This window comes from Gopherus flavomarginatus, chromosome 1, assembly GCF_025201925.1.
Source record: "Gopherus flavomarginatus isolate rGopFla2 chromosome 1, rGopFla2.mat.asm, whole genome shotgun sequence".
NCBI lineage: Eukaryota > Metazoa > Chordata > Testudines > Testudinidae > Gopherus > Gopherus flavomarginatus.
In genome coordinates this window covers 351209714-351352045 of record NC_066617.1, presented here as the reverse complement: position 1 = coordinate 351352045, position 142332 = coordinate 351209714, and the positions used below count along the sequence as shown (strand labels likewise).

At 43.9% G+C, this 142332-nt stretch overlaps 3 protein-coding genes across 8 annotated transcripts; all 3 read left to right on the top strand.

Annotated features, from left to right (window-relative positions):
• The first annotated feature begins 23645 nt into the window (after positions 1–23645).
• EED (embryonic ectoderm development) lies at positions 23646–68708 on the top strand. Of its 3 annotated transcripts, XM_050941395.1 has the most exons (15): positions 23701–23734; positions 40931–40991; positions 41554–41843; positions 48717–48869; positions 54110–54202; positions 55183–55248; positions 56005–56130; positions 56252–56333; positions 58814–58905; positions 61925–62058; positions 65955–66060; positions 66788–66946; positions 67414–67487; positions 67708–67851; positions 68375–68708. In XM_050941395.1, exons 2-15 carry the CDS (start codon positions 40946–40948, stop codon positions 68499–68501), a joined length of 1692 nt encoding a protein of 563 aa, XP_050797352.1. In that variant the 5' UTR covers positions 23701–23734; positions 40931–40945; the 3' UTR covers positions 68502–68708. The 3 variants fall into 3 exon arrangements, with proteins under 3 accessions (XP_050797343.1, XP_050797357.1, XP_050797352.1); XM_050941386.1 differs by lacking the exon at positions 40931–40991 and having other exon boundaries at positions 23646–23734; XM_050941400.1 differs by lacking the exons at positions 40931–40991; positions 67708–67851 and having other exon boundaries at positions 23648–23734.
• A 14434-nt stretch (positions 68709–83142) lies between these two features.
• On the top strand, positions 83143–108549 carry HIKESHI (heat shock protein nuclear import factor hikeshi). Of its 2 annotated transcripts, none has more exons than XM_050942741.1 (5): positions 83143–83278; positions 84701–84938; positions 94729–94880; positions 105333–105451; positions 108331–108549. In XM_050942741.1, exons 2-5 carry the CDS (start codon positions 84788–84790, stop codon positions 108383–108385), a joined length of 477 nt encoding a protein of 158 aa, XP_050798698.1. In that variant the 5' UTR covers positions 83143–83278; positions 84701–84787; the 3' UTR covers positions 108386–108549. The 2 variants fall into 2 exon arrangements, with proteins under 2 accessions (XP_050798698.1, XP_050798692.1); XM_050942735.1 differs by having other exon boundaries at positions 83143–83286.
• A 4850-nt stretch (positions 108550–113399) lies between these two features.
• Positions 113400–140944, top strand: CCDC81 (coiled-coil domain containing 81). 3 transcript variants are annotated; one of them, XM_050941191.1, is made up of 15 exons: positions 113400–113614; positions 114651–114712; positions 115670–115826; positions 117040–117296; positions 118619–118704; positions 120428–120555; positions 122068–122185; positions 125696–125819; positions 129266–129412; positions 131041–131148; positions 131725–131894; positions 135461–135539; positions 136465–136691; positions 137366–137491; positions 140798–140944. In XM_050941191.1, exons 1-15 carry the CDS (start codon positions 113536–113538, stop codon positions 140937–140939), a joined length of 2010 nt encoding a protein of 669 aa, XP_050797148.1. In that variant the 5' UTR covers positions 113400–113535; the 3' UTR covers positions 140940–140944. The 3 variants fall into 3 exon arrangements, with proteins under 3 accessions (XP_050797148.1, XP_050797157.1, XP_050797164.1); XM_050941200.1 differs by lacking the exon at positions 137366–137491; XM_050941207.1 differs by lacking the exons at positions 113400–113614; positions 114651–114712 and adding an exon at positions 115470–115540.
• The last annotated feature ends 1388 nt before the right edge of the window (positions 140945–142332 follow it).

The following is a 142332-nucleotide window of genomic DNA, read 5'->3' as shown; positions in this document are numbered from 1 at the left end:
GAACCCGGAGCGCGAGGAGCCACCCAGGGTTTTTGCTAACTCTATTGCTCGCGTGGGAGTCAACTCAGTCTCTGCCACAGCGTGCCCGGTACTTGGGGCTGCCCTGCCCCCTGTGGGCGCAGGCCTATAGTTTTGGACCACCCTCCGGACTGTCGCAACACAGTGTCTGGGGTCTGGCCATCTGGGGTCCAGATCTGGGGGATCCAGATCATACCAGATATCCCCGTCCCAATCATCATATGGTCCCACATCCCTCTGCGTTTTCACCCCAACAGTGGCAACTCGGGCAGAATAAGCCCCCCGGGCCTTGTGGACCCCTCCAGGACCAGATCCTTCAGGCAGGTAACTGCCTGGCTCAGAGCGGCATTCTTTACTTCCACCCACTCCCTCTCCTTCTCTGCTGCCATAACCTGTACTGCAGCTACAGATAGGGAAGACGCCTGGGCGCTAGCAGTCAGAGCCTGAGCCTTCCACATGTCCCGTTCCTTCTCCAACTCATTACATCGGTCTTTGAGTGAGTCTATTTCAGTGGTGAGCTGACTCTTTGCTGCCTGCCATTGTCAGCCTGCTTGCCACAGCAGCCATGCGGCTGCATGATCCAGTCCTGCCTTATTGGGACCATATATAAGTACATATTAATCCAACATGAGCATCCATCAGCACGTGCCGCTTCCCACAGTCCCCATTGGCCTGGAATGGCGAACCGCAGCCAGTGGGAGCTGTGATCGGCCGGACATAGCAGATAAACAAACTGGCCTGGCCCGCCAGGGGGCTTACCCCGGCAGGCCACAGGCCAAAGGTTACCGATCCCTGCTATACACCAAAGATCACAAAATATTCAGGCCATTCCCAGTCCCAAGAGACCAGTCAACTACCCCAAGTCAATAGGTACCTTGGATCTTACACCAAAGACAGTGCTTGTAGCCAATCCTATAACAAACTAAAGAAACAAGGAAAAAGAAATGAGAGAGTTTTTTACAGGTTAAAGCAGGCAAACATTATATACACAAATGAGTTACTTTCAGCACTGACAGACTGTGCATTCAGTGCTGACAGACTCCTATTACTCTGACACCAAAAGGTGACAGAATTGTAGCAGTCTGTCAGCACTGAATGTCATTTAGGGCTAACCCAGGCTGACTCTGGGGAATCTCTGCTTCTATTTTGTTGCCCCAGCCCAGTGAGAATCCAAACAGCCAAAGAGATGAAAATTTTCTTGTCAGCTGTCTTGATTTCCTTCTTCCAAAATTCAAGCAGCTTGGACGAGCCCTTTTGCACATAGCCTCCTCTTAGGTGTGCAAGAGCAATTAGCAAAATCTTTGTATTGTGATGTCCCACAATGCCCCACTGAGTTTTGAAAGCCTTTTTGATGATTAGATGAGCCCTCCTGACTGGATTAACAGGTTCAGAACAAACATCTTTTACAGTCATAAAGCAAAAACTTAAATATTACCTTCCATGTAATGTAACAAAAATATTAAAGATAATGAAGATATTATAAGTGAGATCAATGCATGCAGCAGCTTACAAACATTTCATAAAGTCTAAACACATTGTTAAAAGTTCATTACCCATCTTAACCATATTAACACACAGGTGAAACAGAGTGGTGTCCAGCAATGAATTTGTCAGTGCTTGGCTGAGAGTTCAAGCCCTGGAAAGAGCTGGAACCTGCAATTCAAAACTGATGGAGGAAGGGGTGTCACTGATGCTCCTGAATATGCCTCAGAGTCCCCTTATTCTTTACAAGGGATCTGCTTCTATATTTTCTTCCCCTTGATATGGAATATTTCCATGTCAAATAGGCTCCAATGTAATAATCCAGAATTGGCCCCTTTGCTCGGTGTAACCATGTTAGAGGGGAATGATCTGTCAAAACCTTAACTTTTGTATTAAACAACTCAGGTTTAAGTTTCTTAACAGCCCAAACAATGGCACTGCATTCCAGCTCGATGACAGCATAGTTCTGTTCAGTGGGGATCAGTTTTTTACTGAAGCAGGTAATGGGGCGCCTCTTGTTTCCCACCCCAATTCAGTGTTAGAAGCACCAGTGCATAGCGCAAAGGGTTTGCTGAAATCATGGCTTTTATATAAGGTCTGTTATGACTGTTGCTAAGCCCCTTTATAACCCCCCTGTAATAGTTGGTTAGACCAATAAAAGATTGGACTTGCTTCTTAGTTTGTGGGGCAGGCCAACTCTGAATAGCTTCTACTTTTAAAAGCTCAGAGCAAACAAACCCACTGCCTCTCCTGAGTCCTAGATAAGACACCTCTGCAGCCACCATCTTGTACTTGGACACCTTGATAGTGAGGTTGGCTTCTCTAAGCCCTTGTAACACAATCTCCACATGGTTCAAGTGGTCCTGCAGGAGCTACTGAAAATAGCAATTTGGAAGCTCCTTCACCATAACCTCCAGTGTTCAGGCTGAGTCCCGGGATCTTACGATCATCTGTTATGCCCAGCAAGAGGGAGGGTAATTGATAATTGGGTTGCAGTCTCCTCTGACTCCCCCCTCCCTGGAGCCGAAGATCCCATTGCCTGACAAATTTGATGGAGATTAGGGCAAGTTTTGAGGATTCCTGAACCAATATTGGCTCCTGTTCTTACAATGGCTTTGATCATTCCCCATCGATCGGGCAACGTGGGGCTCATCTTAAGCTTGTTGACTGAAGAGACCTTGGCTAGGGCATCTCCCCTCCTGAAACATTCCAGTCCTCTCTTGTGACAACTAGAAAAATTAATTCAAGTCATGTCTATTATCTCTGACAATCCTAACCATGCACAGACCACCAAGACAACCGGGTTCTTCAGCCTTACAACAGGGATGCCAACTCATATCCATGTATGCTGCCAAATTTCATTGTTTGGCTTCTGAGGTGGAATGAGGTGGTATAGCACCATCATTTCTGCTTCGGTTTAAATGGGGATCTAAAAATTGAGCTCAAGTGGGTGGAGCCTCTGCCTAGTTTGAATGATCTGATTGACAGGTGCATCTGAATCTATGCTTGCCTCATGAAGTGATGCTACAAGTGTATCTTGATTCTCAGGTGGTCGCCAGCCACCTCATCCACAACACCCCAACTATACAGGTCTTCCTTGGCCTCAAAGCTCTTGCAAGCCAACCAGGCTCTCCTGCACCTCCCTAACTTGGACAAGCACTGACACTGGGCATTAAGGTTGTGCTTATATTGGGGGGAAATCCAGTGATCTTTCCTTAATGTTTCTGGTGAAGACTTGCATGGAAGCAGGGCTGGGAAATGCTAGGTCCCCAGCTCTATGAAGCTGCTCTTCTCCCTCTCCAGTAGTCCCCAGTATTCCCAGGCCACATCCAGCTTCTGATGAAACTCATAGACTCATAGACTCATAGACTCATAGGTCAGAAGGGACCAATCTGATCATCTAGTCTGACCTCCTGCACAAGGCAGGCCACAGAACCCCACCCATCCAATTTTATAACAACCCCTATCCCAGGACCGAGTTATTGAAATCCTCAAAAATGGTTTGAAGACCTCAAGCTGCAGAGACACCACCAGCAAGCGACCCGTGCCCCACGCTGCAGGGGAAGGCGAAAAACCTCCAGGGCACCTGCCAATCCGCCCTGGAGGAAAATTCCTTCCCGACCCCAAATATGGCGATCAGCTAAACCCTGAGCATGTGGGCAAGAGTCACCAGCTAGCACCCAAGAAGGAATTCTCCGCAGCAACTCAGTATCCATCGCATGCAACATCTCCCCGCAGACCATTGAGCAGACCTGTCTGGTGGTAATTCAAGATCAATTGCCCAAATTAACGATCCTATCATAACATCCCCTCCGTATACTTATCAAGCTTTGTCTTAAAGCCAGGAAAGTCTTTTGCCCCTACTACTTCCCTCGGAAGGCTATTCCAGAACTTCACTCCCCTAATGGTCAGAAACCTTCGTCTAATTTCAAGTCTAAACTTCCTAATATCCAGTTTATACCCATTCGTCCTCGTGGCTACATTAGTACTAAACTTAAATAATTTCTCTCCCTCCCTAACGTTAACCCCCTTGATATATTTATATAGGGCGAGCATATCCCCCCTCAGCCTTCTTTTGGCCAGGCTAAACAAGCCAAGCTGTTCGAGTCTCCTTTCATAAGGCAGTTTTTCCATTCCTCGGATCATCCTCGTAGCCCGTCTCTGAACCTGTTCCAGTTTGAATTCATCCTTCTTGAACATGGGACACCAGAACTGCACACAGTATTCCAGATGAGGTCTCACCAACGCCGTATACAACGGTACTAACACATCCTTATCCTTGCAGGAAATACCCCGCCTGATGCATCCCAAAATCGCATTTGCTTTTTTAACAGCCGTATCACATTGGCGACTTATAGTCATCCTGCTATCAACCAGTACCCCAAGGTCCTTCTCTTCCTCTGTCGCTTCCAACTGATGCGCCCCCAACGTATATCCAAAATTCTTATTATTAATTCCTAAATGCATGACCTTGCACTTTTCACTATTGTATTTCATCCTATTTCTATTACTCCAGTTTACAAGGTGGTTCAGATCTTCCTGAATAGCATCTCTGTCCTTCTCCGTGTTAGCAATACCCCCCAGCTTCGTGTCATCCGCAAACTTTATTAGCACATTCCCGCTCTTTGTGCCAAGGTCAGTAATAAAAAGGTTAAATAAGATCGGTCCCAAAACCGATCCTTGAGGGACTCCACTGGTGACCTCCTTCCAGTCCGACAGTTCACCTTTCAATACGACCCTCTGGAGTCTCCCCTTTAACCAGTTCCTTATCCACCTTACAACTTTCATATTCACTCCCAGCTTTTCCAATTTAACTAACAGCTCCCCGTGCGGAACCGTGTCGAACGCCTTACTGAAATCTAGGTAAATTATATCTACCGCATTTCCTTTATCTAAGTAATCCGTCACCTTCTCAAAGAAGGAGATCAGATTGGTTTGGCACGATCTACCTTTAGTAAATCCGTGTTGCAATTCGTCACAATTACCATTGACCTCTATGTCCTTAACTACTTTCTCCCTTAAAATTTTTTCCAATACCTTACATACTACAGACGTCAAGCTGACAGGCCTATAATTACCCGGATCACTCTTATTCCCTTTCTTAAAAATAGGAACTACATTAGCAATCCTCCAGTCATACGGCACAACCCCCGAGTTTATTGATCGCTTAAAAATTCTCGCTAACGGGCTCGCAATTTCACGTGCCAGTTCCTTTAATATCCTCGGGTGGAGATTGTCCGGGCCCTCCGACTTCGTCCCATCGAGCTGTTCAAGTACGGCCTCTACCTCAGTTGCAGTAATATCCACTTCCATATCCACATTCCCGTTTATCATCCCTCCATCATCGCAAGGTTCCTCATTAGTCTTATTAAAAACCGAGGCAAAGTACTTGTTTAGATGTTGGGCCATGCCTAGGTTATCCTTAACCTCTATTCCATCCTCAGTGTATAGCGGCCCCACTTCTTCTTTCTTTGTTTTCTTCTTATTTATGTGGCTGTAGAACCTTTTACTATTGGTTTTGATTCCCTTTGCAAGTTCCAGTTCAATGTGGCTTTTAGCCTTCCTCACTTTATCCCTACATGTTCTGACCTCAGCAAGGTAGCTTTCTTTACTGATCCTGCCTTCCTTCCACTCCCTGTAAGCTTTCTGCTTTTGTCTAATCCCCTCTCTGAGCTGCTTGCTCATCCAGTTTGGCCTACAACTCCTGCCCATGGTTCTTTTCCCCTTTCTCGGGATGCAGGCTTCCGACAGTCTCCGCAGCTGTGACTTAAAGTAATTCCAGGCCTCCTCCACATTTAAATCCACTAATTCCTCCGTCCAATCCACTTCCCTAACTAATTTCCTTAACTCTTTAAAATTAGCCCTCGAGAAGTCAAAAACCCTAATCGCAGATCTACATTTGTTTATCCTTCCATCTAGTTTGAACTGAATCAGCTCATGATCACTCGAACCAAGGTTGTCCCCTACCACTATTTCTTCTACGAGGTCCTCACTGCTCACCAACACCAAGTCTAAAATGGCATCCCCTCTCGTAGGTACTTCAACTACTTGATGAAGAAATCCATCCGCTATCACATCCAGAAAAATCTGACCCCTATTATTCGTGCAAGTACTCGTCCTCCAGTCTATATCCGGGAAGTTGAAGTCCCCCATAATCACACATTTCCCCTTTGTGTTTACTTCATTAAAGACATTAAAGAGGTCTCTATCCATATCCCAATCCGATCCCGGCGGTCTGTAGCACACCCCAAGCACTATCTCAGGGGAAGCTCTAGTTGCTTTTTTACCCAGCGTGATTTTTGCCCAGACAATATACCTCTATTGATTTGACTATCAGTAAGCTTCAAGATTCACCTAGAGACCCTGGTCATAAGGTAATTTTATGGACTTGAATTTTGCTAAGGCCTATGCAGTTCCCACCATATGCAAGAACTCTCCAGATTTGTTCAAGACTATCAATGGGTCACTTCTCTCCTTAGGACCAGTGACCCAACAGACCTTTCCAGTAACCATTATCTCCCTCTAGAGGCATCAGGAAACCCTCCAATTCAGATTAATCTGGGCTCCCATGCTCCAGTCATCCAAGGTCTGCCCTGGCTTGCCACCCATGACCCCCACATTTATTGGCATAACGGGACCCTATATTTTAGCTCCCAGTATTGCTGGCAATTCTGCCTCCCTGGATCCAAGAACTGGACAGGTATGTTCTGCAGTTCACATCACCTGAGATTCTGTGAGATGACTCTGACTCTCAGGGAGCAAGACTGTTGAGACTCTCAGTGTCCTGAATAGCTCTACCTGCCACGGCTGAGATCTCCCACTAATACTGTGACTTCACTGATGTTTTTGACAAGGGGAAAGTGGACATTGCGCCCCTGCGTAGGACTTGTGATTCCCTGATGATCTCCACCCTGAAGCTGAGATCCCATTTGGTTGAATGTATGCCCTCTCAAAACCCAAACTTTAGGCCTTCTACATGTACTTTCAGGAGAATCTTCAGAAGGGATTCATCTATCCATCCATGTCCCTGGTGGGGACTCCAATCTTTTTTTGTCAAGAAGAAGGACAGTTCTGTGCAGCTGTATGTAGACTATAAGGCACTAAACAAGGTGACTCTATACAATTGCTCCCTGCTCCCCTTTATCAACAAGCTCTTATATCAGCTACACTCAGCACATATTTTCATGAAGTTATATCTGCACAGCACCTATAACCGGGTGCACGTGTGTCAGAGAGAAGAGTGGAGACCTCCTTTTGTACTCAACACATCCACTATGAATATCTGCAGGTTCCCATGAACGTTCATCTGGGCCATTAGACATTGTCAATTAGACATTGTAGTTTTCCCTTGGCCTGTGACACTCTAGAATCTGCTGATCCAAATATTCTTCCTGGCCCTGAACAGTTATAGGTGGGGGAGGAGAAGTGTGGAATGGGAAGGGATTCTTCTTTTAACAGTGAGATATGGAAGACAGGTGAATCTTGAAGGAAGCTGATAGCTTATAACTTGAATGTAACAGTTTAATCTGTTTTGTGATCTGGAAGGCCCCCAAGTATTTATGATCCAGCTCCATGGAGGGGTGAGTCAACCTCAGATTCTGTGTGGACAACCACACCTATCCCTTACCCCAAAGTCGGGTGTTGGCTGGCAAGACCAGTCGGTATACCATTTGTAAGTTGCCTTGGTGACTTCTCACTGCCTCTGAAGTTCTTGGTGTACCTGCTGAACATGGGCCATGAGTTCAGTAATGCTGGGCTTTGATGATTTGAAGGGGATCTCTAGATGAGCATAAAGGTGGAAACCATAGTTATCAGAGAAAGGAGTCAGCTTGTTGGAGGTATTTTTGGGATTGTTGTAGGCAAACTTGGCATGAAGGATCAGGGACAGCCAATCATCTTGGTGATAGTTTAGGAAGCAATATAGGTACTGTTCTAGGAACTGAGTGGTTCACTTAGCCTGACCATTGATGCTTGGGTGACTGACAGGCCATTGCAATTAGGGTGTCTACTGAGACAGTGTAAAAATTCTCACCAGAAGTGGGAAATAATCTGGGATCTTCAGTCATAAGCAAGCTGTGGAGATGAAAGATGTCTCCACAAACAAGCGGGCTGTCTCCTGAGCAGAAGAACAAAATGTGCATGGAACAAAATGTGCCATCTTGGTTAAATAATCTACCACAACTAGAACTGTAGTGTGACTTACCATGAGAAACTGAGTCCCAAAGCTCTTTGATGGTGCCCTCAAGGATGAGATAATATCAAGAATCAGGTCTACAACAGAGCTGAAGGCAATTTACCATGGTAAATCAGACAGCAGAAATAATATTACTCATGAAATAGTATTGCTAACAACCAAACAGGCACAAATGGATATAACCATAGTAATAGCATGGATCCTGGTGCATGTACGAATAGTTTGCAACAAACCGGTGGACTATGATGAAGTATATGAGGCCTTCTGCTGGAGGCCTTGCGGTCCTACCACATCCAACCCCAGAAAAGGAGCAGTGAAGGTATATCCTCCAGGCCTGCCTAGAGAGGCTGCAGCAAAGTGGCCAATCTGCACACAGCAGGCCCAGTTAAAAGGAGCTGCAGGGCCTGAACAGATCAGAGGAGCAAGGACCAGAGGAGCAAGGAAGGGGATCCTTGCTGGCTGCTGGAGTTCAAGTGAGATCTACAGCGCTGGTGAAGCAGAGGGTCTCCATGGGAATTGGCCCAGGGAATAGCAGCAGCAACTATTACAGAAAGCAGCAAGTGGCTGCTATTTATAGGGTCCCTGAGTCGGGACTCAGAGTAGTGAGTGGGCCCAGATCTCCCCCTACCGTCCACTGGCAGAGTGGCCTAAGCCCTGAGAAGGGGACAAGTGCTGTTTAGAGGCCCAAATGAATGGCAGGAGAGAGCCCTGGGGGCACTGCTCTATAAAAGGGAAGGGACAGATTGGAAGCTAGCCCAGAAGGGACTGAAAACTGAGACAGTGCTAAAGGCATTACCAAGGGCACCATGGCAGGCCCTGTTGGACCTTTCATCCCAGAAGAGGTTGGTATGTTTGTGCATTCAGGCATATAGACAATGTGTGACTTAGCTGGAGGCCTGAGCCCCTGAAGACCTGCCTGACAAGATTAAGTGCTGACAGGGAGCATTGCAAGCAGAGAGAGAGAGAGAGAGTGTGGGTCCACGCACACCTGACAGAGGCACTCATGAGGCTTGAGTGACATTACACAGACCAACAGGCAAAAAGTGCTGTTAATCATGAATAGGGTGACCTAGGTATCCCCTTAATCAAAGTGGAATTTAAACAACTAATAAAAAATGAGCTAAAGAAAGAATGGCAAAAACTGTAGGCAAATGAAACGAATGGGGAAAAAAATCAGAAATATGCCCTACAATTGACAGTGTTGATATAATCCGAGGCTCTGAGTGGAAGAGTGAAGTGCTTCTATTTAGAATTCTAACAGGGCATTTTGTATTAAATAGTAATTTATTTCTAATTAACATGCATAAAGATGGATTATGTGTAACATGTAAGGTCCAAGAACAATAGTTCATATTATTTGGGTCTGTAAAGGAGTGAAAGGAGGTGTTTATATAGAAAACTAAGGTCTTAAAGTCACAAAATTTTCCTTGCAGCATCTATCAAGAATACCAGGAAAATGGGGTCCAATTCTTCTGCAATTAATTAAGAATGCAGGAAAGGTGGAAGGTTCTAAAAAATAATGAAAGAGATACAAAGTACAGTGCATGGCTGTAGGCGAGGTGCAGTAATGGTCCCTGAAATGAGAAAGTGTCATTTTTTTGCACAGTTCTAGAAACACTGCAACATGACTGTGACTACAGTTTTTATTAAGTTAATTTCAACACCTTAATGTGACGTTTATTGGTCAAATCTACCAAATGACAACGTACTAAAATATTTTTATTGGTTTTGCTTAGGTGAGTACTTTTTTCCAGATGTGATTAAGCTGTTTAGGATGTGGTAAAAATGACTAATACTAATATTTTGCAGTATACTAACATGAAATGTTTTCATATTGCATTGTCTTAATTGTCAAAATATCTCATTAGTGATTATAATCATTTTGTATATTTTGAATTGAAATTTGCTGACCAGATCAGTCTCATACTGGTTGTGCACCAGTAGCAGTAGATTGCATGCCTCTAGTTTGTATTGCATAGTGGGTAGCTGTAGACGTATGTGAATTCCTAATGTAGTGCTTCTCCATTTGTATGTTTTTGTACATACAGTATAGCATCTAGTCTGCATGTAGAAGAGTTTAATTTGTAATTGTCTAGGTACTCAGCACTAGCCTTTGAAATATTCTAGAAACTAGCTTTTAAATTCAGTGACGCTTATGCATGAGTCAGTATTGGTGTCAGAGATTACAATACACAGTTTCATTTTGGGCTTCGTTCAAAGTACTCATTAAACAAAAATGGTAATTTTGATACCAATATACAGATCTAATTTATATCTAATTTAGCACAAGACTGTATATTTGTACAAAATGAAAAATGGTGGTGATGGTAAAGCTAACAATATACTTGGGGAATTTTAACTTTACAGAGAAGTTATATTATATGAAGATATGGAGGGTACAAGCCCCTTGCAGGTTACATCAAAGAAACAAGGACTCTTCATAAACTGAAAAATATGTTATTTGTTAAAAAAAATATATCAAAAGAGTGCAAAACTATCAAAAGCAACCAGTGCTGGACAGAATTCTGTGATGCTGGCAGCAGAACCCAGGAGACATGAATTGTACTGGCAGCTACTGGATGAGTTTTCTAGTTTAGACAATGTGCCACCAATACTCTCTCACAGGGTTGCTTTCAGAAATACACAAGCAAGTTGAATTTGGCACATGTCCAAGTCATACTGAACCCAGGAAAGAAAACAGACTCTGAGTCTGATCAGAGAATATCATAGCCACCAGAGAAAGCACGACAGCCCGTCCTCTAGTGATTGGTCCTGCTGCATTGTTTGCTTGAGAAAAACGCAAGGAAAACAAGAAACTTCATAAAATAGAAACATCTGAGACAGAAATCAATCTAAGGGAGGCAGCTTTTCAAAAAGGGCTTGGTGACATGTTGCACAGAATATCTGTGAAAGACTTGATTGCCAAGTCTCATTCACCATGCCTTTCTTCCTACTTGACTAAAATCAATTTTAAAGCAAAACCATCTAGCTACATTGCAGCAATAGAGTCATCCTATGACATTACATTTTATCAGCTGACTCAAGAGATAGTCAATGATCTTATATACAAGGGTCATTTCCCATCCAAGCTGCTACAAAAATATACAATCTGACTTCTCTCAGATGTAGAAACTGCAAGCTATTCCAATAGAAAATTACAGGCAAAATTAGAAAAACACTATGTTCTACAATTTAATTCCATGCACAGCATGGACAAGGCAGTTCCACACATTTGATAAATTGGCTGCTGAGCTCTTGAGACAGATCTTAGAAGGATTTGACAAAGCTAATTCTGTAATCAAAGACTCCTGTGGCACCTTATAGACTAACAGATGTATTGTAGCATAAGCTTTTGTGCTCCAATACATCTGTTAGTCTATGAGGTACCACAGGAGTCTTTGTTGCTTTTTACAGATCCAGACTATCACAGGCTATCCCTCTGATATCTGTAATCAAAGACTGACAGATATGACAACAGTAACTCTGTGAAAACTACAGAAACAGAACTCCAGACAGGATCTAAGGTTGGATGAAAGAAATACCAAATGATTGGTGGATTCCCTGTGTCTCCAGGGGAAAAGTTTCTAAATGTGGCATCTAACAATAGCCACTTGTAAAATTCCTGAGAGTGTAGTAACACACTCAACTCAAACATTCCTCCTTGCTGGAGGCTCTTCCAGTGGTGAAGTAGCAAAGTTCATTACCAGTAGAGGTGTTGAAGAAGCCCACGACTTAGTACTCAAGAGAACTGGACACAAGGATGCTTCTGCATGCTGTGTGTATCAATATGGCTTTTGGGTCTTTTGGTATCAAAAGAACCCTAGTAATAAGGTCACCTGGTACAGATGTTTTGATGTTCACTATTTTCCAAAATAAAATGCATAGATAACATGTGAATTGAAACAGTTAGCATTACCAGCACAACTGACAAATGGCATTTCATATCTGTGCATACAATCTGTGATACAGTCCTGACTTCTGCAACATACTCCCTGCTGTGTGCTCACATGAACAGGATGTGGCTCTGAGTCATCCCTATATGGTACTTGTGTGTATGTGGAGGGAGAATCTGTATTTAACGTTGGCAAAACAAAGGGATCTTACCGCTTCAGAGATCTTGCCAAAGTGGGACAGAATGATGACCAAGCCACAATTTCTGCAGCAAAGAAGTTGGTAGAAGTGCTGTATGACCCGGGTGAGAAGGAAAAGGAGACCTACAGAGACCTGAATTGCTGGTGCATCAATCTTGCCATCAGACAGGAAAAGTCACTGCGGCATACTCCCATCATGTGAGGACAGTTTTGAAGAGCATGTCAAAAGAACATTTTGGCAAACAAAGATTTGGATGTCTTTGCACATAGGTAAATGAGATACTGGATCAGCAATGCAACATGGATGATGGAAAAATGTGGATGATGAACTACTTCCAGTATTCTTCAAGGGCCTCATGGCATCTAAGCTTCTACAAGATCTTATTTGTGCCTGTATTGGTAGGGGTCATTGCACAGCCAACTGTGGCTGCACTCAGAACAATCTTCCCTTCACAGAAATGTGTATGTGCCAGGCAAGGAAGACTACGGTAAACAATGCACTCTTGACAGGGATCATAATGGTGAATATTGCCAAGATGATGATAATGATGTTAACTAGAAATGTCACTAATGCTGTGACATTTCAATGATGTACAAATTTATTACTAAGATTTTGTTTTACCCTGTAAATTTTTGTTGTGATGCTTTGAGGTCACAGAGCATCAATTTTATGTCTTGAAATAATACACAGAGTCATTAAACTAACAGAAACAAATGCAAATATTTCAAGGTGGTCATTTTAACATGGTGATGGTGTCATTGTTTATTCCCGTTTCTGTGCCAGTGGTACCACTTGCCAGCTCCACATCATTGTATCTTAAAGCAGACATAATACACTTTCAAATGATGTATGAAGTGCATAGGTGTCGAGAGGCTACATTAAATAGACCACATTGGTGGTGGTTGCTGCTCGCTTAAGGTAGACACATTGGCTTTGAAGCTCACTTCTGACTGAGGGTGTATGTGAGATGGGCTTGGGGTGGCAAAGGTAGCTTTAAGCCATCTTTGCAGTCTCCATAGTCTAAGGCAGCTGGCAACCTTTGGGCTGCTCTAATTTACACTCTGCTTCTCCTGGTCAACTCCCTGAAATTTCCTACTTCTCCCTGCTCCTAGTTCACCCCGACAGGCAGGAGACTGGAAGCAAAGCTAGCGCAGAGCCAATATGATAGTTTTGTGCTACTCCAGTAGGCTCCCTGCACAGGTGATACACCCAAGTTGCCATTTCCACCCCCTTTACGCTGGCAAAGCAGCATAAAGGGATCTTAAGTGTAACTGAGAATCAAGTCCATTATTTTTAAAAAGTGAGATCTTTATAACGCTAAAAATTTTGTCGTGCAAAAAGAGTTAACAGCTTTACAAGGATTTGTTCCGTCAGAAGGAATGGCTCAAGAACAGAAAAGCTAGATGCCATTTATCACATTACAAGGTTTCACATTCAATTTAAAGACACTTCTCCAGTAACTATGTACTAATAAATTAAAATATTCTCTGAGTGAAAAATCCAGTTTTTTAAAAAGTTGATCAGTCTGGGGTGTGAAACCATTTTTCAGGTACATAATTCCAGCACCACACAGCTGAAGAAATTCAGGTTGTAAAAGAATTAACACATCTCTACCTATCTTAACGTTTTTCTAAATCATCAGTTGCTGTGGTATCTAAGCACTGTACCTGGTATTTTGGCATTGCAAGAAGTTTCTGAAGATGATGCCAAAACCCTCATCAGTGGCTGTTTCAATGGAAAATATTTAGGACTATGTGTTGAGTGGTGGTTTCAAAGGAAAATATTTAAGGCTGGATCTGTATTATCTTTGCCAGGGAGTTCCCTATATGATGGAAATGCCTATTTAAGGGGATTCCCTATAGTCAGGGAGACCAGGGAGTGAGTGGGCTGCCAGGGACACAGATTGATAATAGAGGCTTTTGAGTGGATGACCCTGGCCTCCGCCTTATCTCCCAGGATCCATGCAGGAACCGGGATCATCTGCAGAGTTTGTGGATGAGCCCTGTGGCCTCTGTGGGAATGACCCACAGGGAACCCTCGTGAGGTATGTACACGTTTCTATGCCCAGTATACAGATATGGAAACTGAGTCACAGAGAGGCATTATCTGAACATTTGTGTTTACCTACCTGTCCTTTAAGAGTCTTTGGCTGCTCACTTGAACTGTCATTGCCTTCTTGAGAAGATGCTGCGGCACTCTCTTTGTCACTCCAGTGTGGTCAGATTCTGATTGCCATTGCATGACTGTAAGGCCTCATCTATGAGAGAGTTTTATCAGTTATACTGTCATAGTTATACAGTAGATTAGAACCTCAGAGTTACGAACTGATCAGTCAACCACACGCCTAATTTGGAACCAGAAGTACAGCAGCTGAGACCAAAAAAAAAAAGCAAATGCAATACAGTACCATGTTAAGTGTAAACTACTACAAAAATAAAGAGAAAGTTTAGAAGAAAAGATTTGACTAGGTAAGGAAACTTTCTGTGCTTGTTTCATTTGAATTAAGATGGTTAAAAGCAGCATTTTTCTTCTGCATAGTAAAGTTTCAAAACTGTATTAAATCAATGTTCAGTTGTAAACTTTTGAAAGAACCACCATAACATTTTGTTCAGCATTACGAATATTTCAGAGTTATGAAGAACCTCCAGTTCCTGAAGTGTTCGTAACTCTGAGGTTCTACTGTACTGGTATGGTCATACGAGTATAAAAACCACAGGTAGACACTCTTATTCTGGCATAAGAGTATCTTTTTTGGATATAACTTAAACTCCTTTCCAAGCAGCATAAGCTACACTGGCATAACAAAGCCCCAGAGAGCTCTGGTGCAAGAACAGGTAAGGGGCTCCTTCCCAATTCTAAAATCCACCCCCTCTAATTCCCCCACAGCCCCATCTAGGCCCTCTGTCCCCCTAGCTCCTGCCTAGGTCCCAGACGCCACTCAATCTGGTAGGTAATACTTCAGTGTGCTGTCCCTCAGGCCCCTCAAATTTGGCCCAGTGAAGTCCAATGCCAAATTTTGTAGGCATTGGTGGTGAGTTTGATGAAAACCGTGAATCATAGGTAGTGTATCTCGAATGCTGGGAACAATTGATAGCTTGCAACTCTGTTCCAGACAGACAAAGAGTTTCAAACACACTAACAGCGATGGGTTTGAAGGTATATGGATTGCTGTGTGACTTTTGTCTCCAACTGTGCCTGGAACTGCAGTTACTGCAGCAATGCAGGAAAAATTTTCTCCGATGCCATCAATGATAGCAGAATGATATTGGTTCCATCAGCAATACCAGGAAAGTGGAGAGTCAGTAGCAAGGTTTGTTGCTGCTCTCAGGAAGTTGTCAGAGCACTGTCAATTTGCACAGACACTAAGTGATGCCCTGCGTGACCAGTGAGTCTCTGGATTATGCAAGGACAAGATCAAGAAAATATTACTGACTGAATCAGCGCTTACTTTCAAGAAGGCTGTTGAAATAGCAGTTATCATCATGGAAACGGCAGAGAAAGATTCTCTGGAATTTAGTGTGAACCAAGAAGTTCACCTCCTGAATCAGTGAGATAGAAGACCACAGGAACGAAAGGAAGTTCTGTGCGGCATTGTGCACAAACTACGCATGGTGAGAAGGATTGTTGGGCACCCAGGTAGGGTGACCAGATGTCCCATTTTTAAAGGGACAGTCCCATATTTTGGAACTTTTTCTTATATAGGTGGCTATTACCCTCTAACCTCTGTCCCATTTTTCGCAGTTGCTATCTGGTCACCCTACACCCAGGTCATTTGCACAAAGTACCAGAAGAAAGGACAAATCACCGTGACCTTTTACACAGTTCAACAACCAGCAACATAGAGTAATCCTCCACCCAAGAAGACACCTATGAAGACTGAACCTAATAAAGGATGGCGTTAGGGGTGCAGTTGGCTCCCACCCTGGTTGGTAGGCAACCTAGCAAGCTCAGTTGAGCCCAATGAGCCCCCTTCAAACAGTCCCCTGATTGGGCAGCCCCCTGATTGGGCAGGGAAGCCTGGGGTCTGCTACATGGTATGCATTAAGTAGCTGATGTACTGCTGCTGCTCAAAACTCAAGTAGCAGACCCCAGGCTTCCCTGCCCAATCAGGGGGCTGTTTGAAGGGGGCTTTCACTTCCACTTCCTACTCCAGTCCTTGCTTCAAGCCCTGCTCCTGTCCTCTTCCTACACCAGCCAAGCCTCCCTGTCTTGGTTTCTGGCTCTGACTGTTGACTATGTCCTGACTATGACTCCAGCTTATCCTTTGGCTTAGTCTTCGACTTCTGACTCCTGGCTGTGACCCACTGGCTATGTCTCTGTCTATTATGCTGGCTTACTCTTCAGCTTAGGTTTTGGCTTCTGACTCAGGTTCTTACCTTCAGCTTGTCCCCTTGACCGTGACAGTGGCTTTGGCCTGGGACTGGTGCCTTATCCCTGGACCTTTGCTTGACATTACCCAAACTCCCACGACACCCACAAGACTGGATCCTGCTCCATCCACTAGGTAGGCAGCCTGTGCCCCAGTAGCTTGCCATTTTAGCAGCCCGCAAGAAAACAGACATAGGGAGGGCATGGGCTTAAAGACATGGAAATCACTTTTGGAATGACCACGCTGGGAGCCCTACTCACTCTTTTGGTCTCAGTAGGGGCGTTACAGGAACTGTAGGCTCAGGTTGCCATGCTTTGAGAGCAGAATGCAGTCTTGCAGGCCCAGGTGCAAGCCCTCAAAATGCAGGCTTAGGCAGCTGCATTACAGCACCAGAATGCTTCCCTCCAGGCCCACGTACAAGCCCAGGTGGTGGCTATATGGACCCTGACTTTCACATCTACTGACCATAAGACCAAGGTTCCCCTACTGGACAAGGTCACTGGGCACTGTGCCACATTTTGGGCTTTTTTTTAATCAATGTCACCTGCTGTTTGTACTGCGACTGCTGTCATACCTAATGGACCCGTTAGAGCACTAGTGAGATCCAGCCCAGCCCTGCAGGGAGAAGATAGAGCTTCCAGGCCTAAGACTCAATGTGTGGGGTGGGTCTTAATTCAGTTTCCTGTAACTTTACAGAAATCAGTGAGAATGAAACTGGGGGTGGGGGAACCACCATAAGGGAGGAAATGCAGACTGGAGGCCAAATGTCTTCAGGAGGTGTGCTAGAACTGAACCAAAGACAGTGTTTGTGCTTAACAGCTACAGTAATTGTCAAGTTTTCTTTTTTCTTTCATATTTGAAGTTGTATAAATGCTTAATAGTGTGGAAGCTGAAACAATTGGTGATGTTGTACAACTAAAATTTTTATTTAATTGTCAACATAATACCCAGGCTAAGCCTACGTGAAAGCAGAAAATCTCTGATTGTCAGATGTCCCAGTCCCTGTATTTATTTCATAAGGTATTTTAAATAGATAAATTTTGGGGTTTAGTCCCCTTGTTATATTCTTCATTTGAAAAGAAAATAACAAATCTCTATTTAGTGATAGTCTACCTGGGTGCATTGTAACTCCTGTGCTATAATGGTTTATCGTTGTAGTGTTTTAGTCATAAAAAGGAATTTGAAATTATGAATTGTGTGTGTAACTGTCTTATGGTAAAAACTAGGAGTGGATTCCTGAGAAGAGAAAGAAAGTGAATCCTATTATAGTTTCCACTTTTAGTATTTGGGACGGTTCCTATAGAAACTCCAGCTGTAGTCTCTTGCAAGGATAGGAATTTATGGTCTGTAAAAATACTTTAAGTCAGAGAGACGAACACTGCAGCACAGAATTGGTAAGTAAATTGACCCACTTCCCCTACACATAGTTTACACTACGTTTAATTCATCTTAAAATAAACACGAGTACATGAGAGCCTTTTAAGTGTGTCAAACCAGGGTCCAGATGTAGAAGGTCGCACAGGGTGCTGAGATTCATAGATTCAAAGGCTAGAAACTACATTAGATCCTCTAATTTGACCTCCTATATATCTCAGGCCATTAAATTTCACCCAGCTAACCCTATACTGAGCCTAATAATGTTTGGCTAAAGCACATCTTCCAGAAAAACATCCAGTCTGAATTTGAAGGCATCAAGAGATGGAGAATCCACCACTTCCCTTGGTAATTTGTTTCAGTGATCAGGGCCGGCTCTAACTTTTTTGCCGCACCAAGCAAAAAAAAAGAGTGCTGCCCCACTGAAACACGCCCCCCTGCGCTGCATTGCGCCGCCAAACCCCCCCCCAACGCCGCGCCGCTGAAACACACCTCTGAGTACTGCACCGCCAAACCCCTGAGTGCTGTGCCATGCCGCCAAAACACTCCCCCCCAAGCGCCGGGCCACGCCGCTGAAACAACCCCCCAGAGCACCGCGCCGCTCTGCCAAAACACCCCGCCAAGTGCTGCGCCGCCAAAACACCCCCCAAGCGCCTCGCCACCCTGCTGAAACACCGCTCCCAGAGCGCCACCCCTCTGAAACACCCCCTCAGTGCTGCACTGCAGAAACACTCCCCCAAGCACCGTGCTGCCGAAACACCTCCCCCCGGCACTGCCCCACCAAAACACACCCCCACAGTGCCACACCACACTGCTGAAACAAAAACAACCCACCCACCCCTGAGCACCGTCCCGCCAAACCAAAAAAAAAACAAACAACAACCCCAAGTGCCCCCCGCCATCCTGAGATTGGCCTCCCCTTACAAGGTGCCGCCCCAAGCATGTGCTTGGTCAGCTGGTTCCTGGAGCCAGTCCTGCCAGTGGTTAAGCACCCTTACTGTTAAAAAATTGTGCCTTGTTTCTAATATGAATTTGTCTGGCTTCAGCTTCTAGCCATCTGTTCTTGTTGTGCATTTCCCTGTTAGATTAAAGATTTTATCCCCATGAAGATACTTATAAACTGTAATCAAGTCATCTCTAATCTTCTTTTGAATAAATTAAACAGATTGAGCTCTTTAATTCTCTCGTTGTTATGCATTTTCTCCAGCATGCCAGTGAATTTTGTGGCTTTTTTCTGTTCCCTCTCCCATTTTTTCAACATCCGTTTGATGAGACAGGAGGCTAAACTGTTCTTGAATAAGCCCATAGGGACAACAGAGACTGTGGGAGTTCTCTCACCAACTTTCTTGCTGGCTTATGATGAAAAGGGCTCAGTAGACTGTGACCGTGGCCAGGATTTATGGTGCCCTAAGCGAGATTATTAAACTGGTGCCCCCGTGCCTGATCTGCTCTTAGCAACACAAACATAAGCTTACAGTATTGGAAAACTTGCCACATTCACGTTATTAAAACCAGTTTAACTTAATTAAGCACACTGTAATGCTGATGGACTAGCACTAAAGAAGCAGCACTATAGAAAAAATTCTGATGACAGAATGATGCAAATTTTTTTTAATTTATCAAAATTTTATTGGAAATGTATATGAAGAGGTATTGAAACAAAGATTTGTTTTTAATTAAAAGCAATCTTTCTGGCTTTTTTGGCTGCAAAATCAGTAATAATGTCATCGTATGACAAAGACAAAGTCGTGTCTTGTTCGATTGCAAGAATAGCAAGACCATTTAAGCGTTCCTGACTCATTGTAGAGCGGAGATAGTTTTTAATGAGTTTTAGGTTTGAGAAACTCCGTTCTCCTGATGCTACTGTTAAAGGAATTGTCAGTAGAATACGAGTGGCAATGTACACATTAGGATATATGTTAACAAGTTTGCGGGTATGAATAAACTATACAATGTCCATCACCGATTTTGCATGTGGCAACATTGATGACAGTGTACTCAATTCTTCATACAGTTCAAGTACATTTAAATCAAAACTATCACCGTGCTTCAGGAGGCTCTTTAGGTTCTTGCACTTTGTCATTAGTTGCTCTTGTTTTCCTATTTCGTTGAATTTAGTTATGTCATACAAAAATCCAAACTGTTCATGGTGTACTTGCAAGGTATTAAACCTTTCATCAACAGCAGATACTGCTTTATCCATCACAACATTAAAAAATTCAACCTCAAATTTCTTTTCTGGATCGTCTATGGGCATGATCTGCTGTACAGATTCTTCACAAAGAAGTGTCCCTGGCCTTTTTAACTCATATTAACTATGTATTTACTTTATGAAAGTTGGAGAAAACATTGTGAAAACGTAAAACATTGGCTGCCCAACTTCTGGGCTGGCAAAAGTTATACTGACTCACAGGGAAAAAAAAAAAGCAGGAGAATCTTAGTACAACATATGGTCACTCTATACCAGGGGTCGGGTCGGCAACCTTTCAGAAGTGGTGTGCCAAGTTCACTGTAATTTAAGGTTTCTCGTGCCAGTAATACATTTTAATGTTTGTAGAAGGTTTCTCTCTATGTCTATATTATATAAATAAACTATTGTTATTATCTGAGGTCTTGGCCACCGGTCCTGCTCAGGCCGCTGCCAGCTGAGTAAATGAAACCCCAAACCAGCAGCGGGCTGGTGGCTGGAACCCTAGACAAGGATCCCAGGCCCTGCTCAGCCCGCTGCTGGTCTGGGGTTCTGACCACCAACTCCTGCCAGCCAGGATCCTGGCCGCCAATCCTCCCTCAGCCCGCTACCAGCCTGGGATTCTGCTCACCCAGGCTGGCAGGAGGCAGAGTGGGGCTGGCGGCTGAGCTCTTGACTGGCAAGGTGCCGGCAGCCGGAACCCTGGAGTAGCAGTAGGCTGTGTGCTGCTGGCACCCCAGACTGGCAGCAGACTGAGCCACTCAACCCCCCATCGGCCCTGCTCAGCCCACCACCAGCCCACTCAGCCCGCCACCAGCCCACTCAGCCCACTGCCGGCTGAGTGAATGGAACCCCAGGCTGACAGCAGGTTGAGTGGTTCAGCTGGCCTGCTCAGCCCACTGCCAGCCTGGGGTTCCTTGGGGGTCCCCAGGCCAGCAGCAGGTGCTGAGTGGGGCCTATGGCTGGTATCCCAGCTGGCAATAGGGCAGCAGCCGGAACCCCAGAGCAGTGATGGGCTAAGCCACTCAGCCTGCTGCTGCATACCATCAAAAATCAGCTCACCTGCCACCTTTGACACGTGTGCCGTAGGTTGCCGACCCCTGCTTTATACACTAGTAAGGAGATGAGCATATTACAGTTGTTGGAGGGCTCTTATCAGGAGTAACAGGCTATAGGAAAGTCAGTCAACATTTTTTGTTTCTCTGATGAAAACTGGCCCACGCCCTGCCTCAAACCAAACCTGTCACTAATAATTGTCAACAACTTAATTTTCTGTTTTTGGCTAAGATATTGACTTTTTTTTAAATGTAACCCTTCTGCCCCTCTAGTTGGCAGCAACGAGGGCCGGGTTCAGTATCCAGGGGTTCCGTTTCAGTAACACAATGCATAACCGGCTCGAGCCCCCACCCAGTGACCTGGGACACTCACATACCACACCCCCCTGGGCGCCTCTAGGAGGCAATACTTCCCCTCTCGCAAGCACGGAGTCTGAGTGTAGCAAAATCTTTTTTAATAAAGGAAGGAATCAATGCGGCATCCCATTGGAGAAACACCACAAACAGGGTTATAACACAAACCATAAACAAAAACCCACCTCCAAGTACGTTTGGCACTGTCCTTTTTCCGCTTAGGGTTTTAAGTCCAATCACTCCAAAGTCCAACAACCCAAAAGTCTCTGGTCAATGCCACCCCAGAGTTCGAGAGTCTATCTGTAGAGGTCCCTCCCCCCAGCCTGGGTAGAAAGGGGCACCTTACGTGGTCCAGGGCCAACTGCCCTGCCTCTCCGTGGGTTCTGCTTCCGCCTTCTCCACGAACTGCTCCGCTTCACCAGCCGCTCCACTCTGCTCCTCCAGCCGTCCTCAGGAACTGCTCCGCTCCACCAGCTGCTCTGCTCCATGAGCTGCTCTGCAAAACTGCTCGGCTCTGCTCACTCTGTGGGCCGCTCCACCCGTCCCGCAGCTACTCCGCTCTGCCAGCCGCTCTGCTGCCACCAGCTGTCCCGTGATCCGCTCCAGCCGTCCCCGCAACTGCTCCACTCCGCCAGCTGCTCTGTTCCACAGCATATCTTCAGGCTCCCCCACTAGCTAGCACAATGCTCAGTGCTCTCAGCTAAGTCATTTCAGCTTTTTTGTGATTTCAACTCTTAGTGATCTCAGCTCTTAGTGGGGGAGCCCCAGTGCTAGTGCACCATTAGCCCAAAGTGCATTCAGCTCAGCAACCTGTATTTAGATTCTTGAGGGAATAAAAAAATCAACTCTGACATTCCACAGTGGAGAGAGGAGGGGGTGCAACTGGTGCTTCTGGCTCCACAAGGAGCCTGCACCCCCAGGCACAGATACCTTTCCCCAGCCTCTCTACTTCACTGGGTTTTGGAACCCATGACCCTTGTCTAGCAAGTACCACCCAACTGAGGGTGAGTCATTTGTCACCAAGCAGTCCCACCGCTCAGCAATCTGGGATAGGGTAGGCGTGTCTATGCAAATAAACTCTCTGACATTCTTTCCACCAGATGTCAGGGTAGAGCTTATCCTGACTCTGCTTACATAAATAATATTGAAATTGGATTCAGGATTGTTAGCAAGAATTTTTGGCAAACAAAGTTGTTAAATGACAATCTAAATGGCAACACAGTACTACTTTCATGCTTGGCTCACCCCCCAGCCCGCTGGTCCAACAGCTACAGTAGAGGAGGAGATAGGTGGAAAACTGCAGGACCCCAAAATCTACCTCTTGGGGTGCAGAGTGGCAACAGCAGCAGCAAACCCTCAGGTCCAATCACACGCCAACGGGCACCACCACCAGCCTTATGGACCATGGTGAAGTTAGCACAGCATCTGATCTCAGGGACAGGGCACCCATGGAGCCACAGCAGCTCATCCTGCCCTATGCAGCTCCCCCCGGATGAGATGGATAGCTGGCAGCTGCCAGCCCGGGGGAGAGGCGCTCCCCAGCTAGGGTGGCCAGATCCAGATGTCCTGATTTTATAGGGCCAGTCCCGATATTTGGGGCTTTGTCTTATATAGGCACCAATTACTCCCACCTAGAGTGACCAGACAGAAAGTGTGTAAAATCAGGACAGGGATGGGTGGGGGTGGGGGGGTAAAAGGAGCCTATATAAGAAAAAGGCCCCAAAATTGGGACTGTCCCTATAAAATAGGGATATCTGCTCACCCTACCCCAATCCTGATTTTTCACACATCTGGCTAACCCCATCCAAACCGTGTGTGACATTCCAATTCTGGCTGCCTGCCCAGGAAGTGAGTTACTTTCACTTTCATTCCTCAGCAGGCAGCCAGCCTCCCCTCCCCCCACCTACCCCCAGCACCTCACCCAACCCAGCCATGACGGAGGGGAGGGAGGAGAGAGAGAGGGGTGCTCCTGGGAGGAGGGAGAAAGGAGGGGGTGCTCCGTGGGGCAGGGGGAGAAGAATGGATGTTATGGGAGACAACAAAGGATACTGGTGCCAGAGCCACAGCCTCACCTGACCTCAGCCGGGGGGAAAGAGTCACACTCACAGGTGAGCTCCTTTCCCAACCCCCACCCCTTCCCCTTCCCAGAGACCCCAGCAGCCAATCCCATTCCTCAGACTGTGCTGCATTCGGCTCTCTCTAGGACCCAGCAGCCCTGCTTCTACACTGTCTGGGCTGCCTGCAGAGTGGTGCCCCCAGGCAGTGTGAGGCCCTACGCGGCTGCCTATTCTGCCTATGCCTAAGGACGGCCCTGACCGTGGCCCTAGAGAGAAAAGGGGTACATGGAGGGTCGCAATGAGCCTCTGAGGCTGGCATAAACTGCCTGGAAGTGTGGAACCCACAGAGATAAGGTTGGAGCTCTGCCACACTGTATAGATCATTGTTGCAACCACTGTTATATATCTGAAGCAAATATTGAACAAAGGTTGTTGTGTGAGGTGTCTATAAAGAGGTTATGATTTTGCTGTCTGTATGTGTGTATCATTTTTGTAAATGAAGTTATGAATATTGGCTGTGTATCTCAGTGTGTTTTGATTCTAACTAGCCTCAGTGAAGCATTTCGTCAGATTCTTGAGAAAGGACTATTCTCTGTAAGTGACCAATCATAGAATATCAGGGTTGGAAGGGACCTCAGGAGGTCATCTAGTCCAACCCCCTGCTCAAAGCAGGACTAATCCCCAACTATTTTTTTTTTTGCCCCAGATCTCTAAATGCAGGGGTGGCTCCAGGCACCAGCGCTCCAAGCGCGTGCCTGGGCCGGCAAGCCACAGGGGGTGCTCTGCTGGTCGCCGCTAGGGCGGCAGGCAGGGTGCCTTTGGCAGCTTGCCTGAGGAGGGTCCGCTGGTCCCGTGGCTTTGGTGGACCTCCCGCAGACGTGCCTGCGGAGGGTCCGCTGGTCCCGTGGGACCAGCGGACCCTCCGTGCTTGGAGCGGCAAAATGTCCAGAGCCACCTCTGCCTAAATGGCTCCCTCACCTCTCTCAAGGATTGAACTCACAACCCTGGGTTTAGTAGGCCAATGCTCAAACCACTGAGCTCTCACTTAACACTTAATTGACAATGGACTTTGGGAGATGCCAATCCACATCTGAGCTTTCCTGGGAACATTAAACTAACACGTAAGCAATAGCATCATAAACAATAGCATCGGCCTGTAAAGTCATGCATGGACATATGACTTGCCCATGTGACTCCAAACTCCATCTTGCTGCTGTGATTTTACACAGGGCAGATAATATAAAAGGCCCTGAAAACCCCTCCATCTTGTCTTCAATCCTGCTTCTGACCTCTGGAGAGACTTTGCTACAAACTGAAGCTCTGAACAAAGGACTGGATGACCCATCCCAGCTGTGGATGTACTCCAGAGACTTGATTTGAACATGCAGTTTATTCTGTCACTGCTACAAGCCTGAACCAAGAACTTTGCCATTACTGTGTGTAATTCATTTCGTTTAACCAATTCTAGCTCTAATGGAATCGGGAGAACCTTTTTCTTTTACTGGGGTATTGGTTTTCATAACCATTTGTCCCCATAACGAGTGGTAGTGGTGGTGATACTGGGAAACTGGAGTGACTAAAGGAATTGCTTGTATGACTTCTGGTTAGCCAGTTGGGTAAAACTGAAGTCTTCTCTATTTGGCTGGTTTGGCTTACCTTGGTGTGCAAAGGAACCCCAGCCTTGGGCTGTAACTGCCCTGGTCTAAGCAATTTGTCCTGATTTGATACACTCAGAAGTGTCCCACCAAAGGCATTGTATCGAGGGTCTGCTGGTTTGGTGTGAGAGATCACTCACGCTTCACCCCTCCCCCCACCTAGAGGCTAACAGCGAGGAACATTTCTGTTCAGCCACAGCCAAACAGCCGAGCAGGAACGGCCACCTCTGAATGTCCCCTTAATAAAGCACCCTATTTCAACCAGGTGACCATGAATGATATCACTCTCCTGAGGATAACACAGTGAGATAAAGAACAGATGTTGTTTGAATGCCAGCAAACACCGGGACCATACACTGCCATGCTTTGTTATGCAGTGATTCCTGACTACGTGCTACTGGCCTGGTGTAGTAAAGTGTCCTATCAGGTGGACGGAATAAGGCCGCCCTCCCCAGAAACCTTTTGCAAAGGCTTCGAGAGTACATCCAGGAGAGCTTTATGGAGATGTTCCTGGAGGATTTCCACTTCATCCCCATACATGTCAACAGACTTTTCCAGTAGCTGGACTGGCTGTGAATGCCAGGGCAAATAAATCATTAAACATGCTTGCTTTTAAACCATGTGTAATATGTCCCTTCTCTGCCTTCAGGGTCTGGGAGCATGCCTTGGGTGGGTCTGGGGGTTACTGGCTCCAGGTCCAGGGTGAGAAACATATCTTGGCTGTTGGGGAAACTGGTTTCTCCACTCCCTTGCTGTGAGCTATCTTCAATCTCTTCATCATCATCTTCCTCGTCCCCAAAACCCGCTTCCATGTTGCATGATTCTCCATTGATGGAGTCAAAGCACAGGGTTGAGGTAGTGGTGGCTGCACCCCCTAGCATGGCATGAAGCTCATCATAGAAGCGACATGTTCAGGGCTCTGATCCTGAGCGGCCATTTGCCTCTCTGGTTTTTTGGTAGGCTTGCCTTAGCTCCTTAATTTTCACGCAGCACTGCTGTGCGTCCCTGTTGTGGCCTTTGTCCTTCATGCCCTTTGAGACTTTTTCTAATGTTTTGGCATTTCATTTACTGGAACAGAGTTCAGCTAGCACGGATTCATCTCCCCGTATGGCAAGCAGATCCCATACCTCCCATTCAGTCCATGCTGGAGCTCTTTTGTGATCCTGGGACTCCATCACTTCTGCTGATGAGATCTGCACTCACCATGCTGGCCAAACAGGAAATGAGATTCAAAAGTTTGTGGGCCTTTTCCTGTCTACCTGGCCAGTGCATCTGAGTTGAGAGAGTGCTGTCCAGAACGGTCACAGTGGAGCACTCTGGGATAGCTCCTGGAGGCCAATACTGTCAAATTGCGTCCACACTACCCCAAACTCGACCCGGCAAGGCCGATTTCAGCACTAATCCCATTTAGGTCAGAAAAAAAGGCTTTGTCATGTGGATGAGTCCAGGCTTAAATCGAGGTAACGCTGCTAAATTCGACCTAAAATCGTAGTGTAGACCAGGCCTTAGATACAAGTCCATAGCCAATATTCTAACTTTAGATACAAAGATGATACATGGAGTTAGCCAGGATAATCATATCTGATAGATTGTAACTTTTCCATTGACATGATATACTTTGTACAAGATTTGTTGCAATTGTATTACAGTGGTAATATCAATTATATAAATGGTCATATTCAATCATACAGCATGACAGCACCCCAGCTGGATTTAATGCAGCAAATGGTAGCTTTTCCTGCTTAGACCTGGGAATTAGAACAGCAGATATGACAAGTAAATGCAACTGGGAAATATATAAGGAAGAAGGAATGGGGAGTGATCATTTCCCTATACTTATTACTTTTCAAGGGCAAGGTAAGGTTGAAGGCATGGAAGAAGGGAAAGAATTGACAAGGATTTGTAGGGGATCTTAATGCATGTCAGTTTGTTAACAAGAGGTAGGCCAGCTGTAACCCTAATGACATGAGACTTGTAGAAGCGAGAATTGTGTGAGGCAAGCAGAAAAGAACTGTGTGAGAAGTTATTACGACCTTGCACTGATAATTAAATACGTAGGCTGGCGCCCAGAAGCTGAGAAAAATAAGATAGCAGGATGGCCTATGCATAAACAAAATGCATCTGTTGCTCATCATTGTCTGTAATATTGCTTGCTATTGTCTGTAACAAAGGTATAAATGCTTGCTGTAATTGTTTACCTGTGGAGAGACCTGTCCGGGACTGGGGCAACCCAGTGTCCTAGGGCACTCCCTCCCTCAATTAATATTGCTTGAGAAATAATAAAGTATTTGATTTTGCTGCACCCAAACTAAAAGCGAGAACTGAATTTTTCTCTGACAAAGGTCATGGAAAATTAGCCACCTGGCATTTTAAGAAAGCTAATTGAGATCTATTTACAAGTAAATATACTGAATTTGCTAATAATCATTGTGTGAGTGATGACACTGAAAATTTCAGTGATAACGTAACAAAGGGATTAATAACAACAGTTACTGTAGCCATGCCTGGGATATTGAAATACCCCAAAACTAAAAACTCACTTCCATGATGGAATGAGGAGTGTAAAATGGCTGTTAAAGAACAGAACAAAGTCTATTTTAAAAAAGCAAAAAATACAATTAATAGTGAAGTTCTAATGAAGTATAAAATAATTATTTAAAAAATCAACAAAGAAAGAGAATTGGAGGAAGTACTGTGGGTGGATAAACAAGACATCAGAAATATACAGGGAAATTAGAAGAATGAATGGTATTCAGACTAGAGAGCCACATGCCATGTCTTTTTGGGACTGACAATATGGTTAGAAGTTCTGATCATGAGAAAGCAAAAGTTCTAGCAGAAACTTTTTGAGGGGTGAGTGATGAAGAAAACGAAAGTGAAATTTCCCACCAGATTAAAAGGAAATTTACTGAAGAGAATCATGATTGATTATGGTAAATATGAAGATACTATACTGTATGCAAGAACTTGAGAAAGCTAGTGATATTAGCAAGAATACATCCCCAGATAAAGATAATATATGTATCATAATGTTTAAATAACCCTCAAACTGCTTTCAGAGAGATATCTTGGATTATTTAACACTATATGCGAAAAAGAAGTGATATCAGTAAGGGTGGAAACATGCAGTAGTAATTCTAATATGAAAACAAGGCAAACTATTCACAAAAGTGGATGCTTCTAGACCAATTGCCCTTATGTCCTGCCTTGGTAAAATTATGGAGAGAATGATAAATGAAAGATTGGTTGCCTATTTGGAAAACAATGGCATTATAGATAGGGTGTATCATTGTTCACATTGCAAAATTACAAACTGAAATACAACAATGTATGAGGCAAAAGCAGCAGCGGCTCCAGGCACCAGCACTCCAAGCACATGCCTTGGGTGGCAAGCCATAGGGGACGCTCTGCCAGTCCCTCTGAGGGCAGCAGTCAGGTAGCCTTTGAAGGCTTGCCTGCGGGAGGTCCCCGGTCTGGCGGATTTGGCAGCAATTTGGCGGTGGGTACGCCGAAGCCATGGGACCAGCAGACCTCCCGCAGGCAAGCAACCGAATCTGCAGGACCGGGGACCTCCTGCAGGTGCGCTGCCAAAGGCTGCCTGACTGCCGTGCTTGGGGCGGCAAAGAAGCTAGAGCCGCCTCTGGGCACAAGGGTTTTGTAACAGCTGTCTTTCTAGATATTGAAAAGGCATATGACATGCTATGAAGGGAAGGCTTATTGTACAAAGTCAGTGTACTAGGATAAGGAGAAGAATGTATGTTGGGAAAGTTATGTTGGATATATATAATACTAAAAATGGTACACCACCGGGAAGTGTTATCAGCTCAACTTTATGTAATATTCTGATAATTTATCTCACAAAACTAATAGTGCTGTGATAGGTGTCACTCTAGTCAGAGATAACTGAGTGGAGCAGGAATATTGAGGTGGCAGAAAAGAGAATCTACAAAGCATTACGAGAAACCTCTAACCCAGGAAATGCATGGGGTTTCAGGTTTTCCATTGCCAAAGGATTGAGCTTTAAAAAAAGCAAAGTTACAAAGGAATGTGAACTGCATCTGTCTGGAGGACAAATGGATACAGTTAAAAGATTCAAATTCTTAGGGGTAATATTTGATACTAAATTACTTTGGGAGGACCATGTAAACTGTGTTAAAGATAAGAGAAGAGTGAGGTGGGATTTGATATCAGCCTTCAACTATCTGAAGGCGGGTTCCAAAGAGGATGGAGCTAGGCTGTTTTTAGTGGCAGCAGATAACAGAACAAGAAGCAATGGTCCCAAGTTGCAGTGGGGGAGGTCTAGGTTGAATATTAGGAAAAAAAATATTTCACTAGGAGGGTGGTGAAGTGCTGGAGTGCTTTGATTTGTATTCTTTTTGAATAAGGCTGTTTATTCAATATTCTTTTAAGCAATTGACCCTGTGTGTTATCATCTAATACAGAGAGAACATGTGTACTTATTTTTCTTTCTTTTTATATAAAGCTTTCTTTTAAGACCTGTTGGAGTTTTTCTTTACTTCAGGGAAATTGAGTCTGTACTCACCAGGGAATTGGTGGGAGGAAGGAATCGGGGAGATCTGTGTGTTGGATTGCTAGCCTGATGTTGCATTCCCTCTGGGGGAATAGGAAAGTACTTTTTGTTTCCAGGATTGGGAACAGAGAGGGAGATTCACTCTGTTTGGATTCACAGAGCTGGTGTCTGTGTATCTCTCCAGGAGCACCTGGAGGGGGGAAGGGAAAAAGGATTATTTCCCTTTGTTGTGAGACTCAAGGGATTTGGGTCTTGGGGTCCCCAGGGAAGGTTTTTCAGAGGGACCAGAGTGCCCCAAAACACTCTAATTTTTTGGGTGGTGGCAGCAGGTACCAGGTCCAAGCTGGTAACTAAGCTTGGAGGTTTTCATGCTAACCCCCATATTTTGGACGCTAAGGTCCAAATCTGGGACTAAGGTTATGTCATGGTGGCAGCCGGTGGGATGATATAGACAGAATCCAGAAGCCAGTAGGAATATTATATTTTTCTTTTCTCTGCTAAGGGCTTTTTAGCAGAGAGAAGCAGTTGGTTTTAAAAGGGAACCAGAGAGAATTTTTTTTTCTGCTCTCTCTCGCAGTTTGTGGCTTGCATGTTAAGGGTCTTTTGTCATGCAATAGCCCTCCCATTAGGAGGCAAGTACCGGCACTTATATGCATGCAAATAAAGTGGTTTTTCTGGTTTCCTTTCATTGAACATTAGCTAGAGAGAGAAAAGGAAAAAAGCACTGTTGCTAGGCAGACTTCAGGAGGCAACAGAACCTGCAGTTCAGAAGATAAACACCGGAGGGCACCCCAACACAAGAAAACAGGAACCATGACTTCTAAGGCAAAAATTAAGGCCGAAGATCAATTCAAAGAAGCTGAACACAGGCGACAAATGGAGATGAAAGAAAGAGAAGAACAAATCAAAGAGGCAGCACACAAAAGAAAAATAAGTACACATGTTCTCTCTGTATTAGATGATAACACACAGGGTCAATTGCTTAAAAGAATATTGAATAAACAGCCTTATTCAAAAAGAATACAAATCAAAGCACTCCAGCACTTATATTCATGCAAATACCAAAGAAAAGAAACCATATAACTTACTATCTGATCTCTTTGTCCTTACACTTAGAAACAGAAGACTAGAAAGTAGAACTACTTCTCCAAAGCTCAGAGAAAGCAGGCAGCCAGAAAAACAAAGACCTTAGACACTCAATTCCCTCCACCCAAAGTTGAAAAAATCCGGTTTCCTGATTGGTCCTCTGGTCAGGTGCTTCAGGTGAAAGAGACATTAACCCTTAGCTATCTGTTTATGACAGGAGGACCATGTAAACTGTGTTAAAGATAAGAGAAGAGTGAGGTGGGATTTGATATCAGCCTTCAACTATCTGAAGGGGGGTTCCAAAGAGGATGGAGCTAGGCTGTTTTTAGTGGCAGCAGATAACAGAACAAGAAGCAATGGTCCCAAGTTGCAGTGGGGGAGGTCTAGGTTGAATATTAGGAAAAAAAATATTTCACTAGGAGGGTGGTGAAGCACTGGAATGGGTTACCTAGGGAGGTGGTGGAATCTCCATCCTTACAGATTTTTAAGGTCTAGCTTGACAAAGCCCTGACTGGGATGATTTAGTTAAGGGTTGGTCCTGCTTTGAGCAGGGGGTTGGACTAGATGACCTCCTGAGGTCTCTTCCAACCCTAATCTATGAATCTCTGATTAACCTGCTTATGTCTCACTGGAACTAATTGGGGGGGGGGGGTGGATACGAAAACACTGCTAATAGTATACAGAACCTTCATCAGACCAGTTACTGACTATAACTGCCAAGCTTCTGGGTCAGCATCAAAATCAGAACTTAAAAAATTAGATTTAATATGTAACCCTTCTGCCCCTCTGAGTTGGCAGCAACAAGGGCCGGGTTCGGTATTCAGGGATTCCGTTTCAATAACACAGTGCAAAACCGGCTCGAGCCCCCACCCCGTGACCTGGGATAATTACATACCATCCCCCCGGGCACCTCTAGGAGGCAATACTTCCCCACTCACAAGCACGAAGTCCGAGTGTAGCAAAATCATTTTAATAAAGGAGGGAAACAATGCAGCATCACATTGGAGAAACACCACCAATTGGATTATAACACAAACCATAAGCAAAAAAAACCAATCCACCTCCAAGTACGTTTGGCAATGTCCTTTCCCCCTTAGGGTCTTAAGTCCAATCACCCCAGAGTTCAAAAGTTTATCTGCAGAGTTTTACCCACCCCCAACCTGGGTGGAAATGGGCGGGGGAGGGAGCTCACACAGGATGTTAAGGGACACCTTACGTGGGCCGGAGCCAACTGCTCCGCCTCTCCGTGGAGTTCTGCTGCAGCCTTCACCACGACTGGCTCCACTCCACCAGCTGTGCCGCTCCTCCAGCCGACCCGTGAACCACTTCAGCCTTCCCCGCAAATCACTCCACTCCATTCACTGTTCCATGGGCTGCTCCAACATGCTGAAAACTGCTCCACTCTGCCAGCCGCTTAGCAATAGATCTTCAGGCTCCCCCACTAGTTAACACAGCCCTCAGTGATCTCAGCTCAGTAAGCTTAGCTCTTTTAGTGATTTCAGCTCTTAGTGATTTCAGCTTGTAGTAGGGGAGCCCCAATGCTGGCGCACCATTGGCCCAACATGAATTCAGGTCAGCAGCCTCTAGATGGACTCCTAAAGGATTCAAAATTAGCTCTGCTCATCAACAGTGGAGAGAGAAGAATGTGCAATTGGTTCCAGGCTCTCAAAAAGCAGCCCATACCATCACATACACACACCAGTCCCCAACCTCTCTCCATTCACTGGGTTTTGGCACCCATGTCCCTTGTCTAGCAGGTGCTACTTAATGGATAGTGAGACATCTCTGTCATAACGCAGTCTCATAGTTCCTCATTCACATAATCAGGGTGACAACACTTTATTCCTTCTGCCCCAATAATCAAAAAAATTAGGCTTCCCAGAGCTGTCAAAATAACCATCCCAGGCTGCCGTGGGCTATGCTAGGTGGGGTGGGTGTGCCAGTGCAAATACCTGAAATTCCTTTCCACACTCCCCATACTTCACCACCAGATGTCAGGGTAGAGCTCATCCTGACTCTGCTTACAAACACAAGCCCAATTGTGTGTGTTGCATTTATTACAACACCTATATGTGTGCTACAGATAGCTTCTAGTGAAATACCAGTTACACTGTGAAACTACAGAACCTAACTTTCTGGGCCAAAGGTAATGGTAACTGCAATGATCAAAGACTCAAACAAATCTATGAGGATTGTTGGGAACTCAGTAGGTGAATTACAGCACATGATGTTAGAACTCCACATGCCATTTGAGTTAAGGCAAGGAAAGCTGAATGAAGCCAAAACTTTCAGTCATGGGAAAATTAGCTATGGATGGAAAGTCCAAACATGTATTAAGATTTATTTCACAAACTTACAGGTGAAAAAGAGGCATTAGTTATTAAGAATGAAGGATTCCAGTATATAGATGAAAAGTGTAGTCATTTTTGTCAGATATATACAGATAGGTCTGTAATAACCTTAGTCCCAGATTTGGACCTTAGCGTCCAAAATATGGGGGTTAGCATGAAAACCTCCAAGCTTAGTTACCAGCTTGGACCTGGTACCTGCTGCCACCACCCAAAAAATTAGAGTGTTTTGGGGCACTCTGGTCCCCCTGAAAAACCTTTCCTGGGGACCCCAAGACCCAAATCCCTTGAGTCTCACAACAAAGGGAAATAATCCTTTTTCCCTTCCCCCCCTCCAGGTGCTCCTGGAGAGATACACAGACACAAGTTCTGTGAATCCAAACAGAGTGAATCTCCCTCTCTGTTCCCAATCCTGGAAACAAAAAGTACTTTCCTATTCCCCCAGAGGGCATGCAAAGTCAGGCTAGCAATCCAACACACAAATCTCCCCTTGATTTCTTCCTCCCACCAATTCCCTGGTGAGTACAGACTCAATTTCCCTGAAGTAAAGAAAAACTCCAACAGGTCTTAAAAGAAAGCTTTATATAAAAAGAAAGAAAAATAAGTACAAATGTTCTCTCTGTATTAAGATGATACAACACAGGGTCAATTGCTTAAAAGAATATTGAATAAACAGCCTTATTCAAAAAGAATACAAATCAAAGCACTCCAGCACTTATATTCATGCAAATACCAAAGAAAAGAAACCATATAACTTACTATCTGATCTCTTTGTCCTTACACTTGGAAACAGAAGACTAGAAAGTAGAACTACTTCTCCAAAGCTCAGAGAAAGCAGGCAGGCAGAAAAAAAAAGACCTTAGACACTCAATTCCCTCCACCCAAAGTTGAAAAAATCCGGTTTCCTGATTGGTCCTCTGGTCAGGTGCTTCAGGTGAAAGAGACATTAACCCTTAGCTATCTGTTTATGACACGCCCCCCAAATTGCAGACAGTGGGGAAGCTCACTGGCGGCGATTTCCTTGTAGAACTTGAAAATAAACAGATTAATACAACACATACACCTTTACATATACTTATAAGTATATAACTAACAGACTTGTACATTTTAAGAACACTTTTTAACTACTGAATTGTGGGAAACTCTCACGGGAGAGTGCATCAGCAACTTTATTAGAAGCTCCTGTGATGTGTTGAATTTGAAAATCAAAATCTTGGAGAGCTAAACTGCAACGAAGAAGTTTATTGTTGTTTCCCTTGGCAGTATGAAGCCACTTTAGTGCAGCATGGTCAGTTTGTAGTTGGAACCGCCGTTCCCAAACATATGGGCGTAGCTTTTCCAGGGCGTACACAATGGCATAGCATTCCTTTTCACTGACTGACCAGTGACTTTCCCTCTCAGACAGTTTCTTGCTGAGAAACACGACAGGATGGAAGTTGTGATCTGTTGCTTCCTGCATGAGCACTGCTCCTATACCACGCTCAGATGCATCTGTGGTTACTAGGAATGGCTTGTCAAAATCCGGGGCCCTGAGCACAGGGTCCGACATGAGCGTTGCCTTAAGTTGGGTAAAGGCCTCTTGACACTCATCAGTCCACTTAACTGCATTTGGCTGGGTCTTTTTGGTCAGGTCGGTCAGTGGGGCAGCGATTTGGCTGTAGTGTGGTACAAATCGCCTGTAGTATCCGGCCAAGCCTAAAAAGGATTGGACCTGCTTCTTGGACCGTGGGACAGGCCACTTTTGGATAGCATTTACCTTGGCCTGTAGGGGGTTTATGGTTCCTCGACCCACCTGGTGCCCCAGGTAAGTCACTCTGTTTTGGCCTATTTGACACTTTTTGGCCTTAACAGTTAGTCCTGCCTGCCTGATGCGCTCAAAGACCTTTTCCAGGTGTAGTAGGTGTTCGGGCCAGGAGTCTGAAAAAATGGCCACATCATCGAGGTAGGCAACTGCAAATTCTCCCAGTCCAGCTAGTAGACCATCTACCAGCCTCTGGAAGGTGGCGGGTGCATTTCGAAGGCCGAAAGGAAGGACATTGAATTCATACACCCCCGCATGGGTGATGAATGCTGACCTCTCCTTGGCAGGTTCATCTAGCGGTACTTGCCAGTACCCCTTGGTTAAGTCTATTGTAGAGATGAACTGGGCACGTCCCAACTTTTCCAATAGCTCATCGGTACGTGGCATTGGATAGTTGTCCGGACGAGTTACAGCATTTAGCTTACGGTAGTCCACGCAAAAGCGTATTTCCCCATCTGGTTTGGGTACCAGAACCACTGGAGATGCCCATGCACTGGTAGATGAGCGGATTATACCCATCTGAAGCATGTTTTGGATCTCCCGTTCTATAGCAGCTTGGGCATGAGGAGACACTCGGTAGGGTGGGGTTCTGATTGGGTGAGCATTACCTGTATCAATGGAGTGGTATGCCCGTTCAGTCCGTCCTGGGGTGGCTGAGAACAATGGGGCGAAGCTAGTGCACAGCTCCTTGATTTGCTGCCGCTGCAGACGTTCCAGGGTGGTTGAGAGGTTCACCTCTTCCACGCCACCGTCTTTTTTCCCGTCGTAGTAGACACCGTCAGGCCACTCAGCATCCTCTCCCTGGACTGTAAACTGACAAACCTGTAAGTCTCTGGAATAGAAAGGCTTGAGGGAATTAACATGGTACACTTTAGGCTTTAGTGAGGAATTGGGAAATGCTATGAGGTAGTTTACAGCTCCCAGGCGCTCTTGGACCGTGAATGGCCCTTCCCATGAGGCTTCCATCTTATGGGCCTGTTGCGCCTTCAAGACCATAACCTGGTCTCCTACCTTGAAGGAACGTTCTCTGGCATGTCTGTCATACCAGGCCTTTTGCTCTTCTTGAGCATCCTTTAGGTTCTCTCTAGCAAGGGCTAAAGAGTGTCGGAGGGTGCTTTGTAGGTTGCTTACAAAGTCCAGAATGTTAGTTCCTGGAGAAGGCGTAAACCCCTCCCATTGCTGCTTCACCAACTGTAAGGGCCCCTTAACCTCGTGACCATACACAAGTTCAAACGGTGAAAACCCTAAACTGGGATGTGGTACAGCCCTGTAGGCAAACAGCAACTGCTGCAACACTAGGTCCCAATTATTGGAGAATTCGTTGATGAATTTTCGTATCATGGCCCCCAAAGTTCCATTGAACCTTTCAACCAGGCCATTGGTTTGATGGTGGTACGGGGTGGCAACCAAGTGATTCACCCCATGAGTTTCCCACAGTTTTTCCATGGTCCCTGCCAGGAAATTAGACCCTGAATCTGTAAGGATGTCGGAGGGCCAACCTACCCTGGCAAAGATGTCTGTTAGGGCCAGGCACACCGTGTTAGCCCTGGTGTTGCCTAGAGCTACTGCTTCTGGCCATCGGGTAGCAAAGTCCACTAAAGTCAGTACATACTGCTTTCCTCTGGGCGTCTTATTTGGGAAAGGACCCAGAATATCCACAGCTACTCGCTGAAATGGGACCTCAATTATGGGGAGTGGCTGGAGGGGGGCCTTGACCTGGTCTTGAGGCTTTCCCACTGTTTGGCATACCTTACAAGACCGGACATACTTGGCAACGTCCTTGCCCATCCCCTCCCAGTGGAAGGACTTCCCCAACCGGTCCTTGGTTCTGTTCACCCCAGCATGGCCACTGGGATGATCATGGGCTAAGCTTAAGAGCTTCTCCCGGTACTTAGTTGGAACCACCAACTGTTTTTGCGGCTGCCATTCTTCCCGGTGTCCACCAGAAAGAATTTCCTTGTATAAAAGTCCTTGGTCTATAACAAACCGGGATCGATTAGAAGAGCTGAGAGGCGGTGGGGTGCTCCGTGCCGCCGCCCAAGCTTTCTGAAGGCTGTCATCCGCTTCCTGCTCAGTCTGGAACTGTTCCCTTGAGGCTGGGGTCACCAGTTCTTCCTCAGACTGTGGACTTGGGCTTGGTCCCTCTGGAAGCGCTGTAGGTGATGGGGTTGTTTCCGTTGCTGGTGAACCGCTCTCCGCTGGTGCACCTGAGGGCATTTCAGGCTCTGGCTGAGCCTTTTGGGTATGGCTGTCTTTTGCTTCTGCCAGTTCTGGCTCGCTGGCGCCCTCTGGCGTTGAGTTTGAAGATGTGGTTGCACTTGCTGGTGCTGGTTGCTGTTCCAGTTCCGGGCCTGGGACTGGAGATGCTGTGGCTGTTTCAGTGGTAGGCCTGGAATCCGGGTCCTCTACCTCTGTCTGGGTCTCTGGTAACACAGACGGGGCCTCTGTGGACGGTTCAGGAACAGGAATGTGTCTGGAAGCTTGCCTGGTTTGGCTACGTGTAACCATTCCCACTCTCTTGGCCCGCCTCACCTGGTTGGCCAAGTCTTCCCCCAGTAGCATGGGGATAGGATAATTGTCATAGACTGCAAAAGTCCACATTCCTGACCAGCCTTTGTACTGGACTGGCAGTTGAGCTGTAGGCAAGTCTACAGCTTGTGACATGAAGGGGTAAATTGTAACTTTGGCCTTTGGGTTGATGAATTTGGGGTCAACGAAGGATTGGTGGATAGCTGACACTTGTGCCCCCGTGTCTCTCCACGCAGTAACCTTCTTTCCGCCCACTCTCAAATTTTCCCTTCGCTCCAAGGGTATTTGAGAGGCATCCGGGCCTGGGAATCTTTGGTGTGATGGTGGTGTAATGAATTGCACTCGCATGGTGTTCTTGGGACACTTGGCCTTGATATGTCCCAGTTCATTACACTTAAAGCATCTTCCATCTGATGGGTCACTGGGCCGAGGTGAGTTACTGGAGACTGGTGAGGTTGAAGGGTAGGGTATCTGTGGCTTTACTTGGGTGGTATGTGGGGTCTTTGGCTGTCCTCGGTTGTAGGGTTTATGGTCTGTGTGCCCCCTGGGGTAATCGTTCCCCTTGACAGTAGCTTTCTTGCTTTCTGCCAGTTCCATCCATTTGGCTCCAATCTCCCCCGCCTCAGCGATATTCTTGGGGTTTCCATCTTGTATGTACCGTGTGATGTCTTCAGGAACACCATCCAAGAACTGCTCCATTTGTATGAGGAGGTTCAGTTCTTCCAAGGTTTGAATGTTGTTTCCTGTTAGCCAGGCCTCATAGTTTTTTGCAATGTAGTAGGCGTGTTTGGGAAATGACACCTCTGGTTTCCACTTTTGGGTTCTGAAGCGCCGACGGGCATGATCTGGGGTTATCCCCATCCTGTATCTGGCCTTGGTTAGGAAAAGTTTATAGTCATTCATTTGGTGCTTAGGCATTTCAGCTGCCACCTCTGCTAAAGGTCCACTGAGCTGTGACCTCAATTCTACCATGTACTGGTCTTCGGGAATGCTGTACCCAAGACAGGCTCTTTCAAAATTTTCCAAGAAGGCCTCGGTGTCATCACCTGCCTTGTAGGTGGGAAATTTTCTGTGCTGTGGAGCAATATTTGGTGCCGGGTTGTTAGGGTTGGCTGGCACAGGCAGCCCAGCTTTTGCCAACTCCAGTTCATGTTTTCTCTGTTTTTCCTTCTCTTCATTCTCTTTTTGTTGTTTTTCCATTTCTCGGTGGTGGGCCGCCTCCTCTTCTTCTTGCTTCCTTCTGTGGGCCAACTCATCTTCTGCTTGTTTCCTTCGGTAGGCCATCTCTTCTTCTTCTAGTTTTCTTTTGTGTGCTGCCTCTTTGATCTGTTCTTCTCTTTCTTTCATCTCCATCTCTTTTTGTTTTATTTCCAGTTGTCGCCTGTGTTCAGCTTCTTTGATTTGTTCTTGGGCGTCAATTTTTGCCTTAGAAGTCATGGTTCCTGTTTTCTTGTGTTGGGGTGCCCTCCGGTGTTTATCTTCTGAACTGCAGGTTCTCTGTTGCCTCCTGAAGTCTGCCTAGCAACAGTGCCTTTAGTTAATTTTCCTTTTCTCTCTCTAGCTAATGTTCAATGAAGGGAAACCAGAAAAACCACTTTATTTGCATGCATATAAGTGCCGGTACTTGCCTCCTAATGGGAGGGCTATTGCATGACAAAAGACCCTTAACATGCAAGCCACAAACTGCGAGAGAGAGCAGAAAAAAAAATTCTCTCTGGTTCCCTTTTAAAACCAACTGCTTCTCTCTGCTAAAAAGCCCTTAGCAGAGAAAAGAAAAATATAATATTTCTACTGGCTTCTGGGTTCTGTCTATATCCCACCGCTGCCACCATGTAATAACCTTAGTCCCAGATTTGGACCTTAGCGTCCAAAATATGGGGGTTAGCATGAAAACCTCCAAGCTTAGTTACCAGCTTGGACCTGGTACCTGCTGCCACCACCCAAAAAATTAGAGTGTTTTGGGGCACTCTGGTCCCCCTGAAAAACCTTTCCTGGGGACCCCAAGACCCAAATCCCTTGAGTCTCACAACAAAGGGAAATAATCCTTTTTCCCTTCCCCCCTCCAGGTGCTCCTGGAGAGATACACAGACACAAGTTCTGTGAATCCAAACAGAGTGAATCTCCCTCTCTGTTCCCAATCCTGGAAACAAAAAGTACTTTCCTATTCCCCCAGAGGGCATGCAAAGTCAGGCTAGCAATCCAACACACAAATCTCCCCTTGATTTCTTCCTCCCACCAATTCCCTGGTGAGTACAGACTCAATTTCCCTGAAGTAAAGAAAAACTCCAACAGGTCTTAAAAGAAAGCTTTATATAAAAAGAAAGAAAAATAAGTACAAATGTTCTCTCTGTATTAAGATGATACAACACAGGGTCAATTGCTTAAAAGAATATTGAATAAACAGCCTTATTCAAAAAGAATACAAATCAAAGCACTCCAGCACTTATATTCATGCAAATACCAAAGAAAAGAAACCATATAACTTACTATCTGATCTCTTTGTCCTTACACTTGGAAACAGAAGACTAGAAAGTAGAACTACTTCTCCAAAGCTCAGAGAAAGCAGGCAGGCAGAAAAAAAAAAGACCTTAGACACTCAATTCCCTCCACCCAAAGTTGAAAAAATCCGGTTTCCTGATTGGTCCTCTGGTCAGGTGCTTCAGGTGAAAGAGACATTAACCCTTAGCTATCTGTTTATGACAAGGTCCCAAAAAGAAGAGAACCAGGAAGAAAGGGGATGGAAAAATTGGGAATTAGTACATCTAAAAGATTATCTGACTACATAGCTATCATGACAGCTGAACTAATAGCAGTAATGCTAGCATTAAATTGGATCTGGGATGTATGCCCAGCAGCAGTGGTCATTTTTCCAGATTCAATCTCAGGCCTTATGGCGATCAAAAAGAGTGTCTCAGTATGTATAAGTGATTTATTCAATGCAGTTATTTCTAATAGCAGAGTAAGTACTGATGGGGATACACATAGAATTAGCTTGGATTCCAGCACAGATTGGGAAAACAGGGGACAAAATGGTGGACAAAGCAGCTAAAAATGCTGCAAGAAATGGAAGGATTGATGTAGAAATACCCTTAAGTAAACAGGAATTTGAATGCCTAAAACAAATTTAAAAGAGAAATGTCAAAAAAAAAATAGGATTAATGAAAAAAGAGGAAGAGAAAAATTTGAATTATGCCCTACAGTTGATGATTATGACGCACTCCAGGGTCTGCATAGGACTAATGAAGTGCTTTTGTTTAGAGTACTAATTGCCTATTTTATTCTTTTCTGAAAGAACAGACACAAAGATGGACTATGTGCACTCTGTCAGGTGGAAGAAACAAACGATCACCTTTTATGGGTATGTAAAGGCTTTCATTTAAAAAAATGGAAAAGCTTTTTGAGAAATATAAACATCTTAAGGTAAAAAAAATACATGATCTCATTTAATAAAAACACGGGGGAAATGGAGTATTATGAATAAGGTGCTGATACGTTGTCAGAAAGACACAGGGCAGCATGAAAACATAGAAACCGTGAAGGAGTGAGGAATTCCAGTTCTGACAGCCATAGGCCATTTAGTGAAGACTAGTATCAGAAGGGTAGCTATGTTAGTCTGGATCTGTAAAAAGCAACAATAAGTCCTGTGGCACCTTAAAGACTAACAGAAAAGCTTATGCTCCAATACATCTGTTAGCCTTTAAGGTGCCACAGGACTCAGTGGCTCAGTGAGGCGGTTTTGTCATAAAAATTAGAAAAGGGGGGGGGGGGGGCGGAAGCTTTGCCGCTAGGGGCCAAACCGTAAAAGGTATTTAGGTTCCTGCCAGCCTTTGAAATCAATGGAAGATGAGAGACTAAAAAGACCCCTGAGATTATCTGAGCCTGCCTATAGTACCCAACCCACCTCTCTCTCTCTCCCCCAGCCAGCTCTAGCAGCCTTAGGGTGGCAGGGGCTAGGCTGGATTTTTCAGCAGTGTGGCAGCTCCCGTCACTAGGCTGTCAATCTGCTTTGCGGCGTGAGGCGGACTCTTTACGGCGGTGCGTCGGCCCTGGCCCGGGCGTGCTTTACGCTCCGCGGCGGGGGGCGGGGAAGATGTCTGAGCGGGCTGATGCCCCGGCGGCGGCGGGAGCAGGGAGCGAGATGCCGGCCAAGAAGCAGAAGCTGAGCAGCGACGAGAACAGCAACCCCGGGGACCTGTCCGGGGACGAGAACGTGAGTTGGGAGCGGGGCCCCCAGCGGAGCCGGGGCTGGGGCCAGCCCGTTACTGGGGGGTTCCCCGCCCTTAACACGGGGAAACCCCTGCCCCTGCGGCCTCCTCCTCCCCGGGGGGATCCCCCATCCCTCCCAGCCGGCGGGGTCACCCCATTGCCGGGAATTGTCCCAATGCCACCCCCTGTGGGCCTCTCCTCCCCGGGGGGATCCCCCATCCCTCTCATGGCGGGGTCACCCCATTGCCGGGAATTGTCCCAATGCCACCCCCTGTGGGCCTCTCCTCCCCGGGGGATCCCCCATCCGTCCCAGCAGGCGGGGTCACCCCATTGCCGGGAATTGTCCCAATGCCGCCTCCTGTGGGCCTCTCCTCGCCGGGGGGATCCCCCATCCTTCTCATGGCGGGGTCACCCCATTGCCGGGAGTTGCCCCAATGTCAAACCCCCCCCGACCCTGGGGCCTTCTCCTTCCCGGGGGGATCCCCACTTCTCTCTCATGGCGGGGTCACTCCATTATTGGGAATTGCCCAATGTCCCCCTGACCCTGGAGCCTTCTCTCAGGGGAATCCCCCATCCCTCCCAGCAGGTGGGGGTCACCCCATTACTGGGACTTGCTCCAATGTCCCCCCCCCCCCGACCCTCGGGCCTTCTCCAGGGGGATACTGGGAAATCTCCTCAAGTAGCTTGGGATTTTTCCCTTAACTGAAGGGCCCCACCATAATATATGGGCATGGAGAGGACCCTCCAGCAGTGAGGAGGTTCTGGGATTTGTGTCTTAGGTTGCATCCACTGTGGTGGTGGGGGAAGGAGAAGGCCCTATAGGGCTGTAGGACCAGAGTCCTCCTTCATCTCAAAATAGTGATGGGGAAATTTCTGTTTGATGCTCCCTGCACTCTAAATAGGGAGAGGGTATTTTAGGTCTGAGGGGGCTCAGGAGATACTATATTCCTAAATAATTAAGTAAGGTGGGGCTGGGAGATAGGCAGGTACCTCTGAGGTAAGGTGTGCGAGGTGTAGAGGTAGAGATTTTTTCATTTTATAGTCTAAATGGTTAATCAGTTTCTAGTAAAACATCTGAAAGTGAAAAATCAAACACTGTGTGTGCGTGCTGTCTCTCTTTTTAAATCTTGTATTGTGGAACAATATGTTTTGCAATATTCCTACATACATGTAGCCTTTTGGTGAAAGGAGATTCTATTTGAGAATGTTTTTAAATTCAAGTTATTATAGTGGAAGAAAACTCCACTTTTGTGGCAAAAATTTATCACCAAATATATGCCTCTAAAGAGACTATTCTAATATAAGAACAAAACAAAAGCAAATGATTGGCTGCAACAGACCTGTTGTATAATATCAAAAGGATGTGCTTAAAATTATTATACAAGCCAATGAAATTCATACCTAACTTGTTAGAAATTTTTTTCTTTTGCTTTTGTACCATAAGCTACATTCTGGTCATTCATTCACACAATACAGTTTGCAAGTCTTTTCTGTTAGACTGTTAAAATTAAATTGTGAGGTCCCAGTTCTGCAATGAGCTGTGTTAGATTTCTGCAACTAAGTGTAATCCATTGCAGATTAGATTTAGTAATATAGTCTTCTATAAATGTGAAGTCCGTATTTATTGTAACACATGTATAATATTTGTATAGTGATTTAAATACCAACAAAATCTCTGGTCATATTTATGTAGTTTAAACTCTGAAATAATAGGATACAATACTAAAAAGTCCTGTGTGTAACCCTGGTCGGTCACTTCTGCTTTGCCCCTTTTTCTCTCTACATACAGGCTCCTGCCATGTCAAAACAGTAGTTAAAATAATAAGTCATACTAAGAATATGTGGGCAGATGGCCTTGGGGGAAGTAGCAGTGAAAGACTTAAATGAAAGAGATCTTGGGGCAGAAGGGGACAGGTATCATTTCCAGGAGGTAGAAGCAAAGTAAGGGAAGGCAAAATTTTGTGGGAGGAAAAAAGACAAAGGGAGTAGTTGGGAGAGAAGATTGGGTGGAGCATGGGAGGCAACAAGAAATGTGGAAACAAGCAGGAGCAGAGCTAATCAGACCCCTGAAGGTAAAGATAAAGAGATTGAAACTTGAACAGATGAAGACGAAGTGGGTATTCACCCACAAAAGCTCATGCTCCAAAACATCTGTTAGTCTATAAGGTGCCACAGGATTCTTTGCTGCTCTTGAAGAAAATAACTGTATCAATCCCCCATCCCCCACAAACTTCACTAATTTTCATCCACTCAGATTTCAAGCACCTTATCTTCACCTTTAGGGGTCTGAATAGCTCTGCTCCTGCTTTTGTCTTCACATTCTTGTTGCCTCCAGTGCTCCACCCAGTCCTGTCTCCCAACTGTTCCTTTTGTCTTTTTTCTCCCACCTTTGCCTACCTTTCATTCTGCTTCCAAACCAGCTTTTTAAGGGTATGTCTACACTGTCCATGTTATGGCAGCAGCAGCACTGTGAGGTGAGCAGTGTAGACATGCTTTATTGCTGGGGGAGAGCTCTCCTACTGCTAGTACCGCCCCCCCCCCCCCAAATGAGCGGCGATAAAGTTTTAGTGCCGGAAGTAGCTGTGTAGACACAGCCTAAATAGGCTTAGGTATGTCTGTGCTTGAACTGCTGCAGCTGACTAGCACACTAGTAGTATAGACACTTAGGGCTTGTCTGCACTGGCAATTAACAGCGCTGTGACTTTCTTGCTCGGGTATGAAAAAACACCCCCCTGAGCGCAGCAAGTTGCAGCGCTGTAAAGCGCCAGTGTAAACAGTGCCCCAAGCCCTGGGAGCTACGGCCTGGTGGAGGTGGATTTTTTTTTAAGAGCACTGGGAGAGCTCTCTCCTAGCACTGTGCCACGGCCACACAAGCCACATTAAAGCACTGCCACGGCAGTGCTTTAGCATTGCCAGTATAGACGAGCCCTTACTAAAGTGACAGAAGGGGTTTTTCCATTGCTGTACTAAATCCGCTTCCTTTTGAGGCGGTAGCTAGGTCGACAGAAGAATTCTTCCATTGACCCAGTGTTGTAGACACTGCACCTTAGGTTGGCTTTGTGTCTCAGGGGAGTGAATTTTTAACACCCCTGAGTGGCGTAGGAAGGTCGACCTCTCTGTAGTTTAGGCCAGCTCTGGTTTACACTTAAAATGTAGGCTGTGTCTACACTGTGGACCTAACAGTGGCACAACCACAGCTGTACCGCTGTAAGGTCTCCTGTGCAGCTGCTCTATGCTGGCAGGAGAGAGCTCTTCTGCTAGTATAGTTAACTCACCCCCCTTGAGCAGCAGTAGCTGTGCCAGCGGGAAAGTGTCTCCTGCTGATGTAGCGCTGTCCACAGTGGCCCTTTTATTGGTGAAACTTATGTCAGGCAACAGTGTATTTTTTTCACACCCCTGACTGACAGACATTTTGCTGACAAAAGTGCTAATGTAGACAAAGCCTTAGATGGACAGAGCTCTGGCACTCAAAGGTATGAAAAATCCACACTCTTGGCACCGCACTTAAGAATGGCCATACTGTGTCAGACCAGTGGTCCAGCTAGCCCAGTGTCCTGTCTTGCAACAGTGGCCGATGCGAGGTGTTTTAAAGGGAATGAACAGAACAGGCAATCATCAAATGATCCATCCCCTGTTGTACTCTCCCAGCTTCTGGCAAACAGAGGCTTGGGACACTCAGAACATGGTGTTGAATTCCTGCCCATCCTGGCTAATAGCCATTGATGGACCTATCCTCCAGGAACTTATCTAGTTCTATTTTGAATCCTGTTAGTTTTGGCCTTCACAACATTCCCAGGTGAGGAGTTCCACAGGTCGACTGTGCGCTGTGTGAAGAAGTACTTCCTTTTGTTTGTTTTAAACCTGCTGGCTATCTATTTCATTGGGTGACCCCTAGTTCTTATGTGAAGGAGTAAATAACACTTACTTACTTCACACCAGTCAAGATTTTATAGACCTGTATCATATCCCACCTTAGTCGTCTCTTTTCCAAGCTGAAAAGTCCCAGACTTTTTAATCTCTCCTTAAATGGAAGCTGTTCTATACCCCTAATAATTTTTGTTGCCCTTCTCTACTGTAGCTGTGCTGTCTGGAAGATCAGTGGAAGAATCACTTGAGATGGAGTTCCTACAGTAATGCAAAACCCCCTTCTGTCACTGTAGTCTGTGATTTCTTTATGGGGTTATAGCAACATGGGCTGTAACTATGTTATAGCATAGATGTGGCCACAGCTTTCTCCCTTTCTGCCCCAAACCCACTTTGCTTTCTCCAAGCCCATCTGCCCACATGTTCTTAGTATGAATTAATGTTTTAATTATTATTATTATTTTTTTAGGTCTAGAGTCAAATCTTGCAGTATCTGTTAACTCTCACTGATTCCAGGTATCTGTATGGTTGCAAAATGCTTCCTAGGATCAAAAAGCAGGCAAACAAAACTGACATGTAAAAGTGTGCTGAGAGCTTGAGTACTACAACAAGTGAAGATGGTACTGTATCTAACTGCTTTGCAGGGAGTCTTGCCTGAGTAAAGGTTGTGGGATTTAGTGTCTGTAGTATAAACTCATTGTGTGTGCGGGGGGACTTTGTCTTCTGTGTTTGTCAAGAACTAGGTATGCTACATAAATTCAATGAGAATACTAGTGAAAGCTGCACATAAGACTATCTACATTGTCTCAACTCAGATATACTATCTTTGCTTGCTACTGTACCTTTGCTCTGAATGCACCTGTGTGTCAGTGTTGCTTGCTTGCATTCAGATGTTACCAGGATTATTGCGTATTACAGAAAACATCATTTTGAGGTATCTGTAAAATGTATGCTTTACAGCTCATAAAGTCTGTTTAAAATTTTAACACTTGTCTGTGAGGTATAGATGTGGGAGGAGGAAAAGCCTCCAGTTAGTGTTTTTTTTTTGTTTTGTTTTTTGTTTTTTTTGTTTTGTTTTTTATTTTCAGTTGATCATTCAGGGAACTAGCAAGTGTGTGTTGTATTTTTGGTTGTCTTTGTGTTTCGTACAACACATACTTTTAGTATTTAGTTTAACAGAGTGCTGTGGTGTCAGCTTGAGGATAAGGAATAACTTGAGGATTTGGGCTCTCTGACTTACTGAAGAATAGGCTCACGATGGAGGAGAGAGGAGGAGACTACTTTATCCAAGAATCACAAAAGAGGCTTCTTGGGGGACCAACACTTAAAAATTGTACTGACATGGCTCTGCCAAGTAGATTGCGACCATGTAATATTGCATAAACTATACTGGAATAAACATTTTTATACCAATATAACTACATCCACACCATACTGACAAAATCCTACTAATGCAGACAAGGCCTATTTTTTGACAAATCTACTGAAACTGGAATTTCATTAAGTTTAGTGGGGGTAGGAAGATGGAATTAAAGACCACAAACTTCCTATGGCTCAGAAGGGAAGCTGTCCTTCAGTGACTGAGATTGCAAGCACATGCAGTATTTTTGGGTACCATATTGAATTTGTTAATGTTCTGTGTATCTGCTGGGCCAGGGACTTTATTCAGCTCCACGGAGGGGAGGGTTACCATAACTCCTCCATGAAGTAAAAACTGTAGGGGATGATTACTGCAGTCCCAGGGATTGTAAACAATTCAAGAGGGAGTACTACTCCCTGGGTTGGCTTGTATATACTGGTTCAAATGGGTATCAGAAACCCAAGGAACCAAAGAATTTCTGGCATAAAAGGCTGATATTTAACCTAATATGGGTGGGGCAAGGGAGGGAAATTTCTTTCCATCTCAACAAATGGACCTGATCTTTGATCCAAGGGGGCCTGAACACTACTACATGTTGGTAAACTACCATTCAAAGTCACTGTGCAGAGAGAGATGAAGGTCTCAGGCCTCTCGACTAAGTGTGCCTTCTTTGAGATAAGCACGGGGTCAGGGACGTAAAGGTGCAGTTACCCTGAAACTGTGCCCCATTCTAGGGGGGGAACATGGAGGGGATGATTCCCTCTGACTTAGGTGATTCACTTATGACCTGGCTTTCAGAGGTATTGAGCTGCTGCAGCTCTTCAGTGGGAGCTGTAGTTGGTCAGTACCTTTGGAAAATCAGGCCGTTACTGTCAGTCTTTTGTGTCTGTTTAGGCTCAGAGGTGTTGTAGGGCTAATCCGTTACTGTTCACTTTTATTCCTGAATACTTATTGACACCATACAGAAGACAGCACTCTTAGGAAAGCTACATTCCTGACAGGAGTTAATTTACAATAATTCTTTGCTCTCAAATATTCTTTTCGTTATAAATATCACTGCGGTCTTTATAAACATTGTTTTTTCCTGTAAAATGCCTTTGAGATAGATAATTACCATCCCTTTTTTTTTAAGACCGTTTCCCTATCCTGAAAAGGTTTAGTTTCTATTTCTTATCTAACCAAATTCCATGTGGTGAAATGGGAAATTGAGTGTCATTTAGTCTCAGTACAGATAGAAATTTGTTGGTAAGAGTAGGAGGCTAAGCAATGAAAACATTCCCCTGCTTCTGGAGTCCTTCTGGAGTCTTACAGTTGTCTGCTCTCTTTTTTTAACATACTTGAATCAAAACAATTAAAGGGCTAAAGTTTCTGACTTTGGAAAGATGACCAGTAACGTAATATTTCCTGAAAAAAATAACTTTACTACTGCACTGGACACAGTTGTCTGACCTTTCAATATCTCTACAGACGAATGCTGTTTTTATTTAGAAAATCTATAACATTATTTTTTTCCCCTTTGAAACTTTTTTTTCTTGAAGTCTGTGTGCAGAGAGTATTCCTATTGGTGGAAAAAAATGTAAAAGCAGCTAGTTTTTCCATTATTTGGGTTTCATAAGTTAGGTACTGATATCTACCCATTTTGTATATTTTCAGGATGATGCTGTTAGTATAGAAAGTGGTACTAACACCGAACGCCCTGACACCCCAACAAACACTCCCAATGCACCAGGAAGAAAAAGCTGGGGAAAAGGAAAATGGAAGTCCAAGAAATGCAAATACTCCTTTAAATGTGTAAATAGTCTGAAGGTAAGGCTCAAATAGATGAGGTTGGAAACTGGACACTAGTTGCGATGACCACTTTGATTTAGAGATACTATCTGATATCTCAGCTTTGCTCATGCTTCAGAGGAAGGTGATCCTTTTTCTCCCTTTCTCTGTCCGTCCAAGCTAATTATGCAATATTGTGCAGATACTATCACGATGAACCCCACAGAAATAGCCATAATTAAATGCTGTATTTGGAGTGGAGATGTCATTCATGATCCTTAGGGAAATAGCTTATGCCATGTGGTATGAAATATGTTACCCTTCTTTGACCTATACAAAAGTGTAACAAGACTACACTTCAGAGTGAAAAATCACCAAAACAACTTAAAGGAATGGAATTTCACGTTATCTTGTAGAGATGTATGGAGCAGGATGTTTCTACCTTCCTAGACTTGCTTTCCATTACTTTTACTGTTTTTACACATTTGCCCTCAAGGAAACCATGAAGTGTGTCTATTACTCACTGCTGTAAATTTTAAACGCTGTTATGACTGAGTCTGAAAAACCACTCTAAAAATATTTTTTAAACACTTGTGTAGGAGCTCCCTTAGTGTGTTTAAATGCCAAGAAAACAAAAGTATAACTTTCCAAATAAAGCAAACCTTTATTTCCTGTTTTTGTGCTATTTATATGTAATATTTTTTACAAATTAGTTGTCAAAGTCCCTTAAAAGTAAGTAAAATGTCTTTTTTGGGGGGTAACTATTTTGAGAGCTCAAATCAGTAACTGAATATGTATAGACATAAAGGTTAAGCAGTAAATAAGTGTGTGTGCTGGGATGATTTACGGCATATAGATGTTTCTGAGAAAACAGTAGTTTCTTGATGTAAGTTGTCTGAGCTGTTTTGACATCTTGCCTTTTAAAACAAAATACTATCTTTATTTACCTTCCAAGACCACAGCTGAGCATTGTATGATTTTCCTTGTAAGAGTTAATATCATTGCAGATGCATTTCTGCTTTTCCTAAACTCAAACTCAGATTTGGACAGATAGATAATTTTAATTTTTTTTTTTAATTTTTGTTTAAATACATTGTAATGATTACAGGGCTAGCTGCACCCTCTGTCCTGGTGTCTGAATGACCTGAGTCCTCTGGGCCTGTGCCTTAAACTCCTACCTGCTTCAGAGTGGTATTTCACAATTCTCCCACTCTTTCCCTGGGGGGATAGCTCAATGGCTTGAGCATTGGCCTGCTAAACCCAGGATTGTGAGTTCAATCCTTGAGGGGGCCACTTAGGGATTTGGGGCAAAATCAGTACTTGGTCCTGCTAGGGAAGGCAGGGGGCTGGACTAAGTGACCTTTCAGGGTCCCTTCCACTATGAGATAGGTATATTATTTTTATTATTATTTATATATTATTTTTATTATTTGGTCTTAAACTTGCAAAGAGAACTGCAGTCAGAGATGCCTGATGAGCTGCCTGAAATGGAAATACGGCCTTGGCTGTGCTTGCAAGTTAGAGCACATTAAATCAGCCCCGGTCATCCTAATTCCTGAGGTATCCACACTGGCAAGGCACTTAGAGTGCCTGGACTCTGCAGCTGGAGTGTTCCTGGTAATCCACCTTCACGAGAAGCATAGCGCTTGCTGCGCCCTGGCTGAAAAACTGCACTGTGATTGGCCTCTGGAAACATCCCATAATCCCTTGAAGTCAAGTGGCCACTCTTGTCATTGATATCCCCTTTCAAAGCTCTATCTCTGACAGCAGCATGCTTGTTTGGGACAAAGAAAACCATCTGAAATGCTGCTGCCCCGAGGCAGGGGTCTGTGCGTTGAGGGCTGATGTCGAGGTTTCCCCCTGCTGCTGTCTGAACTTACAAGGCAGCATGCTGACACACTCTCTGCCCCCCCCAAAACACAGTCTCTCCCCCCACATACACACAACACACTCTGTGTCAGACTCCACCACCGTGAAAAGCACACTGCAGCCACTTGCACACTGGGATAGCTACCACAATGCACTGCTCTCTCTGACATTGCAAGAGCTGCTAATGTGGCCATGACACTGTGCTTGCTGCTGACAGTGTAAACACACGGTAGTGCTTTCCCTGCTGCTGTCTCCGAGGGCTGGTTTAACTCCCGGCACTCTACATCTGCAAGTGTAGCCATGCCCTAAGTAACATTCAATTGCTTTTGGCATGGTGTTTTTGGGGTTAGGGAAAGTAGCTCAGAATGGTGGGATCGTATCATTATGCATGTCTGGGATGACGACTAGTGGCTTCAAAACTTTTGGATGTGGTAAGCGACCTTCATGGAACTGTGCTGAGCACCAAACCCAGACCAGTTGGTTGCGAACCAGTTTGGAGTGGGGATATCGACCATTGCTGTGGTAACTCTTGTATGCAAGGCCATTAATTGCATCCTACGGCGCAAGACCGTGACTCTTGGTAATGTGCGTGACGTTTTGAATGGCTTTGCAGAAATGGGCTTCCCTAACTGTGGTGGGACCCACCTTGGTACCAAGTGCATAAATGTAAGGGGTACTTCTCCATGGTTTTGCAGGCGCTAGTGGATCACCATGGGCATTTCACTGATATTAATGCTGGATGGTCCCGGAAGGAGGGGCATGACGCACGTATCTTTAAAAACACTGGCATTTACAGAAAGCTGCAAGTAGGGACTTGCTTTCAAGGCCAGCGGATCACCACTGGGGAAGTGGAAATGCCCATTGAGACCCAGCTTACCCAGTGATGCCATGACTCATGAAGCCATACACTGGAAACCTAGATGTCAGTAAGGAACATTTCAACAACAGGCTGAGTAGGTGCAGAGTGGCTGTGGAATGTGCTGTTAGAGGTCTTATTCCTTCACCCATTCACTTCCCTGGTCCTTCTCACATGAACAGAAAGCAACAATACCTAAAGTCTGAAGGGGCAAACAATTAGATGTTCATTGGGGTGAACTTCCAGCAAACAATGATTTCAATTTCCTTCCTTAGTGTCCCCTTCATAGCTCTGACACCACAGAGCCTTGCCTGTGTCCCTGTTCCCATTTCCCTCCCTTTAGCAAAACATGATTCCCATTCCCCCCCTCTCTTACTTCCTGATTGACTACAGACTATATAGTAAAACTTGAGTTCTGCTTAGCTATAACTTAACCAATCATTTTACTGAAATTTAACTAACCAGTCCTAACATATTGTAGCATGATTATCTAACCAATTATATCCCACCACCTTAATTGGTTTACACCCAACAAAATTAATTATACAGCAGACAGAAACAATCACAAAACCAGACAGGAAAATGGGGACTACAGTGACTGAACAACACAGAAATGAGGATTTCACACCCCAGCTATTTGTAAGTGAGTTCTTGCCAGACAGAATGCTACCAAACTAAGTTTCCTTTAAATCTTCTAGGCACTTCCCTTTCTCTGGAGGTGATAGATATTATCAGGACTGGATTGTATTCCTAACAGCCCAATACCACCTTATTTCTATGTGACTTGTTTGGAATGTAAGGATGTGACTATACTTTTCCCAGTTTACGGCTGCCTCTGCTGCTTAGCCAGAGGCCTTAGCCTAAGAACAGGGCCTCAGACTGTCACAGTAAGAGAAGGCCCTTACACCGGCAGACCGTGATTTTGATTCTTTCTTTTATACCTCTGTAACTAGCTAAGTGATAAGAATACACCTACATTCTTAGAGTATAGGCCTTTGCAAACAGGCCTGAATATCTATGTCCTAACACATGCATTTGGCATTTGAAAGCACGCTGGAGATGTTTGTACAGTAGACTAGAAATGAGTGAGGAAAATACTCCCATGGTTATTGCAATGTGCTGTACTGTACATAACATTTGTGAGGGGAAGGGCGAAAGGTTTACTCATGTGTGGAGGCTGAATGCCTGGTTGCTGAGTTTCAGCAGCCAGATACCAGGGCTATTAGAGGGGCACAGCATGTGGCAGTTAGGATCCAGGATGCCTTGACAGAAAAGTTTAATGATTTTCATTTTCAAAAACTTTGCTGCTGGGCTTGGGAAAGGAAGTGTTAACAGCATGTGCTGTGCTACGTGGTGTTTATGTCTGTAATTTCAGTGAAGTTGACTTGTAGCTGTGATGACATGTACAGAAATGTGAACACACAAATAAAGCTTGCTTCATTTTGAAAATTTTGTGCTTTTATTTTTAAAAAAGAGAAAACATCACATGCACATATATCCATCCTCAATAGTGGTGAGGGGGCTGGTATACCTCACAGCTATGCATAACTCCAGCTGTTGTTTGACAAGCTGTCCTGGGGCTTTACAGGGGGAGGGGCAGATGTTCATTTACCTGGCATCAGAACAGCGGAGGTGCTGGCCAGAGTGGTCGCTTTTGGCACTGTGGGATAGATATCCTGCAGAGGCCAAAAAGTGTTTACACAGGAAGAATGTGTCTTCACTTTCACATCACCGCAAAAAAACAGCGGTAAGAATTGTTCACCTCTTGTGAAGGTGGTTTTCTTTTTGCGGTGAAACTTCTGAGTTTCACCACAAAAAGTAGTTAACCTTTTTGTTAATTTTGTGGATTTTGCGCAAAAAAGGGGACATTTTGCACTTTAAATGGCGAGTGTAGACATGCCCTAAGGCTTTTTTCTAGAGCAGTGGTTCCCAAACTTTAACAACCCACGAACCCCTTTCATGAAAATATCAACTCTTGTGAACCCCCTCTTAAAAATGAATATTTCCAGGGATTTTCTCTCTTCCCTGAGCATAAATGATAGAAACAGTGATCTTGGAAATAATGTTTATTTTTTTTAATGACACTATTACTCCATTATTGTTTATCATTACATTATTCATGTTATTACTTTATGAAAATGGCAACAGTCTTCCAAGATTTCACCTCCGTAGTTCATATCACTTCGATTGAGCCTCCTACATGTTTCATCAAGGAGTACTAGACGTGAAACAGCATGAAGGTATTTAAGAAGCCAACTCCAAATAAAGAGTTCCTCCCACAAGCATTCGGGTCTTGAGCATTCCAGGCAAAAAATACACGACTACAACAAAGCTTAAACTTGTTCTGCCAGAAAGTCATGGTTACTGGGCTTGGGCTGCCGGCCCCCCCAAAACATTGTGTCAGAATATATAAATGGCTATAAATGTGGTGCCCTTTTATATGGGAAGAGGTTGTACAAAAATAGGCTCCTTTTGCCACAAATCATGAGTTTCTGAGAAATCGTGTCTGGTCTCTATTCTCACCTGTTTCCTTGACCTTATTTTTCCTTTACAGGAGGACCACAGTCAGCCATTGTTTGGAGTCCAGTTTAACTGGCACAGTAAGGAAGGAGATCCCTTAGTGTTTGCCACTGTAGGCAGCAACAGAGTGAGTAATATGCTCAATTTTTGTCTAATCATGTTACCTCTAAGTGTGGTTCTGTTTCTGTGTGCCAGTTTCTTCCTTCTCCAATCCGGTTACCAGTGTTCAATATTTAAAATACTGTGATGGTGGTTTGTATTCCATTTTTCAAGGCTGTTGATGCCTGCAATTTTAAGATGGGTGAATCCAGTGCATTGTAGTGTGATGGTACGCTTCAGCGGTTTGAGAATAAGGCTCATATTTTACTAAAATTCCTTCAGTTGCGTAGAAGTTGGAATATCTGTGAAAGGGAGACACTAAAATTCTTTTCAGGTAAAGTGTTGGTTCTCAGATAACATGTTTAAAGGGCTCAGTGATGTACAACAGGATGAAAGAAGCATCTTTATTGGTGTCAATGTGCCAAGTACTGATAGTAAGTAAAGATTAGTGGCCTATATGAGATGAGTTGATGGATTCTTGGTGAACAGACCTTCACTTAGCAGCAGCCTTAAGAAATAGTTAGCAGAGAGCATTCAGAGCAACCCATGCAGTATCAGTTTTATGAGTAAATAAGAGAACTTCATTTTTCCAAGGTTGTCAGTTTTTCCAAGTTTATCACAAGCACTAACTAATGTAGAGGAATACGTAACAAGGGCCATGGTTCTTTGCAAGGAAATGAAAGCAGACAATAGAATGGCTTGACAATATCGAATAGAAGTAACAAGTTAGGTTTGTGCTAATTGTATGAATTTCAGGGTATGATATAGCCTATTGGCAGCCTTCGTCCCTGGGAAGTGCCACCATGAAGAATGTTTAAATAAGTCATTAGTCTGATAAGACAGATGAATGCTTTTGCATCAAACCACTTACACATTCAGCTAAGGAACAGATAGCAGATGGGACTTGTGTAGTAAAAGAACAAGACACCCTTCAGTTTGCACAGATGAATGTGAAAATCGTATGCCATATTGCCTGAAACTAATAATCCCTTAAACCTTTTTTTCCAGGTTACTTTATATGAGTGTCATTCCCAAGGAGAAATCCGTTTATTGCAGTCTTACGTGGATGCTGATGTATCCTTCTAAAGCAGCTGGTCATAAACTGTTGGTTTTTTTATTAGGACTAATATGAGAAACGTTTGTTTACTCTTTTGATGTGTAACAATTGAATTACTGTCTGTGATAAAATACTGTAAACACCTGTTGATAAGGAACATTCTTCACTTCAGATCCAAACCCCTGCCTGTATCCCACAAATTTTAGCTTTACTTTTCTAATATTACAAATGCAGAATCATGAAACATGTTAAAATGATTCTACATAATTTTATGCCTTGCAGCACTAACACTTATATAACAGGTTTCATGTTTGTAGCTTCTACAGTCTTCTAGCACCTCTATGTAGTAGGTAGCATTCCTATTTTACTGCTGGGGCCAGGACTGGAAATGGGAATTCCTGGCTCCCAGTCCTGAGCTTAGACCACTTACGTGGCTAATAAATTATTGTTTCACCTTCATTTTAGTCATTTAGTCCCACCATTTGAGTCCTTTTGAAGAAGAAGAAAGAGCTGATAGATCAGAGAGCATTTCAGGTGTGTGGTGCAGCTTGAGGAAGCAAAAGGAGCAGCAAGGAGAGAGACAAGCACAGGAAAGGGAGTGGAGTTCTAGAAAGCTTAGAAATCAGAATAAAAATCTGCTTATGTTTGGTCATAACGTTAGTGAGCTCTTTTACAAAACGGAAACTGTGCTTCTAAACAAATGTATGAATACCTTATTCTCGTGAAGATAACTCTAAAGCTGCTTCTGTAGTCCTTAACATGGCACCTGTTAGGCAGATGAGAACTTTTATACTTGTGCATGGACCTATGATAGCAATACAAGTCACCCTCTTCTGGCTGTGGCTGGGTCAAGGGGTATTATTAGGATAATTAATCCCATTACAATGCAGTGCATAAAGGTGAGTGATCACCGCTTCGAACTGCAGATTGCAGTTTTCTACAAAATACTTAGACTAGATACATTGTAAATTATCTCAATGTGAGAGGGGGAAATAATTTTGTGTTTGAAATCTGTTCTAGCACTACGTGGGTCATGGAAATGCAATCAACGAACTGAAATTTCATCCCAGGGATCCAAATCTTCTCTTGTCTGTAAGCAAAGGTATGAAAGTTTAGCTTATTTTTTTGTTTAGGAACCATCTACTTAATTGTTTTTTTTTTAAATACCATGCATGTGGTCTTGGGTGTGAATGGGTAGCTAAACCCCATCAGAACGCAAAGATTAATGTGTGACACTTTAAGAATTGAGGTGGACAGGGTGGGTGAGGTAATATCTTTTATTGGATCAACTTCTGTTGGCGGAAGTGACACGCTTTTGAGCTTCACAAAGCTATTCTTCAAGTCTGGAAGAGATAACCAGTGTGTGTCAGCTCTTTCTCCAGACCTGAAGAAGAGCTCTGTGAAGCTCAAAAGTTTGTCACTTCCACCAACAGAAGTTGATCCAATAAAAGATGTTACCTCACCCGCCTTGTCTCTCTCATATCCTGAAACCAACTTTAAGCATTGAAACTCTAGATCAAAGTTACTCTGTTAATTTGGATTTATGTGTGGATGAAATCCACTTCCTGTATTAGACATAACTGCATCCATTGATGCCAAAGAACTGCAAACAGTGTCTCTGTAGATAGAAAGAAAACATCCATGGCTAGGTGTGACAGTTGTGCAAACCGTTGGGCATTGATGGACCTTTGTGGTTATCATTTAAATTTTGTTTTTATATGCTGAGTTGTCCTGCCACCTAGTGGTGTTGGTTACATGGTGCACACTACTTTCAATATGGAAAAAAATTCTGAGCTTGATTCGTCTGTCACTTACGAGTATAAATTAGGAGGAAGTGAAAGGAGAGGGAGTTTGTATGGTCTTGATTAGACTATCCAACCACTCATAACCTCTTAAACTTGACTAACTTAAAGCAAGACTGTGTGCTCACAAGAGTAAAGTTTTTCAAGTGCTGGAGTTAAAAACTTGTTCTGCATTTAGAACAAAATACCCTACAGTTGTGCAGTGTTGTGGATGAGACTTCACAAGAACAAGAATTGAGAAACTGAAAGTGATTCCTGCAGCTTTGTATATAGTGTGATGTAGCTGTGAGAACCATAATTTTTTGAGTTTATTTTACTTTAAAGAAGGGGAAATTATGCAGTAGCACTTTCGTATGATCATTGGATCAAATTTTGCCTCCCAGACAATGATTTGATAGTGGTAGTGATGGAGGGCCAAGAACTCTTAGCCACTTCCAATATAGATAAGGAGAGTATCGGGGGAGAAAGGGGAAACAAAATGCAAATAGTCTGACACATCCATCTTATATTGTGCTGTACTTTAGTGGAACCATAAAATCTTCTTTTGGTTCTTTCTAAACCTGATGTTTTTAAATGTCAGTGGCTCTTCATTGAAAATTGGCACCAAATTCTGTCTTACGAAATAGCTAGACATGTCCTGCTGACTTCAGTGGAAGTTGTATGTAATTTATGGCCCATTCCTACCCTCCGTCCACAGTGTATTAAAAACCTTTTTTTGGCTTATCAGAGCACAAAATAATAGTTGAATACTTTAACGAGTGAAAAGCACCTTTTTCCTGCATACTTGGTTAACTCAAATGATTGAAGGGATTTTTAGCACACTCTCCAAAATATAAAGTCATCATTGAGCTGAGAATGAATGAGACATTAACTTTTGGCTGAAATGTATTTTTCCTTCCCCTACCCCGGGAAGGCAGGGGTGGGAAAACTTTTTTTTTTTTTTTTGGCTCCAGGGCCACATCGGGGTTGTGAAACTGGTATGGAGAGCTGGGTTGGGAAGGTTGTGCCTCCCCAAACAGCCTGGCCCCCACCTCCTCCCACTTCCTGCCCCCCCCGACTACCACCCCCCAACCCATCCAACCCCCTTGCTCCTTGTCCCTTCCTGGGACCCCCCCGGACCTAATCACGCCCCCAGGACCCCACCCCCTATTCAACCCCCCATCTCCTGACTGCCCTGACTCCTACCCACACCCCCACCCCCCTGACAGGCCCCCTGGGACTCCCACGCCTATTTAAGTCCCCTGCCTATCCAACTACCCCTCTGTCCCCTGACTGACCTCCCCATCCCAACCTTCGCCCCATCCAACTGTTCCCTCAGGACACCCTGCTCCTTATCCAACCCCCCCACCCCCTTACCATGCCACTCAGAGCAGTAGGAGCTCGCAGCCCAGCCAGATCCAGCCACATTGCCCAGCAGGAGCGTCGGGCCAGAATGCTGGCGGCGCTGCGAACTGAGGCTGCAGGGTAGGGGGAATAGCCTCTCTAGCCAGGAGCTCAAGGGCTGGGTTTGCCCACCTCTGACTTAAGACCTGAAAATAGGCTTGGTAGAAATTCATCATTAGAATGACAACTTTCTCAACCATGCCTAGAGTAGTGTTAAAATGATATTAACATTCAACTGAAAACAATTTTTTCTTATAGTAATGGAAGAACATACTTTTCATGCATTATAAATGCTACCGTGGGATTCCTGTTCTTGAAAGAGGTGGCTACATTAACTTTATTCAGGTACAAATGGATGATAAAAGTTAACCTGTCAGCTTCTGTGTTTTTATTCTAGATCATGCATTGAGACTGTGGAACATCCAAACAGATACATTGGTTGCAATATTTGGAGGAGTAGAAGGGCACAGGGATGAGGTCTTAAGTGCAGTAAGTGGAAAATCATAGGGCAGTGCCTTCAGCCTTATGTATGGGAATCCCAATCTCTCTCTTTTTTTAATCATGTTTAGGCTTAAATATTGTGTCTAGCAAACCCAAAGTACATGAATTGAACACTTTTAAAACACATTTAGGCTAATATAATTCTAAGATTACATAACATCAGCACTAAAATACTTGCCAGTCCATAAGAACTGGACACCTGCTTCACTCAAACGCTAGAGAAACTGGATATTTTGCAACATATCCTGAAGGTAAATAAACTAGGACTCTGTGGGATTAAGGAGTGGTGCTGGGGGGAAATGGGAAGGAACTGTTCAGAGCCCTTCACTATGAACACTTTGTTCTAATGAATGCCTCTAGGAACTGTTAAGTATCCCAGTTGACCTCACCCTGTGATGAGTTCTCTCAGCTAAGAGAAACTGGTCAGTTGCTACGCCAATATTTAAAAGGTTTAGTTTTAGTAGGTGGTTGGATGAAACAACCAAAGTTTAAAATAGCTTCATCCTTCAGTTTTTGCATTTATAACTTATAGCGTAAAGTGTGAAAGATTGCATAGCTTTTCATGGAATAAAGACGCAATCTCTACCCTGAAGAGCTTGCAGTCCAAGGCCCCTATCCTACCTGTGCTTAATTTTACAGATATGAGTGATTCCTTTTGACTTCTGGTGGTAGGCAGGATACAAATATCTTAAGTAGGCTGAAGACGAAAGAAAAACAAACATGCCATAGTGCCAATTAAATATTTTAAATCTCTAAAATATTTAAATGTTTTCTGTAAATTTGCAACCATATTTAGAATAGACTTCCCACCAGCTTATATATTAACAGTGGATAAAATTGATTATATAAAAATGTAATTAATTTTTAAGCTATTTAAAATTTGAAATTATTACATGTTTTAAGGCCCAAATGTACTATAATCTATTAAAAAGGATTAATATTAAGCAATACATGTTTGCGGCTGCAGTTTTAAAGAAAGTTGTAGCCAGTGACTTCCACCAGTTCAGCGCTAAGCACCTAGAACTGGAATTTGTTGAAGTGCTACACCAGCTTTTAACAGCAGTAGCTTTTTCAGGTGTAGAGAGAGTGTTTTCTTCATGTCAGTTTGTTCAGCTAGTCCAGTTCAATTCACTAACTACAGATGGTACTACTTTTGCTTTAATAAAAGTTAGCTTTTAAATGCAAAACATGTTTGGTTTTGAAAAACTTTTATTCTTGTATAACCAGAACGTTTAAGGTAGTTTTATTTAACTAACAGAAATCATTTTGAAATGTTCTTTCATGCATTTAATTTGAATGTTAACTTCCATCCAAATAGAATTTGACACAATTCACAAGTAAAACTTAATCATCTTCTAGTAAATAAGAACTACATTATTTATCATTTATTATTTATTTAAGAAATATAATAGCTTTTAAATAAATGTGTGTAGATACACCATATCTTTCCAGTCAACAAAAAGCACCAAATTTAGTGTAAAGGCTAAATTTAGTTGTGAATCAATGTTTTAACAGTTACAATCAGTGAAAATCAACCCTTCTCTATGAAAATCACTAAAAAGTAGAAATGCAAAATGAGATTAAAATCAATTTTTTTTTTTTAAAGCAATCCCTCCTGGGGTCTTTTTTTTTTTTTTTTTTGACACTTGTTTAGAATGGCTTACAGTACACACTGTTCCATAGATTCACCTCTCAAATGATGCAGTTATTGCTTCATGCCACCAAAACCTATATACCTATTTGTCTTGTATTTTTAGTGTGTACAAATAACCTATCTTTGATTACATAAATGTTTCTTGGACACTTGTACAAACTTTTATTTGGGAGACCCAACAAACTTTGCATAATCCAAGCATCACATAACTGTGGAGTTTACTTGTCTGTCTATAAAACAACTTTCAAAGGTGACTTAGTGTTGAAAGACTTTGCACAAGGGAGTTTTAAGGATAAGTAGAACAAAAAACCTGGTGCTTTCATCCACAAGAGAATTTAGTCACACTTACCACAATTCTTGTTTTGCCCTACAGTAGTTCAGTACTACTTCTTTAGTAATTAAAGACTTGACACAAATTTCACATTCAACATGGTTTACATCTAAGATGAGCTTTCCATACTGCCCTGGCTTCATATATCTTAGTCAAATTGTGCACTTAACACAAAGGAAAGCAACAAAAAATATGAAGGGAGAGGAATGGATAAGGAAGGAAAAGCCTTACATTAATAAGGGAAACAGTGACTTAAGTTTGTTATGCCTGATTGTTTATGGCTCTGTTTATGTACAGATATTCAAATTTTATTGTAACAAAATGTATGTAACAAATACCTAGATAGAATATTTGTGGTAGAAACAATCATTTATCTTTGGTCTTTCTTCACATAGAAACATCTGTATTGCCATAATGAATCAAATAAGCGGTTCTTCTAGCCCAGAAATGTTGCTGATATTGGCCAGTACTAGATACTTCAGAAGAAGATGCGAGAAACCACATAGTGGACAATTAAGGAATAATCTGCCCATATAAAAACATTTTCTTAATGCCTGCCACTTGCTGGCTTATGCTGTGAAGTATAAGGGTTTATATCCTCTTAAAATAGTGTTTTGTTCTGTATGTTGTAATGGTGGATGGCCCTCATTTGTGTCCAATCCTTTTCTAAATTCTGCTGTAGTCTTTGCCTCAATTAAATCATGTGACAGTGAATTCCACAGGTTCTGTTTTGGAGAAAATACTAGTCTTCAATTTGTCTTTCAGCTTAACTGAATGTTCTCTTGTTTTTGCATTCAAGAGAGTAAAATAGGCGTGCCAAGATATATCTTTTACAGGAAGCAGGCTTAAGTTATATTTAATAATTGTCTAACTTGAAATATGCTTATTTAGCTTGCTCTCTAGACTGAAAATAAGACTTGAACGTATTATGCGCCTAGTGTAAATAAAGAAGAAAATAGAATCAGTGTGTTAGTATGCTGAAACTTAACATTGAGAGCTTAAAGAGGACTCTTTTTGTGTAGGATTATGATCTTCTTGGTGAGAAAATAATGTCCTGTGGTATGGATCACTCTCTGAAACTCTGGAGAATCAATTCAAAGAGAATGATGAATGCCATTAAGGAGTCGTATGAGTACAATCCAAACAAAACCAACAGGTAAACACAATCTTGATATCTATTCTTGGATATATCTACTAAATCTGAATCTTCTCACCAAGGGCGCATATCAGCTCCTGCTGTAATGAGGGAGTTTTTCCGTTGACGTGGGAATTGTGGGTCCTTAAATTGCTCTGGAAGAAGGCTTCTCTACTGATGTTTGGTAGCAATAGTGTTCTGTTTAATTATAGGTCCTGACACTTTATTTAAATAGTCTGACTTCTTCCATTTGTGTGTAACTATAAGGTGTTCAGAATTGGTATTTTAATAGTTCTAATTTCTGAAGCATCTATATAAATATATATCAGCAACCTTCCCTGTCCCCTCAAAGGTTCATAGTAGGGTAAGAAATACACATCAGAATTGACTAGATCATAGTAAATAGTTCCTTAAATTATAAAAGTGAAAATAATACAAGTTATTGTAATCAGTAGTTTATTTAGGGGATATAGGGAAAAAATGCTTACACAGTTAGAATGACACTTCACATTTTCAATTCTCCCATGAGCCAATCTCTCAGAAATATGTTGATTTGAAAAGACAGTTACCTTTCAGTTACACTACTAGCAAAATTTGTCCTTAATATTAGGGGAAACCAACTCATGTAATTACCTGTTTGTACCAATCGTAGTGTTGAGTAGCCTCGAATTTGTGTAATAAAACGAGAAGGATCTAAAACATACTGAACACATTTGACAATGAGACTAATATTAGAAGTGTGCCGCCTACTTAACGTTACCAAATATTAAATGGCACTTCAGACAAAACAAGATCCTTAGTGTGTTCTTACACATACTTTGTCAAAACGTTTTAGATTTTGCTTGAAGAGTGTTGGGGGCTGAAGGAATCCCAGAAGTTGCTTCTGTTTTAACACAACTTCAAGTGTTTGACAAAAGGATTGCTGAATTCCGTCAGAGCTAACGTTTTGACTTTCCAGTGCCTCCAGCCCTTCCCCTACCCTCCCACCTCCCCACACATATGTTAGGACCTCAACTATTTCACTGATAAGTCTTGTAGTTTTTACCTGTAACTTTAGCACTCTTGTGGCCAAGATGGAATCTGCTCTGCAGGCAGCTCTGGCCAAGAGAAAATGCGCGCAGGAGTGCAGCAGGAAAAATCCCTTCCACCTCAGGGGCACCTGTTCCAACCCCCCCTCCCCCCCCAGAGGGAACACACCCACCCACAGGAGAAGTACAGTGGATATAAGAAAAGGGAAATATTTATTTATGGAGGGATGAGAGGAGAAAAACAACAAGGGGAAATATGGGGGAGAGGGGGCATTAAAACAGGGTTTCATCCAAACCAAGGCCCCACAGGCCCAGTGGTAATACAGTCTGGAAGGGCAGACACTGATCAATGTGTCTACACATACAGTTCAGGAGTCCTGAGCAAAGTTCCAGTCCAGTGCTGAGTCTTGGATGCTCCTGGTCGTCTTCGGCGCCAGTGAACTTTCATAAGAACACAGGAACAGCAGTACTGGATCAGACCAAAGGTCCATCTTGCCCATTATCCTGTTTTATTCTCTATCCCCTTTTTAATGCTTCCTAACATCCTGTTTGCTTTTTTGATTGCCTCTGCACACTGCCTGGACATCTTCAGAGAATTATCCACGATGACTCCAAGATCTTTTTCCTGACTCATAGCTAAATTAGCCCCCATCATACTGTATGTATAGTTGGGGTTATTTTTTCCAATGTGCATTACTTTACATTTATCTACATTAAATTTCATTTGCCATTTTATTGCCCAATCACTTCGTTTTGTGAGATCTTTTTGAAGTTCTTCACAGTCTGCTTTGGTCTTAACTATCTTGAGTAGTTTAGTATCAAACTTTGCCACCTCACTGTTTACCCCTTTCTCCAGATCATTTATGAATAAGTTGAGTAGGATTGGTCCTAGGACTGACCCTTGGGTAACACCACTAGTTACCCCTCTCCATTCTGAGAATTTTTACCATTAATTCCTACACATTGTTCCCTGTCTTTTAACCAGTTCTCAATCCATGAAAGGATCTTCCCTTTGATCCCATGACAACTTAATTTACATAAGAACCTTTGGTGAGGGACCTTGTCAAAGGCTTTCTGGAAATCTAAGTACACTATGTCCACTGGATCCCCCTTGTCCACATGTTTGTTGACCCCTTCAAAGAACTCTAATAGATTAGTAAGACACGATTTCCCTTTAGAGAAACCATGTTAACTTTTGCCCAACAATTTATGTTCTTCTATGTGTCTGCAAATTTTATTCTTTACTATTGTTTCGACTAATGTGCCCGGTACCGACGTTAGACTTACTGGTCTGTAATTGCCGGGATCACCTCTAGAGCCCTTTTTAAATATTGGTGTTACATTAGCTATCTTCCAGTTGTTGAGTGCAGAAGCCGATTTAAAGGACAGGTTACAAACCGTAGTTAATAGTTCTGCAGTTTCACATTTGAGTTCTTTCAGAACTCTTGGGTGAATGCCATCTGGTCCTGGTGACTTGTTACTGTTAAGTTTATCAATTAATTCCAAAACCTCCTCTAGTGACACTTCAATCTGTAACAGTTTCTCAGATTTGTCACCTACAAAAGCTGGCTCAGGTTTGGGAATCTCCCTAATATCCTCAGCCCTGAAGATTGAAGCAAAGAATCCATTTAGTTTCTCCGCAATGACTTTATCATCTTTAAGCGCTCCTTTTGTATCTTGATCATCAAGGGGCCCCACTGGTTGTTTAGCAGGCTTCCTGCTTCTGATGTACTTAAACGTTTTGCTACTACCTTTGGAGTTTTTGGCTAGCCATTCTTCAAACTCCTCTTTGGCTTTTCTTATTACATTTTACACTTAATTTGGCAGTGTTTATGCTCCTTTCTGTTTACCTCGCTAGGGTTTGACTTCCACTTCTTAAAGGAAATCTTTTTATCTCTCACTGCTTCTTTTACATGGTGGTTAAGCCACGGTGGCTCTTTTTTAGTTCTTTTACTGTGTTTCTTAATTTGGGGTACACATTGAAGTTGGGCCTCTATTATGGTGTCTTTAAAAAGTGCCCATGCAGCTTGCAGGGATTTCACTTTAGTCACTGTACCTTTTTAATTTCTGTTTAACTAACCCCCTCATTTTTGCATAGTTCCCCTTTTTGAAATTAAATGCCACAGTGTTGGGCTGTTGAGATGTTCTTCCCACTGAAGGGTTGTTAAATGTTGTTATATTATGGTCACTATTTCCAAGCGGTCTTGTTGTTGTTACCTCTTGGACCAGCTCCTGCACTCCACTCAGGACTAAATCTAGAGTTGCTTCTCCCCTTGTGGGTTCCCATACCAGCTGCTCCAAGAAACCCGTCCGGTGCCCTCTTCTGCCACTCTGCAAAGCCACACAGAGCAACCACCTCCCCACTTAACTAGCTAGCAGCCTCCCTCCTTGTTCCCAGTGCAGTCACAAGCCCCAGTACTCTCAGCCCCATGCAGCTCTGGGTAGCAGTGATCCTGGGTCCAGCTCCGGCCTGTCCTTCTCAGGTGATTCCTCCCTGGCACCGTGCTCCTGCCCTGGGGTGTCCCTGATTGGCTGGCCTGCCCCTCCCAGGCTTCAGGCAGGTTCTCTCTGCCTCCTTTGCAAGGGCCTGCCAGCTGCCCCTCTCTCTCCCTGGAGATCCAGTGCTGCCCCCTGGAGTTTCCTCCTTTTTTTTCTTACTCTTCCCCTCCCACCTAGGAAAAAGATTTAAAGGGGCCATGCTCTCTAAACCCCAAAGGGGTTTACATACCTTACAGATAAGTTTCTGAAATGTACACCTCAAAGTATTAGACACAATAGAAAAAGGTTCTACTGACAATTATAAATTAACATTTTAATGTGTTAATTTTTTCCCCTCAAGTTCTTCTTTTTGCCCTTCTTGATATGACTGAATTGGTTTTTATCCCACAGGCCTTTTATTTCTCAGAAAATTCACTTTCCTGACTTTTCCACCAGAGATATACATAGGAACTATGTTGACTGTGTACGATGGTTAGGAGATCTAATACTTTCCAAGGTAAAGCGTCTACTGTTTAGCCATATTGTTCAAGGTTATTTGCTTACATTCAGGGACTTAAACAATAGTTTTTGGGTGAGAGTGGAGTAGAGTGGGGTGTCTTTCTGCTGCTTTGATTAATTGGCCGGAAAATTAATTTATTGTGCCATGCAGGGTGATTTTTTTCCTAAGTAGATTGTGAGTTTAACTAATTGGGTTTGGGTATATAAGCATCTTACATTAAAAATCTATTTACGTTCTTCTAGCAATCAAAGCTCTAGTAAAAGTATATCAGAACTGAAAAGCCAGGATTCGGGTAGAATGTTCATTAGAGAAAAAAGCAAGACTGTTCATTTCTGGGAGTTCACATAGATCTTGCAACAAAAAGGAGAAATGAAATAGGTGCACTAAACTGGAAAGTCTACATCATGGAATGACTTTGATTTTTGTTGAAACCTTGATAATGTTTGCTCTGCAAATATTGGGCTAAGACCCTGTCTACTCTGAGACTTAGCTCATTTCTAGCAAGAAACATGTTTGGAACATTACTAAAATTCTTCAAATTTGCATGACAGAACTAAACCTCCGTTTTATGTTTGAATTGTCCAAGTGCACTTATTCTTTCTTTTTTATGTACCTGAGGGTAATTGTACAAGGAGAAGTTCGGATAAAATTATAGTTGAAAAAAGCGTGGGTGGTGTTTATGGGTTTTTTTCCCCTCAAGTGATTTTTCTTATTCTTCCCATAGTCTTGTGAAAATGCTATTGTGTGCTGGAAACCTGGCAAAATGGAGGATGATATAGATAAAATCAAGCCCAGTGAGTCAAATGTGACTATACTAGGACGATTTGATTACAGTCAGTGTGATATCTGGTATATGAGGTTTTCAATGGACTTCTGGCAAAAGGTAAGAGTGAGCTTTGCACTTTTTGCTATATTTGAAGATGATGCCAGTTTCGGAAACGGAAACTCTTCCCCAGTTACATATTTAGATGCCTTAAGGGTATATTAAGAAAAGTTTTCAGCTTGCATGAGCTGATTTGATGGGAGGCAACGTGGTCTGGAGCAAGGAGCTTAGTATTGGCAGTCAGGAACACTAGACTTCAATCCTGACTCTCCATTGGTGGCATTGGGGAAAAAATAGTCAATCTTTTATCTCCATTTAACTGATGAGGAAACTCAGGCAAATACATAAGACACATGAGTGTAGTGCAGATCATGGGTTTTATAGTGATTTTGTGTGTGTGTGTGTGTGTGTGTGTGTGTGTGGGAGAGGGAAGAGGGAGAGAGATCAGTCCTGCAGGCTTTAGGAAGTCTGACATCCATTCTTGGATACCATATATTAAAGTATCTATATTCTCTCTTGTTTCAAAGATGCTTGCATTGGGCAATCAAGTTGGCAAACTTTATGTTTGGGATTTGGAAATAGAAGATCCTCATAAGGCTAAGTGAGTATATCTAAGTTTCTAAACTCCCCTAGATTCCTTTGTGATACTGAGTCATGGAGTTGGGGCACTTTCCTTCTTTACATGACTCATACTCTGCAATGGTGGTAGGGCACTTTCCTTTCTACTTTACCCATAACACACAGCCACACCTTCAATTCTAACTTGTACAGTGAATGAACATTTTGACCCTGTAAAGTTAACATTATTATTTGTATTACAGTAGCGCCCAGAGGCCCCAGTCGGGTTGGGGCCACGTTGTGCTGGGCACTGTACGTAGATACAGTAAAAGAAAGTCCGTGCCTCGAAGAGCTTACAGAGTAATTAGGAGGAAAGTTTACAAAGTAATTGAGAGGAGACTTACCAGGTGGGTGTGGTGCACAATGTAAGGGGGAGGGGAAAGGACTAGGGTAATAGTAGTAGAAATATAGTTACATAGGCTAGCTACGTGCATAATTTGGAGGGGCTTGTACTATGACTTTCCAGCTGACCACCTGTGCCTGGCCAGGTGACTTACTGAAGAGTCGTATATGAGGTCTTCCTGGAGATCTTGCTATCTTTCATCACCCAATTACAATGCTATATTCCTAAGCTGTATTACAATAACCTACCTAAGATGATCCACTTTCAGTAGAGCTTTATGAAAATTGACCTTGGGTGGAGGAAGAAATTGCAAAAAGAGAATTTAATTTCCTGTGGGTTCCAATGGCTAAATGAGGAGTACAGAATACACTAAGGGCCCAGCCTTGCCAACCTTTCCGTTGTGAATGGGGTTCCACTGGTGTCAATCAGATAACCTGTTAAAGTTCTGATCCAGCAATGCCCTTACTCACAAATATAATAGAAAATGCAGACTTAACATTGCAACTAAATTATTTCTTTATTTGTAGATGTACAACACTTACCCATCCTAAATGTGCTGCTGCCATTCGACAAACCAGTTTTAGCAGGGATAGCAGTATCCTTATAGCTGTTTGTGATGATGCCAGTATCTGGCGCTGGGACCGACAACGATAAATTACTTTTTTTAATTAAAAGTAGAAAATACATTGTTTGTTTACAGTATAACCTGTTAATTAGCTTCTATTGTAGTTGCATTTAGAATAGTTTTTCCCGCACTGTTCAGTTGTCTGGAGCTGAATTTAGTGATGTTTACATTCTTTGTACTGTTGTCCTGCTCAGATTCTGCCGCTTTCATTAATAAAAAATATTTTTGTAAATCTTTATGCATCGTCCACTTCAATTATTTACCCAAAATGAATTTCATGATGTAACTGTGACCCTGTAATGTTTTATATTGTGATATGTGCTATCTATAGACATACATGTTAGCCGTGTGGTAGGAATTAAGTATACATGAGATTGCAGTCTTGCATGTGTGCTTTTTTTTTAAATGTGTGCTATTTTTTTTAAAAAAGGAGTGTAAAGTAGCTACAGAAATCTTTCTTAGGGTTCACAATAATTTAAATTACATTCATATGTATAACAAGTTCCTTAAAGTATATTATAAGAGAAATGTGGCTGTGCTAAAAATATTTTGCACCTGTTCCTCTTCCTACGTTACTGACAGTGTAGAGTATTATTATTAAAACTGAAGGAATTTAAAAACTCAAATGTGCTTTTCACCCCTTAGCATAAATGGCAAAATACTATGTTTGTTTCCTTTTTGCATTTTAATGTTGGCTAGTGGAAAAACAAGATAAGTCATTCTGGCTTCCTGATTCTTCTTTACTAGCTCAGTGCTGTAATGTTCAGATTTTGACTGCTGTGGGGGAATACTTTAATCCTAGCTATTGTTACTGACACTTTAAAATAGGGTATTTAGGTTTTATAAAACATTCCTTTTCCCAAATACAACCTAAAGTTTGGGTCTTCTATGGGGTCTCATCAAAGGTTTAGTTGTAAGAACAAATAAACTATATAATGATTCTTGTTACTATTTATTAGAACTTAAAATGTGTACAATTAACCAAGAATGAGGAGAGAAACTAGAACAAGATACTACTTTTAATGAACTGTCTTAATGTTTTGGCAAAACACATTTGTGTGTTCTGTTTTTTGTCACTGTATAGTTCCAAATCCAGTAGTGTGCAGGTGATCTAAGACAATGCAAAATAGTCATCTGACTATTTTAAATAAATCAGAATTTGCTGTCTGGAACCAATTTATCTCCATTATTTTCACTTGCCCTCTTCTGACTCTCTAAACATGCACAAGCCAGGAAGAATGTACTATGGTAATATAGAAACAAACACGCCATCCCTAATAGTGCATCAGGCACTTTTTTTTTTTTTGGTCTGTAAAGCTAGCTCAAAGGTTGTCCTCCGTAGCACCAATTTGAGGCATGTCTGGCTCTTCCTGTTAGAAAAAGCCAATTCAGCTATTTCTTAACCAGTCCTGCAAGATTGTAAATGCTTCACTTTCACAGGATCACCTGTCCAGCTAGTGAGTAATATGACCAACACTCATGTTAGAACTTGCTTAGCGATGTCTTCTAATATCTGCAGGCTCTCAAGAAGAATAAATCTAAAGCTGAAAGGCAGTTCGTAAGTGTTCAGTATTTGAGATTCTGAGTTTTAAAAAATACAGCTTGTTTGCACATAAAGCATCACTGGAATTGGAGAAACTGTACTTCCCATTCCCATGCAAGTCTGCCTGAGCAGCTCCACTGAAGTTTCCTGGGTTCTGGACCAGCGGTTCTCAAACTGGATCGGGACCCCATTTTAATGGGGTCGCCAGGGCTGGTGTTAGACTTGCTGGGGCCAAAGCCTGAGCCTCACTGCCTGGGACGGAAGCCCAAGATCTTCAGTCCTGGGTGGCTGGGCTCAGGTTACAGGCCCCCCAGCCAGGGCCGAAGCCCTTGGGCTTCAGCTTTGACTGTCTTGCCCACCCGGGGTGGTGGAGCTCAGGCTTGGGCCCCCCTTGCTTGGTTAGGCTCAGGCTTCCGTCCCCCCTCCTGGGGTCACACAATTTTTTTTATTAGAAAGGGGTTGTGATGCAGTGAAGTTTGAGAACCCCTGTTCTAGACCATCTGACTGTTCTGCTTTTCATTTTTGACATGTCCAGCAAACTAGTCGGTTCATCCCTCTTGCAGTATGCGTTTCAGCTCAAAGGGAGGGAGGGGATTAGACAGAGATCTAAGGAAATAATCCTTCATCTTCTCTGCTTTATACATGTTATGTCACTGTGAGATTTGTCATGGTTAATGCTGTGAAAAGTCACAGAACGATGGCACAAGCCAGGAAAATCTTGGCAAAAACCCTGAAACAGCCAGGGTGGCCCTATCCCAACCTTTACTAGCCACTGCAGTGGAACTGTTGGCTGCACACTAGGGCAAATCCCCAGTTATAAAAGGATTCTAAGAGATTTTTAGTCAAACTTTCTAAGATCTATAACTAACTTAACAAATACTTGAAAGAAGAGCTCTATGAAAGGTTAAACCACTACAGTACACTGAGAGCTCCTACCCCCACTGAATCTACCAGCAAAAAAACAGAAGACCCTCTCCCCTGCAACACTCATGCCTTTACCTTCCTCTTGTACCTAAGGTTATAAAGCACAGAACTTTCAAAATCCTCCTCTCGGGCTGCTTTTATATACATTATAAAGAATCAAAAAGAGCATAATGTTCTTCCCCATCTTTCCCTACCCTCTTCAAGCCACCTTTAATTCTGTGTTCAGCTCTTTGCCAAAGTGCATAATTCACTGTCTCTCTTCTTGTCTCTGGGTTTGCTGGAAGTGGGATAGGTAGGGTCATGGCCCCTCTTCCCACCTTTCTCTCCCCCTCATAGGATGGTTTGTGGGCCAAGGAGGAAGTTGTTTCAGGAGGCTGTAAGTTACGAATGTGCCTCATTCGAAGTGGCTGTAAGTTGGTGAAGTTCTTGTAGCCTTTGTTCCACTGCACCTACACTTTGTGTGCTCCCACTTATAGGTTGGCCACACTCGGTCTCCTTGTTGACTCTGTAATACTCTTCCATTGGCTTCCTGTGGAACATTGGAAAGTGCCTATCATGTTTTCTTCATTACAGGTACAAGCTCACAGTACGTCATCCACTTTTATGGAGGGCTCCTTCTTGAAATTGAGTTCTACTTAAAAAGGGGATGGTAGGCTGTAATCTCTACTTTATCAATTTCAGTTTATCTTAATGGATGTAGAACATTGATTAACTTCAGTGCTATTATAAATTTGCAAACATCTCATCATTTATTGCTTTGTGTTAGGGCCAGGGACATGATGAATGCTAAGTTTCTCTATGTCAGAAAATCTTTGTGCCTGGCATTAAGGGCTTGGCTACACTGGAGAGTTGCAGCGCTGGTGGTGGCTTTACAGCGCTGCAACTCACTTGCCGTCCACACCTGCAAGGCACATGCAGCGCTGTATCTCCCTGGCTGCAGCGCTGGCTGTACTCCACCTCGACCTGGGGAATAACGACTATAGCGCTGCTGATGCAGCGCTGCCCCACCAGTGTGGCCAGCAAAAGCGCTATTATTGACCTCCAGAGGTATTCGGAGGTATCCCAGAATGCCTGTTCAGCCACTCTGCTCATCAGTTCGAACTCTATTGCCCTGGCGTCAGACCTGCCCTTTAAATGCCCTGGGAATTTTAAAAATCCCCTTCCTGTTTGCTCAGCCAGGTGTAGAGTACCATCAGTGAATCCTTCCAGGTGACCATGGCTCCACGTGGCAAACAAGCGCCAGTATGGAGCAATGGCGAGTTGCTGGACCTCATCAGTGTTTGGGGGGAGGAAGCTGTGCAGTCCCAGCTGCGCTCCAGCCGTAGGAATTATGATACGTATGGGCAGATATCAAGGGCCGTGCTGGAAAGGGGCCATGACTGGGACACACTGCAGTGCAGGGTTAAAGTGAAGGAGCTGTGGAGTGCCTACTGCAAAGCCCGTGAGGGAAACCGCTGCTCCGGCACTGCCCCCATGACCTGCCATTTTTACAAAGAGCTGGATGTGATACTTGGGGGGTGACCCCACCTCCATTCCGAGGACCACACTGGACACTTCAGAGCAGGGGGAGGAAAGAGAGAGTGAGGGTACTGGGGTGGGGGGAGACACCCCGGAGTCCCAGGAGGCATGCAGCCAGGAGCTCTGCTCAAGCCAGAAGGAAGGTAGCCAGTTGCAGCAGCCGATACTTGGTGGAGTACAGAGGAGCGAGTTCCTAGTAAGCGGCTTTTATTTTCATGATGGAAATTTTTCGGGAGAGGAGGGAGGGTTCTGCATGCATGCCTAGATGCGGAACAGCGCATTGATGTGGTCTATCACGTCGCGGTAATCGGCCTCGGTAATCTCTTCAAAAGTTTCAGCCAGAGCGTGGGCAATGTGCTTGCGCAGGTTTCTTGGGAGAGCTACTGTGGTCTTTGTCCCAGTCAGCCTAACGCGTCCGCACCACTGTGCTGCAAGCGGTGGGGGGACTATTGCAAGACACAGGCAAGCTGCATAGGGGCCACGGTGGAATCCGCATTGCAGTCGAAGACCTTCCCAGGTGACCCGCAGCAGCAAGATATCTTCCGGGATAAACTCCTTAGGAAAATGTTCGGATTGTGTTCAGTGTAGGTGCCCCCTGAATCTGTTTGCTTTCCCCAACGCACAGAAACCCTGAGGACAGCACAGCCCTGAAACAATCAGTCCCCCTTACTCACCATTTCGGGGCTCCCGTGGGTTATGTGTGCTCTCTTTGGGATGGGAAAATTATGCTATTGTGAAGACTGTTACCCTCCTTAACTATGGGGGAATAACTGTCTGGTATAAACAATGCTGCCTCTGTTAAGTGTTGCATTTTTGCCTTTATAGATGCAACCTTGAGATCTCAGCTGCCTGTGTTATCAACGGCTGAGAGACTACAAAACCTCCGGAAGAAGCTGCGAAAAAGCAAAGAAGACCTGCTGCAGTTATGCAGCACTCTCACAGAGAATCAAAAAGTGCAGGACTGGAGGGAAAGGGAAAGCAGGATCCGCCAGAGAAATGCAGCGGACAGGAAGAAAAGCACCAAGCAGCTGATAAGCATCCTGGAGCGCCAAACAGACTCTATCCAGGCGCTCGTAGCCATGCAGGCAAAGCACTACCATGTCTGACCCCCCACCGCCGCTGCCCTTGTCTTAAAGCTCTTTTCCTTGTGTCCCCATGTCAGCTCAAAACCCACTTCCCCAGCATCCAGGTTCTTATCACCACCAGCTGCCTCCAACACCTGTACATTCATCAACCAGCCCTAAGAAATACCACCCTTACCCTTTGCACTCAACTACCCTGACCATGCAGTATAGCCATCCTGAAGTGTAGCAGTCATTGCATAGCACTCCAGACAGGACATATTCAAACCTGTGACTGTACAGTTCCCCACCCCACCCCCCTGCCCTTTTAGGATCCCAAAAACTTGTGTGTCTGTCAATAAAGTTATTTTCTTTTCAATAAATGAATTGTTGGCTTTGTAAAGAGTCTTTATTATTGCAGAAAGTCAAAGATACCTTAGCCCAGGAAAGAAACAGGCACCGCAAATGAGCTTAGCCAACACAGATTCCTACTAACATTGTAACCACTGCACTTCACTCACGTGCAAGGCACCAAACATTACTGTTGGTTTTTAGCCTCAAATTTCTCCCTCAAGGCATCCCTAATCCTTGCAGCCCTGTTCTGGGCCTCTCTAGTCGCCCTGCTCTCTGGCTGTGCAAATTCAGCATCCAGGCGTTGAACCTTGGAGGTCCATGCCTGACTGAATCTTTCTCCCTTCCCTTCACAAATATTATGGAGGGTACAGCATGCGGATATAACCGCGGGGATGCTGCTTTCCCCCAAGTCCAGCTTCCCATACAGAGATCGCCAGCGCCCCTTTAAACGGTCAAAAGCACACTCCACAGTCATTCGGCACGGGCTCAGCCTATAGTTGGATCGTTCCTTGCTGCTGTCAAGGCTCCCTGTGTACGGTTTCATGAGCCACGGCATTTACGGGTAAGCGGGGTCTCCAAGGATCACAATGGGCATTTCGACAGCCCCTACTATGATCTTCCGGTCTAGGAAAAAAAGTCCCGGCTTGCATCTTCCTGAAAAAGGCCGGTGTTCCGAAAGATGCGTGCATCATGCACCTTTCTGGGTCAGCCTGTGTTAATGTCAATGAAACGCCCATGGTGATTCTGGAGAACCATGGAGAAATAACCCTTCCGATTAACGTACTTGGATGCTAGGTGGAGTGGTGCCAGAATAGGAATATGCGCCCCATCTATCACCCTCCACAGTTAGGGAAACCCATTTTGGCAAAGCCATCCCACAATGTCCTGCACGTTCCCCAGAGTCACGGTTCTTCTTAGCAGGATGCAATTAATGGCCCTGCAAACTTGCATCAACACGATTCCAATGGTTGACTTTCCCACTCCAAACTGGTTCCCGACCGATCGGTAGCTGTCTGGAGTTGCCAGCTTCCAGATTGCAATAGCCACCCGCTTCTCCACGGGCAGGGCAGCTCTCAATCTCGTGTCCTTACGCCGCAGGGTGGGGGCGAGCTCAGGACACAGTCCCATGAAAGTGGCCTTTCTCATCCGAAAGTTCTGCAGCCACTGCTCATCATCCCAGACTTCCATGATGATGTGATCCCACCACTCAGTGCTTGTTTCCAAGCCCAAAAGCGGCATTCCACGGTGCTGAGCATGTCCGTGAATGCCACAAGCAATTTCGTGTCGGATGCATTACGTGACTCGCTATCATCGTCAGACTCCTCACTGTCACTTTGGATCTTAAGGAATAGCTCAACTGCCAAATGTGATGTGCTGGTGAGACTCGTCAGCATACTCCTCAGCAGTTCGGGCTCCATTTCCCACAGAAATCGTGCTGCACAGAAACCGTTGAAAGAGGCAAGATGGTGCCAAACGTGGACGGAAATACAGAGATTGCTGGGATGTGAAGCGATGCATCACGGGGCATTGGGACAGGAAGCAGAATGACCCGCCCCCTTCTCACAACCCACGGCACCAGAATGGGAAGAGGTGCTCTGTGGGATAGCTGCCCATAATGCACCACTTCCAACACCGCTGCAAATGCGGCCAGACTGCAGCGCTGGTAGCTGTCAGTGTGGCCACACTGCAGCGCTTTCCCTACACAGCTGTACGAAGACAGCTTTAACTCCTAGCGCTGCACACCTGCAAGTGTAGCCAAACCCTGAGTTTTGAGTGGAGTAGATGAATCAATACTAAAGCAATGCAGAATCGAAACTTAGTACTGGTTTACAATATATTATAAGTAAGGCTAAGCTTTTGTTACGATAATTTTTATTAAGTCATAGGTCATGGGCAATAAACAAAAATTCACAGAAACCTATGACTTGTCTGACTTTTACTAAAAATAGCCCTGACAAAATGAGGAGTGGAGGGTTCAGCACCCACCACTGCTGCCGCTCGCAGTGGCTGGGAGCTGCCTGTGGAGGCTTGGAACTCCAGGACTCGCGGCTGGGAGTCCCCTCAGTTCAGAGCTCTGGCGTCCCCTTGCCATTGCTCGGTGCTCTGGGGTCCTCCTGCCACCGTGGCTGGGAGTTCAGGGGGCCACTTGCTGCCTGCAATGCTTGGAGCTCCGGGGACCACCTGTGGCATCTTGGACCTGCAAGGGCCCCTGCTGTGGCTCAGCTCTGGCGGCTTGGAGCTCCGGGCAGGCACCTGGCAGGCTCTCCACTGCCTGCAGGGGCTGGGAGCTGTGTGTGTGTGGGGCCCCGCTATAGCCCAGAGCTCCAGGGCTGGCAGCTGCGGAGTTCCTGTAGCTGAGAGGTCTCTTCTCCCCCCGCCCCCTCCCCCACATACACACCAGCTAACAGCTCCAGCCCTCGGGCTGAAGCAGAAAATGTCACGGAGGTCTCTGGAAGTTATGGATGCCGTAGCCTTAATTATAAGTGTGGTTGGTAGAAGTGCCTACAATTATTGGTAGCCCAACACTTCCCACTGTAGTAAGAGGAGGCCCTGAGATATAAACCTTCGTATCAGAGGCCTGGTATGAGGCCTAAGGCCTGAACTGAAGTAATAGTCAAGACTTTGCTAACATAAAGCAAAGTTAAGCTCTGAGCCAGAGGCAGGCCCTGCTCACAGAAGCTGGCAAGGAAAGGGCTGATGTTGCATAAACATATATTCACCTAGCATACCGAAGTATAAGCATGGTACCAGAACACCTTATGCTGGAACATTCCACAGATAAGAAAGAACAAGCCGACCCATCCCAATGACAGGGGCAAAAGGGTAAAATGATGGATAGAGTTGTTCTGAGCGAACCAACATGTACGAGGTGAGAGGCGGCACCTTACTATGTAGAGGGTTGTACCTTGCTACATAGAGGGATTGTACCTTGCTATGTAGAGGGGTTGCACCTCAATACGTCAGGAGTGATGTGTAATTTGTTTGTACCTGTGTATAAGAATGCATCCCTGGGGCGATGTCTTTGTCCGGCCTAGGGAGCAGTGGAAAGTCCCGCCACTGACTGAGCCGAGTCCATGGACCAGGGGTACATATTCGTAGTATGCCCTGAATTAAGCTAAGAAACCTACAGGGAACTATTATTGTGTCCAATACAGCAATAAACCTGGCCGAAGTGCCTTCGTACCTTACTAGACTCTGTGGTCATTGGGGGTTCTCTTCAGGTCTGCTGTGTCAGCTATCTGTGCAGAGCTGGGGCAGCACATAGAGGGAACGCACGCACGCAGCCGAGTGATGCCAACAAGGAGAGAGCAGAGCACCAAATCGGTAGCATCTGACAACACCCATTATAAGACTTTTCAGTTGCTTGGACTTACAATGTTTGCATAGGCGGCAGGTTATATATGTTTGTGGTGCTCGAGCACCAGGAATATTCAGGGCTGGGGGCCCTGCTCCAGCAATATTTGGACCTCAGTCTCTCCCCCGGCCCTGTCTGGATCGGGCGCTGGCCCCGTGGGTCTCCTCAACCCACCCCGCCACGTCCCGGCCTGACAGAAAGCAGCGCGGTACCTCTCCCCTGCCTGCTTCTGCTGCCGGAGTAGAATGGTTCCCGGCAGAACTGCTGTCGGCTGCCCCAGGGTCCTAGTACCTGCCATCCCCTACTGGCAGGGCGGGCTGCCCTTACCCTGCCCTTCGGCCCTAGCCCTGAACCTTTCCAACACCCCAAACCCCTCAGCCCCCCATACCCTAATCCTCTGCCTCAGCCCTGAGCCCCCCCACATCATGAATCCCTCATCCTCAGCCCAAACCCTCATCCCCCTGCACCCTGATCCTCTACCCCAACCCTGAGCCCCTCTACAGCATGAACCCCTCATCCTCAGCCCCAACCCTCATCCCCCTGCACCCTGATCCTCTGCCCCAGCCCTGAGCCCCCCTACATTATGAATCCCTCATCCTCATCCCCACACCCCTCACCCCACACCTCAACCCTCTGCACCAGCCCTGAGCCCCCCGCAGCATGAACCCCTCATCCTCAGTCCCAACCCTCATTCCCCTGCACCCTAATCCTCTACCCCAGCTCTGAGCCCCCCTACAGCATGAACTCCTCATCCTCAGTCCCAACCCTCATCCCTCTGCACCCTAATCCTCTGCTCCAGTCCTGAGCCCCCCCATCATGAACCCCTCACCCCAACCCTCTGCCCTAGCCCTGAGCCCCGTCCTGCATCATGAATCCCTCATCCTAAGCCCCACAGCCCTCACCCCTGCCCTCTCTCCTATCCCCAAACTCCCTCCCAGAGCATGCATCCCCTCCCAGAGCGTGCACAACCTTCCCTTTCCCACATACCCCTTCCCACCCCCAAACTCCCTCCCAGAACCTGCACCCTTCACTCCTTCCTACACCCTCAGCCCCAGCCCAGAGCCTGCACCCTGCACCTTTCCTGCACCCTAATCCCCAGTCCAGGACCTGCACCCCAAACCTCCCCCCCAAACCCCTCCCAAAGCCTTAGGCAGGAGGGGCGGAGTTGTAGGGGTGGGTTCTGGGCACCACCAAAATTTCTACAAACTTGCCACACATGAATGCTTGGGATGAAATTTTCCATGTCAGGTGCCTTCCCCAGGCTTTTTTCAATTTCAGTCAAAACCGTTCAGCCACTTCCAAGAATGAGGCTATGGAAATGCACGTTTTGTCCATGTTTAAATTCTAGTGGCTTTTTGAATGGCTCTACGCCCTGTGCTTTGGAGCAGGAACTTGAAATGTGTGTCAGGCAAGTGCCTCTTGTTGTTCCCACTCCTCCCGCCCAAATCTGCTCCAATTTGCAAGCCTTTGAAAAATCTCAGTTCGTACTTGCTCACTAGAAGCTTCTTAGATTTCACTAGCTATAATTAGGGCTCTACGAAGTTCAGAGTCCATTCTCATAAATTTCATGGTTAGCATTTTAAAACTTGAATTTCACAATTTCAGATATTTAAATCTAAAATTTCAGAGCGGTAACAAAGCATGAATAGTTATTGAAAAATTGCAAAATACAAACATATAAAGCCCTTAGGTCAGCATTTCTCAAACGGCGGTCTGACCCAAAAGGGGGTTGCAAAGCTTTTTGTGGATGGGGGCGGGAGGGGTTATAGTATTGTCACCATTACTTCTGTGCTGCCTTCAGAACTAGGTAGCTGGAGCACAGTGGCTGCTGAATGGATGCCGAGCTGTGAAGTCAGCACTGCCACCAGGAGCAGCGCAGGATTCAGAGCTGAATTCCCAGCCATTCAGACTTGGGTGCCTGGCCACCAGCTGCCGCTCTCCAGTCACCCAGCTCTGAAGGCAGCACAGAAGTAAGAGTGGCAATACTGTGACCCCTTTTCAATAGGCTTGAGACTCCCAGTCTGAGAAACGTTGTGTACTTGTACCTATGTTTACCCTACAGTATAAAAGAGTATAGTATAAGGTAAAAGTATAAAAAAGACCAGATTCACGGTCAGTCCGTGACGTGTTTTTCATGACTGTAAATTTAGTAGAGCCCTAGCTATAGTCTCCAAAGCTTCTGTCCAGCCAACACTTGCAGGTGGTAGTGCTGCCAAAGTACACATGCTATCCTCACCGAACATATTCCAGTCAAGGGTTACAGGGGTGAAGATGAACTTTCCCTATAATTAGTGGTCCAGACTGGGGTGGGGCTGGACACCAGCTAAGAGCATGGAACCTGTCTTCTGTGCTCTCAATGACACCCCCCTCTCCCTTTTTGGCATCCAAGCACTGGAGAGGAAGAAGCTGCCTAGCTCAAGCAGAAGCAACAAGAGCTGGACTGCGGGGAGGGAAAGGAGTAGAACAGGTGGGATAAAGAGCCCAGTGAGATGGTACTCTGAAAAATCAGGTCCTAGAGCTCTCGTAATGGGCACCCCAAATTAGTGGACAATTTTGAACTTAATATTTGTGCTTCTGCTCTTCTCTTAGGATAACACAGTGAAGTTTATGGGGTGAGTTAAGTCTATAACAGAGGTTTCTCTCAAACTGGGGGTTGCAACCTTATTACATGAGGGTCACGAGCTGTTAGCTTCCACCCCAAACTCCGCTTTGCCGCCGGTATTTATAATAGTGTTAAATATATATGTAACCCTTCTGCCTCTCTGAGTTGGCAGCAACAAGGGCCAGGTTCAGTATGCAGCGGTTCCGTTTCTATAACACAATGCATAACCGGCTCGAGCCCCCACCCAGTGACCTGGGATACTTACATACCACACCCCCCGGGTGCCTCTAGGAGGCAATACTTCCCCTCTTGCAAGCACAGAGTCTGAGTGTAGCAAAATCCTTTTAATAAAAGAGAGAAACAATGCGGCATCACATTGGAGAAACACCACAAACAGGATTATAACACAAACCACAAGCAAAAAACCCACCTCCAAGTACGTTTGGCAATGTCCTTTCCCCCTTAGGGTCTTAAGTCCAATCACCCCAAAGTCCAACAACCAAAACGTCTCTGGTCAGTGCCACCCCAGAGTTCAAAAGTTTATCTGCTGAGTTTTACCCCCCTCAGCCTGGGTGGAAATTGGGGGGGGGGGACTGTCAAGGTTTTTCCCCCACTTTGAACTTTAGCGTACAAAAAGTGGGGACCTGCATGAACACTTTTAAGCTTAATTACTAGCTTAAATCTGGTATGCTGCCACCAGCCAGAATTTAGTGTCTGGCACACTTTCTGTTCCCCCAAAACCTTCCCTGGGGAACCCAGACCCAAACCCCTTGGGTCTTAAAACAAGGAGAAATTAACCATCCCCCTCCTTTTCCCCTCAGACTTTCCTCTCCCTGGGTTGCCTTGAGAGGCTTCACACTGATCCAAACTCCTTGGATCTTAAAACAAGGAGGAATTAATCATCCCCCCTCCTTTCCCCACCAATCCCCTGGTGAGTTCCGACCCAATCCCTTGGATTTTAAAACAAGGAAAAATCAATCAGGTTCTTAAAAAGAAAGCTTTTAATTAAAGAAGAAAAAGTAAAAATTATCTCTGTAAAATCAGGATGGAAAATGCTTTACAGGGTACTCAGATTCATATAGACTAGAGGGCCCCCCCCACAGCCTTAGATTCAAAGTTACAGCAAACAGAGGTAAAAATCCTTCCAGCAAAAAGACACATTTACATGTTGAGAAAACAAACATAAGACTAATCTGCCTTGCCTGGCTACTACTTACAATCTTGAAACATGAAAGACTGATTCAGAAAGATTTGGAGAACCTGGAATGATATCCTGTCCCCTCTCAGTCCCGAGAGTGAACAACGAACCAAACAAAAAGCACAAACAAAGACTTCCCTCCATCAAGATTTGAAAGTGTCTTGTCCTCCTATTGGTCCTCTGGTCAGGTGTCAGCCAGGTTTACTGAGCTTCTTAACCCTTTACAGGTAAAAGAGACATTAACCCTTAACCATCTGTTTATGACAGGGACCCACACAGGGTGGTGGGGCCCACACAGAGTGGTAAGGGGCACCTCATGTGGGCCAAGGCCAACTGCTCTGCCTCTCCGTGGACTTCTGCTGCAGCCTTCACCACGACCAGCTCCATTCCACTCACTGTTCCATGGGCTGCTCCAACGTGCTGCAAACTGCTTCGCTATGCCAGCCCGCTTAGCGACAGATTTTTAGGCTCCCTCACTAGTTAGCACAGCCCTCAGTGCTCTCAGCTCAGTAATTCCAGCTCTTTAGTGATTTCAACTCTTCGCAATTTCAGCTCATAGTAGGGGAGCCCCAGTGCTGGTGCACCATTGGCCCAACATGAATTCAGCTCAGCAGCCTTTAGATAGATTCCTAATGGAATCAAAATTAGCTCTACTCTTTAACAGTGGAGAGACAAGGATGCATAATTGGTGTTCCAGGCCCTCAAAAAGGGCCCATACCATCAAGTACACACACCAATCCCCAACCTCTCTCAATTCACTGGGTTTTGGAACCCATGTCCCTTGTCTAGCAAGTGCTACTTAATTGAGGTTGAGTCATCTCCGTCACAAAGCAGTCTCATAGTTCCTCATTCACATAGTCAGGGTAACACCACTTTATTCTTCCTGCCCCAGAGCTGTCAAAATAACCATCCCAGGCTGCCATGTGCTATACTAGATGAGGTGGGTGTGCCAATGCAAATACCTGAAATTCCTTTCCACACTCCCTGAAATTCTTTCCACACTCCCCATAATTCACCACCAGATGTCAGGGTAGAGCTCATCCTGACTCTGCTTACATATAAAAAGGTGGTTTTAATTTAGAAGAGGGGTTGCACTCAGAGGCTTGCTATATGAAAGGGGTCACTAGCACAAAAGTTGGGAGAACCGCTGGTCTATAATTACCATAGTGAGCAAAAAAAAAAGGATAATGGGCTGTTCAGTCCAGCAGACAAATGTAGAACAAGATTAAATAGCTGGAAGTTGAAGCTAGAGAAATTCTGGAACTGGAAATTTTTAACAGTGAGGGTAATAAACCATTGGAACAATTTACAAAGGGTCATGGTGGCTTCTCCATCTCTGGCAATTTTTAAATCAAGAGCGGATGTTTTAGTTCAAACAGGAATTAATTCAGGGAAGTCCTGTGACCTATGTTATACAGGTCAATTTAGAGCACTACTATGGCCCCTTCTATTCTTGTTTATGATTCTGTAAAATGGTGATACTACCCGTTATAAGGGCATTGGCTCTTTAAGGGATGATAGGTCCAGCCCCACTTGAGAGACTTAGCTCACATCCTCAAGTGGAGAAAATAAGCAAAGTCACAGGACAGCAGGTTGTGGTTTATTCGTAGCTGCTCCTTGTGCCTTCACAAATATTAGTTTTAGGTATCAGGAGAGAGCATGTTGAAGGAATTGCAAGAGATGAAGATAAACTGCTGGAGAACTGTGCTTCACGAGCTCTAGTTTGCATGTGTATTTGTTACTCCATGTGGCTCTTACCGGCAAAGCCTGTGCAAATTTAATGGCTTCTGAAACACGTCAAGGGCAGTACAAGGGCCCCAGAACCTGTTGCAACCCCTTGATGAATAGATGCAACGCGAATTTGTGTCCTTGCAACCTGCCCACATGATCACAATGTGGTATGATGCTTTGCTCTTGTATGTCAGGGTACCAGTCATCTACTTAGGTGACAGACTACATGTCCCAGCATGCACTTCCCTATCCACCCGCGGTTCAGCCTGGGACTACAAGTCCCGGCATGCATCTCCGGAAACGCGGTGCATACTGGGATGTGTAGGCCGCAGGACGAGCATAGACGAAGCCCCGCCCCTTCCCCGGAAGTAGTTCCATAACCAGGGGTCACAGGCAGCGCCTGTTTCCGGGGTGGGGGGGTCCAGGTATTATGTAGGCTGCGGAGTGGTTCGGTGTTTCGCGAAGCTTCTGCGGCTGTAGGGCTCCGCGACTGCCGCCATGTTCGGCTGTTTGGTGGCGGGTAGGCTGGTGAGCGGTTCCCCGGGGCCTGGCAGGGCGGCGCTTCCGGAGGGGAGGGGCCTTGGCGGGCTGGGTGGAGCCTCTGGAGAGGCTAGTGTGGGGGAGGGGCCCATGGAGAGGGGCCATTGGGCGGCGGCCGGAGGGGCCGTGCGGGAGACCTCGGACTGTTCTGGGGCAGCTTGGCCTGGAGGGCCGCTGGGGGCGGGGTTCAGGGGAGTGAGCTCGGGAGGATCGGGGGGGGGGGGGAGGACAGGAGTGGGGGGTTCAGCCTATGGAGCAAGGGGTGTCTCTGGGGGAGGATCCTGAGGCGTGGTGGGGGCGGGGCTCAGCTTATGGAGTGCGGGGGGGTCTAGGGGGGGATCCTGTGTGTGTGGGGAAAGTTGGGGGCTCAGCCTATGGAGGGTATTTCTGGGGGAGGATCTGCAGGAGTGGGGGCGTTTAGCAGCCTGTGGAGTGCAGGAGTGTGTGTATGTGTGTCTGGGGGAGGACCCTGAGGAGTGTGCTGGGCTCAGTTTAGGGAGGAGTGTGTTTCTTGGGGTGTGGGCTATGCCTGGTGATAGCCTTGGTTGTGAGGAAGTTTGGGAGGGGCAATACTGTGGAGGGCAGGTTCCAAGCTGGGGTGGCTCAGATTTTTATCTTCCATTGTTGCTTTTTGAGAGCAGCTCCTGCATAAATGAAATGTGTCCCTGTGTCTTCCTCCCTGTTCAGATGTTCAAGTTCTGTGCAGACCCCATCCTAGTGTGCCTTCCTTCCCCTCATACAGGATGGCAGCCAAATTTTATTGGCTAAGGGGTGGGTAATGTCACCTTGCCAGTAGATTGCCCCAAGTTGCAGCAGACTGCAGCTGTGTTTGGTAATTCAGTTTTTTGGGCATATGGGAGGCAATAGACGGCCAAGCATTTTTGTGTTATGGCTGTTCTGAGTAGGAGCTACCTATGTCAAGATGCATGTACTGATGTGTCATGTACATGAACTTGGTAATAAAGGCAAGGGTGGCTATGTGCCCTGACCTTTAGCCATCCTTGAACTAAATACATAAAGTCATATCTTACCTCTTACTTAATGAGGTTTCCATGATTAGGGTTCAGCTAGCCATGTGCTTGACAGCCACTGCTTTATAGACTTGGTGACTTCTTCTGCACCATATTTTACCACTTTCCACATGAGGGGCTAAGTTACTCTAATACTACAGCCCTAGGTGTGATATAAAGCCTCTGTAGCTAGAACAAGGACCGTGAATCCTTGTTAGCAGCCTATTGCACAGTTCCCATGTGGTTGTGTTTTTCATGCTGTCTGTTTATAACTAAAACTGGCATGTACCTCACTTCCCCTTCTTTCAAACACTAGATGGATTTCAGAAAAGAAGGCTCACAGGTTCTCAAAAATTAAGTTTTCTAAACTAAAACTTGGTTTTATATTCTAGGTGCAAGCAGTGGCACAACAGGTGGCCCAGGATAAGTTTGTATTTGACTTGCCTGACTATGAAAACATCAACCATGTGGTGGTCTTTATGCTGGGAACTATCCCATTTCCAGAGGGCATGGGAGGATCTGTCTACTTCTGCTTTCCTGACCAGAGTGGGATGGCAGTGTGGCAACTCCTGGGGTTTGTCACCAATGAGAAGCCAAGTGCCATCTTCAAAATTTCTGGTTTAAAATCTGGTAAGAGCAGTGAAATATAGCAGTTAAACAACAAAGCAGTTAGACAATGAAGTGGCTGTTTAGTCTCTAATGAATAAATGTAATGAGATCTTAGAACATATTGTGTTATTTTTTTTATTTGTATTATGTAGCATCTAGGAGCCCTATTACTACTTGACACAATGCACAGTCAACTTGTGGAACTCGTTGCCAGGGGATGTTGTGAAGGCCAAAATTGTAACTGAGTTCCCCAAAAGAATTAAATAAATTCATGGAGGATAGGTCCATCACTAGCTGTTAGCCAAGATGGTCAAGGATGTAGCCCCATGCTCTTGAGTGTCCCTAACTATCTGACTGCCAGACTGGACTAGTCAGCAGGGGATGGATCATTCATTAATTGCCTTGTTCTTTCTCTTTGAAGGATCTGACACTGTCCACTGTTGGAAGATATGATACTGGGCTAGATGGACCATTGGTCTGAACCAATATGCCCATTTTTACGTTCTTATTCATAAACCAGGATCCCATTGTGTGACATGCTATACACTGCAATGCTACTTGAAAAGCCAAATATATGTATCTTTTCAAGTGGCTCTTTGTAGACGTAGCACTTATATTCTAAACCAGGGGTAGGCAGCCTATGGCATGCATGCCAAAGGCGGTACGCTAGCTGATTTTCAGTGGCACTCTCACTGCCCGGTCCTGGCCACCAGTCTGAGGTACTCTGCGTTTTAATTTAATTTTAAATGAAGCTTCTTAAACATTTTAAAAACCTTATTTACTTTACATACAATGATAGTTTAGTTATATATTGTAGATATATATTTATTATAGACCTTCTAAAATGTATAAAAGGTATTACTGGCACACAGAACCTTAAATTAGAGTGAATAAATGAAGACTTGGCACACCATTTCTGAAAGGTTGCCAACCCCTGTTCTAAACAAAGCGACAGAGTCCTGTGGCACCTTATAGACTAAGACGTTTTGGAGCATAAGCTTTCATGGGTGAATACCCACTTTGTCAGATGCATGTGGTGGAAATTTCCAGAGGCAGGTATAAATATGCAGGCAAGAATCAGTCTGTATTCTAAACAGTTCATCAAAACTGGCTGTTGTAGTATCTGATTGTAAATGAATGCTTGTGGCAATGTGGTTTTTCACTCTTCAGAGTTTGCAGGCAGTTTTCACATGGAAACTTTGAAAACTAGAAGCGTAGAAAATTAACATGGCACATGTTAAATGGATTAAAAATGAGCTACTTGATGGATTTCAAAATATAAATGGGGAATCATTGAGCAGGTGTGTTTCAAAAGGCCAAGAAGTAATCCTTACACTATTTGTGAAAAAACCAAAATAGTCACTGATAAAGTTTACGGATGATCCAAAAATTGGGTGAGTGGTAAATAAGGAAGAGGACAGGCAGCTGATACAGAGAGTTCTAGAGCGCTTAGTAAAATGAGTTTAAGGAAACTGTTTTAATCTAGTAAAATGCAAATGGAGCAAGGATTAGGGAATCTGTCCTGGGGAGCAAACTCTCTGATAGAGATGTGGAGGTAGCTAATCAGCTGAACACAAGCATGATTCTGTGGCCAAATGGACTAATGTGATACTGGGATGCATAAATGGAAATCTTGAGTAGGAGTAAAGAGGTTATTGTACCTCTATATTTGGCACTGGTTTGACTGCTGCTAGAATACTGTGTCCAGTTCTGCTGTCCACAGTTCAAGAAGGATGTTGCTAGATTAGAGAAGGTTCAGAGAAGAGCCACCAGAATGATTAAAGGGCTAGAAAACCAGTCTTAAGGTGAGAGACTTAAGGAGCTCAATCTATTTAGCTTGATGAAGGAAGGTTAAGGGGTGACTTGATTACAGTCTAGAAGTATCTGCATGGGAAAAGTCATTTGGTAACGGGTTCTTCAGTCTAGCAGAGAAAGGTAAATGTGATCCAATGGCTGGAGATTGAAGCCAGACAAAGTCAGACTGGAAATAAGGTGTAAACTTGTAACATTGAGGGTAACTAATGATTGGAAAAACGTATACTTGTACACTTTGAGGCAAGGGGGGGAAACCATCATAATTATGTAGTCACCTCTTGCACATTGCAGGCTGCAGAACCTTGCCTACCCACTCCTGTAATAGACTTGTGACCTCTGGCTGAGTTACTGAAGTCCTCAAATCATGATTTAAAAGCTTCAAGTTACAGAGAATCTACCATTTACACTAGTTTAAACCTGCAAGTGACCTATGCCCCATGCTGCAGAGAAAGGTGAAAACCCCCCAGGGTGTCTGCCAATATTATCCGGATGAAAATTCCTTTCCAACCCCAAATGTGGCAATCAGTTAGACCCTGAGCATGTGGGTAAGACCCAACAGTCAGACGCTAGATCCGTTCTGTGTATATTTAGTCATATCTGCTCACTTTATTGAGTAAAATATGTTTTTACTACTCTTAGTGCTGCAGAGCCAACTTAAATTTGGCGGAGCAAATTGGAGTCTTTAACAATTGTACTGATGATATTCAAGAAATCTAAGTTTCAGTTGTAGAATCTTTATTGTTGAAGTCAGTCAAAAAGCCAGACCTTGACTGTGGGCTCTGCAGCTGAGTTTGCAAGGCTTGCAGTTATACGGTTGCTTCTTGTAAACTGGGTAAGATACCTGTTGTAGTTGAGATAAATGCTACCCCACAAATCCATGCTTGGAGTAGAATCACAATTTACTTTGATGCTACTTCCTCTCCCCCCACCCTATCCCCATGAATCCCAACATATAGCAGTCCCCAAAATAACTTGTGCTCAATGCCATAAAGATACAAAATTAATGACATCATCCATGGTATAAATGCAGAGGGATAAATCCTACTGAGAGGGCTAGGAGAACCCTTCATCTAATCTCACAATTTGTAACTGAAACCATAACCAGTTGGAGGCATGGTCACATGACCAGTTACAAGTAACACGATTCATCTTGTATTTATACAGCAGCTTTACTGTCACAACTGGGTTAGTGCACCTACAGTTACCAGTCTGCCTATCTGGGTTTCTATTGGTGCATTTTGGGAAAATCTAGACAGCTGTCCTGCGTTGCCTCAACAGGAGATAAGGTGCTCAGGGAGGTACCCAGTGAGCAGTGCCAGTCATAGGAAGACTGTTGATGCTCTTTAAAATGTCCTACTGTACATGGAGCTGAGAGGAAAGATTACTGGCCAAACTGGCACATTTGGGAGTCTTGTCCGTGCTGTAGAAAATCTAAACACATGCTGAATTGTATACAGGAAGGCAATCCTGTGCCAACCTAGCTCTCTGACAGAAGCAAAATCTAGTAACAAGGCAACTAAACATTTGTAACCATGTGTTGTGAAAATGCAGCTTGTGTTTAGAGCTAACTATGCCAGTAACTGGTTATGAAGTCTGTTCAGTTGTGACTTGGACTGGGTTTTTACTTGCCTAATGGCCATGGGGTAGCAAAAAAAAAAAAATTACTCAAGTGGATGGGGTGGTAAAACTTAAACGGATTTAAGGCCAAGCAGTACAGCTGTGAGAGAGAAAATTCAAAATTGCCTACCTGCCACATCTTAAGATCACACTTAAGCATAAAGTCAAGGAATATAGAAGTTAGCTTTCACAAGGTAACTAACTTGCCCAAATTGCACATAATTATGAGGACTAGTTGGACTATTAAATGTGTACATTAATATAGTGTGTGCAATTGTGTTGTTATGGGAACTTCTCTAATGCATTTTTGACTCTTTTTGTGTATACACTAAAATTGCAATGACAAAGATTTCTCTCTAGTTTAGTTTCCAAAGAGAGAGAGCAAAACTGCCCATGCATGTGAATATTTTCCTTCTAATTAAGCTTTAAAGTTCACACCTCACTGAGGTGAGGGCAGGAAGACATTTTTGTAAAGGTGGGTGAAAAAGATAACAGCACATCAGAGAAAGTAATGAGGACAGAAATAGAAAGTGTGGAAACTAGTACTTGATCCTGTAGTCCCAACTGTATTTGGTTACAGTTCCCAATTAAACCAATGGGAGTCTTGCCTGAGTAAAAGATTGCAGGAATGGACCTCTAAATTGGACCTCTTTGGATGATGCAGCTGTGTTTCAACGAGACACTTACAATCTTTCTCCAGCGGACTGGTCCAGCAGCAGCCCTCTCAGGCCGTGCAGAGAAACTATATATTTTAATGTCTGCTTAAAATCTTAGATGTTTGAGTACGCTCAAAATTACATTAATTTCTTTCTGTTGTTTAATTTTCTAATGTCTAAACTTCCCAGGAAATCTACTATAATTGAGACTATGCTAAACTAGTTGCATGACAATTTGAGAATCTTTATACAGCGGTTTGTATTATTGATGGGTTAAAAGTCTTGATGTGGAAAGTATCTGTTTTTGTACCCCAGTAAGTCAAGCAGATGAAAGAATTTTTCTGTTTCTTTAAAAAAAAAAAAAAAAATCACTTTGTTTGAAACCAATCATGGCAAGAAAAGCACTTCAGAAAGATATAAGAGTGTGATTGTTAGAATTGGAAGTCCTGACAGAACCTTTAACTACTCTTTTGTTACCAAGTGATTGTGAAGTCTAGACCATAAGCCACAATATCAAAATAAGTTATTGGTAGATTTAATTACAGAAATTATCCTACTTTGTCAATTAGAAGGACTTAAGAAAAGGGAAGACCTTAGTTAGTTATATAGATGTAATCGCTCTTAATATACCTAGACTTCCTACCTCTTTACCTTCTTTTGTTCCTTCTTTTTTTGAGGTTTAGTTAACATGAATGCTGACAATCATCGTAATAATGATAAAATCTAAATCTTTTTCTTTTCAGTTTGGCTGAAAACAAGGCAACCATATTTAGCTTCAAATCAGAAGTCGCTCAGTAAAGAAATTACCTTCTGTAGGCCTAAGTGGCTCTAGCAATGTCTTGAAAAATATGAACACAGTGACCATGGTAATGATTCACCTGCTTTTCCAAGATTGCTGTGGGCAATTTTTATCCCCATATTACCAAAAGACACTAATCAGGGGAATATTTCTGGATTCTCCCTAAAGGATTTTCAGGTAACCTGAGTAGATCAGAATTTTTAATAGGAAATCAAAAGGTCTTTCTGTTTAATGATACATTTGTATTTTTTCCCTTTTGATCCCTCTATCAAACCTACAGATAGGTTCTTCGTCCTTTTCAATAACATGAAGGGAATGTTTTGTATTAAATGCAGTCCATTTGCAGTACTAAATGTGTATATGTCCACCTAACCAATGGCTATGGGAGTGAGCTTCTGGCAGCTGGAGCAGGGGGTAGTTGGGCTGAAAGAGCAGGCTGCTTCTGGATCTCAGAAGTAAAGCAGGGTCATTCACTGCTCCAGGTCCCTTTCCTGCAGCCTAATAAAGGTGAAAAACCAAACATGCTGCTCTGACCACTGCTGATGTAACTTTTGGATCTCAAAAGTTAGAGAAAATGGTGGTATACTCTGAACAAAGTAAAAACAATGTCTTCTCAGGAATGCTTTATGTTTCATCAACTCAGTTGATATAAAAGTTTTGGTTGTTACCAAGCCTGTAAACTCCAGGGATTTGACAGTCAATCTGATGCTCTTTTGGGATCTTGCATCTTTACCAATGGTAAGGATTCTGCAGTGGGGCGTGATCTAACTGCCAGACTAGAAACTTCCTCATATTGCCAAAGCTTTATTGCCTCTGCAACACAAACAGGAGTAAAAAGAAAATAAATGTACATTTTTGGGAAAAGTGAGCAGATAGGATAGAAATACACAGGAGCAGATCTTTTTACTAATGGTAAATTTTACTCTTTTTCTGATGAAATCTACCATTTGTAAGTGCATTTAGTAACAAAGGCTGTGAGTACCAGTTCTGGTACAATAAGCACCCAGTAAAGTTAAGTGCCCTTAGCTTTGGATTAGGCACTTAAATATCCTTGTCATGCCTAATTGAACTGATGCTGTGTCTTATCACTTAAATCTTCAGAAGATGTCCTCTGCTTTCAAGCTTACTGCAGCATTTGACTTTTTCTGCTTGATACTGTGATCCCCTTTTAGGATTTGCTTATTCTCCAGTAGCAAAACTGAGAAGATCAATTTTGACTACATTGCTAGCTGAGTTCAGAATCTTTGAAATGATTCTTGTGGATACTTGTACTGGGTTCCAATGATGTGTCATCGTCTAGAACTTCTTGGCACAGCAATGCCGAGGTCTGAATGCTTCCTTTCCTGCTAGCCATGGGTCCAAAGGTCAGGAACTTGTCTAGCAAGTCTTCAAGATTGTCTTTGCTATGCTGTTTTGGTGGCCTTTTTTTGGTCAGGTAGGAATGCCATAAGGAAAAGGTGCAGACCAAAAGCAGTAAACTTAAATGAGAACAAAATGGCACTGATGAAAGATGCTACCTCTCACATCAATTGTAGCCAGCCACCAGATCTTTAGAGCAGAAACAGCTGGTAACACTATAGCAAGTGCAACTGCTTGCAGCTGTCCGCTCACTTTGTGTGCCAGCTTCCAAAGCTCCCTTTAAACAGTGACTAACAAATTACATTTGACTTTCACCAGGAAAGAGAGTGTAAAGATGATGCTTCCCTCATGAAATGGGGAAGCTTGCTTTTATTTATTTTTTGCTGTGCCTAAAAGTGCTAGGCACTTTGCTGTGAAAGAGGAAAACTGTGCTCTTGGCACCAAAGAGCTACAGTCTGATTGTAGACATGAGATGACAAATGGTAATATTTAGAGGTATAGGTCACCATTTTGCTCCCTCTAACTTTGTGCTATCTGGTGCTGTGGTGGTTTACATCAATCTTTAGTCTCCCCCTCCCAAAACTTGTGGTGTAAAACCATGTCTGCATTTGATTAATGGAAATGGCTAGAGAATAAACACACAACTTATATTTTACCCAAACTAATTTCAAAGCCTGAAAGCGCTCTGAAATGGCTGACTGCTGTGGCTAAAAGTTGGATAAAGGAAGAGAAGTGGGAGATCAGTATGAAGAGCCTATCCCTGCTTGCTTGTTTCCTGAAATGTTGGGATCTTTTGCAGCATTGTTGTAGCGGACAAAATTGTGAATGCAAAAATATTTAATAGTCTGTATCTTGAGAAATATTTTGAAATATTGCATGTTCTTTGGAATTTGATTTATATGTTGTGACTAGAAGAGCGAGGCACTCAAAACATATGTACTATTTTATAGGGGTTGTGATGGTAGAATATAATCCACATGCAGAAAAGGATAACTTTATTTTATCCTCACAAGTGGACAAATCTTGAGTATCTGTTCTGTGCTGTGTTCAACGCTAACACTATATGCATGCTGGAGCATTGCGCAGAGGAGCTGGCAATCCAAAGAGGGTCTGGACTTGCATATGAAGTGGAAGGATGGGTACGCTTTATGGTTTAAAGTGCACTGATGGCCTCTGATTAGAAATATACCAGTGCTTAAAATAAAGTTGTTGGATTGTTTTATACAGATGAAAAGCTGATTTGTTCAATGGAAAAGGAATTGTAAATTTAACATCCTGATCATAAAGATATGGAGAATTGTACCAACTTCATTGCTATCAGCATTTTTAATTACAGAAAACTGGATAGAGTTGGAATTTGAATATGATCTTCAGTTAGTCTGGTTTCCAATGGCTTTATTTTCTACTCCTGTAGAACGTAATTATATAAAGCAAAGGGCTGTGATGTCTCTGCAGCACAGGCTGACTTTAAGTAAATATGCTCTCCAAGTATTTCTAAGTAGTGGGTTAAAGCACCACTGATTTGTTACTTGCCTTGTGCTAAGTTTATGTATTGAAGGACCTGTATGTGCTTTTCTCATGGGAGACTTTACAGATTTTAATATTCAGTTATGTAATCAGCTTAAGGAAGCTGTATGAGATCTGAAGGTGTGCGTGTATGTGTCAAACAGATCTCAGTTGAGGTGATGCTTGAGGCGACTAGGAAAGAGGAGGGCAACAGCGTGTAGGTGGGTTAGACCACCAAGAGGTAGTGAGAGAGCTTGGACAGCTGCTTTTTTTGGTGCTGAGACACTTGGTATGTTTGAATTGGGTTAAACTAAGAAGGTCTCTTGTGAGTCGGACCATCTCTTCTTGAGCTCAGTAGCTACTATTTGGAAAAACAAATCTAGGTGTAATATACAGTAGAGGTGGTAGATAATGTAACTGCTAGACTTACTTTATTGCAGATTGCAGTGCTACATGGAAAATTAATAGACTCTTAATTGAGTTTCTACATAGGCCATGCTCTCCCCTGCTTTTTCAGAAGTGGGTGATAATGGAGAGTTTTGGATGTGCTTCCCTAAGGAAGGACAGGGTACCTGCTTCCTGCATACTAATGATTTAGGCCTTTGCTGAAGAATTAACTTTCTTCTGGAGTCTTCAGATTTCCTTGATTCCATTGAGTTGGGGTAGGCAGAGACTTGTGCTAGTCTCACTGGCTGAGATTTTAGCAATTGAGCTAGGTCACGTGGTGGTGTAGTCGTCGTTTAGCCCAGTCAGCAGCTTGTGATACCACTTATTGGCGTGTGGACTATGGCATAGCTCTTGAATGGCTCTGCTCTTCCCTGCTGGGATGATCCAGAGGCTGGTATTGAGCAGTTGCTGTTTTATTGGGAGGATGTTCTTCTACAACATTTACTGGAACTTATGTGCAGCTGTGTGTCTCATTCACATCTAATGGCATTTCAGGCATTCTCTGTGGCTTCCCATACAGGTTGAACAGGAGGGAGTGACAGATTTCAGTGAATGTAGATGATTATCTTTATTTTTGGTGAGCCCCGGAGACTTGTGTTTAGAGCTGATTAAAACTCAGTTTAGAAGAGTCAGAAGTGATGCTGGAGCTCTGGGATGATGCCTGCATAAAAGTTTTGCTATTTATTAGTGCTTTTCAGCCAGATTGTTAATGGATTCTCTAATGGCTTTTGTGACCAACAGGGCCTCTTTATTTTGCAACCATTTCTTTCTGATGTGGACCTTGATACAGTCATTGGTGGCTTTATAATGCTGAGATTGGATTACTCCAGTGCATGCTACATGGGATAGCTTTGAAGATCGCTCAAACAGCTGCCTACATGCTTAGTGCAGTGTGAACCACTGGAGTGAACCATTATACCAACCCTCAAGTGTTCACTTACCTTTTTATTTTTTTGCTACTAGGTGCTGTTCAAGGTGGTGGTTTATTTACATTCATTTAAAAATTCATTCAGCATCCAGAGACCATGATGAGGGGCTATCTAAAAATAAATGCATAATAGTTGTGTGGTCCAAGGCATAAATACAATGAATGAACGAACCAAAGGACTGTGCATCAGTACTCGTTGGTTCTGGATTTTTCTGTAAACGTTTCTGAGGATATTAAGGATGGGATAGTACTATAAAATCATACTCCCTGTTGTACTGGAAAAGTCAGTAATAGCAAGAGGTTCAGACGCTTCTGAATCTTGCAAAAATACGTTCAACTGGCTCAGTGGGGAGGTTAGTCTACTTCTTTGGGGATTTGAAAAACTGATTAACTCTTCCTTACAAAACTCCTTCCCTGTAAGGGTCTGTTATGGATTATCTGTCTATTCCTCAGTTATTAGTAAGATTAAAGATATTTTTATATTTTAAAATTATCCATTGCATTTTTTCACACACTTAGTATATGAGCTGTACCCAATTTTTCATAATTCTGTATATAAAGAGACATCTATTTGGCAAGTAATAAGAAACCTCACACGCAAGAAATCGTGGTGACTTAAACTTAATATAATAGTTGTGCTGATTCCAAGTTTGACATTTCTGCTGCGTGTGCTATTTCTTTCAGGGAAAGGCAGCCAACACCCCTTTGGAGCAATGAACATCCCTCAGACACCATCTGTAGCCCAGATTGGGATCTCAGTGGAATTGCTGGAACATTTGGCCCAGCAGACTCCTGTAGCAAGTGCTGCTGTATCATCAGTAGACTCATTCACTCAGGTAATTTTAAAAACATTGTTTCTAGCAGTCTTTCGCTCATTAGTGTAAGAGCCAGTTAAGAATCAAGTTCTGAGTGAGGGCAGGTGTGAAAAATTGGCACAAAGTTCCAAAACTACAGCCTCCAATTGTATGTTATCAAGCTGACCATGATCTGGTAGTCTGTTCATTCAGCAGAATACTTCAGATGAGATTTTTTCTTAGGAAAATATAGAAATTGTGTATTTTTTTTGCCATTGCCATAGTTTACATACTCACTCTTGCGTAAAATGCTGGTATATTTCCCTCTTCAGTCAAGTAGTTCTATGTACATAATTTATAATTCAAGTAAAGTTTCTTTAAAAGAATATTTTAAGCCTTTCCATCATAGGAGCTGAAACTGAAGCTTTGGTGCATTTCGAAGATAGCTAAAGTAGGACTCCCTAGGCTCCTAACTGTTGGGGGACCTTCAATACAGTGCCTAGGCTTGGGGGATGGGAAACACTTGGGGTGGAATACTAGCTCAAATAGTAAGGTAAGTCTTCTGTCACAGTTGCAGGGCTGGCTGCACCTCTGTCCCCTTCCTGGTGTCTCAAACTTCACCTGCCTTAGGCCTTGTGCCTTTACCAATTTCAGGGCAAAAGTTTGCAATTCCCTCACTTTTATACCAGGTACTGAGTTACAGTACTGCGTGTGTCAATTACGCTTACCCTGCAGGTCTGACTGAGTTTGGGCAGCTGTGGTTCTTCCCCTGGCAGTCTGTGATCAGTTGTGTACAGTGATTAAACAGTTTTCTTAACACAAAAGTATTATTTTGTTTAGTAGTAAACCCAAAGCACTAGAGGAGGGGGAAAGATTTTAACAGTCTAATACATGTGTGTCTAGAGTCTTCGGGCGGCCTACCCTATAGGACCTATATCGGTATAACTGCGTTGCTCAAGGGTATGAAAAACCACACCGCTGAGTGACATAGTTATACTGACCTAATCTCCCCTGTGTAGACAGTGCTATGTTGATGGGAGAGGTTCTGCTGTCGACATAGCTACCATCTCTCAAGGAGGTGGATTAACTATGACAATTGGAGAAGCTCTCCCATCTCAGTATAGAAGCGTCTTTTCTTAAGCACTGATGCAGCATTTTAAGTGAAGACCTCCCCTTACTGTCCCCTGATGTAACCTAGGTAGATCTATCATCTTCAGGCACCCCCACTAGGTCCCAGGCTGTTTCTCCACTGGAAAGACTAAGCTGACATAGCCCCCTGGTGCAGCCTATACCAACAGGAGTTTTTGCATCATTATAGGCACACTATCTCCCCAAACAATACACTGTGTTGACAAAGTCACTCTTCCATTGACATCACTTTTGCATGGGAGTTTTGCTGGCATAACTATGTTGAGGGGGTATTTTTTCCCCACACTCCTGACTAAAGTAGCTATGCCAATAGTACATTTCAGTGTAAATCAAGCCTCAGGCTGGTTCCCCTGAACACCTACTGCTTCTCTTCTGAGAAGAGGGTCCCTTTTAAACCCTACTATAGTTTTTGTGTTTTTCTTTTCTTCTGTTTCCCCAAGGTTTGACTTTCCTGTTTAAAACCAATCCTATAGGTACAGCAGGATAATGAGCCAGTGATTCTGGCATTGTCCTTTAACAGCTGAAGTGTTTGCTGAGGAATGGCTTATCTTGAGCCGTTTTCTTTCCTGCCTGTTTTTCCAGACACTCTTGTCGGTTTAAACCAATGTAGTCATATAATATTCCAATAACCAACATGCATTATTTAAAATTATTATAGAGTAGCTCCAAATCTGTCACCAACATACTCTGAAGAAATTAACTCTTGATACAAGACTATGCTGCACATTGAAGCTCAGGACTGTTCCGTGGGGGAACAAAGGGAATGGCCAAAGCAGCTCGACTGGACTTGAGGCAGATATTGTGATATCTCCATCAGCAGGCTTGTGCTGCTGCCTTAGCAAGCTGGATCCTCCTGCTTCTTGCTGTTGTGATATGTTATGCACAGCGTTGCTGCTGGTGCAGGGACCCTGATCTACTTCATGCTCAACTGGATATATATTCCCTTTGCCATGACCACCCTTTCTTCCTGCTCCAGCACCTCTTAACAGTACCTCTGGCCCATTCTCTCCTCCTAGTCTCCTGACCATTCAGTGAAAAGGTACCTTTGAAAGCCCTCCTCTTCTCTAGGGAAACTGCCCTGTACTGAGGACTGCCATATTTTGGGCCTAGATTTAAGCAATGTTTCAGCTCCCCAGGCTCATCTCAGACAGAGTGGGAGGTAAATGGGTTTTTGATGTTTACCTGGGCAATTGAACAGAGAAAGGAGAGGAGTGTGCAGAACCACAGGAAATTTATGCCGGTGGCAGCTGCTTGGGTCAGACCCTGCTTTGGCTTCTTGATCCAGACAATAAATTGTTGCTTCAGTTCTGCAGAAACTTTTCAGGCATTTTTGATCAACGTCACTGCAGATAATTAACGGATGTGGTGTGATAGGATCAGTGACTCCTAAAGAGCTGTAATTGAGCACTTTGAGAAGCCTAACTTATTAGCAGTGTTGATCACGCTGTTCACTGCTGCTCATAGTTGCCAACTTTCATGCAGTAAATAAGCACCCCGACTTTCACAATAAGCCAAAAATCAAGCTAATCCCATTTCAAAACAAGGCCAAAACAAGCAAATCCCTAAGAACCCCAACACTGTGACTAGATGACCCCGGCGTGCAGTCTGGGACTGATGGGCCCACTGTGCACCGTCTCCCTCCCCCATGCCCCTGCTTTCTGGGAGCCGATTTTAAAAAAAAACAACCTACAGACCAAAAACTAGCCAACAAGCAACTCACAAGCCAATTAAGCCAAAAACAAACCCAATTTCTGCAGGTTTTTTTGTGGGTTTGGCATGTCTCCTGCTGCTTCCTCCAAATAAAGGTATAATCCAGTCTGCCATCACAACTAACTGTGGAGTGACTTTCAAGTGAGGAGTACTCAACAGGTATAACTGGCACACCTAAAGAAATCCAGTTTTTATGTAAATACACTAAACATGCATGGGGAGGAAGAGGAGAAAAACAGGATGGTTTCTGAGCAATATTTCTCTGAAGCACCAAATCTTCCATTACTATTTGTTGCACCACTAAGATGATGTACTTATGTGATAATTGACAAAGCAGCTAATGTCTTTTGTTGGTAGTTACAGTTAAGGGAGAGGTTTCAGAGTGGTAGCCGCGTTAGTCTGTATCAGCTAAAACAATGAGGAGTCCTTGTGGCACCTTAGAAACTAACAAATTTATTTGGGCATAAGATGTATGCCCATGTAAATTTGTTAGTCTCTAAGGTGCCACAAGGCCTCCTCGTTTTTTGTTAAGGGAGAAGCATTTGATTTTTGCAAGTTACTTTTTACAAGTATATTCCAAGTTATCAAAAATGTAAAAATGTGCTTCAGACTTAGTCTGCACTACAAAGTTTTGCCAGCATAGCTGTGTTGGCTAGAAGTATAGGGGGAAAATCACACCCTCTAGGCAACACAGCAATGCTGATACCTCCCCTCCCTCATGCAAATCCAACTACATTGACAGCAGAGTACTTCTGTTGCCTAGTTAATGTTGATCAGGGAGGTGTTTTAACTGTGCTGTCAGAACTCCTGTCATCTTCCACTTTTTCTCCACTAGGTGGCTCTGCTGGCACAGCTATACTGGCAAAGGCTCATACCGTTTCTCTGGAATACGGTTGCTCTAACACTAGGGTTTATGACTATGATGAATTACAGGCAGTCCTTGGATTTACAACACAATTTTCAGGAGCCAATTGTGTCGTAAGTCAGAACATTGTAAGTTGGAAACACAATACACTTCATTGCGGGACTGAGCATTGTAAAGTTGAAACCAATTGTTGTAAGTGAAATCAGGGTATCAATTCAGAAACGTTTGTAAGTGATGTTCATTGTAAGTTGAACGTTGTGAAGTCGAGGACTGCCTATACTAGTTAAAGACCAGTTTGCAAAAGGAACAGTTGCAACTGGCCTGTAATTTTAAAAGAAAAGGGTGACATGATTGGAAACATAGTTTTTAAGAGGTGGTTGTTCCATTTTATATTTAATCTTCATTTATATCAAACTAAAATCAAGTTGAATTATCTTGCATTGAACTTGATTTGTTCTTCTTCAAGAGAGAGTCCCTATTGTATTCCACTGTAGATTACGCATACACTCTGTGTGCCTGGAGTTGGAGAATTTGAAAGTAGTATCCGTTGGTCTGCGTATGCACCCTGGCTTGCCTCATGCTTCCGACCTAGGCGATAAAGGGCAAGGCAGACTGACCACTTCCTTAGTCCCTACTCACTATGGCATGGTAAGGGACAGGATCTTTAGTGTCCTCCGCCCCATCCTTCCCCGTATCCCGTTTGAGTACCAGACTTATGCCCAGTACTCCGGGCTTCAAACTCTGTACCTTCTGCCCACGAGCCTTCTCAGTCAGCGATGACCATCAGTGCTGCCTCTGCTGTCTTGGAGAGGCCCACATTGCGACTCAGTCCAGTATTTGTCTGTCCTTCAGCAGTCATACCCGAGAAGGACAGGCACTTTGCCTTTGTAAGTACCTCATGGAATTGACCATGAGGCCTCAATCGGACCCAGCCTGGGGACATCCTACCCCCTCACCCTCACCCGCCCCGGGTACCCAGGCCTGAATCAGAAAGGATTGCACCTCCTGCTGCAAAGTGTGACTTCAGTGCTGGAGGATCTGACCCCACAGCAGGCCCTAGTTGGAAGATTAGGAAGTATAGGACTAAATCTTCATCTAAATCCATTCCAAAGATACTGGCTGTGCCTAGAAGCAAACCCACCGACTCGGCTCATGAGGATATCTTATGTCCGGATACCATCATCATCGCTGTCACCAGTGGCCTGGACAACAGGAGTCCCTGTTACACTGGGGAGATCTGGATCCATGGTTGTACCATAGGATGTTTTTTCTGTCCTGGGCCCAGAATCCCTCCTTCCATTGGGATTCTCCATTTTTAGGGAGCTAACATCACCCCCAAGAGACCTTCTACTGGGATGGAATTTATCACTCCCATTTATATAAAATGTACACCTCTCAATCAGCACTGACAGTACCACCATCAGAACCCGAGTCTACCGTTTCTTCCTCAGGAAACTTGGAACCATCAGCGGAACCACTTTTCCTGTACTGCCATTTCCTACAAGGCCCACATGACCCTAGGACCAACCAGCACCTCCCTTGACTCAGTTTCACTGGTAACTGATGTCACCACTTGTCCACCCCACCTACTGGCCATATTGTATCCCCCTTTGGAATCTTTCCAATCCACGAGTGTCATCACCTGCCTCCCCTATGAGAGAACCTCAGATTTATCCCCAGATCCAGTAAAGGAGGCAGGGTATTACGCTCTGGTTCCGGCAGTTCCACCTGAACCAGCCAGACTACCATCACTAGATGAAGAAGTGGCTTTGGCATCCCCCCACACCTGTCACTCCATTTGCAAGAGAAAACCTTTGTTACCTTCAGGCATGGCTACAGTCAGTTTACTCTCCAAGCCTCCATTCTATGAACCTCACACTGAAAGTTCCCACTAAGTACCATTGTCCCACCTTGGTATGCTTGGGGTCCTCTTTCTCCCCTCCTTCCTGGACAAGGCCATTATTACAGATGCATCCCTACTAAGCTGGGGAGCCCATGTGGGCAACTACATGGCGCAGGAAACAGGAACATCTCAAGAGTCCAGAATGCACATCAATGTCCTGAAATTACAGGTGCTATTGAAGGCATGCGAGTTCCTTCTTCCTTTCATCAGCTCTCACCTTGTATGTCCTCATAATGTCAGAAAACACTGATGGTTTTCTACATCAACAAACAAGGGTGAGCAAGATTGGCCTCTCTGTGTGCAGAAGAAGTTAATCTCTGGAACTGGTGCATCAGCAATCAGATCAGCCTACCTTCCGGGGATGCACAATATGCTTGCAGACACTTTGCAATTGACCACAAGTGAGAGCTTCACCACATGGGGCTTCATGACATTTTCACATGATGGGAAACTCCAATCAGGGATCTGTTCACTTTCTGGACCAACAACAAGTGTGCCACGTGTTGCTCCAGGGGAGTCCTAGCCTACTGCTCCCAGGGCGACGCTCTCCTTTTTCCCTGGTCATACCAGTTCAACTATGCCTTCCCTCCGCTACTGCTTCTGCCACAAGTTCTATGCAAGATCCGACAGGACAGAGTGACAGTCATCCTGATAGTGCATTTCTGGCGCAGGCAGTTTTGGTTCCCCAAAGACTCCCATGCCTGTCATCTCATCCTCTGATTACCTTCCCAATCTTCCCTGAGTTCCTGACCCAGTGCAATGGCAGGATCAGGCATCCCAATCAATACCACTGCACCTCAGGACATGGTATTTAGATGTTTGTCAGCCCTAGAATGGGTATGCTCCTCGGCTGTGTGAAACATCCTTTCTAATAGCAGAAAGGACTCACCTAGGAAATGTTCCCAATCTAAATGGAAGTGCTTTTCATCCTGGAGACAGCAGAGAAGCGTTCTACCAGAAGCTATGGATATCCCACTCATCCTAGACTGTATCCTCTCTTTGAAGACATTGAACCTATTCCTCAGTTCCCTGTGGCCTGGTCTACACTACACGTTTATACCGATTTTAGCAGCGTTAAACCGATTTAACCCTGCACCCGTCCACACAACGAGGCCTTTTATATCGCTATAAAGGGCTCTTTAAACCGGTTTCTGTACTCCTCCCTGACGAGAGGAGTAGTGCTGAAATCGGTATTGCCATGTTGGATTAGGGTTAGTGTGGCCGCAAATCGACGGTATTGGCCTCCAGGCGGTATCCCACAGTGCACCATTGTGACCGCTCTGTAAAGCAATCTGAACTCAGATGCACTGGCCAAGTGGACAGGAAAAGCCCCGCAAACTTTTGAATTTCATTCCCTGTTTGCCCAGCATGGAGCTCTGATCAGCACGAGTGGCGATGCAGTCCCAAATCCAAAAAGAGCTCCAGCATGGACCGTAAGGGAGATACTGGATCTGATCACTGTATGGGGAGACAAATCTGTTCTATCAGAGCTCCGTTCCAGAAAATGAAATGACAAGGCATTTGAAAAAATCTCCAGGCTATGATAGACAGAGGCCACAGCAGGGACTCAACACAGTGCTGCATGACAAGCATAATGGAAAGCCAAAGAATCAAATGGACGCTCATGGAGGGAGGGAGTGGGTACTGAGGACTCCAGCTATCCCACAGTCTCCGAAAAGCATTTGCATTCTTGGCTGAGCTCCCAATGCCTGTAGGGTCAAACACATTGTCCGGGGTGGTTCAGGGTTCTTGTCAATTTACCGCCCCCCCATGAAAGAAAAGGGGAAAAAAATCATTTCTTGACATTTTTTCAATGTCACCATATGTCTACTGCATGCTGCTGGTAGACGCGGTGCTGCGGCACTGAACAGAAGCATCCTCTCCCCTCCCGTCCCCGGTGGCAGATGGTACGGCACAAAATGACTGATAGCCATCCGCATCATCCTGTGAGTGCTCCTGGCTGGCCTCGGTAAAAATAAGTGATTCCCGGTCATTTCCGGCAGATGGTACAGAACGGCTGGTAACCGTCTTCATCATAGCAACTGGGGGCTGAGCTCCATCAGCCCCCCCCCTTTCATGTCTAAAGAAAAGAGTCCAGGCAGTACAGAATATCATAGCAGCGGGAGGCTGGGCTCCTGTCCCTCGCCACCGTTTAATGTCCTTCCTGGACTATCATAGCAGCTGGAGGCTGCCTCCTCATTTAATCTTACTAAAAACTCAGTGTTTCTTATTCCTGCATTCTTTATTACTTCATCACACAAATGGGGGGACACTGCAACGGTAGCCCAGGAGGTTTGGAGGAGGAGGGAAGCAACGGATGGGGTTGTTGAAGGGGCACCCCCTAGAATGGCATGCAGTTCATCATTTCTGCAGGATCTGACACAGAGCAGCTGTCCTCTCTGGTTCTCTGGTACACTGGTTCTCTAGTACACTTGCCCCATATTCTAGGCAGCACTGACTCTATTTTTAGATAAAACATAAAGGAGGGAATGACCCGGGGAGTCATCCCCATTTTTGTCTTTGCGCCCCTGGCCGACCTCAGCGAAGGCCAGCCAGGAGCACCCATGACAGCAGCAGACAGTACAGAATGACTGATAACGGTCATTTCAACACCAATTTACAATGGTATGGCAGACGGTACAATAGGGATGGTAACCGTCTCTGCTACCTTGCAAAGGCAAATGAATGCTGCTGTGTAGCACTGCAGTACCGCCTCTGTCAGCAGCATCCAGTACACATACGGTGACAGTGACAAAAGGCAAAACGGGCTCCATGGTTGCCATACTATGGCGTTTGCCAGGGCAATCCAGGGAAAAAGGGCATGAAATGATTGTCTGCCGTTGCTTTCACGGAGGAAGGAATGAGTGACGACATTTACCCAGAATCAACCGCGACACTGTTTTTGCACCATCATGCATTGGGATCTCAACCCAGAATTCCAATAGGTGGGGGAGACTGTGGGAACTATGGGATAGCTACGGGATAGCTACCCACAGTGCAACGCTCCAGAAATCGACACTAGCCTTGGTACATGAACGCACACTGCCGAATTATTGTACTTTATGTGGCCGCGTGTACTCGAGTTTATACAATCTGTTTTTACAAAACTGGTTTATGTAAAATTGGAATAATCCTGTAGTGTAGAGGTACCCTGTGAGTCCATTTGGCAGCTATCAGTGCATTCCTTCCCCCTATGGAGAGCTACTCTTATTTTCGCACACCTGCTAACCACTTGATTCTGGAAAGGCCTGGTAAGAACTTACCCACTCTCTCAAAAGATAATACCCTATGGGACTTGAATCTCACTCTTTCAGTTCTGACACAGGCTCCTCTGCCCCTTTGACCCTTAGTGACTTGTTCCATGTCCCTCTTCTCCAGGAAGGTCCCTTTTTTGTAGCCATTGGCAAGGAGGGTTGGTGAACTTGGCACAATGATGGCAGACCCCCCAGACACTGTGTTTCACAAAGATAAAGCTTCTTTATAACTACACCCCAAATTTATCCCAACGTGTTTTTGGAATTTCACCTTCACCAATCCATTCCTGAAACTACACACATATATAAGGGGATAGGCTCACTCCTTAGATGTTTGACAGGCCTTGGCTTTTTATCTGCAGAGAATAAAACCATTCAGAAAGTCCCTGAGGCTGTTTGTCGCTGTCGTGGAGAGAGTCAGAGGTTATGCCATCTTCATCCAGAGAATTTCCCAATGGATATTCATTTGCCTTCTACTCTGTCAGCTCTCAAACCTCCCCCCTCCATGAGAGCTCAAGCCACAACTGTAGCGTCTCTTCAGGACTTACCCCTCTTAGACATCTGTAAAGCTGCCACATGGAGTCCCATCCCCATGTTTTTACAAGTTCGGTACAAGATTTGGCTGCTGATGCCTCATTTGGGACGGCAGTTCTCCATTTAACCCTACCTTCCTCATCCTTGCACCTCCTCTACTTAAGTACTGCTTGTCAGTCACCCACAGTGGAATACTATAGGGACCATCACTCAAAGAAGAGGAGGTTGCTTACATGTAACTGGAGATTTTTTGAGTTTTTTGGTCCCTATATGTTTTCCATAAACCCTCCTCTTTTCCCTCTACTTTGGATCTTATCTGACTTGTGGTGGAGAAGGAAGTGATGTGGCTGTTGGTCCACCCCTGCCCTTTATTGCCTTGGTCAGAAGCATAAGGTGAGCCAGGGTGCATGCACAGACCAACAGATGCTACTTTCAAATTCTCCAACTGCGGGCTCATGGTGCACATACATAACCCATGGTGAAATACATATAAGGACCGTACATCTTGAAGAACCTCTAGTTAAAGGTAAGTAACCTCTTCTTACATGGAATTATCAGGAGGTGAGCAAATACAAAAAATGAGGTACTTGTAGGCAAAATCATCAAGAACAAGGCCCAAGTCTTATCACTACATCATCCATTAATTCCATAAGACTTTTTACAAATTTTAATTATGTTTATCATGAGGCCGTTTAAGGCTTTCCTTCAGAAACTTACTCTAGGAAACTAATCTTTTGAAAAGAAAAATAACAGAATAAAAATCAAAATACTTTTAAGTTTTTCTAAAAGATTATCTCTTGAGAGAGGTGGTGTCTGAGAGCAGGACTATAAACTAGTAACTGTAGATCTAATCTGCTCTAACACAGGCTTCCTTTTTACTTAACCTGTCTGCCTTCCTTTCCCCCATCTGTAAAAGAAAGATTTAATTCACGCAGTGTGAGATGTAAGGATTAGCTAATCACTTGAACTGCACTTTAGATATCAAAAGCACAATCAACGTTCTAAATATGGATTTGATTTACAGTGTGTTTTTTTTTTTTTTTTTGTTTTTTTTTTTGTTTTTTTTTTTTACATTTCAGTTCACTCAGAAGATGCTGGATAGCTTCTATAACTTTGCCTCGTCGTTTGCTGTCACGCAGGCCCAGATGACGCCAAATCCCTCTGAAGCTTTCATTCCTGCAAACGTGGTTCTGAAATGGTAAAGGAAAATATCTCAAGCAATAAGCTAATTTCTAGGCACCAAAATTATGGGTTTATTAACACTGAATTAACTTTCATGCCATACAGCAATCTTACTTCGAAAATACATAACTAAAAATTCTCCTGTTGACTTTGCTACACTATAATAGTTTCTTGTATTCTGTTCTATGTAGCCTCTTTAAATACTAAACTTGGATAATTAAAATACTGTACTTATCTCACTCTTGTTTGCTACCAGGCGGTTTAACCCCTACCTGCAGTATGTGGCTGATTCCGGAAGCTGCCTTTGCTCCTTGTAATGATACAGACCATGGGAAAGCAGAACACACTGCCGCCTCTTGGGCTACAATCAATGTCTCTTAAGTTCTCAGGAGTACTTAGTTAACAACATTGTGTGAACACTCCTAGTCCTTTCCCCATGAAGTCATCACCTCTTGGCCCAGGGTACATGTGTTCAAAGGATGTGGACCTAGACTAAGTTTTAAAACATTACTTAAAAATGATTGACTGCCTGAACATGGTTTGACCATCTAGCGTGGGCATGGCAAAGTACGTTATATTAGTTTAGCCTAATTAGTTAAAAATTATGCCCCAAACTGGTTTGGGTAACAGTTGCTAGCCACTGTCGGTCTGGAAGTGTTGGGGGACAGACTTTTAATATTCAGTAGAACCTCAGTTACAAACACCAGAGTTATGAACTGACTGGTCAACCAGGCACCTAATTTGGAACTGGAAGTATGCAATCAGGCAGCAGCATAGACACCCTCTTCCCCTACTCCCCCCAAAAGAAAAGCAAATGCAGTACAGTACTGTGTTTGAACATAAACCACTTAAAAAAAAAAAAGAAAAAGAAAAAAGATGATTTTACAAAGTAAGGAAACTTTCATTTAAATTAAGATGGTTAAAACAGCATTTTTCTTCTGCATAGTAAAGTTTCAAAGCTGTATTAAGTTAATGTTCAGTTGTAAACTTTTGAAAAAAAACAACCATAACGTTTTGTTCAGAGTTACGAACATTTCAGAGTTACGAACAATGTCTATTCTTGAGGTTTTTTGTATCTGTGAGGTTCTACTGTAGTTAGTGGTTCTCCTTTGGGCTTTGAATTTTAAATCCTAAGGTTTACCCTGAATGTAGCTGGTCCATTCTTATCCTTTGATTCTGATAGCACTGAGAATGTGCTAGGCACTGTACAATTATAAAGGAAGGCAAGATCCCTGAAAGAGAAACAAAAGGTAGGGGAAAGGCGTTAAGCAAATAGTCAGGATAGCGACTGGTCAAGTCCTGATACAGTTTTGATAACTGTCACAGGGAAGCTGGCCCTTGAGTGGCAGAACCCCTAGGGATGCCCAGTCCCAGCAAAAGGACCTTTCCAGAGAGCAGTAGGAGGTCCATTTCACTGGGGAGCTACACTTTATGCTTCTACTGGGATTCTGGTGTGAAGACTTGCTTAAGTGTCCTTTTGGCCTTTGGTTAAATGAGTTAGGCTCCTGACGGGACATTGTTCACTACATAAATGCCTCATTGAATCTGTTGAAAAGCCATAGACGGAGGAATGCACCCATTGCTTTCAACCAGGCTGTCAGGGTAACATGAATTGTTAGGCCAGGACGGGCACTCTGGAGGTCTGCACAGGCTATACCAATACATTTAAAAAAAAAAATAGAAATAGAAAAACTGAAGTGGACCAGAGAAGGATAGGATCAAGCAGTCTCCTTAGCTGAGAAAAGTTTTAATTGACCTATTAATCTGATCACAGCCATATAGGGTACCAGTAGTTTGACCCAGCTGGAGCAAGAGTTTGAAGAGCTTCACACTCTGCTCTCATTTGAAGTTGCATCAGGTCTTTTCAGAGATGACTGTTTCTTTCCTGTGGCTGTTGACAATTTCATCATTATGATTTGTGAAGTGTGAACAGCTTGTGTTGAAGTGAGGATTTCGAAGCTTGTTTTTTGGCTTCTCAGGATCAAAGCCTATAGTATATTTATTGTAAAGTCACACTATAAGTCTCATATTCTGCCCTGTTTTTGGAACCTCTTAGATTATTAACTTTGATTATAAAAATTCATTGTTTTCATCACTTATGCTCTTTGTCCAAGATGGGAGCAATAGAGAAAGTAGGGTGGTCTGTGAATAGTTAATTTCACTAAGCATTAGCACACCGTAGGGAATGTTAGCATCTAAAAGCCCATTATTTTTGTGAAGTGTACTTATATTTTTAAAACATAAATGTTGGGGTTTAAACTGCTGTCATTTCAGCATACATAGAAAAAATGGCAAACTACTTATCTAGTGCTCTTCTTATGAATTATAAGGGAACATGACACATATGCGTAAGTCTTCAATTACATAATCAGATATATTTTCCACAAGAATAAAGAGCCTCATTTATTTCACAAGATGGAATCAGAGGGGACAGAATAAAGGGTATATGGGCAACCTTTACCTGGCATTTTCTAAAGTCTGAATGCTTGACTTTGCAACCTGAATAATATTCTTATAATGTAGTTTAATATGTAATCCAAGAAATATTTTGGTTTTGTTAAGTTAACCATGACTGGGAAAACAAGGTTTGAGAAGTTTCTGCTTGGAAACAAGCAGCAGCCGTGTTAGTCTGTATCCGCAAAAAGAACAGGAGTACTTGTGGCAACTTAGAGACTAACAAATTTATTTGAGAAGACCATCCGGGGAAAGATGATATTTAAACAGTTTTCCATGCTGTGTGTGAGGGAAATACTTTAAATATTGCCTCTGTACAGATAAATTAATCTGTGATATGGGCTAGTTGTTCAGTAATGGTTTGGAAAATTGAAAGCTAAAATTCTTGAGTTGCATCATTGGGAAGCCACTTTAATTGTGACAAACTTTTGTCTTTTCTAGGTATGAGAACTTCCAGAGACGACTGGCTCAGAATCCTTTCTTTTGGAAAACATAAACTTCAATCAGGTCTTTTGAAGTCCTTTCCAACTATAGTCATGTCTTAAAGATACAGTAAATCACCCCACTAAAGAAAATTGGTGGAGTAATCAAAGTCAAAGCAGACTACATGGATTTTATAGTACCACTGAAACTTATTTAAAATTAAAAACCTGAAAACAACTGCTCATCTTTGTGTTTTTTCTAGCTAAAAAATATTAAACTTCAAGAAGCCAATGTTGTAGCTATATCTTTATAAGTGTAATTGTATCAGTTTGTAATTACATCCCATTTTAAAATGGCTGTACACCATATTTGTACAAATTTTAGGAAGTATTGCAGCTTTTTGTTTAATGGTAAAGAAACCAGATTGAACCCTGTTCATCTTATTCTTAAGAAATGCTGTCAGCTAAATCACATTTTTACATTACTAATATCTTGGCACTAGAGGTAAGAAGCGATCACTTCTTATATTTTGCTCAGCATAACAGTCTAAAGGCCGGATCCCCAACAGCTCTAAATTGACACAACTTCATTTTCCCTCTTCCTTCCAAGTCCTTGCAGGGCTTGATCCCAAGAGGTATATGCTTCGTTCCACTAGTGAGAATGCGTGGAAGGGGCAAGTCTTTGGGCCTCATTTTCTTCACTCCACTTCAAACTATCTTTTAAAATGGCCATCACAGGCCAATTCAGGGGCCCAAATTAATATTCTGTAATGTCAAGCAAAGGACTTGTTAATGGAGTGAAAGAGGGAGGAAGGTTTGGGCAGCAGAGGCTGTTTATACTGGAGGATCTTGGTGAGTTCCTACTTAGCCTGAGGGGTTTACTTTTTATTTGTTATGATGCACGATCGGGGGTGGGGGAGAAGGGGAGTCTAATATTTCTTAGTATTCAGAGTTTTTTTCACTAGTATATAATAGGTTGTGGGGTTGCAGTAATATTTTACAACAGTAGTTTAAAGGGTCTTGGTTCTCTTAGGCTTGCTTAAATAAGCTTATCATAAGCAGTCAGTAACAGTGTTGTGTTGGCCTTGCTCAATGTGAAGCTGCCCTGACAACCAGTTAACATCTGTTTGACATTCTAGTCTCCTTTGTACTCTGCTGTGATTCTGTTCCAAGAAAAAACAAAGGCACCTCCTATTGTTTCTGGTAAATTATTCCTTCCCTCATGTATTCCCAGTCTCAGGGATTTGAACTAAATCAGTGCCTTTTCCTAGCGTTTTGTTAGAGGGAATCTTAACATCTGTTTCATGCTTCATGTCTCAGTACAGTTCCGAACGCTGCCAACAATATTCTCTGATCCTAAAAATGCTTGAAAAGGGGAATCTCTCCCTTTTACTAAACAGCTTTTATTTTTTTATATTTCGTGTGTGTATGTGGCAGTGTTATAGCTGCATTATACACTGCTCTAAAATTATCTAGCTCCTTACCCCTAAATTCTTATGCTGTTAACCAGTTTGCTTTCATTTTAAACTATGGATTGAATTCAGTCTCAGGTGATCCAGTTTGATTTGAAAGAACTTCATTCTTTTGATTTCTGCACATTTCTCTAACTTTTTAGTTTCTTTGCCATTCCTCCAACAAACAAACCTCAGACTTTAGTGGAAACCACAAGGCTGAGAAGGTCAGCAAGCCAGGGCCCTAATCTATTTGCAGTAATACTTCTCTTTTCCTTAATCTCTTAAGTAAGTAGTGCTGCTGGAGCATGGTAGTATCTAGTTCTCTTAGTGCAGCTGTGGCAGGGAAGTGTTATTCCTATTTTACAGCTCGAGAGAGGGGCTAGAAATCATGAGTTGCATAATATGTTGGGTAGAGGATACTTTGCAGTAAATTGCTCATACCTAAAAACAAAAAAATGCAATTTGGAATTTTAAAGTTCACTTTAAGATTGTTTAAAGTCTAGTCTGTCTTGTTTTTCTAAGTGAGACAGTGGCTCAAATGTCAGGGAGAAGGAAGATAGTCTAGTGGTTAGAGTATTAGCCTGGGATTTGGAAGACCTGGTTCAGCTCCCTGTTGTAGACTTTGTAGTGACCTTGGAAAAGTCACTTAATCTCTGGTTCAGCTCCCTGTTGTAGACTTTGTAGTGACCTTGGAAAAGTCACTTAATCTCTGTGTCCTATCTATAAAATGAGGCTAATAACAATGACACCCAAGTAAGGAAGGGAAGTACTAACACCATAGAGAGTGGGAGGTGCTTTTAAGAGGACAGCTACTCTGCACCTCCTGGAGATCATCCTGCTTTATAGGGTTTCAGATTTGGTATGAAAAAGCAAAGCATTCAAAAATCACTAATCACTTCTGAAAATCATGGCTGAGCTGTTTAATTGCCTATGTTTCTCTGTGTTAGGGTGACCAGATGTCCCAATTTTATAGAGACAGTCCAGATTTTGGGTTTTTTTTTCTTATATAGGCACCTATTACTTCCTACCCCCTGTCCTGGTTTTTCACACTTGCCCTCTGGTCACTGTGTAAAAAGATACTTGCCTTTGCAAATTGATTTGCAATCTATGGGTGTAAAACACTGTATCAAAGAAGAGTTCTAGGCTTTATTGGCTAAATGAGATTCTTCTGTGTGCATGTACACTCAAAGGGACATGTGCAGGGTAAAAGATTCCCATAAAGCAAAGTTTTACAAATGCAAGACTGGGGGACTGCTTCAAGCCTGCTAGGAGAAGTGACTAGTTTATTTCCGTTGTCCAAGGAAACAGCTGTGCAGAAAGTAAACAGCATAAACGGTAGTGAGGTTAGTGATTTATTACAGGAGTGGGTGGGTGAGGTTCTGTGGCATGCAATGTGCAGGACGTAGGGCCAGTGCAACCACTTAGGCGACCTAGGCGGTCACCTAGGCCGCTGGGATTTGGGGGGCGCCATTTTCTTCGGCAGCAACCGCGTCGGCCGGATCTTTGGCCGTATCTGTTGCTGCCAGCATTTAGGCAGTGGGAACTAGGGCAGGGGAGTGTGGGGAGGGGCTGCCTGCAGCAAGTAAGGCGGGGAGGCGGCATGAGGGGAACTCCCTGCCCAAGCTCACCCTTGCCCCGCGTCATCCCTAGCACACTGTGCCTGCTTCACTACTGCCGCCTCCCAGGCTTGCGGTGCCTAAGCTGATTGGCACCGCAAGCCTGGGAGGTGCGAGAAGTGAAGCAGCGACAGCGTGCTCGGGGTGCTTGTGCTCGGAGCAGGGGTGAGCTAGGGCAGAGGTTAGGGGGTGGGGAGCTGCCGCGGGGGAGGGGGTGCCTCAGGGTGGGGATGTGGGTGGGGGGCACAAGATGGAAGTTTCGCCTAGGGCACGAAACATCCTTGCATCGGCCCTGGCGGGAGGTCAGACTAGATGACCACGATATGAGCAGTAAAAATGAAAAGGAAACTAGATTTTAAAACTACATTTGAGTTTTAAAACTCTTAATGTTAGAGGTAAGGAAACATTCTTTTTTAGCAGATAATGTTTTTTCATATATACTTATTACATGTGACAATACCCTTTCTTTATAACTCTCCATTTCCTTTGTGGCAATTTAAGGGCTTGGAGACACACACATTGTACTGCTTTACATATTCTAGTCCATTTAAAAAGTAGTGCACCTCCCTTTAAGGTGGATGCAATTATACTGGTATATTCCTGGAAGGGAAAACGATGACACCACTCCAAGGCAACTTTCATCCAATCTAACTGACTGTGCTAGGGGTTATACTGATATAGCTGTTTTGGAAGGAGGGTGTGCATCACTCTCCCCAACTGACAAATGGAAAGAGAACCACATAGCAAGTGACTTTTCTGAAGTTGCACAATTAGAGGTGGAGCTGGGAGGAGAGCCCAACTCTACCCCCTTTCAGGCCTTATTGAACCCACCAGCACCAATGTATATAGCAAAGGTTAGGACTCAAATTCTGTGAAAAAGAATAGCTTAGTTCTCCCCTCCCCTGCAGTATAAAAAGCTCTTCCTTTTTAAATACTTAGTTGTGATTTATAGCCCAAGAGAGGCTAGTCTGACCATCCTATACATTAAAATGTATTTACATGTGTCATTTTGGGGCTCTAGTAATGTGCTGTTAGCAGCTCTAGGAATTCCCATGATGAGATAAAACTGCCCTGGGAATAGAACAGGAGTGCTTGTGGCACTTTAGAGATTAACAAATTTATTTGAGCATGTTCAGATTCGCATAACTAGTTATGCGACCACCAAGCATGCTCAGATAAATTTGTTAGTCTCTAAGGTGCCACAAGTACTCCTGTTCTTTTTGCAGATTCCAACTAACAGGGCTGCTACTCTGAAAACTGTCCTGGGAATCTTACATAGCTGCAACTGGGTCTTTTACTGTCTCTATTTATGCAAAAGAAAATGTGTGCGCACACTAAATCCTCACTCCCACTAACAATCTGTATTCACCCCATTTAAATACTAATATACACTGTAGGCAGCTAAACTCTGCCATACAGCATGCTGCCTTTCATTCTGAATAGATTTGGATCACTATAAAAATTATTTCTAAATCACTCCCACAGTATATAGCATACACAGATATTTTACATAGCAGTATTTTGTGCTTTTGTGTGGCGGTTAGATGCATTTTAAAGAGGATTGAGGTTGGATTTGCTTTTTAGTCTTTTTATTCTTATTGTGCTGGGGAGAGAGAGTAAACTAACTTCACTAAGAGAAAGGGGAAATGTTGCCTTCAAACAACCAGGGGCTGTTGCCATTTGCATGGTTAGGTCTTAACGAAAGAGCAAATAAAAATAAACCCTTCCTTCCCAGACTCTAAGCGATGCATTAACGTTCACCCAAAAGGAGGCAGAGTGGGCAGCTAGGCTCACACTGCCCGGGTGATGCTTGGAATGCGACACGCCCCCCTGGGATCACCGCCCCTTTCGCTCCAGGCAGGAACTCACGGGCGGGCGGGGCCCTAGAGCCCTATTATGACGTAATCTCTAGCAACAGTGAGCTGCTCTCGCGTCCTGGATACGGCTCCCTCCCTCCCCTTGAGCAGCCCATTGAATCCCTGGCCCCAGCAGCTCTTCTCTCCTCAGGGGTCGGGGAGGGGGGAGAGGCCAGGAGGGCAGTGTGCTCAAGGGGAGAGAAGGTGAGAGCTGGGGAAGGCAGGAAGGTGACAGCAGAGGAAAAGCAGCGCAGGCCCCTCTGCTTTCTGCTGCTTCCCCTTGGTGGGGGCTGTAAAAATGCTGGACAATATCCCTGCTGCGATCCTCGAGTCTGGCAGGAGCGTGTTCCCAACGCTCCCGAAGCTCACGGCGGACGGTAAGGCCTTCACGCCCCCCCTGCAGCCCCATTCGTGTGAATTTCATCGGGGAGACTCCTACCTACAACAATGTTCTCCAGAGGTCCTTTGTGTGTCTGGTGCATGCTGGGGATGCCCATGCATCTTGCCACACAGCGCTACATACAGTGCCTTCGCACAGACATGGCAGCCAGGGTGTCTTGGTTCTATTCCTGATTCTGCCACTGCCTTCCTGCATGACCTTTGGACAAAAGTCACTTGCCAAAGTCTGGGCCTCAGTTTCCCCATTTGTAAAATGGGAGAAATACTAGTTTGATGAGAGGGAGATTTGCCCAACATAACTCATCTTAACTTAACTCATCTTAGTTAGTTAGTGCTCTAGAAGAGTGTAGCGTGTGTATCTAGCCAAGGATGAAATACAGCTTAAACATAACATGGTGTGTGAAATTTAGGAGGGTTGTCGGAGCCTGTTATGCCTCTCAGTAGTTCAGTCCTCTCACAAGCATTTGCATGGAAATTCCATTGACAAGTTTCCCTAGTGACTGGGTTTAAGGTTTGCTTTTGGAAGGAAGAGGGGTATTTGGTTTTTTTAATGAAAGCTTTAAGCTTGCGATGGTGCTTTGCTGTGCTGTAGTGACATTGCCAGAAATGACAGGTCTTAGTGCTGTTCTAAATTAAAAATCTAAGCTTGTGAAAACTAGTTTTTGAACTCTGAACACCCGTCCACTTTTATGTCAGGCTGCAAGATCTCCTTGCCCAAATCATTTAGAATTTGTAGAAAAAAATCTTTTCAACCCCAGACTCTTACTGAGGGTTTTAGAAGGGACTGAAGTCCAAATCAAGTTTAAAATGGAACTTGGTTGAAAACTTAACTATGGAGCAAGGACCTTTGCTCTGTAGTGAATGTATAAACTATGCAGGATGCTTGTGATTACACGGGGATCCTGCAGTCTTATTAGTCAGAAGAGAAGAGTTCTATTTTCCATGGAGTGTGGTGAATTTGTGTGCTTGCCATCTAGAGATCATGACATATTGTGTTTCACTGTTGCATTTCAGAAGTCTTTAGTATTTGGGCCAATGTGTCTGAATTTGTGGAACGGCAGCTCTCCATGAACAAGGTGGGACTCACATCTTATTCCTCCTTCTGAACCCAAATGTTTCTAATGATTCTGATGCACGCCCATGCCACTAAAACGTATTATGTGTGCCAGGTACATTGTAGTCCACAAATGTGCCACAGGTTTCTCTTACCTAGTTTACTGGGTTATTCAGCACAGTGTAGCATAGTAAAGTTAGATTAACCCCCCCCCCCCATAGATCTCTATATAAGGAAGCTTAACATTTTTTATAGAGGTGGGAATTTTAGTATGATATCCCTTTATGCCTGTTTTACATGCTAAGAACAGATTAAACCCTATTGTGCTCGTTTCTTTTGTTTTTAAAGGAGAAATAACCCCCTTATTTTAAAATTAGCCATCCACAAAATGGCAAATATATTAAGATTGGTACCAAGCTAACAGGTTGCTCTAGGGATTCCAGAGAAATCTGGCAGTACCCTAACGCACATCTTTGGCTATTTCAATTCAGTGTGTCTAACAAAAAAATATACATTTCATAAGGTATTTAGATTGCTAAATTAAGCACTTAGATCCTGCTCCTGCCAATCCTTGCTTGTAGGAGTAGTCCTTACTCAGGAGAATGTAGTCCAACTATAGCCTATGGTGCTACTTGTGTGGGTAGGAGGCTTACTCATTGGGGTGAGGATTTGCAGAGTCAAGCTCTTTGGGGCTTCTCTAGATTAGGGATATTTATTTCGCTGTTGCTACATCAATGATTTTTTTTCAAATAGCGAAAGGGAGGGAGAAGAGAAAAATAGGAAATATTTGGTGCTATCAGGGAGCTCTGAGAACTGCCCCATCCTGCTTCCCTGCACCGGAAAACATAAGGTATGGATGGGATGTCAATCACCACCATCACAATGATCTGGCATAGAATGACAAATTATGAATTGATTGTGATTATTTAGAAGCAAAAATGTTTCCCCTCCTTCCTGAATATTATTGGTTATTTTTCAGGCTGTCCAAATACCAGGGCTTGGAACATTCTCTTTTTTAAGACAAAAATTAGATGTCGGCAACAATAAATTTATCCTTATTCAAAGACCTGTGTTTCTTCTATCTGAGAAACTAGCACAGATTCATGGACTCAAACTTGCCAAAATACACACTCCTGGTAAGAAGTTTAATTATGGCATTTGCCTTTCCTTGAAATATATTTGTCCTGTGCTATAAAATATCTGACAAGATTAATAGCTAAGCAACCAAATGTGATACATGTATAAAATTCCTTCACTGATAACAACTTAGGCTCTGTTTGATAAGACACCAAGAGGGAATTTCTTTACAAGACACCATTGCTTTTATATTTATATCCTGTGTAAAGTTAGAATGGTTCTATCTGAAATGTTTTTTTACCTTCTAACTGCATAATGCCACATCTGTGGAGCTTTTATGGTAGCTGCAATATGTTCTAAAAAAAACTTTATTACCACTGAAGTTCCATATGCATCTTGCACAAGACTTTAGCTCTGCAAATTCAAAGCTTTGTGCCAGGTTTTACACATGCACAACTCCAAGTCAAAAGTGGCCTGCAACAGCTTTTTCATTTTATTTTAGTGGCGCACACCTTAATAGAGTAATCAGCTGGAGACAGCTTAAAATAGACCCGAACAAACAATAGGTTTTATGAAGCACATGTACAGCTGTATGTATTCTGAACAAAAAGTAGTTTCACATCAATGTCACCATGTTTGCACAGACTGGGGAGCACTGGTATTGATTATGCATCTTGTGCAGCACCATGGGGCTGCTTTAAAAAAAATCCTCTGCACTCCATTACACCCTGGTGTACAGCAAAGGGTATAATGGAGTGCAGAATCTGACCCCATATCTCTAAGATGAGTTGCAAAATGAAAGTTCTGATCACTTGTGGTTATCAAAGATCACTGTATTTAAGAATGGGGTCCTGGTTAAATTCCTACTCTGGTTTCATGTTCCATCCCCCTGCAATTTCAACTGCATACAGTATTCTTCACTTCCTGTCCTGAAATCCTGTGCTGTATAGCTGCCATGTTTCATTTTTGTATTTTCATGTCGAGGAAGTCATCCCTGTATAGCTGGCATATCAGTTTGCTTTTAAAGAGCTTGGGGTCCTTCGGGATGAGGAGCTATATGGAGTTGTAAGGTGGTTAGTAAAATGGACATGATAATAGCCTCAAAGGTTTTGTGAGGCTTTATTCAAGGTTGTAAAGTGATTTGAGCCTCTTGCAGGAAGGTGCTACATAAGTGCAAAATATGACCCATTAATTCACAGCCTTGTTGCTGCTGTTATTTAGGAAGTCTGCTTGCTGTTTGAATTACTGGGTTCCCCTGATTGTTGATTTCAGGTGATATCCCAATTATTCAACTGAACTTCATCATGTTATCCCTGGAGGGTCCCTTTAACAGGGAGATAGTGGAAGGATGTGTAAAAGAGACCCTGCTTTTTTTCTCACGATCCATCGCTACCAAACAGAATGTTGAATTCACTTTCAAGGGAATTGGAGTTCTCGTTATCCGGGACAACAAAGTGAAAATGAAATTTTACAAAGATTTCCTTCAAGCCATGGATGGCAGTGGCAATCTGGTGAAAGCTCTTTCCAATGTAAGTTTATCATTTTCCCAGGAGAACTTAAATTATTTTGAGTCTGTATCAGTCAATAATGCCTATTAGGCAGGTGGTGAGTCACACTGTGCACACAGCCAGTCTTGTACTGTATTATTCTTACTTTGTCCTTCCATATTATTATAATGTATTTATTATTTGTTTTCTAGTAGTGCCTAGCGGCCTCCACTAATTTCAGAGCCCTGTTGTGCTTGGTGCTGTGGATACACATAGTAAGAGACCGTCCCTGATCAGCAGTGCTTACAATCTCAACAGATAGGACAGCTCAAAGGAAACATTTTGTTACCCTTATTTTAAAGATGGGGAACTGAGGCACATACAAACTCAGGGTGTGTCTACGCTGTAATCGGAGGTGCAATTGCAGCATATGTAGACATACCCAAGCTAGCTTTATTCTACTACCAATAGCAGTGAAGCCAGGGCAGGATGGTATGAGCCTGCTAGGGAGTCTGAGTATGTACATAGGTGGCTAGCCTGTGCTGCCATGATTTCACTGCTATTGGTACCTGAGCTTGCTAGACTAAAGCTCGTTTGGGTATGTCTACATGTGCTGCAATCGCACCTCTGATTGTAGTGTAGACATGCCTTAAGTGACTTGCCCAGGGACACGTGAGAAGACTGTGGCAGAGTCTGGAACAAAACCCTGATCTCCTGAGTCCCATCCAGTGTTTCTCTCCCAATCCTACGTATTGCATCTTGTCATAATGCTTTCTGGGACAGGGACCATCTCTTGTGCTAAAGGTTGAACAAACATGTAGTCAAAAGGGCCCTGATCAGCACCTCTAGGTGCTAATGTTGTACAGATAGTAGTGAATAATAGTACTCTGGGCAAAGAAAAAGAAGGCCTGAGTTTGTGTCCTTCCTTGGTACGAGGACAGACATTTTAGTAGTGGGAAAGACTTGCTGCAACTTTGTGAGTGACTGAACTAATTGCAGTCTGTTCAAGTCCATAATCTGCAGGAACTGTACAAACCAACCAAGCAGTGCTTTAAAACCATGCTAGTAACATGGGTTAACCATGTACCTGTCTCCACTTGCTTCTCTACTGGAAAGTAAATAGCCTCTTTATTGAGTCTAATGATTTCTGACCACTCAGAAATCATGACAATATTATCATTCATTATCAGTGATAGGCTGGGACAGTTTTCATCAGTTACAGTGAAGGGCAAATGTAAATGAAATAAAATTTTGTGATGGGATATTGGAGTAGCAGCCTGTTGTTTTGGAAGTAGAAAGGGTTGTCTTGTTCGTTACCTGCTAGACAATGTCCTCTGAGTTATCTCAAATGTTTGTTGTTGTAGAGGCCCGGGACGAGCGATTCAGTCATTTCAGGCAGAGAAACTGCAGTATCTCAGTCCCGTGCTTGCAGTGTTGTCATGTTTCCAAGGTGAGTACTTTTGCTTCTTTACCAGTTCACTGACCAAGCTAGCATCTCCTATCTTACATCTGGGAGATTGTGTTAGGGCTTGTCTCCACATGGAATTATTACTCCAGAATACCTATTCAGGCTAGCTATTCCAGGATAACTCTGTGTGGGCACTCTTATTCTTTAAAAAAGGATTAAGCTAAATTGGAACAAGGCACTTTTATCCCGGGATAAGAGAGTCTACTCATGGAGTTATTTAGGAACAGTTGTTGCACTTTAACTTCACACTTTAACATAATCTGAATTAACTTCCAAGAGTAGACAAGGTTAGATAATGATTTTCATAATGCTTCACCTGTCTTGTCTCTTTCTTTCATGTAAGATTTCAAAATATGTACACTGTCTGATTTTTACATGAACACCTTCCCTTAAATTATGGATCTGGCCGTAGACTTACAAAAGTCATATGGTCATGTAATTTTACTGGTATTTGTGGCATTCAGTTGAATGAATACCTACCACCAGTCTTCCTGGGTAGAAGATCCACAGTAAAAAGTGACAAGTCAAAAAGATACCTTTCTTCCCTCTTCAATAGCAATGGAATATGGTAATTTCCTTCCCTTCCGATCCTAACTGAGGTACACAACCTTCCAGGGAACCATTTGCTCCTTTCCCCCAGAGGAGTTCCACCTTGTCTCCCCCTTCATGCCCCCATGATACTGGTTCAGAACAGGATCTATCCATTCATGTAACAGTGATGGGTTTAAAATATGACATCTTGTGAATTATCAGGGATAGATTTTCACCATTAGAAAACAAGGACTTTCCAATAGTAAAAATCATTTATTTCTAGTTCTAGTACCTCATGATATGTTGAACTGTAAAATTATAGCACTGTCATGATATTTTAGGTAATTTGTAGAGGTTTCTAAAATATATTAGTTATATTTTTTCCTCTCCCTCCGAGTTCCATTTGGGTGAACGTTAGGTAACTGAAGAGCTGATCCTGAGAGGTGCTGAGTACCCATTACCAAGTTGTTCAGTGTGGGTAATGGTAATGGGTAATGGGTGCTGAGTACCCGTTACCAAGCATTGCCACCTTTACTTCTGCACTGCAGCTGCGGGAGCCACTGCCTTCAGGGCTGGGTGCCTGGCCAGCAGCTCCTGCTCTCCGGCCACCCAGCTCTGAAGGCAGTGCAGAAGTAAGGGAGGCAATACCACAACCTACCTACAATAACCTTGCGACCCCCTCCCCTCACAACCCCCTGTTGGGTCAGGACCCCAGTTTGAGAAACGCTGGTCTCCCCCCGTGAAGCTGTATAATATAGGGTAAAAGTACACAAAAGATGAGATTTCACGGGGGGAAGACCAGATTTCAGAGTCTGTGGTATGTTTTTCACAGCTGTGGATTTGGTAGGGCCCTAAACTTAGAGCTTTGGTGTCCTTTGGTATAAAAGGGGTTATAGAAATGTAAATGACTGAAAATAGTTAAGTAGATTGAATACTTTCTGCCTTACTTCCTGACATAGATAGCCATCAAGAATAATTTTTGTTACTGTCCATTTTTATGTAAATCATTTTACATGCATAATCCTTAAGGCTGCTATATATTCTGATTTTGAAAAGTGCTATCTTTACAGTAGTGCTAAAGATACTTGTGTGACCAGGTTACTAATACAACATTGTGCCTTCTATTCTGGCATAGGTTCTACAAAACAAACTGACATCTTTTCCTTGTTTCCAGGATTGAGTTGAAGGAAACAGACAACAAAGCAGCCATGGAAACCATCACAGAAGAAAGTGAAAAGTCCAACAAAGAAAAGGAGCTAATAGAAAAAGAGAGAGCTCATAGTAACAGTAGCAGTAAAAAAGGTAGGTTGTCAGCTGAATATTGATACAGGTTCATTGTCATTCACTTGTTAGACAGTAGGAGCCAGGTTTAAAATGTGCAATTTGCTCACCATCTGGTACACATTTAACAGTTGTAAGTATCCATCATTGCAATGATCAGTCATGCTAACCATCGGGGAAAGGAATCACAAAAGGGTCCAACCTTTTCAATTCAAGAGGATATTTCCACTCAACTCTAATACCTAGACTGTATTGCAAAAGGTTCTCTGCAGTTTTATGAGTTTGGCTAGGCAAAAAGCATTGAGAACGCTGAGAAAATCTATTAGCATTCCAATAGGGTGTGTGCCTTGTACAAAATCACAGCTGGCTTTTCTTTGGAGAGAAGGCATCCTCCTGTGGTGATCATTTGAAGGCTGCCAGCCTATGCTGGTACTGAACTCTATATTTAAAGCTGGGAAGCAATTTTCATTCTAACCCTCACTTTCAAGTTGCTCAGAAACTTCACAAAAATAATCCGCTAGGGCTGTACATTCTCATGCTTAGGGTTTATCTCCACAGGAAAGTTTTATCAGTATATTGGTAAAAATAAACAAGTATAACTCCCTGTGTGGACCCTTTTATTTTGGTATGTAACTCCCCAGGGAGAGTTACACCAGGATAACTACAGTGTATTGGTTTACAGTCACACCTTGGCTTATACTGCTGTAATTTTCCTGTATAGACAAGTTGTGAGTCTCAGCCCAATGAGCCACATTCTGCATTGTGTTTTATCGATGGACAGGGAATTGGGTCTGAGTCTAGCTGATCAATTTATGGATAAGTTATTCAGAGAAAAGCAGCTAAAAATGCTGTAGCCTGGAGGGATTGATAGAAAGTGGCTGACGTGCTTTGGAGGCTCTGAGCACCTGCAGCTCTCATTGAATTCAGCTGAAAATCAGTCCATTGCTATATAGTTTTGCAAAATTAAGCAGGGCTGAGATAACCATCTTCAGTTATTTATTGTTTTGGGGCTATCACCAGGGGTTATGGGATGAAATTAAGCAAAGGGAAACTGAGACTAACTGAGCCAGATGCTGGAGCTATACCATTTTATACCGGCTGAGGCTGTGTCCCACTCTTATGGAAAATATTCCTGACACTGAGATCTATTAGGCTGTGCAACAGTCTCCCAATGGCACTGGTAGCCCCATTCGTTGGAGCACAGTATAGTGTATAGTGTGGGGAATGATGCTGCACTATAGAAGTTAAGAGCTGGGAAAGACCCATGATATTATGATTTTGTGTCAGACAGGTATTAAAACCTGTAGGCAACTGAAAATCCTCCTTAACTAATGTAGTTCAGTGGTAAAAGAATGGTTTTACGGCACTGGAATCAATGGGAGTACTCACAGAATCAGTGACTAAGGCATTTTTAAACCATGGAAATGCTGCAGCACATCTACTGTGTGTGTCTTGTGTGAGCTCCCATGCTATCCTGGTCTAAGTTGTCACAGAAATGCTGTTCTTGGTATTTTCCTTGTTTCACAATTACAGAGAATCTTCCCATTAAGCGCCTTCTGTCCCGACAATCTATTGTTCCTGCCAAAGTGTCAGGGTTCAATCTGACTGATGAGCTGGAGAAGAACCTCAAGCAAAAGAATGTCCCTGAAAGGTGAGACTCCCTGGGAGCCGTGGATAAGGGTAACTATAAATTTTTCAGTATCTCGATCTTCACTTAAATGCAGCTACAATGTCTGTATTAATTGTGAAAAGGAAAAAAGAAAAATATTTATTAAACTAAAGAGGAAGGGGGATAAATTTTTCAAAAGTGCCTAAATCCCATTTTTAAACATGACCTGGGGGCAGTTTTTCAAAGATATTTAGGCACCTAAAGATGCAGATAGGTGCCTAGTGGGATTTTCAAAAGTTAGGCGCCTAAGTCTTCCACCACTACCTTTTCCTGCTCCTCCAGTGGCTGTGTTTTGTGTGGGGCCCAATCGGTAGACATGCTCTAAAGTGGCCTCTGAGCATGTCTGCTGGATCAGGCCCTGCAAGTGAGACAGGCAGGGGAATGCCTAGTTTGTGAATCCCATTGGGACTTATGAGCAAGTCAAGTGCTGAGCTGCTTGGTGGTGTCAGAACACTGGCTGTGCACTGACAGAAATGTAGGCACCTAGTGGACCTACCAATGGAAGCCTAGGTGCTTAGGGCCCTTGGACACCTACAGGGCTAGCCAGCAGCTGAGTGGGTTCTGAGGACCTACATTTTGGACTTAAATGCCTAAAGTGGCAGTTAGGCATCTAAGTCCCCCTTGTGAATCCTACCTTTAGGAGCTTAAGTTCCATTGGTTTTCACAATGAGATGTGGGCTCCTAAGTCCCTGAATCACTTTAGGAAAATGACAAATAAGCTCCCAAGTCATTTAGGTGCTTTTAAAATTGTTACCTGAATCTGCTTGATGTGGCAGACTCAGGCTCTGAGTATAGGCTTTAGAATGTGGCCAATATTTTGTATCTTTGTGTCCATTAGCAATAATCCTCTGAAGTCAGATAAGTAAGTAGATTTAATTTATGTTTATTAGAATTATTGTACAAATACGTCAAAATCTAAGCTATTTGGGGATGAATAGTATAAATGGGCATTTTCCATATAATGTCCCTGGGACGCCAAGTTCCAGCTTATCCCTTGATCAGTGGATCATTGTACCAGTTTATTTTCTTGAGACAAAAGTTAATTACCTAAGTAAACTAAGGTTAAAAATTCCCATTGACTGAAGCTTTTATCATGCAACAGCCCTTTAAAAGACCCCAAGTCTATTGTAAGAGTGTGCTCATCTCACAGTGCCATTGGATCATCTCACATTTTCTTGCTGGCTGGGAGGTATGGTACAGGTTTTTGTTAGCGTCTGGTGTCTGCTTTGTTTTCATCTGACGCCATCTCCATTTTGTATCTGATAGTTTGGTAACTGAATGCAAACAGTTATTCAAAAGGTTCAGGATCCTCTTACCATTCACTGTGGAGTTGAGTGAACCTGATCCTCCTACTTGATGAGAACAGTCTGCAGAGTTTATAAACATTTAATGGAAGAGAGACTCAGAGTGCTCGTCTCATGGCTTCTAAATGTTTTCACTGCTTGTCTGAGCTTTGTTCGACACTATCAGTTATTCCAGGAGGTCACTGAGACCCAATTCAGCCATGATTAAACATGTAGGAGCTCTTTGTTTTAATTTGGTGGATGCTGCTTTACAAGGCAAAGTGAAATTCAAACTTCTCATGCACCAAGGGGATAGAACAGTGCCCATCTCCATTGTTTGTCTGGGGTTTAATCAGTTAACCTAGAGGCTTTTTCTTTTGTACTAAAGCTTATTACTGTGATGGGCACAATAGAATGGCCAGAGATTGACAGGTAGATAGAGTTGCTTCTCTCACCACATTGCTTTCTCTTTGTTTACAGCGGTTGCCACTAGCAATCTATCTATATTGATCTTAGGTACTTATATGGCCTCCATCACCGTACTGCCTCACAATCTGTAGTGTATTTAAATGTATGTACAATGCCTAGGGTAACTGTCTCCCCAAGTGCCTGCCATTTAGATGACACTGTTAATTAAATAGTGAGAGGGGCCTGGATCTGGGACATCTTGAGCTTTAGGGAAGTTCAGACAAGATGAGAGTTGTTGTTCAGGATCATTGTCCTCCTCTCTCTGTTCATTTGAATACAGTCAATGAAACAGGAGAAAACTGAATGCAAGTTTCCATTCCCTGCCGTATTTACCGGTCATTTAAAGATGTACATCACTGCTTTGCATCTGAACCATCTCTATGACCCCTATCACCACAGCAGCTGAGCACCTTACAGACGCTATTGAATTTATCTTCGCCATGTGCCTGTGAGGGAGGCACGTGTTGCTATCCCTGTTTTACAGTCACACAGGGAGCCTGCATCAGAGCTGGGAACTGGGCCATTGGACCATTAACCACTGGACGATCCTCAGTAGACGATGGATTGGACCCTAACTGCACATTCTTTATTCAGCAACTATAAATGCAAGTGAATTCCTGCAGAGTTCTGTGTAGTGCCTTTCTGTTTCTCCATGTGGTAATTTAGTTTACTGAAGACTTGTTTATCCCTGTATTTAGGTATTCATTCCTGGGCGCATTTGGCTAACTGAGGTTTTACTGTGTTTCTACAAGAGATAGTGGATGAACTCCTAGAATTGCTTCTGGGCCAGGCTGTGACGGTGTGCATGACAAAGCATCATATGTGCACCCTGATGTCAAATTAGTTACTGGCTGTGACACAGGGTGTGATCACACTGGCGCTAGAGGTTTATTTCCAGCTCAGGTAGCCATACCTGCACTAGTTCTGATCAAAGTAGCATTTTAAAAATAGAAGTGTAGCTGTGGAGGTGCTTGTGGCAGGACAGGCTGACTGCCCCACTACAATCCTGTCTGAAACCCTACTTAGGGGGGATGGATAGCTGGTCCTGTGGCTTGTGCTGCTGCCACTACCTTGTTATTTTAGCATGCTACCTCGGTCTGAGCTAGCGCAGGTATATCAGCTGAGCTTGGAATTACACCTCCTACTCCGGTATAACCATACACTGGAACAGTCTATCGTTAAGCTCAGTTGAAGCTATGATCCTGATCTTATGGCTTTGGAGCCAATGCAGAGACTCCCCATATAAGCCCATGAGTTCAGAGGCCAATTAAAGCAAGGTCCAGGCCATGTAGCTGAGGAAGTGCAGGAGCCAATATTGCAACTGTGAGCAACAAAGGGAGTAGCACACACCTGAGCACTGCTGAATGAGTCCTGCTGCAGCAGGAACCAGACAGGGTCTAGCTATCCAGTGCCCTGGGTGAAAAGACCCAAAGGAAGAAAGGAGGGCAGCAGCTGAGAGCCCTGTGACTTGTGACTGGCTGTTTGGGAGCACCAATGAAGTTTTTTGTTTGTTCTTTTTTCTGGAGGATGTAGCAACTATTTAGAGAATTTGAGCCCAGCTTAGTCTTAAGCCACCTCTTTATGTGTGGACACTATCTTCTGGTGTGCATTCATGAGCATGTATTTAGTTTCTCAGTGGTGCACCAAACTCCATTGCAAAACTGCCTTATGCCCAGCATGTTGGTGTTTGTACACAGCACTTGTAATAAACTGATGTGCATGTCCTGTTGTGTATTCCTAGTGCAACATCACCTGCTCCCCCGTGTTTCTCAAAGACAGAAACTGACTGCAGTCCCAACCTAATTCATGCTGCTGGACACAGAACTCCATCACCTCTTTGTCAAGATCATGGTAGGGCTGGACAGGTATAATATATGGATCTTATTTACTTATTATGTCACTTTTTAATCATAGCAAAATGTGGTTACCTGGGAATTGATTTTAAAACTGTCCCTAATGGCTGTTCACTATAACATTCAATTACTGTTCTGTTTTTATAGGCCACATTGGATCTTACTTAAAAAAAAAATGCATTTCATTATACATGTATGAGTAAATCCTGGTCAAGACTGTATTTTGAAGAAACATATAGGAATAAATTACACCTCTACCTTGATAGAACGCCACCCGATATAACATGAATTTGGATATAATGCGGTAAAGCAGCACTCCGGGGGGGGGGGGGCGGGGCTGCGCACTCCGGCAGATCAAAGCAAGTTTGCTATAACGCTGTTTCACCTATAATGCAGTAAGATTTTGGCTCCCAAGGACAGCGTTATATCGAGGTAGAGGTGTATTTGAGATCTGGTTATTATGGAAATGTTAACCATAAGGGTCTTCATTCATTAGCGATTATGAGATGTAGAAAATAAATAGTTTCCCTTTTGTGCACAAGTGTTTTGCCAAAACAAGTGCAAAGGTTGCATATTTTGTCAATTATTTTTACACATTGAAGTTTTCTGGGAGCTACTAAAGCAATGTGGAGAAAACCACTTCGATCGAAAAGGGATTAGATATTTATGTGGATATCAAGAGTATCCGGTATTGTCATAATTAATGACGACAAAAATTTTGAGAGGGATATTAAACCTCGTGATTCAGGGTTTGAGCCAATCTCTAACTATGAGAGACTAGGATAAGACTTGTGTGTGGGGCAGATTATCGCACATCTGCCTACTTAGGGGCTCTTATGCCTTCCTCTGAAGTGTCTTTTAACAGTGAGGGTAATTACCCATTGGAATAATTTACCAAGGGTTGTGGTGGATTCTCCATCACTGGCAATTTTAAAATCAGGACTGGATATTTATCTACAAGATGTGCTGTAGTTCAGACTGGAAGTATTTTGGGGGCATCCTGTGGCTGGCCTGTGTTATGTAGAAGGTCAGACTAGATAATCACAGTGGTCCCTTGTGGCCTTAGAATCTATGACTTTGCTGCTGGCTGCTGTCAGAGACAGAATACAGGATTAGATGGTCCACTGTGGCTGTTCCTATGTTCAAACCATGAGTGCTGGCAACACTGATTGGATCAGATCTTCAAAAAACCAGAAGTATAAAAAATTAGGCTCCTAAATCCATATTTAGATCCATAAAATAAGATTTATCAAAATTTCTGAGCACGCAGCACTTCTGATTGGGGCTTATGTCCTAGTAATGCTGGCATATTAATTGTTGAGATCAATAGGAGCTGGTGGCTGCTCAGCAGTTTTGAAATCAGGCCACTGATTTAGGAGCTTAAATATGTATTTAGGAGCTTAACTTTAGGCTATTTTTTTTTTAATCTTGACCACTAGCTATTTTGTCCTATTTTTAACTAACCAACCAACAGAACACAGACAACAAATATGCTAACAGCTGGGAAAATTTTCTGTTACTCTCACCTGCAACGTGTGCTGTAGATCCCTGCTCACTAATATATATAAACTCTGCAGTTTGTGCTTGTCTATACGTACAACCAGGCTCTTCTGTGATTTTGTTGTCTCCATGTTTGATTGCCACTAGAAAGATTCTCCTTCATGTTCTGGGTTGGAAACTATAAAGTCTAAAACGACATAGCTGATAAGGGTAGTCCACACTTGGGGCAGTGTGTCATAAACAGATAGCTAAGGGTTAATGTCTCTTTCACCTGAAGCACCTGACCAGAGGACCAAACAGGAAACCGGATTTTTTCAACTCTGGGTGGAGGGAAGTTTGTGTCTGAGTCTTTGTTTTCTGTCTGCCTGCTTTCTCTGAGCTTTGGAGAAGTAGTTTCTGCTTTCTAATCTTCTGTTTCTAAGTGTAAGGACAAAGAGATCAGATAGTAAGTTATATGGTTTCTTTTCTTTGGTATTTGCATGAATATAAGTGCTGGAGTGCTTTGATTTGTATTCTTTTTGAATAAGGCTGTTTATTCATATTTCTTTTAAGCAATCGACCCTGTATTTGTCACCTTGATACAGAGAGACCATTTGTATGTATTTTTCTTTCTTTTTTATATAAAGCTTTCTTTTTTAAAACCTGTTAAAGTTTTCTTTACTGGGAAATTTCAGGGAAATTGAGTCTGTACTCACCAGGGAATTGGTGGGAGGAAGAAATCAGGGGAAGATCTGTGTGTGTTGGATTTGCTAGCCTGATTTTGCATTCCCTCTGAGTGAGGAGGAAAGTGCTTTTGTTTCCAGGACTGGGAACGGAGAGGGGGAGTCACTCTGTTTGGATTCACAGAGCTTGTGTCTGTGTATCTCTCCAGGAGCACCTGGAGAGGGGAAGGGAAAAAGGATTATTTCCCTTTGTTGTGAGACTCAAGGGATTTGGGTCTTGGGGTCCCCAGGGAAGGATTTTCAGGGGGACCAGAGTGCCCCAAAACACTCTAATTTTTTGGGTGGTGGCAGCAAGTACCAGGTCCAAGCTGGTAACTAAGCTTGGAGGTTTTCATGCTAACCTCCATATTTTGGACGCTAAGGTCCAAATCTGGGACTAAAGTTATGATATGCCACTAGAAAGATTCTCCTTCATGTTCTGGGTTGGAAACTATAAAGTCTAAAACGACATAGCTGATAAGGGTAGTCCACACTTGGGGCAGTGAATAGAGCACAGACACTGCGCACTCAGCTAGCACAGGTATAAACCGCAGTGGAGATGATGAGGTAAGGCTTAGGTGAGTAAAGACATGCCAGAACCATTACCTTATGTGGCTCTCTACACACCAAAGCCATGCCTCCCAGGTCTCTATTTTTAGTAGTGTAGTGTCCTATTGCCTTCCTACTGCTAGAGTCTTTCTCCACTACAGTGAAAGCTGGCAGCAACAGGGAAAGGCTCTGGCAGAGGGAGGCAGCGAGAAAAGGGTCCACCACTGGGGAGCTGCCAGAGCCTTTTCCCACTGCCAGAGCCTTTCACTGCGGCGTGTACCCTGCAAGTCACTACAAGTGTAGCCATTGCCAAGCTCCAAGAGAGAGGCTGGTAGCTTGTTGTTTTTTTTTGTCAATTTCATGTATATCTCCGGCTGTTGGTCCCTTGTAATCTTTTGCAGGGGCAGACTGTTCCAGATCTAGCTGTGCTAATAGTTATCAGGAATGGGATTTTCAGAAGTGCCAGATTTAGGAGCAAATTGAATTTCAAAATAGTTTTTTTGCCACTACACAGGAACTGTGCCTCTAGCTGCCCTTAGTAAGGAGGAAATAATTCCCCCCTAGTATTTTTAATTACAATACTTGTAAAAAGGTTGGATTTTCTTGAAGACTTGTGGAAGTTCATAGTAAGTGAAGAGTGACTAGAGGGTGAAAAATTAAAAGAGACGAAGCTAACGTGCATTCTTTTATATTTCTATGGGCCTCCAGGAAATGTGCTACCTGTGTATGCAGCGTGCTCAGAGGAACATCCCAGTGTACTTCAGCGAAGAGAGGAGGAGGAAAGAGCTAGATGATGACAGAATATTGGCGCAATACCAAACTATGAAAGACCAAGAGGCTCTTCATAGGCAGCAGGTATTCCATGCAATTTGAAGCACTCAGAGAGACAGGATTCCTACCACCAGGGGGAGCTGAGTTTTGAATGTTTCAAAGAAGTAGGAAGGAAAGGTGTCTGTAGATCACTGGTTCTCAACCTATTTGCCATTGTGGGCCACATATGCTGCTCTCTCTGTGGCATGAGGGCCTCATTCACATTAATATATATCTTACCTGTATGGCCCTGAGGCTGTCACATGGGCTGCAGCTGTGTGCTGATTGGGCTGCAAATGGCCCGTGGATTGAGAACCACTGCTGTAGATGCTTGTCTATTTGCTATTCTGAGAGAAAAATTCTAAACAAAAAATGAGAGAATAAAGAGAGACCTGTGGTATCAAGGTCTTGGTCCAAAGCTAGCTGAAGTCAATAGTACGAGCGCCGTTGAAATCAGAAGGCTTTTGATCAGGCCCTTAATTTAACTATCCCATTGTTGCTTAGCAGAAATCTCTGCTTGTCCCCAGAGTTCTAAAGACTTACAGCAGACTTCTCTCTTCACGGCAGTTCTTTACATTCGCTGGTCTGGGGAGTGAAATGTGCTCCAGTGAAGAGGCCCCACCCAAGACTCTGTGCACCACTTCAGCCCCAGAATTTGAGGGCTTAAATGTTGCAAAAAGCCCTGTGCTAGATCCTCGGTATTGGCAGGCATTTCAGTCACCATGTGCAGACCAAGTATTGCCAGGCCAAGTACTCAGAACTCATGGGAATGGCTTAAAAACTATGAGATTTTATAATACAAAATAAAAATTTAGCTGTTTTTTTTTTTTGGCTTTTGGGTCACATTTTCAAGCTTTCCACTGCACCCATGATGGCTAGAAACTTTTTTTTTAAAGAAAAAGTGAGAGCTGAGAGTCTCACCTAATCACGTTATTTCATGAGCAGGAGCTTAAGAAAAAGAACAAATATCACGAGACTGCCTATAAAATTACAAGAGCTGTGAACTCTCAAAAGAGACATAAAGGGATCCCTGCAAATATACAGCAAAATATCAACGCACAAATCTGCTGGGTGGATTGGAGAAGAGAATCGTGCCCTTAGGGGAGGTTGTGTGATCTAGTAAATAGGGCCCTAGTGGTCAGGAAACCTGAGTTCTGTTCCCAGCTCTGCCACTGACCTGCTGTGTAACCCTGGGTAAATCATTTAATCTTCATGCCTCAGTTTCTCCATCTGTAACGGGAAGATGATGATACTCCCCTTGTAAAGCAGTTTTAGGTCTATGGGATGAAAAGTGTTGTAGAGAGCTAAGTGGTATTATCATTATTCACTATAAATATATTAGTTTTAGAAACTATTAAAATGTTATCAGTAATATTCTTATTTTATGTAAATCTAATCTTTTAATGATGCAGTAAATAATATTAGGGCCTAAACTATTAGGACTTGATCCAAAGCCGATTGATATCCATGGGAGTCTTTCCACTGACTTCAGTGGGCTGGGGCTAAGGCCTTTAATGTACAGAATTATCTATTTCATTATAAAAGGAAGAACTTTAAACTGCATGTCCAGAGAATAGACATGCCATTACTGGAGGATTTCCTGGCTGTGCAGTGACATTACTTTTGTTCACACCTTCATTTAAAATGCTTCTTTTCTTTTCTTCCCACGATAGATGAAATTCTTGGCAAACAGAGAACAGAACCAAAAAACCGCTGCCTTTAACCTGGGGGTGGCTGAAGCAATGAGAAACCACAAGAATGAAAAATCCACAGAATTTTATGTAAGAGCTTTTGTTTTGTTTTGTTTTTTAAGAAGACTAGTCTCATCCTGGTAACTTTTCTGCCCAAGCTGTGTATTGACTTTCCATTAGCATATATAACATGGAAAGAAACATCAGAAACTGGGTCGCTCAAAGCATTAATAGACAAACCCTTTCCGTGTGAGAACTTTCAGCAAGGGAGATTATTAATGCTTTTAGCAGTGGTGCTCAGATTTTGTCATCATTTAGTCTGACCTGCTTAACACAGGCCACAGGACGTCACCAGTAATTCCTGTAATGGAAGGAATTGTTCTTCCCTGCGATGTTAGTGAACGTTATCTAGCACCGTGTACTAGAAGCACAATAGTGGTGGGGCTACTTCGGGGCATTAGTGAGACCTTTGTCAACATTTTGCCACCAACCCAAGGGGAATTTTGGGGTGATTCCCCTGGTTCTGATGGGATTGTCTCCTTTCTGGTTACTGCAAATGCATCTCTGCCTGGAATGATTCTGCAGTGTTCGTATTTAAGGAAATGATGCCATGTTTTCATGTCTTGTTTCTCCCATTAGATATGAACCGTGTTTCTTTCCTTGCAGAAATCATTTGTTTTTGTTAAACGGCCGCCCAGCCCTCCCCCGTACATCAAGCAGGAGGAGTATTCACAAGAGTTGTTGAAGCAAATGGAGGAGAAGAAGGAGAAGGAAGCAAAATTAAAGCAGGACAAAGAGCTGATGGATCGGCTGGAGCAAGTGCAGCTTGCGGAAGAGTAAGTCTGCCTGTTGTCTCTGCCTAGGGCTGGGTGTGGCTGTGGTGCTGGTGGGAGTGGGTCCATTCTACATGTCTCTTGCCCTTGGCACTAGAGTTAGGACCCAGAGGCAATGGTAATTAAGCCGGTCTTGTTTAGAGCTGAGTGAAAAATTGATTGTTTGGTTCTGTTGCCGAATCACTTAGTGTCAAACTGAAACTGAATTTTTCATTTTTTTCGCCAAAACAAAAAAAAGTTGTGTTTGGGCTGAAACGGACTGTTTCAAATGTCCGTTTGAAATTACATTTGGAAACGGACCATTCCAACATTTCACATTTTTCTTTTCCGTTTTTTCTCCAGCTGAAACTGTTCACTGAATTCAACTTGAATTTCATGAATAGCTTTGGTGCCCTGAAAAAGGCGTGTGTCAATGAAAGAAGTATATGCACAAAAAATGCTACCTGCCCCTTGTCCTGTTCTGTTTTGAATGCTGGATTGGAGCCCCCTTGAGAGTGTGATCAAACATATGATTTTAAAATATTTCTGTTGTGTCTCTATCCAGTCTAACCTATCGAATCATTCCACACACCTACTAGTGTCTAAGCACCTGATGTTACAGGTCAGTTCTACAGTACAGGTCAAAGAGATACATATTGAAATACAACAGCACACCATCCTATAAATATCCTTAAAAATCTACATTCACCAGTTCACTCCTATACAGTTAGTATGGGGAATGAGGTGAAGCCACTTCTGCATTATATGAAATGGCACAAAGATCAGGATTGTTGAGTTCAAAGTGACTTGGATTACTCTTGTATGGTAGAAAAGGGTCTTCTTGGGGGTAAGGACTGTTTTTATGTGTCTTATTCAGTGTCATTGCTAAGGTATAAGAAAGTAATATTAGGCTCACAAATAAACATAAGGATCCAGATTCTGATTATGCTTATGCTGATGTAAATCCATTGAAGTCAATGGAGACACTTTTAGTTTTACACTAATGTAACTGAAATCAGAATCTGGTTCAGAGAGTAGTAAAGATGCAGATTTAACAATGTTTGTGTGCTGTGAGTGTAATGCAATATCCCTACAAGCAATTTAGGCAGAATTTATGTGTGTGGGTGTGGAGGAGAGGCTAATAACATGGCACTAGCTTTCATACTGATTTTAGCCAAAGGTTTTTGTAGCCAGAGCTAAAATTCCAGCTGAACCACTGTATGGGATTTGAAAAGAAAAATACGTGAAATGGTGAACGAGGACATTGTAACCATGAGGAGTCAACTCTGGTTTAGTGTGTCTGCCCTGTATCTCATGTACAAGCAGGCAGTCTGAACCAATCAGGGCAATGGGTAGCCGCCATTTCATTCCGTTATAGAATTACTCCCATCAGCGTTCTCTACAATAAAATGTTATCGCCTCACTTTCCTGTTCTATATAGCATTTGCTTCTGTGTAGATTCTTATTGCCATAGTATCGGAGCGCCTTCCAGTCGTGTATTAAGTGATATGATTATATGTGCAGTGTAACTTCTTGATTTGGTCTGGGTTCACCTACATGCTACTCTGTGTTTGTATTAGAGAAGGCAGGTGGAAGAAATGCTCCTTGCATTTGGAGTGGAAGGTAAGGAGAGGTTTGTGATGGTTCTTGGTTCCTAGGGGAGTTCACCCCATAGTCTCTGACTGGCCCTCAGAATGCTCTGTCTCCTACACAGATGACCTTTACACGTATGGCAGGAAATTCTAGAGGTTCAGCCACTTGTGAACTGTTTTTTTTTGCCTCTTCAAACACAAGGACAGTGATTTAACAAACTAGCTGGCTAGGGTTCACTGTACGCATATCATTGCCCCTTGCCAGATGGAATCAGATCATTTACATTGTGTGTCATAGGCCCTATACTGCTAATAGCCAGTGGAGGCTTCCTTTGGATCAGATTGTAGGGCCTGACTGTGTTTTTGGAGCACGAGAAGGTCTCAATTCAATTCCTGCTGAATTTAGGAAATTCCAAGCTGCCAAGGTATGCAGCAGCATAGTGACAATCCTAATATTCTGACATGGCCAGGGCCAGATTAACCTTTTGTGGGCCCAGTGCCAAACATATTTATGGGCCCCCATGGAGGCAGTGGAGCATGGCGCGGGGAGGTCAGTCCCCAGAGCGAGGGGCCAGCCAGAGGCAATGGAGCATGGCGTGGGGAGGTCAGTCCCTGGAGCGAGGGGCCAGCCAGAGACAATGGAGCATGGTGTGGGGAGGTCAGTCCCCGGAGCGAGGGTCCAGCCAGAGGCAATGGAGCATGGCATGGGGAGGTCGGTCCCCGGAGCGAGGGTCCAGCCAGAGGCAATGGAGCATGGCGCGGGGAGGTCAGTCCCCGGAACGAGAGGCCAGCCAGAGGCAATGGGGCCTGGCATAGCAGGGGTGGCCCCGCTCCGCCCAACACGAGGGCACTGTTTACAAACCGGCGGTTGCCAGATGCACAGTGGCCTGCCCAGCCCTGTGCTGCCAGCATGTCCCTTCCCCTCGGGGGCGGGCCCATGCCACACTACACAGCTCCTCCCTCACTCAACACCCCCCAACTTCCTATGGCTAGAACCCCACTGGACCCACTATGCCCAGCACCCCTCCAGACCCACCCACGAATGTACAGCGCCCTGCACAACACCACCCCTGCCCACAGCCCCACCACACCTGCCCAGCACCCCCCACACAGAACCCCTACTCCCTAGTGCCCCAACATACACATCTTCCCTGCCTCCTGGCCACACTCACTGGCCTGCTGGGAGGCGACTGTGTCTGCCAGGCTGAGCTGGCTGCGCAGCCAGGGCTGGTCCAAGGGCCGGGAATTGCTCCATCCCCATGGGAGCGGTGCAATCAGCCAGGCCAGGACCTACCTTGGCCAGGCTCCCTCCAGACGCACTTGCCTGGAGGCGCCCAGCCAAGCTTCCTGCACTGTTTCTCCCCTACACACACACCTAGCTGAGACTGGCCAGGCTTCTGCACCAGTCCCAGGCGGCTCAGCTCTGGGGAGACAGGTGGGGCCCCACAGGTGATGGGAAGCAGAGACTGCCCAGAGCCAGAGGCCAAGAGGGTGGGGCCAGGGGGCAGAAAGGAGCCCTTGGCCAGCTGGCAGGCAGGCCAAGAGAAGCAAGTGGTGGGCTGGGGGAGCCAGTAGGGTCTTAGGGTGCAGAGCAAGCGGAGCAGGCTGGGGCCCCTTCTGAGCATGGGCCCGTCTCCATAGAGCCACTGGAGCCATTGTAAACCTGGCACTGGACATGGTCAGTGATTTGTTGCTATATTATCACATGTAAGCCAGGGTGATGCACACAGGTCAAGCTCAGTGTCATAAGTTGTCTTACTCTACTATGGAACTCATCATTATTAATAATTATTGTTATAAGAATTTTTGAGGGAGCAGAGCCATCTTGGTAAGGGAGAGACTCATGGGCTAAAACCGGTAGCTAAGTGTTGTGGACTCACATGTACTATTGGCAGGTCTGTATTTCGCAGGCCATGTCTGGATGAATCCTGCACACTTATTTCTTGGAAATATCATCTCAGTAAAACTCTTGTGATTCTTTTGTACTTTTATTTCTAGGCTAGCTGCCCAAAGAGCGAAATATCTGAAAGGCAAGATGGAAGAAATGCAGTGCTATAAGAGGGCCTTGGATACACAGGTAAAAACTTGTGATTAATAATTATGTGTCTCTCACCAGGCCAGGGCCACTGACCTGATAGTGACAAAGTTTTTAAAATGAAAAAAAATTCCTGTGTTTAATAACTTTCCTACCTATTCTGTGGCTAAGTGATGTGTCTTTAAAAACCGGAATGTTTCTCAGAAAGTTGTGGAGAAAGGTGGAAATATGCCATGTCTGAAGTGATATATTAAAAAACTCTATAATGATCTAAGCCATAGTAAGATCTTCTGAAGTTTTAAGAATGATCACTATAGCCAGTATTTTAAAGCTGTTAAGATGGTGAATCTATTTAACTGAAAATGAGGCGCAGTTTACAATGTTTCTATTGCTGGCTGAGAAAATAGTCCTTCCCCCCTCAAACTAGTTATCTAGAGATATCTGTTTGGATTGAGTAGAGCTATACAAAGTCATCATGGAATTTTTTGAGAAACTTTGAATAAAATTGCCACTAGATTCCAAGATCTTAGGTAGCATTCAGTCCCTGCCCTGAAAATCTTACAGACTAAATGGACAAAACACAAAAAGGGCAGGAGAGGAAACAGAGTCACAGAGAGGTGAGGGGATTTGCCCAATGTCACAGAACAGGTCAGTGGCATAGTGTCCTGATTCCCAATCCCGTGCCTTATCCATTACATCATGCTGTCTCCTCTATAAGGTGATATTTAATAAGGATAAATATGAACTTGAATATCAATAAAAAATGCTTCCTGACATTGAACTATAAAATAATCAAGGGAAGTGGTAGAATCCTCATTGAGTGTGGCATTTAAATCCAGAACTAAGAACGTGGATTAGCTGATTTAATAGCTCTTTTCCCATCCCTAGCTTATGTCATTCAAAGTTTTCAGAGCCATGCATGAGGTTAGTTTCATCATGGTAAAATCTTCATATAAACCTAATACAGATAAAGTTGAAGCCGATACAGTTGCCGGTCTCTGAGCCTGACTCAGCTGATCTCATCTTTGGGAAGAGTGATATGACCAATGAGAAGCTTGCGGAAAAAAAGCAGCGAGCCCAGGAGTTCTACAAGCACCAGCTGCATGCCACAGCTGAGCGGAAGAGGACGGCTATCCTCAATCAGCTGGTGGAGCAGAGGAAAGAAGCTGACATGCTGCAGAGAGCGAAGAGAGAGTAAGCCTGCAGCTCAATCCAGTACACCATTTCCAATGAAGCCTTGAGAGAATTCAACAGCACTAATGAAATTGCCTCATAGGGCTCTGGGGTAGGGCAGGAGGGTGCATTTTCTCCTCTTTAAGGCCCCAGTCTAGCAAAGCATTTAAGCACAGGCTTAAAGTTAAGCATATGTGTGGTCCTACTGTCTTCAGTGGGAAATATTCACAAGCTTAAAATTAAGCCTGTGCTTAAGTGCTTTGCTGGATCAGGTCTAAGTGGAGAGACTTCAAGCCTTCTGCTGGGATTAACTCTGTCAGAGCTGAACTCTGTGGATTGTGCCCATTTCTGGCTGAACATTTCAGACAAGCACCTGAATTTGTAGTTAATCTTCTCAGCTGAGCTGGTGGCCTTCATAGGCTCTGCCAAGAGCAGCCAGATCTGCCCAAGGCTGTGTGGGGTTTCTAAGCACCACAGGGTTTCTGGCTCAGGTAGTGCTCTCGTCAACGTGACAGTCATTAATTTTGTCACAGCCTCCAGCAGCTCTGTGGCTGGCAGGGAGAGGGAATCATGTTAGACAGCCCACCACGCTGGGACAGTGGTTAAAGAAACCCAGGGACAAACTGACAAAGTGGGGGAGTGGGAGGTAGATTCATCCATGAATCATAGGAGAGACTTTTTAAATAACATTTCAGGTGGATTGCAGACAGGGGAGCGCAGTTTGAGAAAATATTCCAGATGAATTTAGCAATGCAGGACGACTGGCAAAAAAGCGCTGGAATGAAAAGGCTGAGGGAAGTTGAAGAGAAGCTATTTGAGCGGTAAGATTCCCAAACACTGAGGGGATTTCCCCTTGCCCATCCTTTCGCCAGTCATACCTGCAGCAGTGCTTTGCCTTCAGTGCACGGGGAAGTGGCAACCCCCTAACTCAGTGGTCCCCAACCTTTTCGTCTGGCGGGTGCCAGACAAAGGACCACTGCGGCGGTGGAGCACCCGCCGAAATGCCGCTGAATTTCAACGGCATTTTGGCGGTGACACCTCTCAATGACGCTGCTTGCCGTCGACAAGTGGCGTCAGAGAGAGGCGTCGCTGCCAAAATTCGGGAGTGACGCCTCTCAATGATGCCACTTGTCGCTGGCTAACGGCGTCATCGAGAGGCGCTGCTTCCGAAATTCGGGGGGAGACGCCTCTTGATGATGTCACTTGTCAACAGAATGCGCCGTCATCAAGAGGCGTCCCTGCCGAAATTCGGGGGGCGATGCCTCTCGATGACATCACTTGTCGACGGCAAACGGTGTCATCGAGAGGCATCCCAGTCGAAATTCGAGGGCGACGCCTCTTGATGACATCATTTGTCGATGGTAAGCGGTGTCATCGAGAGGCGTCCCTGCCAAAATGCCGCTGAAATTCGGCGGCATTTTGGTAGGTGTTTTCCCGGGGGCCAGGATGCAGGCGCATTAAGATGGCACCGTGTTGGGGACCCCTGCCCTAACTGATCTCAGTACTGCTTCATGCTAGAATGGGTTAAAAGCAAAACCCTATTAATGCAGTATAGGCCTTAGTCCCACTGTAGTAGCTGGACCATGTAAGAAGTCTGAGTCCACCATAATCTCCAGGCTAATGGATGTAAGGACCAGATTTCTGAAGGTATTCAGGTGCCTAGAGATACAAACAGGCTCCTAGTCATAAAGTTTAAGGCCAGAGGGGGTTCACTAAATCATCTAGTCAGACCTCCTGTTTATCACAGGTCACCAACACCAGCAGCTGGGTATGGGCGACAGGAGAGAGAACTTGATGATTACCTGTTCTATTCATTCCCTCTGGGGCACCTGGCATTGGCCACTGTCGAAAGACAGGATACAGGGTAGATGGACCTTTGTTCTGACCCAGTATAGTCGTTCTTATGTTCTTATGTAACACCACCCTGCGCCTGCACACTAAACCCAGCAACCAAAATCAGACTAAAGTATCAGCCCACAGGAGACTAAACTGTTATGTGGCCTTAGGCAGAGAACAGGATGGGCCAAGGTGCATGAGGGCCCTGGGTCCCCGCAATGGCAGAGACTTGATTAAGTGAGATATACCCATTTAATCCTGGCAAGTGACCTGTGCCCCACACTGCAGAGGAAGGCGAAACTCCCCACCCCCAACCCAAAGTCACTGCCAATCGGACTTGGGGCAAGAACACGTTTGCATGTATACTCAGCTTGAACAGAATTATGGAATTGGCATTCTTAACTTTCAGGATTTTTATTACAGATTTGTACTGACATTTTATACTGTCTGTTTTCTGTTTGGGTGGATGGCAAGAAAGCAGGAGACGACAGTTAGTGGAAGGCTGGCCAAAAGAATTGAGTTTTAAAGTGCAATTCTTTCCAATACAAGTGGCTCCACATACACTGTTTCCCACTGATTTCTGGATCACACTTGCTCAAGTAAAAAGACATTATTTCAAACGGGCAGCCCTGGAAACTCAATGAGGGCTCTGACAATCAAGCTGGGACTTTTCCATCCTGTGCATCATCACCAAGGCTCTGCAGGTCAAATTACGGCCTAAAACAGTGGTTCTCAACCTTTCCAGACCACTGTACTCCTTTCAGGAGTCTGATTTGTCTTACCCCGCAAGTTACACCCCACTTAAAAACTACTTGCTACAGAATCTGACATAAAAATACAAAAGTGTCACGGCATACTATTAATGAAAAATTGCTTACTTTCTCATTATATAATTATAAAATAAATCAATTGGAACATAAATATTGTACTTACATTTCAGATATAGTATATAGAGCAGTATAACAAGAACTGTCTGTATGAAATTTTAGTTAGTATTGACTTTGCTATTGCTTTTTATGTAGTCTATTGTAAAACTAGGCAAATATCTAGATGAGTTGATGTATCCCGTGGAAGACCTCTGTGTACCCCCAGGGGAATGCATACCTCTGGTTGAGAACCACAGGCCTAAAATACAAGTTGTCAACTTATGTCCTCAGTGTTACCTGTGTTAAACCTATTGTCTTCAGGTTACTCCTTCAGTAACATCTGTCCAAGCCTGCTTAAGGTTAAAATCCTAATGGGATACCTAGGCACTTTGATATGCATAGGTTCCCTTCCTATCTTCTCACCTGTCTACTCTGGTTTTCCAGAGGTGGGACTCTTTGCTGCATAAAATGCCAAACAAAGTGGATTTAAAAAGATTTCTGAAAAATGAATAATAGTGTAAAGAGCCTAATGGCAGGCATATCTAGGCACTTCAGATTGTGGTTTAGTGCGCCATTACCACAGCCCAGGTGGAATGTCTTAATGCCAAGTTATAAAGCACCTAGTATCACACAGCCAGTCAGCTCTCTGACATGGCTGGACACTGCTAGCCTTCTAATGCAATACAGAGAGGGTGATACCTCCTGCTGCACGGCTAGTGCATAGAGGGATCCGTTTGGCTACCAGGTCTGTTTTAAGGACTCGCTGACGGGAGCCAGCAATCTTCATTTGAAAAAGACCAACAAAAATTAAGTATATTAGGTGTTTTGTTATTTGCCATAGATGGTGTATAAATGGCCTTAGAGGTGCCTTTGAGTTAGTGGGTGTCCTGCGGCCATCTCCTGTGGGGCAGAACCGCTCTACTCTGCCTTTTGCGTTGGGAGCCTTGTATCAGAACAGCTGATCAGCCACTGCTCACACGCAGAGGGGCACGTCTAGGGCACCCTAAACATTGGTAATATAAGCCAGAGGTGGATTGCATCTAAAGGGCTCTCTAGATTTACCAACAGGTGGGCTCCAAAGTCCAGCTTAGTCTGGCCTTTCTCTCATGCCACCTCCCAAGCAACCAGACTGGCAGCAGTCAGCTGTGTACTGCATTGATGCCTTCTGCACTGGCTTACTTCCATTGAAGGGCCCAGATCCTGCCTTTCTCAGCCCCTATATGGATAGCTGCAAACTTTACTATCCAACTGTATTGTACAGGAGGGCTCTGTGTGATCCGTGACCCAGCCACAGAGTCAGGTGTAACTCTGGCCTTAGCAGGTATAATTCCCATTGACTGCAGTGGGATGAGGCTGAATTGGTGCAGCTTATTTCTCTGTTTTCCCTTAGTCAATAACATTTAACACATTTCTCTTTACCTTTAGTGCCGGGGACAAGCTCTTGCTACTTGATCAGTGCGAGAGATATCGACGCTGTTTCCAGTGTAAGAGGCGCACGACCAACTGCGGGGAATCCCATGTGTGGTCAGAGTCTAGATACATTCCAGGATCCCGGTTAATGGTTTGAAGCAAGTTTTCACCTTATTTTTGTTTTCTTCGTGGGGACTTCCCTCCCCTCCCCGAATGTGGTGAGCTATGTCTCACAGCTCAGTGAAAATTGCTCTAAAGATTGTTGCTTTCGGACTTAGGTTTTTATGAGAATTATGTTGAATTAAACAAAATTCCAAAGGAGTAATTTCCTTGCTTTGATACCAGATCTGTAGGTTAGCTGAACTGATGGTAAGATCTGGAAGGGTAGAAAGAAGACAGCAGGGGGAGCAGGAGATCGTTACCCTGTCAAGTTGTCATTGAGTGATCAGCAATTGCTACTCCTCTGATCACCATTTACTGCCCTGTAGGAAAGGAGTTGGTGTTCTTGGTCCAGTATCTAGGGGAAGCTACCACTATTTAACACCCTTCTTAGCAATCTCAGCGAAGATGAAGAACTGAATTAGCATGTAGACTGACCTGATCTCACACCAAGTGGTTGTACTTCCTGATCCGAGGGCAGGCCTTGAAGGTAAGGCAGCTTGCACTGCCACTGTCCATGGCGTCGTCTATTTGGTTGTCCGCAACCTCACTCACCAGGGCTTCACATAGACTGGTGCTCTTCAAGCCATTCAATTCACCTAATCATTGACCGTTGATGCAGTAAATATTAATCTCTGCTGTGGGGTCTGATACAAGAGGCATTCTGAAAGGAAGTTCTGTTACAGATCCTGCCTGCTGTCCCACAAATAGTGGGGGTACTAAGTGGAATAAGCATTTCCAGATGAACTCCTTCACCCCTTTGATGTGCTACAGTGTGGTGCTTGGGTGTGAGGAGCCCTGTGGGCACTCTGCTGAAATACTAGCTCAAGCAGGCTTTTTAGAAAATCCTACACTCCTAAGCCTCATTTTGAATGCAAGCGCTGCAACTGAGTCCTCTGCTCTTCAGGCACTTGTCCAGCTGGAACTGCTGAATTGGAATCGGACGTGTTTAAAGGCTGAGATGCTGTGCTGCCAAGACTGGCCAAGAGCTGGATCACAGCCATGGAGGCAAGGAGAGAAATGTACTAATTAGGCGAGAGATCAACCAATACTGCCAATTTGCTGCAGAACCCAAGAGAATACAAATTGTCCAAACAGTCAGATGCCTGCCCTGACTCGCACTCCAGAGCGCAGCAGTGCTCTCTCTGACTGTTGCTAAAGCCCTGGATATTTAAAGCCTGATCCTGCAGTATTCCTGCAAAGCTCATTGAGCTCATCAGGCGTTTTGCAAGGGTTATAGCATTGGGGGCCTTCTAGATCCTCTTCCCCTTCCCAAAACTCACCTTTGATAGGGGGCAATAACTAGTCTGTTACTGACAGCTGTAGGCCCTCTCCCCGAAGGACGTCACCAGCTACACCGCTCTACTGTCTGAACAGACGGTCCTCGAACC

Bases quoted from the DNA above. Each gene is read 5' to 3' on its own strand.
- EED (XM_050941386.1), top strand. From the start codon at position 23,650: ATGTTATGGGAGACAACAAAGGATACTGGTGCCAGAGCCACAGCCTCA. The intron at 66,947-67,413 runs GTAAGAGTGAGC...CTTGTTTCAAAG, and splicing joins CAATGGACTTCTGGCAAAAG to ATGCTTGCATTGGGCAATCA. The intron at 67,852-68,374 runs GTGGGTGTGGTG...CTTTATTTGTAG, and splicing joins ATTGAGAGGAGACTTACCAG to ATGTACAACACTTACCCATC.
- HIKESHI (XM_050942735.1), top strand. From the start codon at position 83,257: ATGTTCGGCTGTTTGGTGGCGGGTAGGCTG. The intron at 83,287-84,700 runs GTGAGCGGTTCC...TTTATATTCTAG, and splicing joins GTTTGGTGGCGGGTAGGCTG to GTGCAAGCAGTGGCACAACA. The intron at 84,939-94,728 runs GTAAGAGCAGTG...TATTTCTTTCAG, and splicing joins AATTTCTGGTTTAAAATCTG to GGAAAGGCAGCCAACACCCC.
- CCDC81 (XM_050941191.1), top strand. From the start codon at position 113,536: ATGCTGGACAATATCCCTGCTGCGATCCTCGAGTCTGGCAGGAGCGTG. The intron at 113,615-114,650 runs GTAAGGCCTTCA...GTTGCATTTCAG, and splicing joins CCCGAAGCTCACGGCGGACG to AAGTCTTTAGTATTTGGGCC. The intron at 115,827-117,039 runs GTAAGAAGTTTA...TGTTGATTTCAG, and splicing joins TGCCAAAATACACACTCCTG to GTGATATCCCAATTATTCAA.